General features: G+C 41.7%; 2 protein-coding genes, 2 long non-coding RNA genes and 2 other non-coding genes across 7 annotated transcripts; 3 read left to right on the forward strand and 3 right to left on the reverse strand.

Moving 5' to 3' along the window:
• The first annotated feature begins 12,203 nt into the window (after positions 1-12,203).
• Positions 12,204-43,166, forward strand: actr5 (actin related protein 5). Of its 2 annotated transcripts, none has more exons than XM_034171730.1 (9): positions 12,204-12,648; positions 17,666-17,904; positions 18,008-18,177; positions 35,543-35,760; positions 36,258-36,422; positions 37,688-37,792; positions 37,961-38,100; positions 38,207-38,339; positions 42,746-43,166. In XM_034171730.1, the coding sequence occupies exons 1-9, from the start codon at positions 12,268-12,270 to the stop codon at positions 43,043-43,045; spliced, it is 1,851 nt and encodes a 616-aa protein (XP_034027621.1). In that variant the 5' UTR covers positions 12,204-12,267; the 3' UTR covers positions 43,046-43,166. The 2 variants fall into 2 exon arrangements, with proteins under 2 accessions (XP_034027621.1, XP_034027622.1); XM_034171731.1 differs by having other exon boundaries at positions 36,258-36,406; positions 37,687-37,792; positions 42,746-43,164.
• Positions 43,167-48,035: 4,869 nt separating this feature from the next.
• LOC117511820 lies at positions 48,036-48,523 on the forward strand. The gene is made up of 2 exons (XR_004561090.1): positions 48,036-48,081; positions 48,433-48,523. It is a non-coding gene; the product is annotated as an uncharacterized LOC117511820 (long non-coding RNA).
• An 8,913-nt stretch (positions 48,524-57,436) lies between these two features.
• ndufa4l2a (NDUFA4 mitochondrial complex associated like 2a) lies at positions 57,437-107,459 on the forward strand. Its single transcript, XM_034171732.1, has 4 exons — positions 57,437-57,760; positions 91,851-91,936; positions 103,202-103,262; positions 106,663-107,459. Exons 1-4 carry the CDS (start codon positions 57,716-57,718, stop codon positions 106,717-106,719), a joined length of 249 nt encoding a protein of 82 aa, XP_034027623.1. The 5' UTR covers positions 57,437-57,715; the 3' UTR covers positions 106,720-107,459.
• LOC117511822 lies at positions 60,331-80,100 on the reverse strand. Its single transcript, XR_004561091.1, has 3 exons — positions 80,090-80,100; positions 78,444-78,447; positions 60,331-60,406 (listed from the first exon to the last, which is right to left on the reverse strand). It is a non-coding gene; the product is annotated as an uncharacterized LOC117511822 (long non-coding RNA).
• On the reverse strand, positions 61,448-61,562 carry LOC117513150. The gene has a single exon (XR_004561469.1). It is a non-coding gene; the product is annotated as a U5 spliceosomal RNA (small nuclear RNA).
• LOC117513151 lies at positions 65,876-65,989 on the reverse strand. The gene has a single exon (XR_004561470.1). It is a non-coding gene; the product is annotated as a U5 spliceosomal RNA (small nuclear RNA).
• Positions 107,460-126,641: the final 19,182 nt, after the last annotated feature.

Below are 126,641 nucleotides of genomic sequence, written 5' to 3' on the forward strand. Positions count from 1 at the left end.
TTTCCTCTCCAACTTACGGGTTATCTGCTTTAAGCTACGAGTTTGTGAGTTATACCACGGAGTCAGGCACTTCTGATTTAAAGCTCTCTTTTTTAGAGGAGCTACAGCATCCAAAGTTGTCTTCAATGAGGATGTAAAACTATTGACGAGATACTCTATCTCACTTACAGAGTTTAGGTAGCTACTCTGCACTGTGTTGTATATGGCATTAGAGAACATAAAGAAGGAATCATATCCTTAAACCTAGTTACAGCGCTTTCTGAAAGACTTCTAGTGTAATGAAACTTATTCCCCACTGCTGGGTAGTCCATCAGAGTAAATGTAAATGTTATTAAGAAATGATCAGACAGAAGGGAGTTTTCAGGGAATACTGTTAAGTCTTCTATTTCCATACCATAAGTCAGAACAAGATCTAAGATATGATTAAAGTGATGGGTGGACTCATTTACTTTTTGAGCAAAGCCAATAGAGTCTAATAATAGATTAAATGCAGTGTTGAGGCTGTCATTCTCAGCATCTGTGTGGATGTTAAAATCGCCCACTATAATTATCTTATCTGAGCTAAGCACTAAGTCAGACAAAAGGTCTGAAAATTCACAGAGAAACTCACAGTAACGACCAGGTGGACGATAGATAATAACAAATAAAACTGGTTTTTGGGACTTCCAATTTGGATGGACAAGACTAAGAGTCAAGCTTTCAAATGAATTAAAGCTCTGTCTGGGTTTTTGATTAATTAATAAGCTGGAATGGAAGATTGCTGCTAATCCTCCGCCCCGGCCCGTGCTACGAGCATTCTGACAGTTAGTGTGACTCGGGGGTGTTGACTCATTTAAACTAACATATTCATCCTGCTGTAACCAGGTTTCTGTAAGGCAGAATAAATCAATATGTTGATCAATTATTATATCATTTACCAACAGGGACTTAGAAGAGAGAGACCTAATGTTTAATAGACCACATTTAACTGTTTTAGTCTGTGGTGCAGTTGAAGGTGCTATATTATTTTTTCTTTTTGAATTTTTATGCTTAAATAGATTTTTGCTGGTTATTGGTAGTCTGGGAGCAGGCACCGTCTCTACGGGGATGGGGTAATGAGGGGATGGCAGGGGGAGAGAAGCTGCAGAGAGGTGTGTAAGACTACAACTCTGCTTCCTGTTCCCAACCCTGGATAGTCACGGTTTGGAGGATTTAAGAAAATTGGCCAGATTTCTAGAAATGAGAGCTGCTCCATCCAAAGTGGGATGGATGCCGTCTCTCCTAACAAGACCAGGTTTTCCCCAGAAGCTTTGCCAATTATCTATGAAGCCCACCTCATTTTTTGGACACCACTCAGACAGCCAGCAATTCAAGGAGAACATGCGGCTAAACATGTCACTCCCGGTCTGATTGGGGAGGGGCCCAGAGAAAACTACAGAGTCTGACATTGTTTTTGCAAAGTTACACACCGATTTAATGTTAATTTTAGTGACCTCCGATTGGCGTAACCGGGTGTCATTACTGCCGACGTGAATTACAATCTTACCAAATTTACGCTTAGCCTTAGCCAGCAGTTTCAAATTTCCTTCAATGTCGCCTGCTCTGGCCCCCGGAAGACAATTGACTATGGTTGCTGGTGTCGCTAACTTCACATTTCGCAAAACAGTCGCGCCAATAACCAGAGTTTGATCCTCGGCGGGTGTGTCGTCGAGTGGGGAAAAACGGTTAGAGATGTGAACGGGTTGGCGGTGTACACGGGGCTTCTGTTTAGGGCTACGCTTCCTCCTCACAGTCACCCAGTCAGCCTGCTTTCCCGGCTGCTCGGGATCTGCCAGGGGGTAACTAACGGCGGGTCTCCAATTCGCCGAGTCTCCAATTCGCCCAGCCTGGCCTCCAAAGCTACGAATAAGCTACACTTATTACAAGTACCGTTACTGCTAAAGGAGGCCGAGGAATAACTAAACATTTCACACCCAGAGCAGAAAAGTGCGGAAGAGACAGGAGAAGCCGCCATGCTAAATCGGCTAAGAGCTAGTAGCTACGCTAAGCTAGCAGATTCCTAAAAACACGCAAAGTGAATAATGTGTAAATAATTTAGAGGTGATTCAGCAGAAGGAGTGCTTTAGTTAAGGCACGTAAAGATTACACTGGGAAACAAATCGTAATCTAGATAACTGGATCAATCTAACTGCGCAGATTAAACAGCTAACAGATACAGAAAAACACCGCTGTGCTCCGGAACAGGAAGTGATACAATACCGCAGTGAGAGCCAACCACCAGTAGAGGCAAGCAAGATGCAATAATGTATGACAGCAATCCCAAGTTATGAACTTTGAACCTGCTTTTTTAAACTTAAGGCATTTAGTGTTGTGAAAGTGACGTGACACGGACCCACAACAGGGGGCGGTAATGAACGGACAATGGATAAGCCAAAAGTAACAATTTAATGTTGTGAATCGCACAACGACGTACAGACAATAACAATATGGTGGACTGTCAATCATACACCAGGTGACGTGTGGGCAGGCTCGACGATAGAAGACGCCTGGCGAGAGAAGAGCTGGATCCCCACACAGCTTCCACCACCAACGGAGCTGAAGAACACCGGAGCCGCCAAGCCCTGCGCCCCAGGTGGCCGCTGTCTTCAGCAGTCAGACCCGGTACTGCTGGCAGAAAACAGAGACAGTCCTGATGAGTGTGAGTTCGCACACTCAGTAATCCCACAGTCAGTGTTCAGTAAAGGAGGGAGAACCTCCACCTCCAATCACACACTCGTGCAGCTCCTGTTTAAACCACTTATCTGGTTTGGGGTGTGAGGCGAAACCGTCGCTGTCACACCAAACGCCAATCCCACAGATAAGGACGAACACCACAGGATAACGGCTGCAAAAGAAGTTCAGATTATCACTCAACGGTTTGAGTCAGCAGAGAAATTACCTGAATGGTAGCTGATTTCTCGGCGGCGAGGTGGAGTTGCAGTCCGGCCTTTATGGTGGTGGTGATGAGTAGTGGATGAGTGACAGCTGGTACGGATGATGAGTGACAGCTGTCACTCCTGGTTGCTCCGACGCCCTCTCGTGCTTGAAGCCCGCACTTCAAGCAGGGCGCCATCTTGTGGTGGTGGGCCAGCAGTACCTCCTCTTCAGCGGCCCACACAACAGGACCCCCCCCTCAACGGGCGCCTCCTGGCGCCCGACCAGGCTTGTCCGGGTGCCGCCGGTAGAAGTCGGCCAGGAGGGCCGGGTCCAGGATGAAGCTCCTCTTCACCCAGGAGCGTTCTTCGGGTCCATACCCCTCCCAGTCCACCAAATACTGGAACCCCCGGCCCTTCCGACGGACATCCAGGAGCTGGCGCACGGTCCAAGCCGGCTCCCCGTCGATGATCCAGGCAGGAGGCGGCACCGGTCCGGGGGTACAGAGGGGTGAAACGTGGTGAGGTTTGATGTGTGACACATGGAAAACCGGGTGGATCCGCAGTGAAGCTGGCAGCTTCAGCTTCACTGCGGCTGGACTGAGGACTTTGAGGATGGGGAAAGGTCCAATGTATCTGTCCTTCAACTTTTGGGATTCCACTTGCCGGGGAATGTCTTTTGTGGAAAGCCAAACCTCCTGCCCAGGCTGATACGCAGGGGCCGGGGTACGCCGGTGGTCTGCATGGTTCTTGACCCTCGTCCGGGCTTTGAGCAGGGCAGAGCGGGCGGTACGCCACACCCGACGGCACCTTCTCAGATGGACCTGGACCGAGGGCACCCCGACCTCTCCCTCCACTAGTGGGAACAATGGGGGCTGGTACCCCAAACACACTTCAAATGGGGAGAGGCCGGTGGCAGACGAGACTTGGCTGTTATGAGCGTACTCGATCCAGGCCAGATGGTCACTCCAGGCCGTCGGGTGCGCGGAGGTCACGCAACGGAGGGCCTGCTCCAGTTCCTGGTTAGTCCGCTCTGCCTGCCCGTTCGTCTGGGGGTGGTACCCAGACGAGAGACTGACGGTGGCCCCCAGTTCCCTACAGAAACTCCGCCAGACCTGGGAGGAGAACTGAGGACCATGATCCGAGACAATGTCTAATGGAATCCCATGCAGACGCACGACGTGGTGGACCAGGAGGTCTGCAGTCTCCTGGGCCGTCGGGAGCTTCGGGAGGGCCACGAAGTGGGCCGCCTTGGAGAACCGGTCCACTATTGTTAAGATAGTGGTGTTTCCCTGGGATGGTGGGGGGCCCGTGACAAAGTCCAGGCCGATATGAGACCAGGGGCGACGAGGCACAGGCAGAGGCTGGAGGAGGCCTTGGGCCTTGTGGTGGTCGGCTTTGCCCCTGGCACAGGTGGTGCAGGCCTGGACATACTCCCGGACGTCGGCTTCCATAGACGCCCACCAGAAGCGCTGCCGGACCACTGCCACGGTCCTTCGCACCCCTGGGTGACAGGAGAGCTTGGAACCGTGACAGAAGTCAAGGACCGCAGCCCTGGCCTCTGGTGGGATGTACAGTTTGTTCTTCGGACCGGTCCGCGGGTCCGGGCTCCGTGTCAGGGCCTCCCGGACGGTCTTCTCCATGTCCCAGGTAAGGGCGGCCACGACAGTGGACTCGGGGATGATGGTTTCAGGGGGGTCTGACAGCTCGGTCTTGACCTCCTCTTCGTGCACCTGGGACAGGGCGTCAGATCATTGGTTCTTTGTCCCGGGGCGGTAGGTGATCCGGAAGTCAAAACGCCCGAAGAACAGCGACCAGCAGGCTTGCCTGGGGTTCAGACGCTTCGCGGTCCGGATGTACTCCAGGTTCCGATGGTCCGTGAAAACCGTAAATGGTACCGATGCTCCCTCCAACAGGTGTCTCCACTCCTCAAGAGCCTCCTTCACCACAAGAAGTTCCCGATTGCCGACATCATAGTTCCGTTCAGCTGGGGTCACCCTGCGGGAAAAGTAGGCACATGGATGGAGAACCTTGTCGGACTCCCTGCTCTGGGAGTCAGTACCACAGTACCTCCTCTTCAGCAGCCCACACAACATTTAGCTTAAAATAAAACTTGTATTATTAGTAAGTATTTAGTGCTCCTCCTATAGTAGAGTAACAAAGGCTAACTTTCAGTTCGATATACAGTCACGCAGGGAGAACCTGAACTCCAGTGATGTAACCGACGTGTCCTCTGTAGTAGCCGTTTTTCCCCTCCGCTCTGGCTTGCTCAAGTTTGGGCCAAACAGTAACTCAGTAACTCTTGCCTCCCTGTCTAGCTTACAGAAATCTTGCTTGAAGTAGATGCCTAGCTGCTTGCACATCTTAGAATCCTTGGTCAGATGCCAGAAGATGCCTCAGTGGTATCTCATTATGACCTGGATTAATATTTGTCAGGGTCTCCCTCCTTCTTTTTTCCCTAGATGATCTATGTTGTCAACTGTGTTGCCCAGCGATGAGGCCCAATGTGGCACAATCTTGACCAGGAGGTCGATAACTTCTTTGTGAGTATTTTTGTCATTTTTACGCCTTGGATTTTCAAATTCCAGCTGCGCTTGTAGCATTCTAGTTCCAACACTCTTTCTTTCAATTCCACATTTTCTTTGGTGAGAGTAGACACATCTTTCTCTAAACCAGACAGTTTAGCTTTACAATCTTTTCATTTCAGCTAACTTGGAAATGTTAGCCACCATTATCATGTTGTCATGTAACTGCACACCAAAGCCGTCAATCTTGTCTGTCAGTTTGTTAATGGCTTCTACAATGATGGAGTTGTTAACTTCTTCATTTTGGGACACAATTACCTTGCTAGGTGGCACTGGTGTTTTAAATCAAATCAAATCAAATCAGTTTTATTTATATAGCGCCAAATCACAACAAACAGTGGCCCCAAGGCGCTTTATATTGTAAGGCAAGGCCATACAATAATTACAGAAAAACCCCAACGGTCAAAACGACAGGAGGACAAAAGGACAGGAGGTTCTCCAGCACAAATAGACGTAGACTGCTGGGGGGTTCCCATGATGCACTGTTTCTTTCTCTTTTTGCTCTGTATGCACCACTCTGCATTTAACCATTAGTGATTGATCTCTGCTCCCCTCCACAGCATGTCTTTTTCCTGGTTCTCTCCCTCTGCCCCAACCAGTCCCAGCAGAAGACTGCCCCTCCCTGAGCCTGGTTCTGCTGGAGGTTTCTTCCTGTTAAAAGGGAGTTTTTCCTTCCCACTGTAGCCAAGTGCTTGTTCACAGGGGGTCGTTTTGACCGTTGGGGTTTTACATATAATTATTGTATGGCCTTGCCTTACAATATAAAGCGCCTTGGGGCAACTGTTTGTTGTAATTTGGCGCTATATAAAAAAAAAAATTGATTGATTGATTGATTGAAATACCACACCCATCTCTGGATGGAGCTGCACCTTAAACAGAGAGGAAATAACAGAATCAAGCATCAGAAAGACAAGAAATACAGTATAATTTGTCAGTATTAAATAACAAGAAAAAACAGGAAATACTAAGGTGATCGCCAGCCACTAGCCCTGAGCTTCACTAAAAGACACAGAATTTAGGTAAAGTTGAGGCCACGGCACACTCTGTTTACTAATAAAAAGAATTAAAAGAGTAAAAAGCGTAAAACTATACTATACCAGTATACTAGCCAAACAAAAGGGAAAATAAGTGCGTCTTAAGCCTGGACTTGAAAATCTCTACAGAATCTGACTGTTTTATTGATGCAGGGAGACCACAGGGGCACGATAAGAGAAAGCTTTGTGACCAATGAGCGATCCAGTAATATATACAGATCAATGGGACCAACAGAGTGGTGCGCCCTCTGGTGGTGAATGTGGATACTGTAAACTATGGGATTTTAAAACAAAAATCACACACGTTTTGTTGCCTCATTTAATAACATTGAAAAGAATGTGTCATTCCAATTAAATGGGAACAAGTAATAGCATTATTGTTTAAACTACTTTTGAGATCATGATGTTTTTGGCAGTTTTGTACATTTGTCAACAAATAAAAAAAAAAAAAAATAATAAATAAGATGGCTTTTAACCACAGACTGTATGCTTTTAACATGCCCTTTATTATTTCCTAGAGTGCAATCCAACATTTTCAAATCGCTTGTTTTGAGTGTTGGTCACAAAGCCGAATACATTTAAAGATCTTTTATGCTCAGGAATGTGTTTTTCTTCCAGTTGGACTTGGAAGGAGACAAGTTCTACTCACTTTTTGTGTATCAGTTTTTCTTTGTTCATGATGGGCCACAGACAACCTGAGTTTTTGAAGCAGGTATTACTGCATGCTCACAGTAATATGTGTGGCACACCCTCTATAAAAACTTCCAGTAAAACTGAATGTTACTTTGCAGGATTTGCTTTGCTAGAGCCTTCTCAGTTAGAGAGAGTGACACAGAAGCACAGGAAAGCAGTACTGCAGCCACTATGGTCTCTGAAATAATAACAACATAAAAACCATATCATGATATACACTCCACTGCAAACAACCAGCCTGTATCAGTTACAGATATATAAACATGTATTAACTGTCCAATGAAGGCATGATTACAAATATTGCAAAGATGGAGCACTGGCACAGATTAGCATCTTAACATCACTCACCTCATGAACACATGTTGTACAGTGAGCAAGCTCAGACCACTAACACTGCAACATGCACAAAGAAGTTCACTTTAAGATTATTAACAACATTTGTGAATGAGAGGGAGCCCAGTGGAATCGTGCAGTTACAAGGAGTAGAAGTGGTGAAAGTAGATGAGTTTAAATATTTAGGATCAACTGTTCAAAGTAATGGAGAGTGTGGTAGAGAGGTGAAGAAGAGAGTGCAGGCAGGGTGGCGTGGGTGGAGAAAGGTGGCAGGAGTGATTTGTGACCGAAGAATATCAGCAAGAGTGAAGGGGAAAGTTTACAAAACAGTAGTGAGACCAGCTATGTTGTACGGCTTAGAGACGGTGGCACTAACAAAAAGACAGGAGGCAGAGCTGAAGATGTTGAGATTCTCTTTGGGAGTAACAAGAATGGACAAGATTAGGAATGAACATATCAGAGGGACAGCTCAGGTGGGACGGTTTGGAGACTTTGAGATTGAGATGGTTTGCACATGTGCAGAGGAGGGACCCAGGGTATATAGGGAGAAGGATCAATCAATCAATCAACTTTTTTCTTGTATAGCGCCAAATCACAACAAACAGTTGCCCCAAGGCGCTCCAAGGATGCTGAGGATGGAGCCACCAGGCAGGAGGAGAAGAGGGAGACCAAAGAGGACGTTCATGGATGTGCTGAGAGAGGACATGCAGGTGGTTGGTGTGACAGAGGAAGATACAGAGGACAGGGTGAGATGGAAATGATTGATCTGCTGTGGCGACCCCTAACGGGAACAGCTGAAAAGACAAAGAAGAACAACATTTAGCACCGTAAAGATTTTTACATTCCAAATTCAATATTGCTGACAATGAATGCATTTTTTGTAACAATAATATAGAAACAGAAGAACATCTCTTTTTTTTAACCTGAATTTTTACAAAAATTTTCTGGGACAGTTTTTGTTCATGGGCTAAACATTATAACTTGGGTATCCTGTCTTTGAATTATACAGATGTAAAATTTGGTATTATATTACAAAACAAGAAAAAAGAGTTTACAATTCCTGCTTACCATGGCAAAATTCTTTTTACATAAATGTAAATTTGGAAATAACAAACCTGCCTTTATTTATTTTATTTTTTTTAAGAAATGTCTTCCCTTAAGGACTCTTTAAAAATCTGTAAAAATAAGAAAGCATTCTGGCTTTATGACAACATGGTAGATTTGTCTTTTACCCCGGTGGCGCCTTAATGTTGTTGGCTGTTTGTTTTTGCATTGTTTCTTTTTGTTTTTACAAATGGCTGCTCAGATTATTGTGAAAGTGTTATAAGGATTTAAGCTTTGTTTGTTGTTATTAATAAAAAAAAAAACATTGCAACATGCAGCAAATGTGATAATATAAACAATAACTGTATAGTACTACAGGTTCAAACAAATAAACCTCGAAATATCATCAAATACACACTTACACTTGCTCATTTACTCATGTTGTCACTCTTCAACAGTCAGAAAAGAATTAAATCTAAAATAGCAGCAGAGTGCAAATAAAGACCTCGAAGAACTTTGGGGTGCCGAAAACAAATCCTGACCAAAACTGATCACAGATCAGTCCTGTCAGCTGGTAAATGGTTCCATCTAGTGGTGAAAGTGGGGAATTCGGAACAGCTGCCATTGTCTCTTTGTGGTGTGTAAAAATTCAGAACTTTCAGAAACAATGTGCAAAAACAAAGCAAGCTGTGGTTAGATTGCTGTAATGTAAAAGGGAAATTAAATAAGTATGTTTGTGTGTGTAAATGCTGAACTGAGCTGCACGCACACAATGAAGTAAAAAGACATTAGACACACAGTAGCTGACAGTGTGTGAGGAATTTCTTTCATCAAAACATCAAATCTAGACTTGCATCTCAGATGTACCTTCTGCCAAATTGTAGCTGAACCTTCAGGTCTTCTTTCTAATGAAACCCTCCTCTGTGCCAACGTCATCATGAAGATGGATATAAAATGCAAAACATGCACTTTGCACAATTTCTCCAATCACAGCCACAGAAGCCTGTAACTTCTTCTGGGTTGTCTGGGTGTCTTGGTGGCTTTCCTCACTCTTCTCCTTCTTGCACAGTCACTCAGTTTTTGAGAACTGTCTACTCCACACAGATTTACCATAGAGTGTCATACTGTTTGTATTTCTTTGTAACTGATGTAAATAAAGTTCAAGACATATTCATTGACTTGGAAATGTTCATGTATCCATCCCCTGACTTGTCTGAAGAAAACTGGCAATAAAATTAATTATTTACAGGTATTATACCAAAGGGGCCGATTACTTATGCAACCCATCATCTTGGCTTTTATATTTTTAATTAATTTATATCAAGTTGTAGATATTTACTTTCAGTTTGAGTATAAGGAAGATAATTTTTGATTTTTTTATATTAAGAAGCCTGATTTAATTTTTGTATTTGAAATACCATAAACAAATTAAAAGGTGTGAAATACCAAGGGGGCTGAATACTTTTGCAAATCACTGTACCTTGGACACATAATCAGTAATGACCTAAGTGATGACCTTCATATAGCCAGACAATGCAGGGAGCTAAGCTCAAGGGAATATGATCCTTCTCAAATTTCATATGTGTAATCTTGATGTTAAATTAACCTTGTTTTATTCATACTACTCTCATATGTACACAGCTCAACTTTGGTGGAACTACAAGAAATCATCTTTAAACAAACTGTATGTGTCCTATTATAACATTTTTAAATTCTTCATTGGATTTTCCAAATACAGTGAGGAAAATAAGTATTTGAACACCCTGCGAATTTGCAGGTTCTCCCACTTAGAAATCATGGAGGGGTCTGAAATTTTCATCTTAGGTGCATGTCCACTGTGAGAGACACAATCTTAACAAAAAAAATAAATAAATCCAGAAATCACAACGTATGATTTTTTTTAAATAATTTATTTCTATGTTACTGCTGCAAATAAGTATTTGAACACCTATGAAAATCAAAGTTAATATTTGGTACAGTAGCCTTTGTTTACAATTACAGAGGTCAAATGTTTCCTGTAGTTTTCACCAGGTTTGCACACACTGCAGCAGGGATTTTGGTCCACTCCTCCATACAGATCTTCTCTAGATCTTTCAGGTTTGGAGTTTCAGCTCCCTCCAAAGATTTTCTATTGAGTTCAGGTCTGGAGACTGGCCAGGCCACTCCAGGACCTTGAAATGCTTCTTACAGAGCCCCTATTTAGTTGCCCTGGCTGTGTGTTTGAGGTCACTGTCATGTTGGAAGACCCAGCCATGACCCATCTTCAATGCTCTTACTGAGGGAAGGAGGTTGTTTGCCAAAATTGCGCAATACATGACTCCATCCATCCTCCCTTCAATACGGTGCAGCCGTCCTGTCCCCTTTGCAGAAGAGCACCCCCAGAGTATGATATTTCCACCCCCATGTTTCACGGTTGGGATGGTTTTCTTGGGGTTGTTCTCATCCTCTAAACATGGTAAGTGGAGTTGATTCCAAAAAGTTCTATTCTGGTCTCATCTGACCACATGACCTTCTCCCATGCCTCCTCTGGATCATCCAGATGGTCACTGGTGAACTTCAAACGGGCCTGGACATGTGCTGGCTTGAGCAGGGGGACCTTGCTGCCCTGCAGGATTTTAAACCATGACAGCATCATGTGTTACTAATGTAATCTTTGTGACTGTGGTTCCAGCTCTCTTCAGGTCATTGACCAGGTCCTCCTGTATAGTTCTGAGCTTTCTCAGAATCATCCTTACCCCACAAAGTGAGATCTTGCATGGAATCCCAGACCGAGGGAGATTGACAATCATCTTGTGTTTCTTCCACTTTCTAATAAATAATCATAACAGTTGTTGTCTTCTACCAAGCTGCTTGCCTGTTGTCTTGTAGTCCATCCCAGCCTTGTACAGGTCTACAGTTTTGTCCCTGGTGTCCTTAGACAGCTCTTTGGTCTTGGCTATGGTGGACAGGTTGGAGTGTCATTGATTGTGTGAACAGGTGTCTTTTATACAGGTAACAAGTTCAAACAGGTGCAATTAATACAGGTAAAGAGTGCAGAACAAGAGGGCTTCTTAAAGAAAAATTAACAGGTCTGTGAGAGACAGAATTCTTGCTGGTTGGTAGGTGTTCAAATACTTATTTGCAGCAGTAACATACAAATAAATTATAAAAAAAATCATACATTGTGATTTCCGGATTTTTTTTTTTTTAGATTATGTCTCTCACAGTGGACATGCACCTAAGATGAACATTTCAGACCCCTCCATGATTTCTAAGTGGGAGAACCTGCAAATTCGCAGGGTGTTCAAATACTTATTTTCCTCACTGTATGTACAAGTACACTCCGCACAGTCTTTGACATACAGTGTTGTCAGGCTGTGATCAGTAATTTTGTATATTGGTTCATGCAGCGTTTAGACAAGTCTCTGAATCCTATCATATGTGCTATTCTTGACAACATCTTAAAATATAGGTCCAGGATTAGGACGGATGTCACATCCATATGGACCTTTGTACATCTCATATATCTATATGTACTCTTGAGTCTGGAATAAATTTATTATTAGTAGTAGTAGTAGTATTAGTATTTATTCCGATACAGGAAGTGGCAGTGTACAGCTATATACGTTGGTTTGCGATCAGTCCGGAAGAAACGGCTCTGATCTTTGGCGTCCACTCGGCGATATTTTGAGGTGACACCATTTCAAAATGGCGTCCAAGGCGCGGGACAAGCCGGTGTGTCAAATATTTTCCTTTCAGGACTTGAAAACCTTTCCAGACCCATTTTTTGACGTCCCATCCGAGTGCCTGAGCTGTGGTCCGGCCCCGGTTCTGATCGATAACGGTTCGTACCAGACGCGGGCCGGCTGGGCGGCGCGCTGCGCGGGTCCGCGGCTGATCTTCCGGTCGGTGGCGGCGCGCAGCAGAGGAGCCGCACGCAGCGACGCGCACATCGGGAACGACATCTCCAACCTGGAGCCGCTCAGATGGCTCCTGAAGAGCCAGTTCGACCGGAACGTGGTGGTCAACTTCGAGATCCAGGAACTGATCTTCGATTACGTGTTCTCACACTTGGGCATCGCCTCAGAGGTCAGGGGTCAAAGGTTATGCAAGTTATTTCATTAGAGGTCACTTCTGAGTCCACTAAAAGCATTGTTATTATTATTTAAATAATGCATTAGTTAAATTATTAAGTTTGTATACAAGTAATGAATGAATGAGTGTGATGGTAAGAATATTGGAAGAAGAGCCTTTATTGTCATTGTACATATATACTAGTTACAGATATTATATATACAATTGTGCTCAAAAGTCACATACCCTGACAGAATTTTTGCTTTTTTTTGGCCATTTTTAAAAGAATATGAATGACAACAGAAAAACTTTTTAGTGGTTGGGTGAAGCCATTTATTAACAACTGCGTTTCCTCTTTTTAAATCATAATGACAACACAAACTACCCAAATTAACCTGATCAAAAGTTTACATACCGCTATTCTTAATACTGTGTATTGCCCCTTTAACATCAACAACAGCTTGGAGTCTTTTGTGGTCGAGGCTCTCTGATGGTAAAGCTGCCACTGAATATGTTTCGGACTTTATTTCCATCAATTACAAAGAAATACAAACAGTATGACACTCTATGGTAAATCTGCATGGAGTAGACAGTTCTCAAAAACTGAGTGACTGTGCAAGAAGAAGAGTGAGGAAAGCCACCAAGACACCCAGACAACCCAGGAGAAGTTATGGGCTTATGTGGCTGTGATTGGAGAAATTGTGCATAGTGCAAATTTTGCATTTTGCATCACTACTCTTAGCTTCATAGTGGAGTAGAGCAGAGAAGGATTTTCTTTCACCAAAACAGATCAAATCCAGGCTTGCATCTCAGATGTACCTTCTGTCAATTTATAGCTAAACTTTCAGGTCTTCTTTTTAAGAAAATCCTCCTCTATACCACTTCATAATGAAGATGGATAACTGGTGATACAAAATGCAAAGCTTGCACTGTGCATAATTTCTCCAATCACAGCCACGTAAGCCTATAACTTCTCCTGGGTTGTCTGGGTGTCTTGGTGGCTTTCCTCACTCTTCTCCTTCTTGCGCAGTCACTCAGTTTTTGAGAACTGTCTACTCCATGCAGATTTACCATAGAGTGCCAAACTGTTTGTATTTCTTTGTAATTGATGTAAATAAAGTCCAAGACATATTCAGTGGCAGTTTTACCATTAGAGAGCCTCGTCCACAATGACCACAAAAGACTCCAAGCTGTCCCTGATGTTAAAGGGGCAACACACAGTATTAAGAACAGGGGTATGTAAACTTTTGATCAGGTTAATTTGGGTAGTTCTCTTGTCATTTTGATTTAAAAGAGGAAACGGTTGTTTGACAATAAATGGCTTCACCCAACCACTAACCATGAGTGTAAAAAAGTTTTTGTGTTGTCATTCATACAAAAATGGCCAAAAAAAAGCAAAAATTCTGCCAGGGTATGTAAACTGTTGAGCACAACTGTATATATCCTAGTTACAGTTAGACACAATCCATTCACTAGGAGTAGTGGGCAGCCACAGTCCTGTGCCTGCGGACCAACTCCATAGACACTGCCTTGGTCAGAGGCAGGGAAAGGAGCAGACCCTAAATAAGCATGTTTTTGATTGTGGGAGGAAACCTGAGTGCCCGGAGGAAACCCACACAGACACGGGGAAAACATGCAAACACCACACAGAAAGGGAGGGAAGCGATCCCACGACCTTCTTGCTGTGAGGCACCAGTGCAAACCACTAAGCCACCTGAGTTGAAAGATAGAACAGGCCATCTTGGAAATCATCCATCATTTGTGTTATATGACACCTAAATAGATCTGTGTCATTTTATGTTCTGCCTAAAAATACACAGGAGTTTCTTCTTGTAACAGAAAGTGGAAAGCAGTGGGGCAGAGACGCCTCTGTGGCCACACAGCAGTTGAACCTGTGTTAACCTAATTGGAGTATGTGCGCGTTCACATAAAAGGGGCGTTTTGCAGCACACGTCACCATTTTTTCAATGATGGCGCGGTCACCTTACTTTACCGGAGAAGAATGCACGATTATTATGCAGAGCTACAAGGAATTTAAATTAACGTTAAGGGGGAAATCGAACACATCGTCTGCCAATAAAGCAAGACACTTGTTGGAAACATATTGCTGATCGGGTAAATGCGTAATTGTTCTCCAAATCCGTTACAGATGATTAACCCGTGGAATGTCTGATATGTGTAGAAAAATGACCCTCTTTCATTAATTACACCCAGATGCAACACGATTCAGAAGTGGCCATAGGCCTCCTAATAAATGTTAGGTTAATTTAATGTTTCCTTAATAGGCTACCTTGACTGTATGATTGCTATTCCTAATCCTGTCAATATTTCAGATGCAATAGCAGTGCCAAACGCACCTGGCAGCAGGTGAAGATGAAATATAAAAACATCCTTCAGAACGGTAGGTTTATATTCATAGCTTGATAAGCCCCACTTCGCCTAATTAATGGACATGCATTAGACCTATTTTGATATTAGTAATTACCCGCGATTGCATAAAACACTTCTTTGATTTGCATTGCGGATAAATGGCCAGGGAAAACGCCAAATGCATCCAACAGTTTAGATAGAGCAAGTACTACCTTGCGAATCATACGACATACAGTATTCTTGCTCAGATGTTCAGCATCACCGATGGAATACATAAATTGTCCACTGGCAGAATATCTAAGCGCAAGGCACATTATCTGCTCGGTCGTCGGGGCATTGCTACACTGTAAAAAATGACTTGTTTGTACAGGAAAACGCTGGCAGCTGTGGTTACCAGAGAATTCCTGTAAAACATACAGCAACACAGTAGATAACATTACAGACATAATATGTATGTGGATTTACAGTGAATGAACCACGGCTGACTCACATTAAAGGAACTGTTGCATCTACAAACAAGAGCTCTTTTTTTTTTGTACATTTAACCGCTGTATTTTTTTACAGTGGTGACCACAGCTGCCAGCGTCTTCCTGTAAAAACAACAGCCTTTTATTACAGTGTACGATGGATGATGTTACAGATGTCTGGCCCGATCAGCTGTCAAAGATAACAAATTCCCTTGGCTGAGGATCTATATCTTTCATAGAGAATATCGTCCGGGTATGTCAGAGGATTCTGGCAGTCTTTAAAAACCCTCGCCCTGCGGAGAGAGCCCCTCACAATTTGTGCCCCAATATCAAATGGATCATCCAGGTAGGCCGGCATTGTCTTCGGAGTGATGCAGGCGGATGGACGGTACTTATAAAAGGAGTGGTTAAGCGGAAACCTCACGCTAATCCTGGAACATAACCTGCTCAGAGCAGGTTTGGCGCAAAGCGTAAGTTGCCGTGGCAGCATGCCTCGATCGAAACGTAGAGAGCACTGTGTAAGCATCTAGGCCATATCTTCTAATTAGCTTATAATGTACTATGGACACATTTTTGCGAAAAACAAAAAATAGTGCAGTTGTTCAGAGGAACAAAATGTGTGGGACAGAACCAAAATGCATGGTACATGATGTGATTCATGTTGTGGCTACTTCACGATACAGACGGACAAAGAATCAATGTCCCAATCCACCAATCAAATATCAAGGATCTGTTGATGTGTTATATAATGTCAAAGGAGAAAACTGAACTAAAAGAAACAGATTTCTCAAGTGAATAAGACTGTAAAGAACAAAGTTTTTCATTCTTAGTGTCTCAGCTGGACGGCTCCTCCCGCGGGGGGTGCTCGCGGGCGGGTGGCGTCGCCGGCGGGCGTGGGGGGGCTCGCGCGTGCGCGCGGGGGTTCGGGCGTGTCTGGCGTGGGGACATGTGGATGGGATCCATGTGGTTTTTGGAAGAAGTGAAGGGGACCTGTACTTTACGGACAGCCCTCGTAATTATTGTATGGCCTTGCCTTACAATATAAAGCGCCTTGGGGCAACTGTTTGTTGTGATTTGGCGCTATATAAAAAAATTGATTGATTGATTGATATTGAAATTTTTTCACAAGTTTTCACTTTCTTGTGTCACACGTGTATTTTTAACCTATTTACAATTATGTACTTAAATTTAACTTAATAGCAGGGGTGGTGGCCAAGTGGTTAATGCGCTTGGTTTCAGTGCAGAAGGTTCCAGGTTCAAATCCCACCCCTGCCACATTTCTCCATGTAATGTGGAGTTGCGTCAGGAAGGGCATCCCGAGTGCAAACAAGGGAGCAGCCGAAGGGACTTACTTACTTACATTTAACTTAATAAAAAAAAAAAAAAATCACACTCGCACACTTTTAATAGATAGATGATTTACTGTCCCCTGCTGGAATGATGTGTTAGCCCAGAATGTAATTAGCAACGTTGGCTACTATCTGTTTTCTCCAAAAATTTTAGTCCTATCAATGATCCATTTTGGCAGCATTCATCTTTGACCCAAAATATACAACCATACAAAACAGCATATGTCAGCTCTCCCCAGTCGCACATATGCAGAGCTTCTTGTTTTTTCTGCATTCTGCTGGTGCTTTTAAGTTTTACATACACACAAACAGAGACAGTGGGGGAAGACATCAAAAGCAATACTCTTCGCTCATAGTAACGACAACATGACACTTAACTAAACTGACTGAACCAATTGAAGTACAAAAAAACCCACACTAAATCAATAACACTAACAACACTGTTTAACATGAACCATATATATTGACTGAACAACATTTAACACCCCAAAACCTTGAATTTGCATGTTGCATTGCAGCACAATGTCCATCGTTTACTGGTTATCTAAAATTGCTCATTTCTCCAAAAATATCAGCCCTATCAACTTTCTGTTTTTGCATTGTTCATACTTGACCCAAAATACATAAGCGTACCAAACTGCAAATGTCAGCTCTCCCTGGTTTGTGATTAGCGTGATCGAAGCCATACACACGCACGCATGCAGAGGCCACTTGGCTATTTTCATATAGATAATAATAATAATAATAATGATAGGTTTAAATGAATTCAGTATATTTCCAATCCAGGTTTGTGACTCCGCCATCAAGTTAATTAACTGTGTCACCTGATGATCCATGTTCTTACAGGGCAGCATGGAACATCCCATCGTGCTGACTGAAGTTCCCTGCAACCCGCTGCACTGTCGGCAGATGATGTCAGAGTTGTTGTTTGAGTGCTATCGTGTCCCATACGTCTCATATGGCGTGGACAGCTTGTACAGTTTCTACCACAATAACAGTCAGAGGAACTTGCAGCCACCATACTCTGGCATCATTCTGTCATCAGGGTACCACTGCTCGCACGTTCTTCCAGTGGTCAACGGCAGGTGAGGACGTCCACGGGCATCTGTTTGTTGTTTCCATCACTTTGTCTCCTTGCACAGTTTGATGTGAAGCTTCAGCCAATGTGTGATGTGGTTGCACCTGAAGGTTGGATGCGGTAAATTGTAAGCGTGTGAACGTTGCTGGAAGCCAGGCTGCGTCTTACCTGCAGCGCCTCCTCCAGCTGAAGTACCCGGGTCACCTCGCTGCCATCACCCTGACTCGTATGGAGGAGCTGCTACATGAGCACAGCTACACTGCTGCAGATTATCATGAAGGTGTGACTGTCAGTGCAAACACACACAGCTTCCTGCTCCTCCTCCACTGTGTTATCAGAAGCAGCTGCTTTGGTTATCACATAATCATTTTAATCCAATTTTTGAATTTGTCCAGCTTTTAAAATGTGAGTATTTAGTTATTTTCAGTCTCATTTTACATAAACTTGTTAAGGCCAACTGTATTTATTAATTTATTAATTTATCAATTTTTAATATTCTGCACTGACAGCAAATTGGTTGAAACCATTTTTATATTTGTTCAACTTAGTGGTGCAACAGAAAAGTGAAACCAGAAATCTTTGACGCTTTCTGCACAGTGGGATGTCCCATTATTAAGAAACAAACAAAACAACAACAAACAATGTCTACAACATGACAGAAATGATATTGTCATGTTTAGATGTTTGTTTTTGATGTGATTGTGTGATATGCAATGTAAAAAGATAAGGCAGATGTTTGAAGAGAGAGTGTGGAGAGAGACGGACATAAAGACGTGTACAGTGCACGTGGGTTTAAGGGTTGGCTGTGGTCTGTTTCTGAGTAAGCCAAAAGTAATGAGTAATGTAACGACTTACTTTCCACAGACAGTAAAGCAATAAATTATGGCATTACTTTTTTTAAAAAGTAGTGAGCAGTGTGTAATAGATTACTTTTTGTGAGTAATGACCACAAAACTGCTGACCGTTACGCTTTGCCAGGGCTGGACTGAGACAAAAATTTGCCCCTGGACATTTTGGTCCAGACTTCCTTTTCTCTCAAAAATTCTTGAAAGGGTAGTTGTAAAACAGCTAACTGATCATCTGCAGAGGAATGGTCTATTTGAAGAGTTTCAGTCAGGTTTTAGGATTCATCATAGTACAGAAACAGCATTAGTGAAGGTTACAAATGATCTTCTTATGGCCTCAGACAGTGGACTCATCTCGTGCTTGTTCTGTTAGACCTCAGTGCTGCTTTTGATACTGTTGACCATAAAATTTTATTACAGAGATTAGAGCATGCCATAGGTATTAAAGGCACTGCGCTGCGGTGGTTTGAATCATATTTATCTAATAGATTACAATTTGTTCATGTAAATGGGGAATCTTCTTCACAGACTAAGGTTAATTATGGTGTTCCACAAGGTTCTGTGCTAGGACCAATTTTATTCACTTTATACATGCTTCCCTTAGGCAGTATTATTAGACGGCATTGCTTAAATTTTCATTGCTATGCAGATGATACCCAGCTTTATCTATCCATGAAGCCAGAGGACACACACCAATTAGCTAAACTGCAGGATTGTCTTACAGACATAAAGACATGGATGACCTCTAATTTCCTGCTTTTAAACTCAGATAAAACTGAAGTTATTGTACTTGGCCCCACAAATCTTAGAAACATGGTGTCTAACCAGATCCTTACTCTGGATGGCATTACCCTGACCTCTAGTAATACTGTGAGAAATCTTGGAGTCATTTTTGATCAGGATATGTCATTCAAAGCGCATATTAAACAAATATGTAGGACTGCTTTTTTGCATTTACGCAATATCTCTAAAATTAGAAAGGTCTTGTCTCAGAGTGATGCTGAAAAACTAATTCATGCATTTATTTCCTCTAGGCTGGACTATTGTAATTCATTATTATCAGGTTGTCCTAAAAGTTCCCTGAAAAGCCTTCAGTTAATTCAAAATGCTGCAGCTAGAGTACTAACGGGAACTAGAAGGAGAGAGCATATCTCACCCATATTGGCCTCTCTTCATTGGCTTCCTGTTAATTCTAGAATAGAATTTAAAATTCTTCTTCTTACTTATAAGGTTTTGAATAATCAGGTCCCATCTTATCTTAGGGACCTCATAGTACCATATCACCCCAATAGAGTGCTTCGCTCTCAGACTGCAGGCTTACTTGTAGTTCCTAGGGTTTGTAAGAGTAGAATGGGAGGCAGAGCCTTCAGCTTTCAGGCTCCTCTCCTGTGGAACCAGCTCCCAATTCAGATCAGGGAGACAGACACCCTCTCTACTTTTAAGATTAGGCTTAAAACTTTCCTTTTTGCTAAAGCTTATAGTTAGGGCTGGATCAGGTGAGCCTGAACCATCCCTTAGTTATGCTGCTATAGACTTAGACTGCTGGGGGGTTCCCATGATGCACTGAGTGTTTCTTTCTCTTTTTGCTCTGTATGCACCACTCTGCATTTAATCATTAGTGATTGATCTCTGCTCCCCTCCACAGCATGTCTTTTTCCTGGTTCTCTCCCTCAGCCCCAACCAGTCCCAGCAGAAGACTGCCCCTCCCTGAGCCTGGTTCTGCTGGAGGTTGCTTCCTGTTAAAAGGGAGTTTTTCCTTCCCACTGTCGCCAAGTGCTTGCTCACAGGGGGTCGTTTTGACCGTTGGGGTTTTTACGTAATTATTGTATGGCCTTGCCTTACAATATAAAGCGCCTTGGGGCAACTGTTTGTTGTGATTTGGTGCTATATAAATAAAAATTATTGATTGATTGATTGATTGAGACTGGCCCACCACTACCATCCGGGTGCAGATACTGTGCCAACTGCCCCCGTTGAAGTCCGTACAAACATACAAGCCCTTAATAATGCTACTATACTGGTGGTTAAGTGGTTATTAATAAAAGCAACTAATCAATTAATCAGGATATGATATGGTATTGTTTACTAATACTTTAGATAACTTGATTTAGTTGTAACACACCACACTATGCAGAGTTTGTTATGAGGTGAGTACATGTTTGGTTTGAACGTTTATGGAGACGTAAATCTCTTAGACCTGTAAGTGCAACTGGAAAGGTTTAGCCTTTCATTTATATGAAAGGCTAAACATTTATATGAATGAGTGTTTTTTCACATCATGCTGACACACACACATCCACCATCATCGCCATAATCTCCAGTTGCTCCTGGCTCTCGCTTTGTTTTAATTAAACAGTCTGATTCTCCTGGTCCGCAAGTCAACTGCTAGGTGCCAGCTGAGGAGATCTCTCTCTCTCCATTCTCCATGGCAGCGGTAGCCTCACTTTCACTCTGACATAGACACCACCTTTTGCTGCTCAGGGACCCACAGGCGCCCCTGCCAGGCCGACCACCACAGCAAACATCTCTGAAATTTTTCTGCTCTTACCACAGTGATGAAAGTTTTCTGGAAATTCATGGAAATCTGGGGTTTACATGGTGAACGTTTCTGAGTTATTTTTGATAGCATACGTCAGATTCCATTAATAATCCATGCCCAAACAGTTGGTGGCTGTAATACACCATATTTGCTTTTAAACTGTCAATAAACTCAAAAGATTTTTGTTTCTGTGGTGCATGTCAGATTTACTGCGGTATCTCATCAGAGATTTGAAACAATTTTACAAATACAGACTGAGTGTCACATTTTCACGTTCTGGTCCGAATCTGCAGGTTAATGTTACACAGCACTGCTTGTCCACACAGCAGTGAATTGGAGACGCTGTTACAGATTTTACCATGAACTCCGCGTTGTGTTGAAATGACAAAGGAAATGGATGAAATGGTATTCTGCTGCGGTAGAATAAAGTTCATCGGATCGTAATTCACATATCGGAAAATACTGATCCAACCCGCAACATTTTCCGATACCAGAGAAAAGCCACTGTGAATCCTCTGAACTGCTGTTGTTTGCTCTCTGCTTTGTTTACTCCCAGGCGTGAGGGGGAGGTTTTTGAAGCCGAGCTATTTGAGACAGCTCTCTTCCGCAGTGTTCGAAGCTGAGGGCAGCTGCAAATTTCTGCCCGGCACTCGGGTTCAAATTGTCTGTTTGTCGAGCATGGATTTTCCAAAAAATGAACTGAATTGTTGCTGAAAATATGTGCTAAAAAGTTAGCCCCTTCACTGTCCCGAGGCTGTAAAACACTAGCTCAGCGTGCCATCGAGGAGAAGCCAGAGATTCTGTCCGCTGAAAGGGAGAAAAATCTCCATTTAAAATCCTGCGTGCGTGCGTGTGTGTGTGTGTGTGTGTGTGTGTGTGTGTGTGTGTGTGTGTGTGTGTGTGTGTGTGTGTGTGTGTGTGTGTGTGTGTGTGTGTGTCGCTGATGATGTACAACCCCTGGCAATAATTATGGAATCACCGGCCTCGGAGGATGTTCATTCAGTTGTTTAATTTTGTAGAAAAAAAGCAGATCACAGACATGACACAAAACTAAAGTCATTTCAAATGGCAACTTTCTGGCTTTAAGAAACACTAAGAAGTCAGGAAAATCTAATCTTGACCCTAGTGTCTTGAAAAATTACAGGCCAATATCAAATCTATCATTTTGTTCCAAAATTTTAGAAAAGGTGGTTTCACGGCAGCTCGTAGACCACTTCACTGAGAATGATCTTTTTTGAGACGCTGCAGTCTGCTTTTAGGAAATATCACTCCACAGAGACAGTGCTCACTAAAGTTGTGAATGATCTTCTGCGAGCAATGGACTCAGACACCACTACAGTTTTGGTGTTGTTAGATCTCAGTGCTGCGTTTGATACCGTGGATCATCATATTTTGCTCGATAGGTTGGAGAATCTTGTTGGGATTACTGTAAGTGCCCTTGTGTGGTTGACGTCATATCTGTCCAGTCGTTCTCAATGTGTCTTGTATAACAGCACTACCTCTGACCTTGTTGATATGAGATTTGGGGTTCCACAGGGATCCATTTTAGGCCCCTTGCTTTTCTCCCTGTATGTGGCACCCCTTGGGCATATACTGCGGAGTTTTGAGATTGCCTTTCATTGTTACACTGATGATACTCAGTTGTACATGCCGGGAACTCTCACTCCCATAAAATCCCTGGAGGACTGTCTTCTATCAGTGAGAAGTTGGATGTCTAGTAACTTCCTACTTTTAAACTTTGATAAGACTGAAATGATGGTTCTTGGTCCAGCGAGACATTGCATCAGTTTGACCAGCTGGTGCTTGGCCTGGGTTCGTGTGTCATACATCATACAAAATGAGGAACCTTGGGGTAATTTTTGATTCCTTGTTGTCTTTTGACCTCCGCATCAGAGATGTTACTCGGACTGCGTTTTTCCAACTACGAAATATAGCGAGGATCTGCCCCATCCTGTCTATGGCTGATGCTGAGACCCTGATTCATGCTTTTGTTTCTTCTAGACTAGATTATTGTAATGTTCTATTTTCAGGGTTACCACAGTCCAGCATCAGGGGTCTTCAGCTGGTTCAGAACGCTGCCACCAGACTTCTGATTAGCAGAAAGTCTGAACATATCACCCCCATTTCGGCATCTTTGCACTGGCTCCCTGTCTCTGTGAGAGCAGATTTTAAGGTTTTGTTATTGACTTATAAGGTTGTTCATGGACTGGCGCCATCTTATCTGGCTGATCTGGTGGAGCTTTACGTGCCAGCCGGGCTTTGCGGTCACAGGATGCAGGACTTCTCTGTGTTCCCAGGGTGAAGAAGTTGTCAGCAGGTCAAAGAGCCTTTTCGCATCGTGCACCCACCCTGTGGAACAGTCTTCCTGCGACGGTGAGGCAGTCGGAGTCTGTGGACATTTTTAAGTCAAGACTGAAAACCTATTTTTATTCTCTTTCTTATGAATAGTTTTTATTTTTTTATGTTTTATTCTTTTATTTCTGTTTTTAATCATGTATTTGATTTTTTTTAATTAATTTTTAACTATTTATTTAAATTTTATGTTGAATTGTTTCATGTAAGGCGCCTTGACACGGCTTTGCTGTGATTTGGCGCATTATAATCAATCAATCAATCAATTTTTTTATATAGCGCCAAATCACAACAAACAGTTGCCCCAGGGCGCTTTATATTGTAAGGCAAGGCCATACAATAATTATGTAAAACCCCAACGGTCAAAACGACCCCCTGTGAGCAAGCACTTGGCTACAGTGGGAAGGAAAAACTCCCTTTTAACAGGAAGAAACCTCCAGCAGAACCAGGCTCAGGGAGGGGCAGTCTTCTGCTGGGACTGGTTGGGGCTGAGGGAGAGAACCAGGAAAAAGACATGCTGTGGAGGGGAGCAGAGATCGATCACTAATGATTAAATGCAGAGTGGTGCATACAGAGCAAAACGAGAAAGAAACAGTGCATCATGGGAACCCCCCCAGCAGTCTACGTCTATAGCAGCATAACTAAGGGATGGTTCAGGGTCACCTGATCCAGCCCTAACTATAAGCTTTAGCAAAAAGGAAAGTTTTAAGCCTAATCTTAAAAGTAGAGAGGGTGTCTGTCTCCCTGATCTGAATTGGGAGCTGGTTCCACAGGAGAGGAGCCTGAAAGCTGAAGGCTCTGCCTCCCATTCTACTCTTACAAACCCTAGGAACTACAAGTAAGCCTGCAGTCTGAGAGCGAAGCGCTCTATTGGGGTGATATGGTACTACGAGGTCCCTAAGATAAGATGGGACCTGATTATTCAAAACCTTATAAGTAAGAAGAAGAATTTTAAATTCTATTCTAGAATTAACAGGAAGCCAATGAAGAGAGGCCAATATGGGTGAGATATGCTCTCTCCTTCTAGTCCCCGTCAGTACTCTAGCTGCAGCATTTTGAATTAACTGAAGGCTTTTTAGGGAACTTTTAGGACAACCTGATAATAATGAATTACAATAGTCCAGCCTAGAGGAAATAAATGCATGAATTAGTTTTTCAGCATCACTCTGAGACAAGACCTTTCTGATTTTAGAGATATTGCGTAAATGCAAAAAAGCAGTCCTACATATTTGTTTAATATGCGCTTTGAATGACATACCCTGATCAAAAATGACTCCAAGATTTCTCACAGTATTACTAGAGGTCAGGGTAATGCCATCCAGAGTAAGGATCTGGTTAGACACCATGTTTCTAAGATTTGTGGGGCCAAGTACAATAACTTCAGTTTTATCTGAGTTTAAAAGCAGGAAATTAGAGGTCATCCATGTCTTTATGTCTGTAAGACAATCCTGCAGTTTAGCTAATTGGTGTCTGTCCTCTGGCTTCATGGATAGATAAAGCTGGGTATCATCTGCGTAACAATGAAAATTTAAGCAATACCGTCTAATAATACTGCCTAAGGGAAGCATGTATAAAGTGAATAAAATTGGTCCTAGCACAGAACCTTGTGGAACTCCATAATTAACTTTAGTCTGTGAAGAAGATTCCCCATTTACATGAACAAATTGTAATCTATTAGACAAATATGATTCAAACCACCGCAGCGCAGTGCCTTTAATACCTATGGCATGCTCTAATCTCTGTAATAAAATTTTATGGTCAACAGTATCAAAAGCAGCACTGAGGTCTAACAGAACAAGCACAGAGATGAGTCCACTGTCCGAGGCCATAAGAAGATCATTTGTAACCTTCACTAATGCTGTTTCTGTACTATGATGAATTCTAAAACCTGACTGAAACTCTTCAAATAGACCAGTCCTCTGCAGATGATCAGTTAGCTGTTTTACAACTACCCTTTCAAGAATTTTTTGAGAGAAAAGGAAGGTTGGAGATTGGCCTATAATTAGCTAAGATAGCTGGGTCAAGTGATGGCTTTTTAAGTAATGGTTTAATTACTGCCACCTTAAAAGCCTGTGGTACATAGCCAACTAACAAAGATAGATTGATCATATTTAATTAATATTAATTAATTAATATTAATCAATGTTAATATTTGGTACAGTAGCCTTTGTTTGCAATTACAGAGGTGAAATGTTTCCTGTAGTTTTCACCAGGTTTTCACACACTGCAGCAGGGATTTTGGTCCACTCCTCCATACAGATCTTCTCTAGATCTTTCAGGTTTGGAGTTTCAGCTCCCTCCAAAGATTTTCTATTGAGTTCAGGTCTGGAGACTGGCCAGGCCACTCCAGGACCTTGAAATGCTTCTTACGGAGCCCCTCCTTAGTTGCCCTGGCTGTGTGTTTGGGGTCATTGTCATGCTGAAGACCCAGCCATGACCCATCTTCAAATCTCTTACTGAGGGAAGGAGATTGTTTGCCAAAATCTCGCAATACATGACTCCATCCATCCTCCCTTCAATACGGTGCAGTCGTCCTGTCCCCTTTGCAGAAGAGCACCCCCAGAGTATGATGTTTCCACCCCCATGTTTCACGGTTGGGATGGTTTTCTTGGGGATGTTCTCATCCTCTAAACATGGTAAGTGGAGTTGATTCCAAAAAGCTCTGTTCTGGTCTCATCTGACCACATGACCTTCTCCCATGCCTCCTCTGGATCATCCAGATGGTCACTGGTGAACTTCAAACGGGCCTGGACATGTGCTGGCTTGAGCAGGGGGACCTTGCTGCCCTGCAGGATTTTAAACCATGACAGCATCATGTGTTACTCATGTAACCTTTGTGACTGTGGTCCCAGCTCTCTTCAGGTCATTGACCAGGTCCTCCTGTGTAGTTCTGAGCTTTCTCAGAATCATCCTTACCCCACAAAGTGAGATCTTGCATGGAATCCCAGACCGAGGGAGATTGATAGTCATCTTGTGTTTCTTCCACTTTCTAATAAATAATCATAACAGTTTTTGTCTTCTACCAAGCTGCTTGTCTGTTGTCCTGTAGTCCATCCCAGCCTTGTGCAGGTCTACAGTTTTGTCCCTGGTGTCCTTAGACAGCTCTTTGGTCTTGGCTATGGTAGACAGGTTGGAGTGTGATTGACTGAGTGTGTGAACAGGTGTCTTTTATACAGGTAACAAGTTCAAACAGGTGCAATTAATACAGGTAAAGAGTGCAGAATCAGAGGGCTTCTTAAAGAAAAATTAATAAGTCTGTGTGAGCCAGAATTCTTGCTGGTTGGTAGGGGGTCAAATACTTATTTGCAGCAGTAACATGCAAATAAATTATTAAAACATACATTGTGATTTCCGGATTTTTTTTTTTAGATTATGTCTCTCACAGTGGACATGCACCTAAGATGAAAATTTCAGACCCCTCGATGATTTCTAAGTGGGAGAACTTGCAGAATCGCAGGGTGTTCAAATACTTATTTTCCTCACTGTATTATATTCCAATTCTAAGGTGGAACTATAACATGTTCATGTGGCACAGGTTTTACACCAAATGTTCTTCCAACCACAACTCCAGTCACACATGGATAATGGGGCACCGATGGCTATGAACCAACAACCTTATGTTTGAGGAGCAAGTGTACCAACCGCTTACATCACTGTATCAAGTCAAAATAGGTTCCTATTAAATATAAAACAGTTTACACCCCATTTTATAAACAGTATGTCATTCAGGATTTGGTGTAGAACAACTTGAAGCTGCTTAAAACTCAGTATTTAATTCACACAAGCTGAATATCTTAAACAATGAAGTAATTTCCAGTTGACTTTAAGATTATTAAAACTGGGCAAACTATAATTAATATATGCAGTAATACTAGTTTAAAACATAATTGAAGTACCTCCCCACCAGGCTTCCTCATACACTTTCTTAAAAAAAAAAGACTTTTGGCTTCCCATTGCAGATATTTGTCAACTGATTTTTACACGATGACCAAAATATGGCCATTGGGTATTGTGAAGACTTTGCGTCCATATGCCTGTCCCCCCATGCTCACCATAAGACCAGTTCTATTAGTGCCAGGGTCTTCAAATTCACAAGGAGCATTCTTGGGACACAGATCTTGGACAAGTTCAAAGATGGCGAACCTTGACCTATTTTAAGAGGTCAAAAGCTCACATTCTTTCTACACATGCTCATACGGCTGAAGGTACATGGCGTCAATCATGGTATCCTATATTCTATGTCTGGGGTGCAAAAACTGCAGCGGGCCTGAAATCGGATGTAATAGGTATTAATAGGTGTTAAAAGAAGCACTGTAGGTCATTTTGACCCACTGAGAAAGCGTGAAACTTGTTCAAACATTTGTGATGTGGGGACACATCGTGATCTGAAAGGTACTGTACACCTGCACACCAATCACATGCTTTTGCACAGTCCCATTCCTTGACATTATATTTATTTAACAGTGAACACAGTTTTGCCTATTTGACTCTTTTTCTTCTTAAAGAAGTATTTTTTCCTTTTCTTTTTTATTGTTGTTTATGCACCTGCAACACCAGATCAAATTCCTTGTGAGAACTTACTTGGCAATAAATTCAATTCTGATTCCGATCCAAAACAGTGAAATATTACTCCATATCTGCACATGTAATTTGTGCAGATATGGAGTAATATTTAGCAAAGGTCAGGGCATTCAATTCAATTTAATTACCTTATAATTGGTGGTATTTTGGTGGTTGGCTCTCACTGCGGTATTGTATCACTTCCTGTTCCGGAGCACAGCGGTGTTTTTCTGTATCTGTTAGCTGTTTAATCTGCGCAGTTAGATTGATCTAGTTATCTAGATTACGATTTGTTTCCCAGTGTAATCTTTACATGCCTTAACTAAAGCACTCCTTCTGCTGAATCACCTCTAAATTATTTACACATTATTCACTTTGCGTGTTTTTAGGAATCCGCTAGCTTAGCATAGCTACTAGCTCTTAGCCGATTTAGCATGGCGGCTTCTCCTGTCTCTCCCGCACTTTTCTGCTCTGGGTGTGAAATGTTTAGTTATTCCTCGGCCTCCTTTAGCAGTAACGGTACTTGTAATAAGTGTAGCTTATTCGTAGCTTTGGAGGCCAGGCTGGGCGAATTGGAGACTCGGCTCCGCACCGTGGAAAATTCTACAGCTAGCCAGGCCCCTGTAGTCGGTGCGGACCAAGGTAGCTTAGCCGCCGTTAGTTTCCCCCTGGCAGATCCCGAGCAGCCGGGAAAGCAGGCCGACTGGGTGACTGTGAGGAGGAAGCGTAGCCCTAAACAGAAGCCCCGTGTACACCGCCAACCCGTTCACATCTCTAACCGTTTTTCCCCACTCAACGACACACCCGCCGAGGATCAAACTCTGGTTATTGGCGACTCTGTTTTGCGAAATGTGAAGTTAGTGACACCAGCAACCATAGTCAATTGTCTTCCGGGGGCCAGAGCAGGCGACATTGAAGGAAATTTGAAACTGCTGGCTAAGGCTAAGCGTAAATTTGGTAAGATTGTAATTCACGCCGGCAGTAATGACACCCGGTTACGCCAATCGGAGGTCACTAAAATTAACATTAAATCGGTGTGTAACTTTGCAAAAACAATGTCGGACTCTGTAGTTTTCTCTGGGCCCCTCCCCAATCAGACCGGGAGTGACATGTTTAGCCGCATGTTCTCCCTGAATTGCTGGCTGTCTGAGTGGTGTCCAAAAAATGAGGTGGGCTTCATAGATAATTGGCAAAGCTTCTGGGGAAAACCTGGTCTTGTTAGGAGAGACGGCATCCATCCCACTTTGGATGGAGCAGCTCTCATTTCTAGAAATCTGGCCAATTTTCTTAAATCCTCCAAACCATGACTATCCAGGGTTGGGACCAGGAAGCAGAGTTGTAGTCTTACACACCTCTCTGCAGCTTCTCTCCCCCTGCCATCCCCTCATTACCCCATCCCCGTAGAGACGGTGCCTGCTCCCAGACTACCAATAACCAGCAAAAATCTATTTAAGCATAAAAATTCAAAAAGAAAAAATAATATAGCACCTTCAACTGCACCACAGACTAAAACAGTTAAATGTGGTCTATTAAACATTAGGTCTCTCTCTTCTAAGTCCCTGTTGGTAAATGATATAATAATTGATCAACATATTGATTTATTCTGCCTTACAGAAACCTGGTTACAGCAGGATGAATATGTTAGTTTAAATGAGTCAACACCCCCGAGTCACACTAACTGTCAGAATGCTCGTAGCACGGGCCGGGGCGGAGGATTAGCAGCAATCTTCCATTCCAGCTTATTAATTAATCAAAAACCCAGACAGAGCTTTAATTCATTTGAAAGCTTGACTCTTAGTCTTGTCCATCCAAATTGGAAGTCCCAAAAACCAGTTTTATTTGTTATTATCTATCGTCCACCTGGTCGTTACTGTGAGTTTCTCTGTGAATTTTCAGACCTTTTGTCTGACTTAGTGCTTAGCTCAGATAAGATAATTATAGTGGGCGATTTTAACATCCACACAGATGCTGAGAATGACAGCCTCAACACTGCATTTAATCTATTATTAGACTCTATTGGCTTTGCTCAAAAAGTAAATGAGTCCACCCACCACTTTAATCATATCTTAGATCTTGTTCTGACTTATGGTATGGAAATAGAAGACTTAACAGTATTCCCTGAAAACTCCCTTCTGTCTGATAATTTCTTAATAACATTTACATTTACTCTGATGGACTACCCAGCAGTGGGGAATAAGTTTCATTACACTAGAAGTCTTTCAGAAAGCGCTGTAACTAGGTTTAAGGATATGATTCCTTCTTTATGTTCTCTAATGTCATATACCAACACAGAGCAGAGTAGCTACCTAAACTCTGTAAGGGAGATAGAGTATCTTGTCAATAGTTTTACATCCTCATTGAAGACAACTTTGGATGCTGTAGCTCCTCTGAAAAAGAGAGCTTTAAATCAGAAGTGTCTGACTCTGTGGTATAACTCACAAACTCGTAGCTTAAAGCAGATAACCCGTAAGTTGGAGAGGAAATGGCGTCTCACTAATTTAGAAGATCTTCACTTAGCCTGGAAAAAGAGTTTGTTGCTCTATAAGAAAGCCCTTCGTGAAGCTAGGACATCTTTCTACTCATCACTAATTGAAGAAAATAAGAACAACCCCAGGTTTCTTTTCAGCACTGTAGCCAGGCTGACAAAGAGTCAGAGCTCTATTGAGCCGAGTATTCCATTAACTTTAACTAGTAATGACTTCATGACTTTCTTTGCTAATAAAATTTTAACTATTAGAGAAAAAATTACTCATAACCATCCCAAAGATGTATCGTTATCTTTGGCTGCTTTCAGTGATGCCGGTATTTGGTTAGACTCTTTCTCTCCGATTGTTCTGTCTGAGTTATTTTCATTAGTTACTTCATCCAAACCATCAACATGCTTATTAGACCCCATTCCTGCCAGGCTGCTCAAGGAAGTCCTACCATTATTTAATGCTTCAATCTTAAATATGATCAATCTATCTTTGTTAGTTGGTTATGTACCACAGGCCTTTAAGGTGGCAGTAATTAAACCATTACTTAAAAAGCCATCACTTGACCCAGCTATCTTAGCTAATTATAGGCCAATCTCCAACCTTCCTTTTCTCTCAAAGATTCTTGAGAGGGTAGTTGTAAAACAGCTAACTGATCACCTGCAGAGGAATGGTCTATTTGAAGAGTTTCAGTCAGGTTTTAGAATTCATCATAGTACAGAAACAGCATTAGTGAAGGTTACAAATGATCTTCTTATGGCTTCGGACAGTGGACTTATCTCTGTGCTTGTTCTGTTGGACCTCAGTGCTGCTTTTGATACTGTTGACCATAAAATTTTATTACAGAGATTAGAGCATGTCATAGGTATTAAAGGCATTGCGCTGCGGTGGTTTGAATCATATTTGTCTAATAGATTACAGTTTGTTCATGTAAATGGGGAATCTTCTTCACAGACTAAAGTTAATTATGGAGTTCCACAAGGTTCTGTGCTAGGACCAATTTTATTCACTTTATACATGCTTCCCTTGGGCAGTATTATTAGACGGTATTGCTTAAATTTTCATTGTTACGCAGATGATACCCAGCTTTATCTATCCATGAAGCCAGAGGATACGCACCAATTAGCTAAACTGCAGGATTGTCTTACAGACATAAAGACATGGATGACCTCTAATTTCCTGCTTTTAAACTCAGATAAAACTGAAGTTATTGTACTTGGCCCCACAAATCTTAGAAGCATGGTGTCTAACCAGATCGTTACTCTGGATGGCATTTCCCTGATCTCTAGTAATACTGTGAGAAATCTTGGAGTTATTTTTGATCAGGATATGTCATTCAAAGCGCATATTAAACAAATATGTAGGACTGCCTTTTTGCATTTACGCAATATCTCTAAAATCAGAAAGGTCTTGTCTCAGAGTGATGCTGAAAAACTAATTCATGCATTTGTTTCCTCTAGGCTGGACTATTGTAATTCATTATTATCAGGTTGTCCTAAAAGTTCCCTAAAAAGCCTTCAGTTGGTTCAGAATGCTGCAGCTAGAGTACTGACGGGGACTAGCAGGAGAGAGCATATCTCACCCGTGTTGGCCTCCCTTCATTGGCTTCCTGTTAATGCTAGAATAGAATTTAAAATTCTTCTTCTTACTTATAAGGTTTTGAATAATCAGGTCCCATCTTATCTTAGGGACCTCATAGTACCATATTACCCCATTAGAGCGCTTCGCTCTCAGACTGCGGGCTTACTTGTAGTTCCTAGGGTTTGTAAGAGTAGAATGGGAGGCAGAGCCTTCAGCTTTCAGGCTCCTCTCCTGTGGAACCAGCTCCCAATTCAGATCAGGGAGACAGATACCCTCTCTACTTTTAAGATTAGGCTTAAAACTTTCCTTTTCGCTAAGGCTTATAGTTAGGGCTGGATCGGGTGACCCTGGACCATCCCTTGGTTATGTTGCTTTAGACGTAGACTGTGTTTCATAATTATTGTATGGCCTTGCCTTGCAATGTGGAGCGCCTTGGGGCAACTGTTTGTTGTGATTTGGCGCTATACAAGAAAAAAGTTGATTGATTGATAATAAGGGGGACCGATTTTTAGGGGGACCATTCGGTCTGCGACACAGATGCTTAGCTCCAGATCAGGGGTGGGCAACTTGTTCCAGAAAGGGCCAAGAGGGTGCAGGTTTTCTTTGCAGCCACTGACTCCACCAGGTGATTTCACTGAGTAACTGATTCCACCTGCTCAAGGTGATATTAATTTCTGGAACAAGTTGCCCACCCCTGCTCCAGATTCTATAGCACGAAGCAGATGAGAGTCTGTGAGTCTTGCCAGTTCGATGCAGAATTCTTCCCCAGGGTAGGCTGGTACCCATTTACAGCTGGGTGGGCCAACAATGCAGATTGTCTTATCCAAGGAGACACACACACACACACACACACACACACACACACACACACACACACACACACACACACACACACACACACACACACACACACACACACATAGCATAAGCAGGTTTGGAACCCAGGTCTACATGCATATTGGCTCCTTATCCAATAAAATACCTGCACTACAACCCCTGGCAAAAATTATGGAATCACCGGCCTCAGAGGATGTTCATTCAGTTGTTTAATTTTGTAGAAAAAAAGCAGATCACAGACATGACACAAAACTAAAGTCATTTCAAATGGCAACTTTCTGGCTTTAAGAAACACTATAAGAAATCAAGAAAAAAAGATTGTGGCAGTCAGTAACGGTTACTTTTTTAGACCAAGCAGAGGAAAAAAATATGGAATCACTCAATTCTGAGGAAAAAATTATGGAATCACCCTGTAAATTTTCATCCCCCAAATTAACACCTGCATCAAATCAGATCTACTCGTTGACACTGACCCTATGCCATGACATTGACCCTATGTGTCTTTTTGCAAGGAATGTTTTTGCAGTTTTTGCTCTATGGCAAGATGCATTATCATCTTGAAAAATGATTTCATCATCCCCAAACATCCTTTCAATTGTCCAAAATATCAACATAAACTTGTGCATTTATTGATGATGTAATGACAGCCTTCTCCCCAGTGCCTTTACATGACATGCAGCCCCATATCATCAATGACTGTGGAAATTTACATGTTCTCTTCAGGCAGTCATCTTTATAAATCTAATTGGAACGGCACCAAACAAAAGTTCCAGCATCATCACCTTGCCCAATGCAGATTCGAGATTCATCACTGAGTATGACTTTCATCCAGTCATCCACAGTCCACAATTGCTTTTCCTTAGCCCATTGTAACCTTGTTTTTTTCTGTTTAGGTGTTAATGATGGCTTTTGTTTAGCTTTTCTGTATGTAAATCCCATTTCCTTTAGGCGGTTTCTTACAGTTCAGTCACAGACGTTGACTCCAGTTTCCTCCCATTCGTTCCTCATTTGTTTTGTTGTACATTTTTCGATTTTTGAGACATATTGCTTTAAGTTTTCTGTCTTGACGCTTTGATGTCTTCTTTGGTCTACCAGTATGTTTGCCTTTAACAACCTTCCCATGTTGTTTGTATTTGGTCCAGAGTTTAGACACAGCTGACTGTGAACAACCAACATCTTTTGCAACATTGCGTGATGATTTACCCTCTTTTAAGAGTTTGATAATCCTCTCCTTTGTTTCAATTGACATCTCTCGTGTTGGAGCCATGATTCATGTCAGTCCACTTGGTGCAACAGCTCTCCAAGGTGTGTTCACTCCTTTTTAGATGCAGACTAACGAGGAGATCTGATATGATGCAGGTGTTAGTTTTGGGGATGAAAATTTACAGGGTGATTCCATAATTTTTTCCTCAGAATTGAGTGATTCCATATTTTTTTCCTCTGCTTGGTCTAAAAAAGTAACCGTTACTGACTGCCACAATCTTTTTTTCTTGATTTCTTATAGTGTTTCTTAAAGCCAGAAAGTTGCCATTTGAAATGACTTTAGTTTTGTGTCATGTCTGTGATCTGCTTTTTTTCTACAAAATTAAACAACTGAATGAACATCCTCCGAGGCCGGTGATTCCATAATTTTTGCCAGGGGTTGTATTTGTTTTACAGTTGAAAGGCTTCGTGTTTCCAAAAAGTTCGACATTTGCGCAGCATGAAAACAGCAAGAGAGAGAGAGCGAACGTTTTTAAAGTAACGGTAAAAAAAGACAGACATATCCTTAATGTCTCTCGCTGTCTATCGTTAAAAACAAACGGATAATAATTCTTGTTTTCTGAGCTTCGCTCTCAGACTGCAGGCTTACTTGTAGTTCCTAGGGTTTGTAAGAGTAGAATGGGAGGCAGAGCCTTCAGCTTTCAGGCTCCTCTCCTGTGGAACCAGCTCCCAATTCAGATCAGGGAGACAGACACCCTCTCTACTTTTAAGATTAGGCTTAAAACTTTCCTTTTTGCTAAAGCTTATAGTTAGGGCTGGATCAGGTGAGCCTGAACCATCCCTTAGTTATGCTGCTATAGACTTAGACTGCTGGGGGGTTCCCATGATGCACTGAGTGTTTCTTTCTCTTTTTGCTCTGTATGCACCACTCTGCATTTAATCATTAGTGATTGATCTCTGCTCCCCTCCACAGCATGTCTTTTTCCTGGTTCTCTCCCTCAGCCCCAACCAGTCCCAGCAGAAGACTGCCCCTCCCTGAGCCTGGTTCTGCTGGAGGTTTCTTCCTGTTAAAAGGGAGTTTTTCCTTCCCACTGTCGCCAAGTGCTTGCTCACAGGGGGTCGTTTTGACCGTTGGGGTTTTTCCGTAATTATTGTATGGCTTTGCCTTACAATATAAAGTGCCTTGGGGCAATTGTTTGTTGTGATTTGGCGCTATATAAATAAAATTGATTTGATTTGATTTGTTTCCTGCAGAGTTGGAAAAATGGCGCAGCCCTGAGTTTTATGAGCGGGAGGTTCATCGGCTGCAGCTTCCTTTTTCGGGAAAAGTGTCTGGTTTTGGTGCAAGTGTGGAGGAGAGGCAGGAGAGACAAGCTCAGCAGCTTCGACGGCTGCAGGAGATCAATGCACGACGCCGGGTGCAGAAACTGCAGCAGGACCAGGAGAGACTCGACAGACTGATGGCAGTGCAGGCAAGGAACCTGCACGTGAAAATTACCAGTTTCATTACCAGTTATTCTATTGATGACTTTTAAAATTAGATTAACTGGTCGCTTTATTTAAATAAGATATTTCTCATCCCAAAGAGAGCCATTGAAATTCCTTGCTTTGATTAAACAGTAAATTATATATTGAAAAAATTTTGAAAATGACCCAAAACTCTTGTACATCAAATTGAGTGATGTTAAGTCAATTTAAACCAGTTTGCTGTTGGTGCACAGCTGTTTATAAACAGTTAAACACACAGGATCTGATTTAAAAGTCCATTTAGACCACGTTAGCTGCATTGGAAAGCAGTTTGTACTCAGCATAGAACAGATTAACCCTTTAATGGTCAAACATAAGTGTTTGGTAGCGCATATTGATATCTACTACATTCTAATGAAAAATGTAAGGATAGTAAAGTGTTGAAACTGGACCAAAGCCTGGCCGTGCACTGCTTCTTGATCGTGGGGTTTGCTGTTTGCAGGAGCTGAGGGAGGACGGCCTGTTGGATCAGTTTCATAAGAGTTTGGTGGAGCTGAACATGGACTCAGCTGAGGAGCTACAGTCATACATCAACAAACTGCAGCTGACTGTGGAGCAGAACCGACACAAGCTACTGCACAGTGATACAGCAGAAGGAAGATCAGAGGTGAGTTATACTGCAAAGAAACCCTCCTGTGTTTGGAGGCTGTTTAACAATTCACCTCTTAAAATGAGCTACATGTGTTGTATCTGTGCACATTTGTGTGGGTCAGAGTTGACAGCTACCCACTAATATCAAAACAGCTCCACTGACCCACAGACCTGAAGGTCACTGCAGAAATGTGCGAGTATCTCTACAAGTTCAGCACTTTCATCACATGCTCTTCTGATGGCAATGTCCAAGAAGTCTTGGAAAGCCTGGACCTTCATCTTGATCCAGGACAGTTGTAAGCCCAGACACTCTGACTCCTCTTTTAGCTTCTCAGGGTATCGGCAGCAAAGTTAAGGTCAGTAATCCTTTCCTCATTGACAAAGGAACCTAAGCTGTTGGGCTCCACAACCCAACCCAACACCCAGTCCATACAAGCGTTAAACGGTGGAATGGAACCAGAATGATGAATGCCAGAATACACTAGTGTTTGTCAGGGAAAAGCTGTGACATTCTCAAAGTGCTCTTACGGTCTGTCCATCTCTCTAAATCACATATTTAATTTACAGTGGTAAAGATGTGAAAGGGAACAAATCATCACACGAGAGAGAGTAGAGCAAGCAGTCTTGAAAAATTATCAAAATCTTTGGTATTTTTGATCATATAAAACTAAATGGTAAATGGACTGCATTTATATAGCGCTTTTCCATCTGCATCAGACGCTCAAAGCGCTTTACAATTATGCCTCACATTCACCCGATGTCAGGGTGCTGCCATACAAGGCGCTCACTACACACCGGGAGCAATAGGGGATTAAAGGCCTTGCCCAAGGGCCCTTAGTGATTTTCCAGACCATCACCTCCCCTAAACATTCTATTACCTGTAAAGGACCCTTAAAAAAGCATTTTTTTTTTCCCAGCTGAGACCTTCCTGATGGGAGCTGCACCCTCTGCCTCTCTCAATTCCTAGTGGTATGAAGTGGTATTACAGCAAAGCATGAGGATCTGTATCTAATGATCTTTCAGGAGAACCAACACAATCAATGACACTCTGAAATTTTCTTGGTCACAATGGTAAGTTATGCACACTATTAAAATAGCCTTTTCCTTTCCTTTCTGGAGTTTGGAGAGGTTGATGACAGTAGCTGATCACCTTACGATGCACAGAACTGCCTTCTGTGGTTAATTAATTATGTGTGCATGTCTTCACTGTGATTCAGCTGCAGGTTGGGCTGGGACGGGACTCTGACATGTAGCCTGAGGCTGTTTTGCTGCTGTGTGCAGGCGTCTGAGCTGGAGCAGCCGATGGATGAGGGTGATGGCATTACACTGATGGATCCTGACTTCCCAATGGATGCCTTGCCGGAAAAACCCGCTAATGTGGCTCAGGTAGTGGCACAACAACTGTTCAAATTTCCGGGCAGTTTACAGCCTCATTAATTATCCACAAGGTTAATATATGATGGAACGTCAGAAAAGTGGCAGTTGGCCTCATGAGGCAAATTATTTGGTGTCAGTATTTTGTCTTGGAGGTGTTCATTTTGATCTTTTCTGCAGCCGGTGTTCAACATGGCGGAGTATCACCAGCTGTTTGTGGGAACAGAGCGTCTGCGATGCCCAGAGATCTTGTTCCAGCCTTCATTGATTGGTGAGGACCAAATGGGACTGATTGAAACACTACAGTATGTTCTGGCCAGGTAATAAGATGACAAATAAATAAATTCTGTCTCTTTGACATTAAAGCACATTTTACACTATTTAAATAAATAAAATAAACAGTATATCTATTTTCCCCACATGCAGATACACTCCCGAGCAGCAGGAGGTGCTGGTGAGCAATGTGTTTCTGACAGGGGGGAACATGCAGTACCCAGGCATGAAGGAGAGAATAGAGAGAGAGCTGCTGGCTATCCGGCCTTTTCAGTCACATTTCAAGGTACACCAGAGTTTAAGTTACTGTATTTTCTGGAGTATGCCTTTTTTTTTTTTGTAATAGTTTGGGACATCCTGCGACTTACATACTGAAAAATCACTATTTATTTAAGCCTTTCCCAGGAGTCAAAACACTAAAAAAGTTCGAATCCCACCCCTACCACATTTCTCCATGTAATGTGGAGTTGCGTCAGGAAGGGCATCCGGTGTAAAATTTGTGCCAATTCAACATGCAGATCCACCTTGAATTTGTTGTGGCGACCCCAAGTACAAAACAAGGGAGCAGCCGAAGGGACTTACTTACTTACTTCATAAAAGAATAAACACCAGTAATAAAAGTACAGTGTAACAATGCGCAAACATCCCACATAGGGCTGCACCATATATCGTTTGAGCATCGCCATTGTGATGTGTACGTCTGCAATTGTTACATCGCAGGACTTGCGATATGGCATAATTAAATTAGCCATGCACATTTACGTTACAAAGTGATTAGGGTAAAAATCCGTTTTTGTTTTTCATGGCTAATCAGAAGATGACGAAGATGTTGAATTTACTCAAATAAAGGATTCTGGTGATGCGAGTGTGTGACATGCACCTTCTCCATCCTTACAATGCATGCATCAATCACGTTCTCAGCTGAAAAAATAAAATATGGCAATGCTAAAATACTGTCTGCCGTATGAGCATCGTCTTCTTTATAATTTGCAGTTGTTTAATTGGTTTCCCACTGTAAGCTACATACAACCCAAATTCCAGTGAAGTTAGAACATTGTGTGAAATGTAAATAAAAACAATACAGTTAATCGCAAATCCTCTCAACCTATATTCAATTGACTACACCACAAAGACAAGATATTTAATGTTCAAACTGATAAACTTTTTTGTTATTGTGCAAATATTTGCTCATTTTGAAATGGATGCCTGCAACACATTTCAAAAAAGCTGGGACGGGGCAACAAAAGACTGGGAAAGTTGATGAATGCTCAAAGAACACCTGTTTGGAACATTTCCCAGGTGAACAGGTTAATTGGAAACAGGTGAGTGTCATGATTGGGTATAAAAGAGCATCCCCAAAAGGTTCAGCCGTTCACAAGCAAAGATGGGGCGAGAATCACCACTTTGTGAACAACTGTGTGAAAGAATAGTCCAACAGTTTAAGAACAATGTTTCACAATGTTCAGTTGCAAGGAATTTAGGAATTCCATCATCTACAGTCCATAATATAATCAGAAGATTCAGAGAATCTGGAGAATTTTCTACACATAAGCAGCAAGGCCGAAAACCAACATTGAATGCCCGTGACCTTCAATCCCTCAGGCGGCACTGCATTAAAAACCGACATCATTGTGTAAAGGATCTTACAGCATGGGCTCAGGAACACTTCAGAAAACCATTGTCAGTTAACACAGTTTGTCACTACATCTACAAGTGCAAGTTAAAACTCTACCATGCAAAGCAAAAGCAATACATCAACAACATCCAGAAACGCCGCCGCCTTCTCTGGGCCCGAGCTCCTTTGAAATGGACAGACGCAAAGTGGAAAAGTGTGCTGTGGTCTAATGAGTCCAAATTTCAAATTGTTTTTGGAAATCGTGGACGTCATGTCCTCCGGACAAAAGAGGGAAAAGACCATCCAGATTGTTACCAGCGCAAAGTTCAAAAGCCAGCATGTGTGATGGTATGGGGGTGTGTTAGTGCCCATGGCATGGACAACTTACACATCTGTGATGACACCATCAATGCTGAAAGGTACATCCAGGTTTTGGAGCAACACATGCTGCCATCCAAGCAATGTCTTTTTCAGGGACGTCCCTTTTTATTTCAGCAAGACAATGCCAAGCCACATTCTGCATGTGTTACAACAGCGTGGCTTCATAGTAAAAGAGTGCGGGTACTAGACTGGCCTGCCTGCAGTCCAGACCTGTCACCGATTGAAAATGTGTGGCACATTATGAAGCGCAAAATACAACGGAGACCCCGGACTGTTGAACAACTGAAGTCGTACATCAAGCAAGAATGGGAAAGAATTCCACCTACAAAGCTTCAACAATTAGTGTCCTCAGTTCCCAAACGCTTATTGAGTGTTTTTAGAAGGAAAGGTGATGTAACACAGTGGTAAACATACCACTGTCTCAGCTTTTTTGAAATGTGTTGCAGCATCCATTTCAAAATGTACAAATATTTGCACAAAAACAATAACGTTTATCAGTTTGAACATTAAATATCTTGTCTTTGTGGTGTATTCAGTTGAATATAGGTTGAAGAGGATTTGCAAATCATTGTATTCTGTTTCTATTTGCATTTTACACAATGTCCCAACTTCACTGGAATAGGGGTTTTGTGTGTGTGTGTGTGTGTAATTATACATTTATTGTTATTTACATTAATTGTTGACATCCTATTGTCTTATTCACAAATTTATATGTTCAATCAAGCCCCTCTATTTTGTCACGTGGTAATATTGCAAGGACTACAGTGGAAATAAGCGTTTAGGCTTTATTGTGTTATCTGTGTATCATTGAGAAATTCACCTCTGTATTTTTATATTGATGTTGGAGAGTAAACTCAATAAATCAATCATAAACAATATTTTATATTACAACCCTAAAGAAAGAGTAGTAGAAGCTAAGCTTAGAAAACTGGTGAAGATCTGTGAGCAGCAATATGGTTTCATGGTGAGAAAGAGTACTACAGATGCAATGTTTGCTCTGAGAGTACTGATGGGGAAGTATAGAGAAAGCCAGAAGGAGTTGCATTGTGTGTTTGTGGATTTAAAGAAAGCTTATGACATGTTGCCAAGAGAAAAGCTGTGGTGTTGCATGAGTAAGTCTGGAGTGGCAGAGAAGTATGTGAGGGTAGTGCAGGACATGTACAAGGATAGTGTGGCAGCGGTGAGATGCGCAGTATTAATGACAGACTCATTCAAGGTGGAGGTGGGATTATACCAAGGATCAAATTTGAGTCCTTTCTTGTTTGCAGTGGTGATGGACATGTTGACGGATGAGATCAGACAGGAGCCTCCATGGACTGTGATGTTTGCAGATGACATTGTGATCTGTAGTCAGAGTTGAGAGCAGGCTGAGTCTAGCCTGAAAAGGTGGAGATATGCTCTGGAGAGAAGGGGAATGAAAGTCAGTAGGAGTAAGACTGAGTACATGTGTGTGAATGGGAGGGAGCCCAGTGGAATACACTGGGCTCCCTCCCATTGCTGGTACAAGGAGAAGAAGTGGTGAAAGTATATGAGTTGAAATATTTGGGGTCAACTGTCTAAAGTAATGGAGAGTGTAGTAGAGAGGTGAAGAATAGAGTGCAGGCAGGGTGGAGTGGGTGGAGAAAGGTGGCAGGAGTGATTTGTGACCAAAGAATATCAGCAAGCGTGAAGGGGAAAGTTTGCAAGACAGTAGGCAGAGCTGGAGGTGACAGAGCTGAAGATGTTGAGATTCTCTTTGGGAGTGACAAGAATGGACAAGATTAGGAATGAACATATCAGAGGGACAGCTCAGGTGGGACAGTTTGGAGACAAAGTCAAATATGCAAGACTGAGATGGTTTGGACATGTGCAAAGGAGGAACCCAGGGTATATAGAGAGAAGGATTCTGAGGATGGAGCCACCAAGCAGGAGGAGAAGAGGGAGGCCAAAGAGGAGGTTGACGGAGGACATGCAGGTGGTTGGTGTGACAGAGGAAGATACAGAGGACATGATGAGATGGAAAAGATTGATCTGCTGTGGTGACCCCTAACGGGAACAGCTGAAAGGACATAGATATTGATTTAGTTTGAGGCTACATGTTCGACTTGTATTCAGGTTTTGGAATGTGTGCTGGTGATGAGCATCGCCTCATCTACCATACTATGGAACCACTCTGACTCTGTGTCCTGGTCGGTAGCCATCCAGGCAAACAACCAGTTCATCCTCACCTCCCAACAGCAGCCATGTGGTCTTGTCCATGGCCTTTTCCAGCTGCTGACATCTGTGTGCTGGATCCTGCCCAAAGAAATGGACAACATGGCCAAAATGTTGTATCTATGAGAGCAGCTGAATCTCCCGAAGTAACTGTCTGTTACAGTTATTCCAGCTGTTCCCCAGGATCCTGCAGAGACCTACTACCAAAGACATAGTTTATCTTTTAGTGAGATAGTCTGCATGAGTGCTGGGAAAATATTTCAAAGAATTTTGAACAGCAACTTGAGTTCCCTGACACGAACAGAGTTACTCAAATTTACATTTTAGAAGGTAAAGTGTCATTTAAAGTACAAGGTCAAGGATCTGTTTTCTGGAAAACAGTAAAAATGCTGGTCATGCAAGTCTCCACTTTAAACACTCATTTACATTTTCATTTTACAGATAATTCAGAGATACCTGCAATTAAAACTACCACCCTGAATTTGTGTCTCCTTCCTTCCCAGGTGTCCCTGGCATCGCGGCCGGCTCTGGATGCCTGGTTTGGTGCAAGAGACTGGGCCCTGGAGCATCCGCCTGGAGACGTGGTGGAGGGATGGATCAGCAGACGCGATTATGAGGAGAAAGGAGGAGAGTACCTGAGTGAGCACGGCGCCTCGAACATCTTCATTCCCATGAAGATTGTCAAACCTACTCCCGTCCGTGCCGTTGATTTGCCCTCCGCCGCGCTGGTATCCACAGCTGTGTCTGCGCCGCCTGTGTCAGACTCTGTTTCTGCTGTCGATATTTCTATGTTTATGTACTGAAAGTTAAAATGCTGATCATCATCTGTTCTGGTTTTTACACCAACATGCAAATGCACATGTCGAGTTTTGTTTTTAGTTCTGTCTGTGTCAATCAATCAATCAATCAATTTTTTTTATATAGCGCCAAATCACAACAAACAGTTGCCCCAAGGCGCTTTATATTGTAAGGCAAGGCCATACAATAATTATGTAAAACCCCAACGGTCAAAACGACCCCCTGTGAGCAAGCACTTGGCTACAGTGGGAAGGAAAAACTCCCTTTTAACAGGAAGAAACCTCCAGCAGAACCAGGCTCAGGGAGGGGCAGTCTTCTGCTGGGACTGGTTGGGGCTGAGGGAGAGAACCGGGAAAAAGACATGCTGTGGAGGGGAGCAGAGATCGATCACTAATGATTAAATGCAGAGTGGTGCATACAGAGCAAAAAGAGAAAGAAACAGTGCATCATGGGAACCCCCCAGCAGTCTACGTCTATAGCAGCATAACTAAGGGATGGTTCAGGGTCACCTGATCCAGCCCTAACTATAAGCTTTAGCAAAAAGGAAAGTTTTAAGCCTAATCTTAAAAGTAGAGAGGGTGTCTGTCTCCCTGATCTGAATTGGGAGCTGGTTCCACAGGAGAGGAGCCTGAAAGCTGAAGGCTCTGCTTCCCATTCTACTCTTACAAACCCTAGGAACTACAAGTAAGCCTGCAGTCTGAGAGCGAAGCGCTCTATTGGGGTGATATGGTACTACGAGGTCCCTAAGATAAGATGGGACCTGATTATTCAAAACCTTATAAGTAAGAAGAAGAATTTTAAATTCTATTCTAGAATTAACAGGAAGCCAATGAAGAGAGGCCAGTATGGGTGAGATATGCTCTCTCCTTCTAGTCCCCGTCAGTACTCTAGCTGCAGCATTTTGAATTAACTGAAGGCTTTTTAGGGAACTTTTAGGACAACCTGATAATAATGAATTACAATAGTCCAGCCTAGAGGAAATAAATGCATGAATTAGTTTTTCAGCATCACTCTGAGACAAGACCTTTCTGATTTTAGAGATATTGCGTAAATGCAAAAAAGCAGTCCTACATATTTGTTTAATATGCGCTTTGAATGACATATCCTGATCAAAAATGACTCCAAGATTTCTCACAGTATTACTAGAGGTCAGGGTAATGCCATCCAGAGTAAGGATCTGGTTAGACACCATGTTTCTAAGATTTGTGGGGCCAAGTACAATAACTTCAGTTTTATCTGAGTTTAAAAGCAGGAAATTAGAGGTCATCCATGTCTTTATGTCTGTAAGACAATCCTGCAGTTTAGCTAATTGGTGTGTGTCCTCTGGCTTCATGGATAGATATAGCTGGGTATCATCTGCGTAACAATGAAAATTTAAGCAATACCGTCTAATAATACTGCCTAAGGGAAGCATGTATAAAGTGAATAAAATTGGTCCTAGCACAGAACCTTGTGGAACTCCATAATTAACTTTAGTCTGTGAAGAAGATTCCCCATTTACATGAACAAACTGTAATCTATTAGATAAATATGATTCAAACCACTGCAGCGCAGTGCCTTTAATACCTATGGCATGCTCTAATCTCTGTAATAAAATTTTATGGTCAACAGTATCAAAAGCAGCACTGAGGTCTAACAGAACAAGCACAGAGATGAGTCCACTGTCTGAGGCCATAAGAAGATCATTTGTAACCTTCACTAATGCTGTTTCTGTACTATGATGAATTCTAAAACCTGACTGAAACTCTTCAAATAGACCATTCCTCTGCAGATGATCAGTTAGCTGTTTTACAACTACCCTTTCAAGAATTTTTGAGAGAAAAGGAAGGTTGGAGATTGGCCTATAATTAGCTAAGATAGCTGGGTCAAGTGATGGCTTTTTAAGTAATGGTTTAATTACTGCCACCTTAAAAGCCTGTGGTACATAGCCAACTAATAAAGATAGATTGATCATATTTAAGATCGAAGCATTAAATAATGGTAGGGCTTCCTTGAGCAGCCTGGTAGGAATGGGGTCTAATAGACATGTTGATGGTTTGGATGAAGTAACTAATGAAAATAACTCAGACAGAACAATCGGAGAGAAAGAGTCTAACCAAATACCGGCATCACTGAAAGCAGCCAAAGATAACGATCCGTCTTTGGGATGGTTATGAGTAATTTTTTCTCTAATAGTTAAAATTTTATTAGCAAAGAAAGTCATGAAGTCATTACTAGTTAAAGTTAAAGGAATACTCGGCTCAATAGAGCCCTGACTCTTTGTCAGCCTGGCTACAGTGCTGAAAAGAAACCTGGGGTTGTTCTTATTTTCTTCAATTAGTGATGAGTAGTAAGATGTCCAAGCTTTACGGAGGGCTTTTTTATAGAGCAACAGACTCTTTTTCCAGGCTAAGTGAAGATCATCTAAATTAGTGAGATGCCATTTCCTCTCCAACTTACGGGTTATCTGCTTTAAGCTGCGAGTTTGTGAGTTATACCACGGAGTCAGGCACTTCTGATTTAAAGCTCTCTTTTTCAGAGGAGCTACAGCATCCAAAGTTGTCTTCAATGAGGATGTAAAACTATTGACGAGATACTCTATCTCACTTACAGAGTTTAGGTAGCTACTCTGCACTGTGTTGGTATATGGCATTAGAGAACATAAAGAAGGAATCATATCCTTAAACCTAGTTACAGCGCTTTCTGAAAGACTTCTAGTGTAATGAAACTTATTCCCCACTGCTGGGTAGTCCATCAGAGTAAATGTAAATGTTATTAAGAAATGATCAGACAGAAGGGAGTTTTCAGGGAATACTGTTAAGTCTTCAATTTCCATACCATAAGTCAGAACAAGATCTAAGATATGATTAAAGTGGTGGGTGGACTCATTTACATTTTGAGCAAAGCCAATTGAGTCTAATAATAGATTAAATGCAGTGCTGAGGCTGTCATTCTCAGTATCTGTGTGGATGTTAAAATCGCCCACTATAATTATCTTATCTGAGCTAAGCACTAAGTCAGACAAAAGGTCTGAAAATTCACAGAGAAACTCACAGTAACGACCAGGAGGACGATAGATAATAACAAATAAAACTGGTTTTTGGGACTTCCAATTTGGATGGACAAGACTAAGAGTCAAGCTTTCAAATGAATTAAAGCTCTGTCTGGGTTTTTGATGAATTAATGAGCTGGAATGGAAGATTGCTGCTAATCCTCCGCCCCGGCCCGTGCTACGAGCATTCTGACAGTTAGTGTGACTCGGGGGTGTTGACTCATTTAAACTAACATATTCATCCTGCTGTAACCAGGTTTCTGTAAGGCAGAATAAATCAATATGTTGATCAATTATTATATCATTTACTAACAGGGACTTAGAAGAGAGAGACCTAATGTTTAATAGACCACATTTAACTGTTTTAGTCTGTGGTGCAATTGAAGGTGCTATATTATTTTTTCCTTTTGAATTTTTATGCTTAAATAGATTTTTTCTGGTTATTGGTGGTCTGGGAGCAGGCACCGTCTCTACGGGGATGGGGTAATGAGGGGATGGCAGGAGAGAGAAGCTGCAGAGAGGTGTGTAAGACTACAACTCTGCTTCCTGGTCCCAACCCTGGATAGTCACGGTTTGGAGGATTTAAGAAAATTGGCCAGATTTCTAGAAATGAGAGCTGCTCCATCCAAAGTGGGATGGATGCCGTCTCTCCTAACAAGACCAGGTTTTCCCCAGAAGCTTTGCCAATTATCTATTAATCTAATCAGCCCCTTTGGTATAATACTTCAGTTTAATTGCCAGTTTTCTTCATACAAGTCAGGGGATGGATACATGAACAATTCCAAGTCACTGAATATGTCTTGAACTTTATTTACATCAGTTATTAAGAAATACAAACACTTTGGCACTCTGGTAAATCTGTTGAATAGACTGTTCTCAAAAACTGAGTGACTGTGCAAGAAGGAGGAGAGTGAGGAAAGCCACCAAGACACCCAGAATAAGTTTTTACTCTTCTGTGGCTGTGACTGGGGAAATTGTGCATAGTGCATGTTTTGCATTTTGTATCCCCAGTTATCCATCTTCATGATGAAGTGGTACAGAGGAGGGTTTTAATTCACCAAAACATTAAATCTAGGTTTGCAACTCAGATGTACCTTTTGCCAAATTGTAGCTGAACTTTCAGATCTTTTTAATAAAATCCTTCTCTGTACCACTTCATCATGAAGCTGTATAACTAGAGGATACTGGGGATACTAAAAAAAACACGCACTGTGCACAATTTCTCCAGTCACAGCCAGAGAAGCCTATAACTTCTGGGTGTCTTGGTGGCTTTCCTCACTCTCCTCCTTCTTGCACAGTCACTCAGTTTTTGAGAACTGTCTACTCCAAACAGATTTACCACAGAGTGCCAAACTGTTTGTATTTCTTCATAACTGATGTAAATAAAGTCCAAAACATAATCAGTGACTTGGAAATATTCATGTATCCATCCACTGACTTGTTTGAAGAAAACTGGTTATTTAAAGGTATACCAAAGGGCTGATTACTTATGCAACCCATCATCTTGGCTTTTATATTTTTAATTAATTTATATCAAGTTGTAGAGATTTACTTTCAGTTTCAGTCTAAGGAAGATAATTTTAGAAATTTGTAAAGTGAGAAGCCTGATTTACTTTTGGTATTTGAAATGTCAAACAAATTAAAATGTGTGAAATACCAAGGGGCTGAATACTTTAGCAAGCCACTGTACATACACACAATAGAAACACATGACCTCCCAGCGAAAGTTACAAAACAGCACAGACTCTCTGCTTAACCTTTGAGACCCAACATGATCAGAGCAGCTATTCCATGGAATTAATTATACAGTGGGGTAAAAAAGTATTTAGTCAGTCATTGTGCATGTTCTCCTACTTAGAAAGATGAGAGAGGTCTGTAATTGTCATCATAGGTACACTTCAACTATGAGAGACAAAATGAGAAAAAAAATCCAGGAAATCACATTGTAGGATTTTTAAAGAATTTATTTGTAAATTATGGTGGAAAATAAGTATTTGGTCAATAACAAAAGTTAATTTCAATACTTTGTAACATAATCTTTGTTGCAATGACAGAGGTCAGATGTTTCCTGTAAGTCTTCACCAGGTTTGCACACACTGTAGCTGGTATTTTGGTCCATTACTCCATGCAGATCTCCTCTAGAGCAGTGATGTTTTGGGGCTGTCACTGGGCAACATGGACTTTCAACTCCCTTAACAAATTTTCTATGGGGTTGAGGTCTGGAGACTGGCTCGGCCACTCCAGGACCTTGAAATGCTTTTTACGGAGCCACTCCTTCATTGCCCGAGCGGTGTGTTTGGGATCATTGTCACGCTGGAAGACCCAGCCATGTTGCATCTTCAATGCTCTCACTGATGGAAGGAGGTTTTGTCTTAAAATTTCACGATACATGGCTCCATTGATTCTTCCCTTAACACAGATCAGTCGTCCTGTCCCCTTTGCAGAAAAACAGCCTCAAAGCATGATGTTTCCACCCCCATGCTTCACAGTAGATATGGTGTTCTTGGAATGCAACTCAGCTTTCTTCTTCCTCCAAACACAACGAGTTGAGTTTTTACCAAAAAGTTCTATTTTGGTTTCATCTGACCACATGATATTCTCCCAATCCTCTTCTGGATCATCCATATGCTCTCTGGCAAACTTCAGACAGGCCTGGACATGTACTGGCTTAAGCAGTGGGACACGTCTGGCACTGCAGGATTTGAGTCCCTCTCTGCGTAGTGTGTAGCCTTTGTTACTTTGGTCCCAGCTTTCTGCAGGTCATTCATCAGGTCCCGCTGTGTAGTTCTGGGATTTTTGTTCACCGTTTTCATGTTCATTTTGACTCCACGGGATGAGATCTTGTGTGGAGCCCCAGATTGAGGGAGATTATCAATGGTCTTGTATGTCATCCATTTTCTTACAATTGCTCCTGCAGTTGATTTATTCACACCAACCTGCTTGACTATTATAGATTCACTCTTCCCAGCCTGGTGCACATCTACAATTTTCTTCCTGGTGTCCTTCGACAGCTCTTTGGTCTTGGCCATGGTTGAGTTTGAAGTCTGACTCTATGAGGTTGTGGACAGGTGTCTTTTATACAGATAACGAGTTCAAACAGATGCCATTAATACAGGTAACAGGTGGAGGACAGAAGAGCTTCTTAAAGAAGTTACAGGTCTGTGAGAGCCAGAAATCTTGCTTGTTTGTGGTTGACCAAATACTTATTTTCCACCATAATTTCCAAATAAATTCTTTAAAAATCCTACAATGTGATTTCCTGGATTTTTTTTTTTTTCTCATTTCGTCTTTCATAATTGAAGTGTCCCTATGATGAAAATTACAGACCTCTCTCATCTTTCTAAGTAGGAGAACGTGCACAATCAGGGACTAACTAAATACTTTTTTACCCCACTGTAGTTACTCCCACAAATTTCCTTTGATCAGCCGACCTTTGACCTGCAAAAGTCAAACTCTATGTGATGGAAGCGTTTTGAGTGGTACTCAAGAATAGTGTTTCAGTTTTAGACAGCATTGATCAAATATCATATCCTGCACATATTCCAAAATCAGTGAATCGCAGAATATATTCAGAAAGTGTTCAGATGTAGAAGGTGTAGATGTCACACGCTTCTGGTGCACTTTCCATTCTGCTGTTGGATTTGTGTGTTCTGTGTTGTTTTATGGTTCGACTGTTCATATTGAATGACCATCATGACCCAAAAAGGTCCTGTGAAATGTATCATGCAATACTGTGTAAATAAGATTTTGTTGCAAGTTAAAAATGTGTCCTTATTGACAGAAGCAGGTGTTTGTTTTTGATTGGACGGCTGACCGATAGACTTCTGTATTTATTTATAATTTTTGGTCATTTTAGGTGAACTGAATGGTTGCAGCACATTGATGCGCCACTTGATGGCGGAAATCGACACAAAATCATTGTACATCCTCTGCTGTTCTTTTCTGTCTCACAGGAGCAGATTTAAAAAAAAAATCATGAGTCTGATGTGTTGAGTTCCACTCTGTCAAAAAAGCACACTTTACACTTTATCAGCATAATGGTTACAACAGTGACTTCACATGAATGGTTGTCAGGATTTAATCCAATCTTAAGCCCCTGAAGAGTCTTTAGATCTGTCCTGGAGGGGATCTGATCCTTGCCAGTCCACACAGTTGTTATCCCAGCAGACCTCTGCAGTCTAACAATGTCATGCACCACAACTTGAGGTTCAAACCCTCAGCCGATTTGTTCTGTTTCTTGTCTGAAACAGAACTCCGGTCTGGTGTCTGCAGCAGATCTAGAGGAGGACCTTGCCTGCAGGATGAGTGCCTGACATTTAAAAACTCAAACCAATTGTTTGATTTCAACAAGGTTGCAAACCATTAAAATTAAATCTGGTGTAAAATCCCACGTTTTTCCACCTTGGTGCAGGTGTAAGAGTGCCCTCGTCTGCTGTCGCCACCCAGATACTCGACATTTCTTGCTAAAGTGCTTGCACTTTTGCAGACTAAGCTGCAGAACGCTGATCACCTATTTGATTCGGCTCACTTTTCAGACTGGTTCTTAAAATTCAACTGGTTGTGGTTGCCCCACTTTAGCCCAATTTACATAACTGCTTTCACCTCATGCTCACCTCTACCCTCCATGGTTTTGTTTTTCTGGTTAGTTGCTTTTCCCCTGTCACTGCCTCGATGCATGTCAGTAACGTACGTGTCACATTTGCTTCTAGGCCCAATAGCCGTCATCATTAAGTGACATTTCCACACAAATGTTCCACCAAACAGCTCTGGGTTACTTGCATCATGTGGTCCTTGTGCATTTGCTACCTTGACCAAGGTAGCTTAGCCGCCGTTAGTTACCCCCTGGCAGATCCCGAGCAGCCGGGAAAGCAGGCTGACTGGGTGACTGTGAGGAGGAAGCGTAGCCCTAAACAGAAGCCCCGTGTACACCGCCAACCCGTTCACATTTCTAACCGTTTTTCCCCACTCGACGACACACCCGCCGAGGATCAAACTCTGGTTATTGGCGACTCTGTTTTGCGAAATGTGAAGTTAGCGACACCAGCAACCATAGTCAATTGTCTTCCGGGGGCCAGAGCAGGCGACATTGAAGGAAATTTGAAACTGCTGGCTAAGGCTAAGCGTAAATTTGGTAAGATTGTAATTCACGTCGGCAGTAATGACACCCGGTTACGCCAATCGGAGGTCACTAAAATTAACATTAAATCGGTGTGTAACTTTGCAAAAACAATGTCGGACTCTGTAGTTTTCTCTGGGCCCCTCCCCAATCAGACCGGGAGTGACATGTTTAGCCGCATGTTCTCCTTGAATTGCTGGCTGTCTGAGTGGTGTCCAAAAAATGAGGTGGGCTTCATAGACAATTGGCAAAGCTTCTGGGGAAAACCTGGTCTTGTTAGGAGAGACGGCATCCATCCCACTTTGGATGGAGCAGCTCTCATTTCTAGAAATCTGGCCAATTTTCTTAAATCCTCCAAACCGTGACTATCCAGGGTTGGGACCAGGAAGCAGAGTTGTAGTCTTACACACCTCTCTGCAGCTTCTCTCCCCCTGCCATCCCCTCATTACCCCATCCCCGTAGAGACGGTGCCTGCTCCCAGACCACCAATAACCAGCAAAAATCTATTTAAGCATAAAAATTCAAAAAGAAAAAATAATATAGCACCTTCAACTGCACCACAGACTAAAACAGTTAAATGTGGTCTATTAAACATTAGGTCTCTCTCTTCTAAGTCCCTGTTGGTAAATGATATAATAATTGATCAACATATTGATTTATTCTGCCTTACAGAAACCTGGTTACAGCAGGATGAATATGTTAGTTTAAATGAGTCAACACCCCCGAGTCACACTAACTGTCAGAATGCTCGTAGCACGGGCCGGGGCGGAGGATTAGCAGCAATCTTCCATTCCAGCTTATTAATTAATCAAAAACCCAGACAGAGCTTTAATTCATTTGAAAGCTTGACTCTTAGTCTTGTCCATCCAAATTGGAAGTCCCAAAAACCAGTTTTATTTGTTATTATCTATCATCCACCTGGTCGTTACTGTGACTTTCTCTGTGAATTTTCAGACCTTTTGTCTGACTTAGTGCTTAGCTCAGATAAGATAATTATAGTGGGCGATTTTAACATCCACACAGATGCTGAGAATGACAGCCTCAACACTGCATTTAATCTATTATTAGACTCTATTGGCTTTGCTCAAAAAGTAAATGAGTCCACCCACCACTTTAATCATATCTTAGATCTTGTTCTGACTTATGGTATGGAAATAGAAGACTTAACAGTATTCCCTGAAAACTCCCTTCTGTCTGATCATTTCTTAATAACATTTACATTTACTCTGATGGACTACCCAGCAGTGGGGAATAAGTTTCATTACACTAGAAGTCTTTCAGAAAGCGCTGTAACTAGGTTTAAGGATATGATTCCTTCTTTATGTTCTCTAATGCCATATACCAACACAGTGCAGAGTAGCTACCTAAACTCTGTAAGTGAGATAGAGTATCTCGTCAATAGTTTTACATCCTCATTGAAGACAACTTTGGATGCTGTAGCTCCTCTAAAAAAGAGCTTTAAATCAGAAGTGCCTGACTCCGTGGTATAACTCACAAACTCGTAGCTTAAAGCAGATAACCCGTAAGTTGGAGAGGAAATGGCGTCTCACTAATTTAGAAGATCTTCACTTAGCCTGGAAAAAGAGTCTGTTGCTCTATAAAAAAGCCCTCCGTAAAGCTAGGACATCTTTCTACTCATCACTAATTGAAGAAAATAAGAACAACCCCAGGTTTCTTTTCAGCACTGTAGCCAGGCTGACAAAGAGTCAGAGCGCTATTGAGCTGAGTATTCCATTAACTTTAACTAGTAATGACTTCATGACTTTCTTTGCTAACAAAATTTTAACTATTAGAGAAAAAATTACTCATAACCATCCCAAAGACGTATCGTTATCTTTGGCTGCTTTCAGTGATGCCGGTATTTGGTTAGACTCTTTCTCTCCAATTGTTCTGTCTGAGTTATTTTCATTAGTTACTTCATCCAAACCATCAACATGTTTATTAGACCCCATTCCTACCAGGCTGCTCAAGGAAGCCCTACCATTATTTAATGCTTCGATCTTAAATATGATCAATCTATCTTTGTTAGTTGGCTATGTACCACAGGCTTTTAAGGTGGCAGTAATTAAACCATTACTTAAAAAGCCATCACTTGACCCAGCTATCTTAGCTAATTATAGGCCAATCTCCAACCTTCCTTTTCTCTCAAAAATTCTTGAAAGGGTAGTTGTAAAACAGCTAACTGATCATCTGCAGAGGAATGGTCTATTTGAAGAGTTTCAGTCAGGTTTTAGAATTCATCATAGTACAGAAACAGCATTAGTGAAGGTTACAAATGATCTTCTTATGGCCTCGGACAGTGGACTCATCTCTGTGCTTGTTCTGTTAGACCTCAGTGTTGCTTTTGATACTGTTGACCATAAAATTTTATTACAGAGATTAGAGCATGCCATAGGTATTAAAGGCACTGCGCTGCGGTGGTTTGAATCATATTTGTCTAATAGATTACAATTTGTTCATGTAAATGGGGAATCTTCTTCACAGACTAAAGTTAATTATGGAGTTCCACAAGGTTCTGTGCTAGGACCAATTTTATTCACTTTATACATGCTTCCCTTAGGCAGTATTATTAGATGGTATTGCTTAAATTTTCATTGTTACGCAGATGATACCCAGCTTTATCTATCCATGAAGCCAGAGGACAGACACCAATTAGCTAAACTGCAGGATTGTCTTACAGACATAAAGACATGGATGACCTCTAATTTCCTGCTTTTAAACTCAGATAAAACTGAAGTTATTGTACTTGGCCCCACAAATCTTAGAAACATGGTGTCTAACCAGATCCTTACTCTGGATGGCATTACCCTGACCTCTAGTAATACTGTGAGAAATCTTGGAGTCATTTTTGATCAGGATATGTCATTCAAAGCGCATATTAAACAAATATGTAGGACTGCTTTTTTGCATTTACGCAATATCTCTAAAATCAGAAAGGTCTTGTCTCAGAGTGATGCTGAAAAACTAATTCATGCATTTATTTCCTCTAGGCTGGACTATTGTAATTCATTATTATCAGGTTGTCCTAAAAGTTCCCTAAAAAGCCTTCAGTTAATTCAAAATGCTGCAGCTAGAGTACTGACGGGGACTAGAAGGAGAGAGCATATCTCACCCATATTGGCCTCTCTTCATTGGCTTCCTGTTAATTCTAGAATAGAATTTAAAATTCTTCTTCTTACTTATAAGGTTTTGAATAATCAGGTCCCATCTTATCTTAGGGACCTCGTAGTACCATATCACCCCAATAGAGCGCTTCGCTCTCAGACTGCAGGCTTACTTGTAGTTCCTAGGGTTTGTAAGAGTAGAATGGGAGGCAGAGCCTTCAGCTTTCAGGCTCCTCTCCTGTGGAACCAGCTCCCAATTCAGATCAGGGAGACAGACACCCTCTCTACTTTTAAGATTAGGCTTAAAACTTTCCTTTTTGCTAAAGCTTATAGTTAGGGCTGGATCAGGTGACCCTGAACCATCCCTTAGTTATGCTGCTATAGACTTAGACTGCTGGGGGGTTCCCATGATGCACTGTTTCTTTCTCTTTTTGCTCTGTATGCACCACTCTGCATTTAATCATTAGTGATCGATCTCTGCTCCCCTCCACAGCATGTCTTTTTCCTGGTTCTCTCCCTCAGCCCCAACCAGTCCCAGCAGAAGACTGCCCCTCCCTGAGCCTGGTTCTGCTGGAGGTTTCTTCCTGTTAAAAGGGAGTTTTTCCTTCCCACTGTAGCCAAGTGCTTGCTCACAGGGGGTCGTTTTGACCGTTGGGGTTTTACATAATTATTGTATGGCCTTGCCTTACAATATAAAGCGCCTTGGGGCAACTGTTTGTTGTGATTTGGCGCTATATAAAAAAATTGATTGATTGATTGATTATAATGCGCCAAATCACAGCAAAGCCGTGTCAAGGCGCCTTACATGAAACAATTCAACATAAAATTTTAATAAATAATTAAAAATTAATTTAAAAAAATCAAATACATGATTAAAAACAGAAATAAAAGAATAAAACATAAAAAAAATAAAAACAGAACCAAACAACACTCCCTCTGTGCTACAGAAGAACACAGAGGGAGTGTTGCTTGGTTGTGTTGCACACTTAGTGCATGACAATTGCACGTGTACACATTTATTGCATGGGAGTCCTGCGGTGTGAGTTGTTGCTCCTCCTCACATTTTACAAAGATCCAGCAGTACTCACTGCTCACCATATAGCTGTTGATTATTTTTCAGCATGGCACCAAAGCAGTGACTTTACATACACACTCACAAATTACGTTTAGAAAACTTTTTTTGATTGTTTTGTTTATTTAGCACAAAATAAAACACATAAAATAATGTATATACATTAAAACAACCAAAGAGAGAGGGAGAGAGAAAAAATAATATAAATAAAATGCAAGGGAGTGGTGGAAGCCAAAAGGCTTGTAAAGAGTCCACTCCGAAACAAAGCAAACAATACAAAGGAATTACACCATTTTTTCCAGCTTAAAAGAAATCATTGTAAATACTCCTGCAGGATCTTCACTTTTAAACTACTTTTATACGTATATAAGGTAATAGATGGATTCACAAGATGTACATTATCATTCCAAGATTTAACACCATGATATCTGATGTGATGCTGATAGCGAGTCGCTCTATGCAAAGGTAAATGCAAATGTGCAGCCTGCCTGGTCAGATAATTATGAATTTAATGGTCATGCACAAAATAATAAGTAAATATGCTTCTGACCAAGAATGCTGTTGGAATACAATTCGTGTTGCTTTTCCCTCATGGAGAAATGTTAGACATGTTAAAAGGCTCAGGCTGGTGTTCCATCTGCTCAGTATAGCAAGATGAGCCTGCTGGCCTGCTGAATGTTTCTTTTTTTTGTTGTTTTTTTATCTTGGCAACAATTAAGTTTTTGCAAGATCTGTTAGTCACTATGTATGTTTGTTTGTTTTTTGTAATCATTGCATTTTTCACCTTTAGCTCACTCCAGAGCACACAGTTTACATTGCAGACTCCTGCATGGTCACATATAGAAGTCCTATGTAGATACCTTTCAGCACACAAAAGCAAAGGATCAAGGTCAGACACTAAAATCACCAAAACGACTTTCCTGGTCGCAATTTTTGCCTCCTCATTTGGCATGAATAAAGTGAACGGCCTTGTCCATAAGCCATTACCTGGGATAACTGATTGACCTTGACCTTTAGGGTTTATCTCAAGGTCAAAAGTAACCTAAAGTAGGTCAAATTTCACATTTGAGTAAAACATTGTATAATACACTAAATTAAAGGGTTTGATGAGTGGATCCACAATACATCAAAAGTTTTAAGTTATAATGTCATTTGGTGGTGGCATCACAAAAACAAAAAAAACCACCCAAAATTTAGATTTTTATTAAGGATGTGAAAAGGCATGCAAATCATTATTGAAGACTTGTAAATTCACATGTCCTATGGAGATACCTTTCAGCACACAAACTGGTCGAGGTAAAACACCAAAATCACCCCCCCAAAAAAAAATAACACCCAAAATTTAGATTTTTATTAAGGATGTGAAAAGGCATGCAAATCATTATTGAAGACTTGTAAGTTCACATGTCCTATGGAGATACCTTTCAGCACACAAACTGGTCGAGGTAAAACACTAAAATCACCCCAAAAAAAAAAAAAACCTTTGCTAGTCACAATTTCTGCTTATTTGCCTCCAAAGGTGGCATGAATCTTACCCATCAGCCCCTCTTCATTCCTTCTGGTAGTCTCTCTCGTTCACTTTTTGCCAAGATACCCGTCATCCTCAGGGTGACAGGTTTGTTTGTTTTTAATACAATGCATCGCTTTAGTGCTTTAAGGCTTTTAGGACACTTTGTGACCAACATAATTATGATCTTGAGATTCTTCGTCTTCTGCACTCTTTCATCGAGGTTGACCCTTAAGAATTTGAAATACGTTTTGTTAATTTGATGTTTTGTAAACTCAAATGGCACAATCTCAGTCAGCACACACTTATTTTCTTCTCTCTCGCACTCTCTGTGTGTTTTTCATGTATTTGTGGAACACACACACTGTAAGTGGTGTTTTTGCAGCGTATGAATACACTGACACAAATATTCCCCAGTGGCTTGAAGAAGGACACAGTGTTTGTATGTTTTTCTGCCTTTTCCATTTCCTTCAGTCAGCTCCCAAATGACATGTAAGTCTCCAAACTCAAAGGAGGAAATCCTCAGATTTTACAAAACTGTGTGCAGACTGAACAAACTGATATGATCCTGAAACATCTTGTGAATACACACATAATTTAAACCTTATTTTGTGAAGATAATCAGTTTCTGTCCAGCACAATATAAACAAAGGATCAGCTGTAATCAGATGAAGATGACCTCCTCCTCTTCCTCCTCTTCCTCCTCCTCCTGCTCCTCCTGCTCCTCCTCCCTCCTCATGCAGACCGTGTAACAGGTTCATGCACAGCTCATCAGTTTGGTGAATGCAGCTCTGAAACAATTATCTGTAAATAAGTTTATTTACTGTACACAAAGTGGAGTCAACATGTTCTTTCGGTCAACAGTCAAATACGCTAAGAAGCATCCAGCAGTAAGTAATCTATTTTTTGTGTTTATTTTTCTGTGATATTTTGTGGTACGATTAACAAAAAGTTTTATACACCTACATCTGAGTATGGAAGAAAGCTGAACTTCTAAAATATATATTTGTAATGACCAGACAGCAGCAGTCGTGTGACAAGTATTAAAGTTTGAAGATGCTGCACCTGTCAAGTTGACTGATGAACATCACTTTGAGTAGATGTGTGAGTTCATCAGTGAAACCACTTGGTTGGTGGTTACAAAGAAAACCTGCAGCCCCTTGGCTCTTTCTGGAAACAACGCAATTGATTGTTTTTTTTGTGGGGTTTTTTTTTTTTCTTTTTTTACCATATAGATGCAGTAAAAAAAAAAAAAATCAAAAGGGGCTTCATTGTTTTGTATTTCTCCATCATTAACATTTAATTAAAATAATTAATACCCTCATTTTTATGAGTGTATTTTTTCATGTAGTCATTCTGTTCTCTTGGATTCCTTAATGAGACATTATCAGACAAAGCTGTTGTTGATGTCTGAATATTGGATAAAAGTGTCTCTTCTATGAGCTCTAAATGGTGACAGAATTTTCTTCATTTGCTTACTTGAAGTTGTGTCTAACCAAAAGAGGCTTAAGGTTTTAAAAACAGCAGCGTGACCTTCAATGACCTCTTAAATCTTAACTGACAAAATATCAGCATGTAGGAGACGAGCGTTTGGAATAAAATATATTTTATAATGTGACACTTCCCCACAGGGGAGTCGAGTGAGTCGAGTGACAGAATTTCTCCTTTCTGTCATCAAATTCCCAGAAAAGAGCGACAGAATGAGAAGTGCAGAAATAAAATTCCCATGAGACCCTACTGTAGGAATATGATTAGATGGCTACAAACTTTAATGTCAGCATTGACCATTTCAGGAGGCAGTTTAATAACACTTTGAAATGAATGCGGGATTTGAACCAAGGATCCTCTGGTCTCAAGCCCAACACTTAACCACTAGACCATCACCTCAACCGACTAATTGCACCTGAGAGTTAAATAAAAGCTATAACTAATTGGGGATCAGTGAAGGATGACACTCACTCATTAATCTTCAACCGCTTACTCCAATTATGGGTCATGGGGTGAGGGTGGGGGGCTGGAGCCTATCCCAGCAATCACAGGGCATGAGGCGGGATCCACCATGGACAGGATGCCAGTCTGATGCAGGGCCACATATAGACAAACATATTCACACCTACTGACAATTTAAAGGTTCTAATCCACCGAGGACTTATCCAATCAATTACAATTCAATCAATATAGCTGTAGTCAACTTTGATTGGTCTACGGAGAATTTAAAGTTTCCAATTCACTTAACCTGCATGTCTTTGGATGTGGGAGGAAGCCGGAGGGAACTCACACAAACATGAAACCACACAGAAAGGTAACATGTGGGAATCGATCCCATGACCTTCTTGCTGTGAGGTAACAGTTCTAACTAATAAGAAACCGTGCTGCCTTAAAGGATGACACCTGGGTCAAAACTTAAAACTGCTCTATTCATATTGAAACATAAATCACATTAATTGTCTGGTCACAGGGGTTACAAAAAGGTAAAGTTTGAACTACGTAGGATCGAAGGTTAAAGGGTTATGAGGTAAACACAGTAAATATTAAACGACTGTTAAACAAGCACGAGGTCTGTACGGGAAAATACCAGACCAAGGTAAAAACACAGAGGTCTGAGATCCCCATATATACCGAGCAAGCGAGATTAATAATGTGTTTATTAAAAAGCTGTTATACACATAACCATGCAAACTTGTACAGTATTGCCCAAACATGAAACCTGCAGATGGTTTTGGGCTCTAACACATGATGCGATCATTAGCTGGTAAACTTTCAATCTCTGCTTTTTTATGATGCTGTTTAAATATTTACGGAGTACGTTCGTGTCCGATTTGTTTTTTTCTAATTGTGTTTTTAGCTTCCTGGTTTGTAATGAAAATACACATTGCGGAATGATTGTCATGGTAACCGGTGCAATATGGGAAAATATCCGACCGGTAGCCAATCAGAGTGCGCGTAGCGTGGCGGCCATATAATAAGGTAAGTTGGTTCCGCTCCTCCAGCCAATGCAAAGGAGTCGGTATCAGGTTATTTGGTCACGTGACTTTTAATCAGGATTGTGACATTTTGCTGATTGGCTGAGACACACCGCTCTCTGATTGGCTGCAGCCTTTGTTTACAACGTTTCAAACCTCCAAATGTTTTCGGTTGCCGCACGAATTCCAGACATACAAAAGAAATACCTGGTTTCCATTTTGGTTTGTCAGGGGTGAGATAAACTCCCACCCCGACATTTGCAACATTTTGCAACTAGTGTGTCTCACTTTTCAAGTCTTTTGGTTTGTTTTTCACATTTTCAGCAGTTACGGCACAGCCAATCACAGAGCGTGGCGTGATAGCCAATAGCAGCCGACGTATCAGATGGACCAATCACATCCATGTTTTCAAAAACACACTACCACAGTCTCTTTGTATAAGAGACACTGGTACCACAGTCACTGGTACCAGTGCTAATAATAAGGTGACTTAATGACACTTTCAGTTTGTACAGGGGTCAAAAATAAAGTTGCTCCAATTTTGGCAAAAGGTGATGCAAATGATTGGTTGAACTAAAATATCTGCTAAATAGAAATAAACTATAGAAATAGAGTTCCCCTTCTGTGTTTTTATTGTTGTTTCCAAAGTAGATAATCAAGTAGATTGTGCAAACAAATCCTTTTTAAAATCTTGTCAACTCAACTAATAATATGCATCATTTCTGACCATAATTGGAGCAACTTTTAACTCCTGTGTAGACTGAAACTGGCCTTTGCTTACTGTTGTTTTTACGCCATACCTCCATAATTTTCAGTCACATACCGTCCAAGATGAGCTACCTTCTGGGAATCTTTATGATTGTGATGATGTACTTTCAACATGAGTGGAGCATTTTCAAATGTTGAGACCAGATAACCTTTGAAATACTTCAATGTGACCGACTCAGTGTGGGTTTTATTAAAACGCACAAACATAATTATTCCTTTCGACTTGTCCTGGTTCACCAGTAAACCGCACTTGGGACAGATGCATTATGGGATTTTGCTAATTAGGAAATTGTTTCTCTAAAATAAAAAGGCGTTTTTCAGCATTTGAACGAGCATTGTAAGTCCCTTCGGCTGCTCCCTTGTTTGCACTCGGGGTCACCACAGCAAATCCCAAGGTGGATCTGCATGTTGAATTGGCACAGGTTTTACGCCGGATGCCCTTCCTGACGCAACTCCACATTACATGGAGAAATGTGGCAGGGGTGGGATTTGAACCCGGAACCTTCTGCACTGAAACCAAGTGCATTAACCACTTGGCCACCACCCCCTTGCATTTGAACGAGCATGATGATTATATAAAAAATACACACCGCTGATCTGTGTTTAGGCGCGATATTTACTGTGCACATGCGCAAGACTTCCAGCTGACGAGGAAAAGTTCAAAAAGAGCGTTTATTACTTTTCTGCCTCAAAAGCTTTGAGCAAGCAAGATTTTTCCTCCATAACGAAAAAAACTTTGTGTATTTAATACGATTTGCTAGACGTACTAAGAACATCGCAGTAATTATAAAAAAGAAAACATCTCAGAACTCATAAATTGTATTTTTTTCTTTAACCAGAAGGAGAAGCCCCGCAATACGCAGGGCATCAAAAAATTAGTTAAAACTCTTATTGTTCCTCTCCACGGAAATCTTTAGTAAAAGGCGAAAGATTTATGCGATCTGAAGAGAAACAAGAGTGTATTGAAGAATGAACCACATCAGTAACCCACTCATTGTTCGATCAAAGCATTCAGACTGATGGTTTTACCAAATTAACGCTGACAAGACTACCAGTTTTTCAGTGACATCTGCACTTATTAAAAACATGTTAAACAACTGAATTTGATTTTTACATAACACACTAAATGTGACAGTTTTTCAGTTAACGGCCGCACACTCTAAATGCATTATGGGAAAATGCTAACCATGACCACGCCTCTCACACAGGAAAGCCCCGCCCCCCGTGTCTGTGTGTCTGTTCGGTTATTTGAAGCTCTTCAGAAGCACAAACAGGAAGCGCTTCAACAAAATGTCACTGGTGTTTAGAAGAGCTGCTAAAATAAGATATTTGGGTTTTTTTTTCATTTGGTGCTTACAAATCCACAGGTAATTTTAAGTCACACCAGCAGATACAACCACTTTGCAACTAATTTACAACAAAATGTCACATTGGAAGATTTTCTGTCTATCAGAAAAAAAGAATTGTGTGCCCACAAATGTCACCAGCTGGAACACAGTTGCAGAGAGGGTTTTGGACATGTAAAAAAACCCTCGGTGGTTTGAAAACTCTGAAACTGGTTTCGCAGAAACGTGACACAACTGTGGAGGCAACATGCATGCATTCCCTGCAAAACTGTTTCAACCCGCCGCCCCAAAAAGTCAGTTTCTTCATGAACTACCAGCATCCAATTAAAGGATCAACACTGGCTGAACTCAACCCATCTCATAGCCTTATTACACAAAGCGGCATTCCTTCCCGTTTCATCCTGAATAACAAACTGATCCATCTTTGTCAATCTTGAACAAACTTGGCTGCATGTTAACTATGTTATATATATAACCCTAGGAACTACAAGTAAGCCTGCAGTCTGAGAGCAAAGCGCTCTATTGGGGTGATATGGTACTACGAGGTCCCTAAGATAAGATGGGACCTGATTATTCAAATCCTTATAAGTAAGAAGAAGAATTTTAAATTCTATTCTAGAATTAACAGGAAGCCAATGAAGAGATGCCAATATGGGTGAGATATGCTCTCTCCTTCTAGTCCCCGTCAGTACTCTAGCTGCAGCATTTTGAATTAACTGAAGGCTTTTCAGGGAACTTTTAGGACAACCTGATATAATGAATTACAATAGTCCAGCCTAGAGGAAATAAATGCATGAATTAGTTTTTCAGCATCACTCTGAGACAAGACCTTTCTAATTTTAGAGATATTGCGTAAATGCAAAAAAGCAGTCCTACATATTTGTTTAATATGCGCATTGAATGACATATCCTGATCAAAAATGACTCCAAGATTTCTCACAGTGTTACTAGAGGTCAGGGTAATGCCATCCAGAGTAAGGATCTGGTTAGACACCATGTTTCTAAGATTTGTGGGGCCAAGTACAATAACTTCAGTTTTATCTGAGTTTAAAAGCAGGAAATTATAGGTAATCCATGTCTTTATGGCTGTAAGACAATCCTGCAGTTTAGCTAATTGGTGTGTGTCCTCTGGCTTCATGGATAGATAAAGCTGGGTATCATCTGCGTAACAATGAAAATTTAAGCAATGCCGTCTAATAATACTGCCTAAGGAAAGCATGTATAAAGTGAATAAAATTGGTCCTAGCACAGAACCTTGTGGAACTCCATAATTAACCTTAGTCTGTGAAGAAGATTCCCCATTTACATGAACAAATTGTAATCTATTAGATAAATATGATTCAAACCACCGCAGCGCAGTGCCTTTAATACCTATGGCATGCTCTAATCTCTGTAATAAAATTTTATGGTCAACAGTATCAAAAGCAGCACTGAGGTCTAACAGAACAAGCACAGAGATGAGTCCACTGTCTGAGGCCATAAGAAGATCATTTGTAACCTTCACTAATGCTGTTTCTGTACTATGATGAATTCTAAAACCTGACTGAAACTCTTCAAATAGACCATTCCTCTGCAGATGATCAGTTAGCTGTTTTACAACTACCCTTTCAAGAATTTTTGAGAGAAAAGGAAGGTTGGAGATTGGCCTATAATTAGCTAAGATAGCTGGGTCAAGTGATGGCTTTTTAAGTAATGGTTTAATTACTGCCACCTTAAAAGCCTGTGGTACATAGCCAACTAATAAAGATAGATTGATCATATTTAAGATCGAAGCATTAAATAATGGTAGGGCTTCCTTGAGCAGCCTGGTAGGAATGGGGTCTAATAAACATGTTGATAGTTTGGATGAAGTAACTAATGAAAATAACTCAGACAGAACAATCGGAGAGAAAGAGTCTAACCAAATACCGGCATCACTGAAAGCAGCCAAAGATAACGATACGTCTTTGTATGAGTTATGAGTCATTTTTTAATTTTTTCTCTAATAGTTAAAATTTTATTAGCAAAGAAAGTCATGAAGTCATTACTAGTTAAAGTTAAAGGAATACTCGGCTCAATAGAGCTCTGACTCTTTGTCAGCCTGGCTACAGTGCTGAAAAGAAACCTGGGGTTGTTCTTATTTGCTTCAATTAGTGATGAGTAGTAAGATGTCCTAGCTTTACGGAGGGCTTTTTTATAGAGCAACAGACTCTTTTTCCAGGCTAAGTGAAGATCTCCTAAATTAGTGAGACGCCATTTCCTCTCCAACTTACGGGTTATCTGCTTTAAGCTGCGAGTTTGTGAGTTATACCACGGAGTCAGACACTTCTGATTTAAAGCTCTCTTTTTCAGAGGAGCTACAGCATCCAAAGTTGTCTTCAATGAGGATGTAAAACTATTGATGAGATACTCTATCTCACTTACAGAGTTTAGGTAGCTACTCTGCACTGTGTTGGTATATGGCATTAGAGAACATAAAGAAGGAATCATATCCTTAAACCTAGTTACAGCGCTTTCTGAAAGACTTCTAGTGTAATGAAACTTATTCCCCACTGCTGGGTAGTCCATCAGAGTAAATGTAAATGTTATTAAGAAATGATCAGACAGAAGGGAGTTTTCAGGGAATACTGTTAAGTCTTCAATTTCCATACCATAAGTCAGAACAAGATCTAAGATATGATTAAAGTGGTGGGTGGACTCATTTACATTTTGAGCAAAGCCAATCGAGTCTAATAATAGATTAAATGCAGTGTTGAGGCTGTCATTCTCAGCATCTGTGTGGATGTTAAAATCGCCCACTATAATTATCTTATCTGAGCTAAGCACTAAGTCAGACAAAAGGTCTGAAAATTCACAGAGAAACTCACAGTAACGACCAGGTGGACGATAGATAATAACAAATAAAACTGGTTTTTGGGACTTCCAATTTGGATGGACAAGACTAAGAGTCAAGCTTTCAAATGAATTAAAGCTCTGTCTGGGTTTTTGATGAATTAATAAGCTGGAATGGAAGATTGCTGCTAATCCTCCGCCTCGGCCCGTGCTACGAGCATTCTGACAGTTAGTGTGACTTGGGGGCGTTGACTCATTTAAACTAACATATTCATCCTGCTGTAACCAGGTTTCTGTTAGGCAGAATAAATCAATATGTTGATCAATTATTATATCATTTACTAACAGGGACTTAGAAGAGAGAGACCTAATGTTTAATAGACCACATTTAACTGTTTTAGTCTGTGGTGCAGTTGAAGGTGCTATATTATTTTTTCTTTTTGAATTTTTATGCTTAAATAGATTTTTACTGGTTATTGGTGGTCTGGGAGCAGGCACCGTCTCTACGGGGATGGGGTAATGAGGGGATGGCAGGGGGAGAGAAGCTGCAGAGAGGTGTGTAAGACTACAACTCTGCTTCCTGGTCCCAACCCTGGATAGTCAAGTATAATTAATTCGAACTGTTAAAAATATTCTTTATTTTTATATTTATTTTGTATATTTTGAAACTCTTTAGCCTTGTATAATTAAGCCTCGAGCCTTGTTGCTGTTATTTTTTGTTTATTTTCAATAAATATTTTCTTATTAAAAAAAACACACATACAGTGTCGCACACATCCGCAATCGATACAGATTAATTGAAAACCCGTTTTCTGATTTTACATTTGAGTCTGAGAGAGATCGGTGGTTCGATTTTTCAAAGGCAGATCAAACGTCCTGGAGTACTTATAAAGAACTGTGTGGCAGTGACGCACACTTTCACACACACACACACAAACAAAAAAAACAACAAAAAAAAACCTTTATTTCCCGTTCGGCAGAATCGCCCAAACCGCCCTTGACAGTGGACCAGAATTCTCAACATAAAACACGAATTTCAGCATCAAACTTAAAAACAAAAAATGATGCACTTAAATAAACTTGAACGCAGTTTATTTTTTCTTTAACCATAAGGAGAAGCCCCGCAATACGCAGGGCATCAAAAAATTAGTTGAAACTCTTATTGTTCCTCTCCACGGAAATCTTTAGTAAAAGGCGAAAGATTTATGCGATCTGAAGAGAAACAAGAGCGTACTGAAGAAAAAATCACATCAGTAACCCACTCATTGTTCGATCAAAGCATTCAGACTGATGGTTTTACCAAATTAATGCTGACAAGACTACCAGTTTTTCAAAGACATCTGCACTTATTAAAAACAGGTTAAATAACTGAATTTGATTTTTACATAACACACTAAATGTGACAGTTTTTAAGTTAACGGCCGCACATGCTAAATGCATTATGGGAAATGTTAACCATGGCCACGCCTCTCACACAGGAAAGCCCCGCCCCCGTGTCTGTGTGTCTGTTCTGTTATTTGAAGCTCTTCAGAAGCACAAACAGGAAGCGCTTCAACAAAATGTCACTGGTGTTTAGAAGAGCTGCTAAAATAAGATATTTGGTTTTTCATTTGGCGCTGAGAAATCCAGGGAATACAACCACTGTGCAACTACACTGAACAAAAAAATATAAACGCAACACTTTTGTTTTTGCGCCCATTTTTCTTGAGCTGAACTCAAAGATCTTTTCTACATACACAAAAGACCTTTGTCTCAAATACTGTTCACAAATCTGTCTAAATCTGTGTTAGTGAGCACTTCCATAATCAAGATACTGATTAAGCAACATCATTAATGCACAGATGTGCCTCACACCCTGTCACGCGTTGACAATTTAGTCAGCGTATGCCAACCATATTAAAAATGCTGGTATACGTCTAATAAGTTATAGGTAAGTTTTTTTATATATAAATTAAGAGCATGTTGAAGCACGCTGCAACACACTGATAGACGTCATAATACGCCAAGTACCTCTAAACATTTTGGGCATGCACAATATTTTCGATGTATGCCAGCATGTGACTCGTACGTCCCGCACACATGGGACATAAGTTGTAGGTAAGTTATCGGATTGTTGACACACGTTTCTTGTAATTTACTCATAAGTCAAAATACGTCCATTAAAGCCGTCTGTTCATTGGTTCAAAGATGCAGTCCTCAAATATTAAAACCAGTCACACACAGAGTAAATATTAAAGGATTATTAACCAACCGCGAGGTCTGACCTCTGTGTTTTTTGGACTGACAACACATTGGTCTGATATCGCCCGTACAGACCGAGCAAGCGAAGTTAACAATGTATTTATCATGTTGCTATTACACTCAACAAAAATATAAACGCAACACTTTTGGTTTTGCTCCCATTTTGTATGAGATGAACTCAAAGATCTAAAACGTTTTCCACATATACAATATCACCATTTCCCTCAAATATTGTTCACAAACCAGTCTAAATCAGTGATAGTGAGCACTTCTCCTTTGCTGAGATAATCCATCCCACCTCACAGGTGTGCCATATCAAGATGCTGATTAGACACCATGATTAGTGCACAGGTGTGCCTTAGACTGCCCACAATAAAAGGCCACTCTGAAAGGTGCAGTTTTATCACACAGCGCAATGCCACAGATGTCGCAAGATTTGAGGGAGCGTGCAATTGACATGCTGACAGTAGGAATGTCAACCAGAACTGTTGCTCGTGTATTGAATGTTTATGTCTCTACCATAAGCCGTCTCCAAAGGCGTTTCAGAGAATTTGGCAGTACATCCAACCAGCCTCACAACCGCAGACCACGTGTAACCACACCAGCCCAGGACCTCCACATCCAGCATGTTCACCTCCAAGATCGTCTGAGACCAGCCACTCGGACAGCTGCTGAAACAATCGGTTTGCATAACCAAAGAATTTCTGCACAAACTGTCAGAAACTGTCTCAGGGAAGCTCATCTGCATGCTCGTCATCCTCATCGGGGTCTCGACCTGACTCCAGTTCGTCGTCGTAACCGATTTGAGTGGGCAAATGCTCACATTCGCTGCTGTTTGGCACTTTGGAGAGGTGTTCTCTTCACGGATGATGCGAAGGAGATGTGTTGCACTGCATGAGGCAAATGGTGGTCACACCAGATACTGACTGGTATCCCCCCCCAATAAAACAAAACTGCACCTTTCAGAGTGGCCTTTTATTGTGGGCAGTCTAAGGCACACCTGTGCACTAATCATGGTGTCTAATCAGCATCTTGATATGGCACACCTGTGAAGTGGGATGGATTATCTCAGCAAAGGAGAAGTGCTCACTATCACAGATTTAGACTGGTTTGTGAACAATATTTGAGGGAAATGGTGATATTGTATATGTGGAAAAAGTTTTAGATCGTTGAGTTCATCTCATACAAAATGGGAGCAAAACCAAAAGTGTTGCGTTTATATTTTTGTTGAGTATACATATAAATATGTAAACTTACAGTATCACCCAAATATGAAAGTAGCTGACGGTTCGTAGTCAAACCTGTTCACTTCATCTCCATGAAGAACTTGCTAACAGACGGTCCGGTCATTAGCTGGTAAGCTTTCAGTCATTTTTTCTAATACTGTTTAGATATTTATGGAGTATGTTTATGTTCGACTTGTTTTTTTTTTTGTTTTTTTTTATCGTGTTTTTTGTTTCCTGGTATGGAATGAAAGTACACGTTGCGGACCGAGGCGAGTTTTATCCCACCTCAGAGGTGGGATAAAAAATGTTTATAACCACATATAACCAGTCTGGATATGGGAAAATATGTAACCAGTAGTCAGCCAATCAGAGCGTATGTAGCGTTGCAGCCATATAATCTTAATCTTACCTGCTTGTTTCAGTCGAATTCATTGTCACAGCCTGACGAAAACCTATCCACATAAAGTGTCCTGATTTTGAAAACAATGTCTGAAAACACTTTAATTTCTTGTCATGGCTGGAAACATAGTGTTTTAAAGCAAGTCCCTCAGTGGTTTCTCTGCTCCAGTGTGTTTCTCAGCCTGAGGATGCCCCACCTCAGACGGGGGGAACAATCAGACTGCGACTGGCGCTTTAATCAATCAATCAACTTTTTTCTTGTATAGCGCCAAATCACAACAAACAGTTGCCCCAAGGCGCTCCACATTGCAAGGCAAGGCCATACAATAATTATGAAACACAGTCTACGTCTAAAGCAACATAACCAAGGGATGGTCCAGGGTCACCCGATCCAGCCCTAACTATAAGCCTTAGCGAAAAGGAAAGTTTTAAGCCTAATCTTAAAAGTAGAGAGGGTATCTGTCTCCCTGATCTGAATTGGGAGCTGGTTCCACAGGAGAGGAGCCTGAAAGCTGAAGGCTCTGCCTCCCATTCTACTCTTACAAACCCTAGGAACTACAAGTAAGCCCGCAGTCTGAGAGCGAAGCGCTCTAATGGGGTAATATGGTACTATGAGGTCCCTAAGATAAGATGGGACCTGATTATTCAAAACCTTATAAGTAAGAAGAAGAATTTTAAATTCTATTCTAGCATTAACAGGAAGCCAATGAAGGGAGGCCAACACGGGTGAGATATGCTCTCTCCTGCTAGTCCCCGTCAGTACTCTAGCTGCAGCATTCTGAACCAACTGAAGGCTTTTTAGGGAACTTTTAGGACAACCTGATAATAATGAATTACAATAGTCCAGCCTAGAGGAAACAAATGCATGAATTAGTTTTTCAGCATCACTCTGAGACAAGACCTTTCTGATTTTAGAGATATTGCGTAAATGCAAAAAGGCAGTCCTACATATTTGTTTAATATGCGCTTTGAATGACATATCCTGATCAAAAATAACTCCAAGATTTCTCACAGTATTACTAGAGATCAGGGAAATGCCATCCAGAGTAACGATCTGGTTAGACACCATGCTTCTAAGATTTGTGGGGCCAAGTACAATAACTTCAGTTTTATCTGAGTTTAAAAGCAGGAAATTAGAGGTCATCCATGTCTTTATGTCTGTAAGACAATCCTGCAGTTTAGCTAATTGGTGCGTATCCTCTGGCTTCATGGATAGATAAAGCTGGGTATCATCTGCGTAACAATGAAAATTTAAGCAATACCGTCTAATAATACTGCCCAAGGGAAGCATGTATAAAGTGAATAAAATTGGTCCTAGCACAGAACCTTGTGGAACTCCATAATTAACTTTAGTCTGTGAAGAAGATTCCCCATTTACATGAACAAACTGTAATCTATTAGACAAATATGATTCAAACCACCGCAGCGCAATGCCTTTAATACCTATGACATGCTCTAATCTCTGTAATAAAATTTTATGGTCAACAGTATCAAAAGCAGCACTGAGGTCCAACAGAACAAGCACAGAGATAAGTCCACTGTCCAAAGCCATAAGAAGATCATTTGTAACCTTCACTAATGCTGTTTCTGTACTATGATGAATTCTAAAACCTGACTGAAACTCTTCAAATAGACCATTCCTCTGCAGGTGATCAGTTAGCTGTTTTACAACTACCCTCTCAAGAATCTTTGAGAGAAAAGGAAGGTTGGAGATTGGCCTATAATTAGCTAAGATAGCTGGGTCAAGTGATGGCTTTTTAAGTAATGGTTTAATTACTGCCACCTTAAAGGCCTGTGGTACATAACCAACTAACAAAGATAGATTGATCATATTTAAGATTGAAGCATTAAATAATGGTAGGACTTCCTTGAGCAGCCTGGCAGGAATGGGGTCTAATAAGCATGTTGATGGTTTGGATGAAGTAACTAATGAAAATAACTCAGACAGAACAATCGGAGAGAAAGAGTCTAACCAAATACCGGCATCACTGAAAGCAGCCAAAGATAACGATACATCTTTGGGATGGTTATGAGTAATTTTTTCTCTAATAGTCAAAATTTTGTTAGCAAAGAAAGTCATGAAGTCATTACTAGTTAAAGTTAATGGAATACTCAGCTCAATAGAGCTCTGACTCTTTGTCAGCCTGGCTACAGTGCTGAAAAGAAACCTGGGGTTGTTCTTATTTTCTTCAATTAGTGATGAGTAGAAAGATGTCCTAGCTTCACGAAGGGCTTTCTTATAGAGCAACAAACTCTTTTTCCAGGCTAAGTGAAGATCTTCTAAATTAGTGAGACGCCATTTCCTCTCCAACTTACGGGTTATCTGCTTTAAGCTACGAGTTTGTGAGTTATACCACGGAGTCAGACACTTCTGATTTAAAGCTCTCTTTTTCAGAGGAGCTACAGCATCCAAAGTTGTCTTCAATGAGGATGTAAAACTATTGACAAGATACTCTAACTCCCTTACAGAGTTTAGGTAGCTACTCTGCTCTGTGTTGGTATATGACATTAGAGAACATAAAGAAGGAAACATATCCTTAAACCTAGTTACAGCGCTTTCTGAAAGACTTCTAGTGTAATGAAACTTATTCCCCACTGCAGGGTAGTCCATCAGGGTAAATGTAAATGTTATTAAAAAATGATCAGACAAAAGGGAGTTTTCAGGGAATACTGTTAAGTCTTCTATTTCCATACCATAAGTCAGAACAAGATCTAAAATATGATTAAAGTGGTGGGTGGACTCATTTACTTTTTGAGCAAAGCCAATAGAGTCTAATAATAGATTAAATGCAGTGTTGAGGCTGTCATTTTCAGCATCTGTGTGGATGTTAAAATCGCCCACTATAATTATCTTATCTGAGCTAAGCACTAAGTCAGACAAAAGGTCTGAAAATTCACAGAGAAACTCACAGTAACGACCAGGTGGACGATAGATAATAACAAATAAAACTGGTTTTTGGGACTTCCAATTTGGATGGACAAGACTAAGAGACAAGCTTTCAAATGAATTAAAGCTCTGTCTAGGTTTTTGATTAATTAATAAGCTGGAATGGAAGATTGCTGCTAATCCTCCGCCCCGGCCCGTGCTACGAGCATTCTGACAGTTAGTGTGACTCGGGGGTGTTGACTCATTTAAACTAACATATTCATCCTGCTGTAACCAAGTTTCTGTTAGGCAGAATAAATCAATACGTTGATCAATTATTATATCATTTACCAACAGGGACTTAGAAGAAAGAGACCTAATGTTTAATAGACCACATTTAACTGTTTTAGTCTGTGGTGCAATTGAAGGTGCTATATTATTTTTTCTTTTTGAATTTTTATGCTTAAATAGATTTTTGCTAGTTATTGGTGGTCTGGGAGCAGGCACCGTCTCTACGGGGATGGGGTAATAGGGGGATGGCAGGGGGAGAGAAGCTGCAGAGAGGTGTATAAGACCACAGCTCTGCCTCCTGGTCCCAACGCTAGACAGTCACAGTTTGGAGGATCCCAAAAAATTGGCCAGATTTCTAGAAATGAGAGCTGCTCCCTCTAAAGTGGGATGGATGCCGTCTCTCCTAACACGTCTTTCCATTGCTTTAACAATGGAAAGAGTCACTGCACTTCATTCTTTCATGGCAGCATTTATTACAACCATCAGTCTACACGCGATGAAAATAAGTCCCATCATTCACCAAGACAAAAATAAAATAATGTTAAATTACTCTGTTTTGCCTCCATGTGGAGCGGAGACACCGCGCGACAGCCTACGCATGCTGGATGACGTGCTCATCAATATTTAAGTGTTACACCTACCAAACAAAAGGGTTCTGCCCATGGTAGAAACGTAAACCAAGCCAGACTAACTGTTCTGACCCACACCACACCATGCAGTATCGACCCGAACCACTTGGTGAAAACGGGACTGTCAGCATGTGCTGACTAAATTGCCAAGGTGTGACAGCTGAGTATGCCGGCATTTATAATGTGGTCGCCTACTCTGGGTACATCGTCAAGATGTGACAGAGTCTTAGGCTGGCCAGTAAAAAGCCTACTCTAAAACGTTTAGTTTTATCACACTGCACAATGCCACAGATGTTGCAAGTTTTGAGGGAATGTGCAATCGGTATGCTGACTGCAGGAATGTCCACCAGAGCTGTTGCTCGTGAACTGAATGTTAATTTCTCTACCATACGCTGTCTCCAAAGTTGTTTCAGAGACCACGTGTAACCACACCAGCTCAGGACCTCCACATCCAGCATGTTCACCTCCAAGATCATCTGAGACCAACCACCCAAACAGCTGCTGCACCAATCAGTTTACAGAATCAAAGAATTTCTGCACAAACTGTCTCAGGGAAACTCATCTGCATGTTTGTTGTCCTCATCGGGGTCTCGACCTGATTGCAGTTTGTCATCATAACCGACTTGAGTGGGCAAATGGTCACATTTGATGGCTTCTGGCTGCTAATCCACTCTATACAAAGGAAATGTATTGTACTGCGTGAGGCAAATGGTGGTTACACCAGATACTGACTGGTTTTCTGGCATCCTTGCCCCAGATCCCCCCCACCTCCCAACAAAAGAAAAACTGCACATTTCAGAGCAGCCTTTTATTGTGGCCAGCCTAAGGCACACCTGTGCAATAATCATACCTACTAATCAGTATCTTGATATACCACACCTCTGAGGTAGGATGGATTATCTCGAGAAAGAAAATGGGAAGTGCTCACTAACACAGATTTAGACAGATTTGTGAATATTTGAGAGAAATAGGTCTTTTGTGTATATAGAAAATGTTTTAGATCTTTGAGTTCAGCTCATAAAAAATGGAAGCAAAAACAAAAGTGTTGTGTTTATATTTTTGTTTAGTGTAGTTTACAGCAAAATGTCACATTTATGCAACTGTTTCAGAAAAAATTGGGTTCCCACGAATGTCATGGGCTGGAACACAGCTGCAGAGAGGGATTTGGACATGTACAAAATCCTCTGTGACTCTAAAAATCGGCTACCAGTTTCATAGTAATGGGCCACAACTGTGGAGGGAACGTATCCAAAAATGCAAAAAAGTTCCAGAAAAAATGTTTCATGCCCCTCCCCCTTTTAATTTCTCATTTCACTGCATAACACTTAATACAGTATGAAATTTTACAATTAAGCACAAGTTTAAACAAATTGCAAGAACAAGTAAATGGCAAATAAAGTTTGTCAGAATGCTGACTTTGGTAAATTTCCTGCCATTGGGTTTAGGCTAATGTTGACTGGCTCTCCGGGAAGGACTCGGAATAGAGCCGCTACTTCTTCACATTGAAAGGAGTCAGTGGAGGTGGTTCAGGCATCTGGAGCATCGTGTACAAAGACTTGTGTGGATTTCCCACTGAAACATGGTGTACTCTAAAACCCAGAAAGAGACGTAAGCACAAAAATATCCACAGGCCTCATGTAGAAAGCATGCGTACGCACAAGAATGTGGCGTTCATCCATCTCCATGCTAACGTTCTGATGTATCAAAAGTGAAATGACCGTGGAAATGTGTGGTGCACCACGCAAAAATCCTGGCTGGCATACGCATGTTTCTACAGGTATTGTTCGACTGCCGACACTTAGAGGTGATGCTGGGAAACTGTTAATTAGGGATGTGAATCTTACAACAACTCACGATTCAATTCGATTTCGATTCTTGGGGTGACAATTCGATTCAGAATCGATTTTTGATTCAAAGAGCTCTGAGAAATAGTTATATTACTTAAAAATGTTTATGTTTAAGAAAATGCAGCTTTACAAGGTTAATCAAGTGATTCTAAAGATGTAAATTTACTTATCTGCTTTGCTCGTTCAGAGTTGGCTGGCAGTTTAGTAGAGCTGGTCAGTAGTCGGCAGAGACCGCTGCTCCGCTTCTTTTAGCTCCGGGTCATAGCATAGCATGTGGACTTGCAGAGTTTAAGTGTTTCTGAAGTACTTGACTTTCATTTTTCAGATTTTGCACACTGCATAAGTCATGTCAAACTCCTTCTTACGCAGCAAATAATAAAATCCAAAATGCACTCAAACATTTGCCTTCAGCAAAGACGGTGCTGGCTGAATTAGCTCTTCGTCCGCCATGCTAAGCTGCAGATCACGAATGTTTGAAGCACGCTGGACCCTCCCCTAGCGGGGTTGCTGCAGTACGGAGGCCGTTGCCTGACAAACAGTACACGCAGCGAGTAAGTAAGAAAATGTTTTAAAAAATGCTTTTTAAAAATCGATTCTTGGATATTTTGGATCGATTCAGAATCGTAATAAATAAGAATCGTGATTCGGACGTGAATCGATTTTTTCCGGCACCCCTACTGTTAATAGTGTGAAAACAAGCGGCATCATGATGTGCACACCAGAAACACACTTATGAACAATTAACACACCCACATTTTTGCAATTATATGGGTGGACATAAACTCATGCACAAAGTGATGCGTAAAATGGCACTAAAAATGGCTGCGTTAGTGTTGAGGACCTTGCAAATCGTGCATCTGATGTGAGTGAGTATTCAGGGAACACAAGGATTTACTTGCAAATGACGATAATGGGCTCATAAACTGATTCAGATTACCAAGGCCACTGTTACTGGAGTTGTGCACAGAACTGCGGCTGGCCCAGAGCGCAATACGCTGAGGAGCCAGGGGTTGTCTGTGCCCACACAGGTGCTAATCACACTGCACGTCCTGGCAACAGAGCATTCCAGCGGGAGCTCGCCAATCAATCAGAAGTGTACCACTCAACTTTGAGCTGAGCCATGCCAGCTGTGTGGAATAGAATCATCTGAATGTCATCCAGGTACATCACATTCCAACATTAAAGTGCAATTTGCAGCAGACATCCCTCTCATGAATGGAGAAAGGTGTGGCGGTGGTGATGGTGGTGGGGGTACCGTGCTTTGAGCAGTTGTATGGGGGAACAGATCCCCCACATAGTTTATTCATGTAACTGTTCCTAATGATAACCACCGCAGTCACATTTGGGCATGTGTGCGTTCAAATACGTTTTTTGTTATTATAATTAATGTGTTTTCTTTTTCTTGATGATGAAACTAGAGAACTTCTTAACAGGCCACCGACTGTGTGCAGTACTTGTCAATAAACACGTGTGTAATATTGTGAATGTCACACCTAATATTTTTTTACTTCAGTGTGTGCGCTGCTCTGCCCTCAGCATTTACACACATGGATTCACTCGTTTCATTTTTGTTTTACATTGCGGCAAGCTGCATGAGAGAATGGTGGCCGAGTCACAACTATCGTTTTTGCATGCTGCTTCTACAAGTGCTTTAATATTTACACATAACACAGAGACAATGGCAGATGTCATGAAACATTCCACACTTACGGTAATGGCAAATAACACAACAACAACAACACTGTTTAAATACATTTGCATATTCAGATGGAGGCGTGGAGAAGTGTTTGGCATGTGCGCTCAATACATTCAAAAACGGGGTGGGCAATTTGTCACAAAACGTTTATAACCACATATAATATCCTGAGAGAAATAATTTTGCCATTCTATTCCCTCATGAGTGAAATGCATTTTGGCAATATAACATTATTTTAGCTCTGAAGAAAGGTACTTTTCTTCTACAGAAACTATATACATTTTCTGATATGATTGATCAAAGTAGATATTTGACTTTTTATTCCACAGTACTCATAGTTGTGCTGTGTTCATTCTGTTTATACGCTTGTACTTAAACACACTCGCAAAAAACACTTCAAGAGAAGGACAAATGTTCAACAAAGGCACTCACCTCTGTGATGCGACACTTTGACAGTGAGAAATCTGTTCACTGATTATTCACTTTTTAAAATTTGTCATCTGATATTATACAAATAATGTTTATGCGTTCAGTGGTACCAATCTTTCACCAAATTAAATATTTGTTCCATTGAAAGAATGTAAAAACATTAATTATTTTGTTATATGTAACAGCTAAAATAGAACCTTGTCATTTGATATTTTATTCATTTATAAACAACAGAAAAGGGACTTACATTTTGGTGTTCATCACTGGTGCTCAACAGTCCAAAACAAACTTTAAATATGATTCCAAAATTGTTCTTAGTCAACTTGGATAAACAGTTAGATCCTTCAGAAATAATTCTGATGATGTAGTCCGTGATGCCGTGCACTGACTTCATGTGTTTCCAAAAAAAAAAAGACTTTGTGTACTTCCTCAGTCTGTGAAAAATCATGTCTCTTCATCCTTACAGCTCTTCATGCCTCCAGACGGCTTACAGCATAGTGGATTTGTTTCTGTGTGTTTTGTGTCTGCTTTTAAACTCAGATAAAACTGAAGTTATTGTACTTGGCCCCACAAATCTTAGAAACATGGTGTCTAACCAGATCCTTACTCTGGATGGCATTACCCTGACCTCTAGTAATACTGTGAGAAATCTTGGAGTCATTTTTGATCAGGATATGTCATTCAATGCGTATATTAAACAAATATGTAAGACTGCTTTTTTGCATTTGCGCAATATCTCTAAAATTAGAAAGGTCTTGTCTCAGAGTGATGCTGAAAAACTAATTCATGCATTTATTTCCTCTAGGCTGGACTATTGTAATTCATTATTATCAGGTTGTCCTAAAAGTTCCCTAAAAAGCCTTCAGTTAATTCAAAATGCTGCAGCTAGAGTACTGACGGGGACTAGAAGGAGAGAGCATATCTCACCCATATTGGCCTCTCTTCATTGGCTCCCTGTTAATTCCAGAATAGAATTTAAAATCCTTCTTCTTACTTATAAGGTTTTGAATAATCAGGTCCCATCTTATCTTAGGGACCTCATAGTACCATATCACCCCAATAGAGTGCTTCGCTCTCAGACTGCAGGCTTACTTGTAGTTCCTAGGGTTTGTAAGAGTAGAATGGGAGGCAGAGCCTTCAGCTTTCAGGCTCCTCTCCTGTGGAACCAGCTCCCAATTCAGATCAGGGAGACAGATACCCTCTCTACTTTTAAGATTAGGCTTAAAACTTTCCTTTTTCCTAAAGCTTATAGTTAGGGCTGGATCAGGTGACCCTGAACCATCCCTTAGTTATGCTGCTATAGACTTAGCCTGCTGGGGGGTTCCCATGATGCACTGAGTGTTTCTTTCTCTTTTTGCTCTGTATGCACCACTCTGCATTTAATTATTAGTGATTGATCTCTGCTCCCCTCCACAGCATGTCTTTTTCCTGGTTCTCTCCCTCAGCCCCAACCAGTCCCAGCAGAAGACTGCCCCTCCCTGAGCCTGGTTCTGCTGGAGGTTTCTTCCTGTTAAAAGGGAGTTTTTCCTTCCCACTGTCGCCAAGTGCTTGCTCATAGGGTGTCGTTTTGACCGTTGGGGTTTTTACGTAATTATTGTATGGCCTTGCCTTACAATATAAAGCGCCTTGGGGCAACTGTTTGTTGTGATTTGGCGCTATATAAATAAAATTGATTTGATTTGATTTGTGTTAGAAGAATTTTGCACCGCCTATTAGCTCCTTCAAATCATCATCAGTCAGCAAAACAAACTCCACTAACTAAACGCTGTGCACCACTAGTGGGCGGTGGTCACAGCGTGCAATGATACAAAAAGTATGGAACCAAATTTACACTGTAAATTGTCATGTTCATGGTGGCTTGACCCTGAAAGTTGTAGGAGGCAAAAGCAGACTCATAGACACAGGTGTTGGAGTAAGAAAAAATAGCTTTATCTGGTAAGCTGGCAATAGGTTCGGTACAGAGGAAGTCAGTCAACGTAGCGGAGGTACAGGCAGGTAGCAAGCTGAGGCGGAGTCCAAAAAAACAAGCACAGTTCCAAATACACAGCGACAGGAGTTCACAGGGCTGAGGCAGAGGCAAAGTAAAAAAGATAAGATAAGATGAGGCGGAAGTTTGTAACACAGGCAAGGTCAGAAATATTACGAGGCAAAACAGGACAAAGGCATGAGGCTGGAAAGTGCAACATGCAACAATCTGGCGAGGGACTGTGAGACTGTGAGGGCTTAAATACTAGTGGAAGAATCAGAGTGTGAAATGAGGAACAGGTGTGCAGAGAGTGCTGGAAGGGGGCGTGACCGGGGAAGACAAAGTTAAGTGCAAGAGAGTGCAGTAAGGCAAAAGCAAAGTGAACTGGGGCAATATAATTAAATGACAGAAAAACCAACGGTGCAAAATGTGACGTGCTTGACTAACCATAATAAACACGAACAAAACAGAGGGGGCGAAACTAAAACTAAGGTGGCGAGTCGAGGAGTGGAAAACCAGTGATAACTAAAAAGAGAGGATGTGACACAGGAAGTGAAATTAATAACATTTCTGATGCATTTTAGGGGTTGATTTTTTTTTTTCATATCCCTCGTCTGTGGTCACAATCTTGAAACATGTATAAAGAGCCAAGTTAAATACAATATGACAATATTTCAATCAAAATGTTTAACATTCATGAAATTTCATATATATGTGCATAACTTACAGAACGCTGTCTATAACCCTCCGTATATAACCATCTGTGACATGCTGAGAGGAAAAACTTTGCCATTTAATTTTCAGATGAGTGAAATGCATTATGGGAATCTTCTTAATCTCAAACGATCATTTTATCGTGCTCCACCTTATTCCTGATGGCGTGGCTGTAGAAGCGATTATGGGCGCGACTTCCGGAAGTAGCAGTGAGCCATTGTTTTCTAACGGTTTTCGTTTCCTGGCTTGGTTTATTGTTTTATTTTCTAAATGTTGACCCGTAGTATTTAAAAAATGTCCTTGCGCAGCTCGGGAACATATTGCGCTGTCCGCGGTTGTACGAACAACCAGACGAAGTTAAATCTGCGGGTAAAACAGCGATATTTTTAAACATACAGCTGGACTGAAAGAGTTTCCACCACTGACCGAGAGATCACGAGGAACCCAGAATAATGTGGATGAAAAAAAAAAAAAAAACTCAACTTGAAAAGACCACCTTAATGTTGGGAAGTTGGGGGCTTGATGAAAGGTTCATCACGTCCTGCATCGCTGCCCTCAGATGAACCAGATGAGATGGATCAGGGTGAGGAGCTTGTTTGCACTAACAGAGTCATCATGTTATGCCCAGCGATGGAGAGTCACGCCTGTTCAAAAGGGTCCACCATCACGTGCCAAATGCATCCACCACCAGGAGTGCCACACCCTGTAGCTGACTGCATCTTAGAGAGTGATGCAGATTCCCGTCTGTATGCAGGGATTCCACTCACAGGATTTCAAACACTTCACCATCAATGCCATTTGTGGCCCAAATTCTTATAACTTTGATGAAACAAAGACAAAACTTTGTTGTGGCTGATTTGGAACACTGATTAAAATATCACAAGGTCAGGTCAGCAGCACAGTGGGACTGTGGGTAGATGGATCTCATTGTGTGGTTGCCTCATGAAACAATTAAAGCAACATTGCCAAAAAGCTTTTATCGAGCATGTTGCTAACACAACCTGTGCAACTGACTGCACAAAGACACTTTTTAAAAGGCAAAAAAACCTGGATTCAAGAAGTGAGTCATACAGACACTATTATGCAATTATGCTCACTCTTGGCATACAGTTTGATGTCCTCCATCTCCAGGAGGTGGCTGATGGTGGCTCCACTGTTGGGAAAGTGTAGTGACACGGACCCACAACAGGGGGCGTAAATGAACGGACAATGGAAGGAGTTAAATTAGAACACTTTACTGTTGTGAATGCCACAACCAAACACAGCAGATTACAGAATGTACACAAGTCAATCAATAAAGGTGTCGTGTGGGCAGGCTCGACGATAGGAGACGCCCGTCTGGAGACGAACCGGAACCACACGATTTCCACCGCCACCGAACCCGAGGGATACTGGAGCCGCCAAGTCCCGAAGTCCCCAGGTGGCCACCGTCTCGGCGTGTCGGATCTGGTACTGCTGGCGGAGAACAAAGACAGTCAAGTGTGGGTGTGTGTACACCCAGTAACAATTATGGTGGGAATTCCACCTCCACCTCTCACTCAATACGTGTTAGCAGCGATCCCTCAGAGGAAAAGAGTGCCGTCCTGCACTCACACAGCCTCCACAAACTAAGGACCGGTACTCCTGCAAACACTCACAATAGATAGATTTAGTAAATTACCACAAAGGCTGAGGATATTACCTCTTGATGAAGATGATATCTCGGCAATGTGGTGGAGGTGTCTTCCTGCTTTTATTCCAGATGTGAAGTAGATGATCAGTGACAGCTTGATGGGTGACAGCTGTCACCTCGGCAGTTCCTGGAGGCGGCAGCGCCCTCTCGTGCCTGAAGCCCGCACTTCAGGCAGGGCGCCCTCTGGTGGTGGGCCAGCAGTACCTCCTCTTCTGGCGGCCCACACAACATCCACACCTGAATCGAAAGTTATGAAGGCTCTGTTTAGCATAGGAGGAAGAGCAATATTTTAAATTATTCTACAAACATCTCCAAGAGTGGTTTTTATAATTTATCTTTATATTTCTTGGAAGACCATGTGGTCCGTCCCCCCCCCCCCCCCCCCCCCCCCCATTTCATGCTGTCAACAGCAAAGACATTTTCTTTGGTAATTTGCAAGTCCAGATTTCCCTTATATTCATTTGATCAATCAATCAATCAATTTTTTATTTATATAGCGCCAAATCACAACAAACAGTTGCCCCAAGGCGCTTTATATTGTAAGGCAAGGCCATACAATAATTATGTAAAACCCCAACGGTCAAAACGACCCCCTGTGAGCAAGCACTTGGCTACAGTGGGAAGGAAAAACTCCCTTTTAACAGGAAGAAACCTCCAGCAGAACCAGGCTCAGGGAGGGGCAGTCTTCTGCTGGGACTGGTTGGGGCTGAGGGAGAGAACCAGGAAAAAGACAAGCTGTGGAGGGGAGCAGAGATCGATCACTAATGATTAAATGCAGAGTGGTGCATACAGAGCAAAAAGAGAAAGAAACAGTGCATCATGGGAACCCCCCAGCAGTCTAAGTCTATAGCAGCATAACTAAGGGATGGTTCAGGGTCACCTGATCCAGCCCTAACTATAAGCTTTAGCAAAAAGGAAAGTTTTAAGCCTAATCTTAAAAGTAGAGAGGGTGTCTGTCTCCCTGATCTGAATTGGGAGCTGGTTCCACAGGAGAGGAGCCTGAAAGCTGAAGGCTCTGCCTCCCATTCTACTCTTACAAACCCTAGGAACTACAAGTAAGCCTGCAGTCTGAGAGCGAAGCGCTCTATTGGGGTGATATGGTACTACGAGGTCCCTAAGATAGGATGGGACCTGATTATTCAAAACCTTATAAGTAAGAAGGAGAATTTTAAATTCTATTCTAGAATTAACAGGAAGCCAATGAAGAGAGGCCAATATGGGTGAGATATGCTCTCTCCTTCTAGTCCCCGTCAGTACTCTAGCTGCAGCATTTTGAATTAACTGAAGGCTTTTTAGGGAACTTTTAGGACAACCTGATAATAATGAATTACAATAGTCCAGCCTAGAGGAAATAAATGCATGAATTAGTTTTTCAGCATCACTCTGAGACAAGACCTTTCTGATTTTAGAGATATTGCGTAAATGCAAAAAAGCAGTCCTACATATTTGTTTAATATGCGCTTTGAATGACATATCCTGATCAAAAATGACTCCAAGATTTCTCACAGTATTACTAGAGGTCAGGGTAATGCCATCCAGAGTAAGGATCTGGTTAGACACCATGTTTCTAAGATTTGTGGGGCCAAGTACAATAACTTCAGTTTTATCTGAGTTTAAAAGCAGGAAATTAGAGGTCATCCATGTCTTTATGTCTGTAAGACAATCCTGCAGTTTAGCTAATTGGTGTGTGTCCTCTGGCTTCATGGATAGATAAAGCTGGGTATCATCTGCGTAACAATGAAAATTTAAGCAATACCGTCTAATAATACTGCCTAAGGGAAGCATGTATAAAGTGAATAAAATTGGTCCTAGCACAGAACCTTGTGGAACTCCATAATTAACTTTAGTCTGTGAAGAAGATTCCCCATTTACATGAACAAATTGTAATCTATTAGACAAATATGATTCAAACCACCGCAGCGCAGTGCCTTTAATACCTATGGCATGCTCTAATCTCTTGATGTCATGGGATATGTAGAAAATCATTTAAAACTCATCATATCATTACCTTTATTTATTTAATTAATTTTTTTAAAGCAAATAACTCTTTGTAATATTCTCTAAAAGCATTATTTATTTCTATCACTGCTTTCCCATTGGCTATAAAAGATGTGACTGAAGATTTAGTTTCCAGTTGTTTAATTCACCACTGTAGTAATTTTCCTGCCTTATCTTCCTGTTTGTAGAATGTCTGCTGCAGTTTTAACAGACTAGAAACAGCTCTGGAAGTTGATAATTTGTCATATTCTGAGTCATTTCACTAAGTACAATCAAGTAATATAAGTCTTCTCTGGATTCCTTACAAATGGTCCAGAATCCAGAAGGCTGCAATGCTTCTTCCAAGGTCTTCTAAGAGGTCTCGTATAACACCAATTCTGTCTTCATTGCATTGGCTTCCTGTACAGTTCAGACTGCAGTTTCAAATCTTGGTGATGACTTTTAGAGCTCTGCACGGCCAAATGCCTCTCTACATCAGTAAACGTCTGCACCCTTATGCAACAAGCAGTTCTCTGACGTCCTCGGACCAGAAGCTGTTAGTGGTCCCTCTGTCATGGCTGAAGACCAAAGAAGACTGTGCATTTGAGGTTGACTGTATGCAGTTCACTTTACAGAGCTGAAGGGGCTGGTCCAGGTTGACCCGGTTTTATGAGGTCCTTCAGGCTGGAAGGTCTTTCCACAGGGCCAAGAGATCCTTGATGGAATCTCAGAGTCTTTCAGTAAAGGAGTCACAGAAGGCTCCAGGCTGTAGAACCAGATTTCATAATCTACAACCCATCCAGAATCCTGACATATGGACAGCTGGTTAGGCATGGCCTCATATGCTGGAAGACCTCCCTGTTAAGGTTGACCCAGGAACTGACAGATAGGGCCCAAAGTGCAGACACAACCTGGAGACAGACAATTATTTATTTATTTTTTATTTTTTTTTTTTTACAGTTTATTTTGGGTGATATGCAGGCAGGCTCCGTTGGAGTGATCTGATAGCTAAAGACAGGAACAGCTGTGCAGGGCAGGAAGAGGAGCTGAATATAGGTGGACCAGGTGTGGTGGATCTGAAGCACAGAGAGAACAGGAGCTTTAGGAAGACAAACACCAAAAATTCAAAACATAAAAAAAATCTTCAGTGATGAGGCCTAGACGTCAGTACCACAATGGAGACTGAAAGATCTGGCAGTGTCTGGACGTCTGAGATGTGGTTAAATCCTGCAGAGGCTTGATTGGAGACTGGTTGCAGGTGAGCAGACAGAGCAGCCGCTGAGGATCAGATGGACAGGACGGAGGAGAGAATACAGAGTCCCCACGCAGCAACGCAGAGACAGACTGATACAAACATCACACTCCAGGGAGGGAAAATGACAAGACACATATGGAAAGGGGAATAAATAAACCCAAGCAGTATCCCCCACTAACAGGAGCCCCTGGTGACCCAGCAGGCGGATGGGGATGGGAACGATGTCCCTCACCAGCCGGGGTCCAGGATCAATCAATCAATCAATCAATCAGTTTTTTATATAGCGCCAAATCACAACAAACAGTTGCCCCAAGGCGCTTGAAGGAACGGGGGACCCAAGATCACTCCTCTGGCCCATAACCCTCCCAGTCAACCAGATATTGGAGCCTCCTGCTACATCAACAAGTGCACTCACCTGCGTTTGTACACTGGGACGCTTTGACAGTACTGGAACTGCACAATGATTCTTCAACTTTCTTTCAAATTAAATTACTGTCACCCAGTTTCAACACAAATTGGAAGGCCTTATAATGTTTCATTACTATTTTGGCGAGTAAAGTAAAAGATATTTAATTTTACCTGTAAATCTTTTTTTTTTTCTTCTGGAAAGCAGCATCTCTTTGTGCAACGTTTCATGGTGCAGTTGAAATCCGCAACCACAAGCTGAATTGTAACAGCCAAATTGTCTGATTGTGTGATGCAGGGAGGATGAAATTTTGTCATTTGTTGTACATTTTGCATTATATTTTAATCAAAAGTGCCACCACCAAATTGGATGGAGGTTCAGTTTTATGCCTGCAGTCTCTCTTCCAGTTATCAGTCAGAAACCAAGTGCCAAAAAGTAATGACAAATTGTACACAGCAAAGATTAGATTACATTAAGCTCGAACTTGATTAAACCCTTGGGAAGACTCCATTTGGGAAATTGAGGTTCCAGCAGCATTGTACAGCAGCACACAGGGTAAGAAGCACACAGAGGATCAAAAGTGAAAGTAAAAAAAGAAAAACTGTTTGCAATTATAAATAAATATAAAATATAAACACCAGACATACTGATCAATACTGGTTTACTAGCTGCTACTGTTCCTCTCATTCCCGTCCTCTGTCTTCCTGTTACTCCTCCTCCCCGAGTGAGGAGTTGTACAGTCTGATGGTCTGAGGGACAAAGATGTTATTGCAGTCTTTTGTTCCTGCACTTGGGAAGCAGCAGTCTGTGGCTGAAGATGCTCCTCCGGTTGCTGATGACAGTGTGCAGAGGGTGACTGGCATCATCCATAATGTCCAGCAGTTTGTCCAGTGTTCTCTTCTTTGCCAACATCACCAGAGTCCAGCTTCGTGCCAACCACAGAGCGAGCCCACCTGACCAGTTTGTCCAGGGTGGATGTGTCCTTCTTGGATGTGCTGCTTGGATGTGCATAACCATTAACCAGTGGATAACCAGTGTACTGTGAAAATTATCTGAAAAAGAATTCAGAAACAAAAAAAGATGAAAAAAATAACACACACACAAAAAAAAAATAATATTCAAGTGCATGAGCTAAATACAACCCCTGGCAAAAATTATGGAATCACTGGCCTCGGAGGATGTTCATTCAGTTGTTTAATTTTGTAGAAAAAAGCAGATCACAGACATGACACAAAACTAAAGTCATTTCAAATGGCAACTTTCTGGCTTTAAGAAACACCTGCATCAAATCAGATCTGCTCATTAGTCTGCATCTAAAAAGGAGTGAACACACCTTGGAGAGCTGTTGCACCAAGTGGACTGACTTGAATTATGGCTCCAACACGAGAGATGTCAATTGAAACAAACGAGAGGATTATCAAACTCTTAAAAGAGAGTAAATCATCACGCAATGTTGCAAAAGATGTTGGTTGTTCACAGTCAGCTGTGTCTAAACTCTGGACCAAATACAAACAACATGGGAAGGTTGTTAAAGGCAAACATACTGGTAGACCAAGGAAGACATCAAAGCGTCAAGACAGCAAACTTAAAGCAATATGTCTCAAAAATCGAAAATGCCCAACAAAACAAATGAGGAACGAATGGGAGGAAACTGGAGTCAACGTCTGTGACCGAACTGTAAGAAACCGCCTAAAGGAAATGGGATTTACATACAGAAAAGCTAAATAAAAGCCATCATTAACACCTAAACAGAAAAAAACAAGGTTACAATGGGCTAAGGAAAAGCAATCGTGGACTGTGGATGACTGGATGAAAGTCATATTCAGTGATGAATCTCGAATCTGCATTGGGCAAGGTGATGATGCTGGAACTTTTGTTTGGTGCCTTTCCAATGAGATTTATAAAGATGACTGCCTGAAGAGAACATGTAAATTTCCACAGTCATTGATGATATGGGGCTGCATGTAAGGTAAAGGCACTGGGGAGATGGCTGTCATTACATCATCAATAAATGCACAAGTTTATGTTGATATTTTGGACAATTGAAAGGATGTTTGGGGATGATGAAATCATTTTTCAAGATGATAATGCATCTTGCCATAGAGCAAAAACTGCAAAAACATTCCTTGCAAAAAGACACATCGTAGGGTCAATGTCATGGCATAGGGTCAATGTCATGGCATAGGGTCAATGTCAATGAGCAGATCTGATTTGATGCAGGTGTCAATTTGGGGGATGAAAATTTACAGGGTGATTCCATAATTTTTTCCTCAGAATTGAGTGATTCCATATTTTTTTCCTCAGCTTGGTCTAAAAAAGTAACCGTTACTGACTGCCACAATCTTTTTTTCTTGATTTCTTATAGTGTTTCTTAAAGCCAGAAAGTTGCCATTTGAAATTACTTTAGTTTTGTGTCATGTCTGTGATCTGCTTTTTTTCTACAAAATTAAACAACTGAATGAACATCTTCTGAGGCCGGTGATTCCATAATTTTTGCCAGGGGTTGTACATACTCCTGACTTTTGATCACATCTAATTTAGCTTATGAAAAGCCACTCCTTCCAAATTTTTCCATGGTAAAATTTTGTGGGATTGTAAACTAATGCTGGAAGAGGTTTGCGCTCTATGCAGTGCTCTCGTTCTTAATTGTAACTGATAAATGTATTTTACAATGCCATTTAAATCATATTTCAGTTTGGTACTACCTACAACAAAATTTAATTTTTGTTTCATAACATTATAATTGCAGAGATTTAACTTTTCCTGTCGAAATTATCATTCGTAAATATACTTTACTACTACACAAAAACAAAACCCTACTAATTAGTAGGGTCCAAAAATTTGGCGGTACCTTTGTCACAGCATACAAAGATACCCAAAGCTCCCGAGATGAGGTGTGGTATTGAAAGCTCCAACTTCCCGTTATGGAATGTCATTCACGAGCCGAGTATTCACACTTATGGCTTTGCCAAAGCAACATTAGTGAAGTTCTCAACCTCTCAGCGGTAATACAGCCATCAAAATGTATCAAACACACCACAAAAGGTGGTGCTGAACAAACGAAGAGAAAAGGTTTGCCACCTAACCTCCAGTAATTTGAAATGCATTATGGGAATATACTAATCACGACCCCGCCCTGCTCAGAGTGCCGCTCTCATTGGACCGACATCTCTGCTATTCTGGCTCGCGCCCACAGACTGAGCTCGCCGGACTACTTTCTCCATCCTGCTCAGTGTGCCGCTCTCGTTGGAGCAACAACACACAGAATGTGTATTTTTGTCCCAAATAGATCTCTTTCAGTGCAGCTTCTTGTTCTGACTTTAACACGAAGTTAACACCCAAGTCTTTCATCGCCAACTGTAAACGGTAATCAAACTATTCCGATCGTATCTTTCTGAACTTTTCCGCATCAAACGCCATCGTGTCAGTGTTTACAATGTGCTTGAGCTCATAAACTTTAAGTTTCTTAAATATTTATTATGGCCACTCTTAAAACCTCAGTTATCTTTATAATTTTATTACTGGTAAATGTTTAGAATTGATTTAGATGAGATATACTCATTTATCTCACAGGAATATATCACAATTATCTGAGAACTACTTTTTGCGCAGGAATTCATCAAGCGCGTCGGCCGCGGCGCGTACTAACACAGAATACCCAGAAACTGGACAGTTGTTCGGTTATAACGAGACCGTCCACTTTTAGTTTGTCATAAGCTAAGATAGTGGCGCACGTGAGAGTGTGTCACGAGCCCTGTCTCTGATATATGGCTGCAGACCTGCAGACTCGCTTCTCATAACATTCGTATCATGACGCTCTTGTGGTGAACGTCAGTCACGCCCCCTGCGCGCTTACATTTTCAAAATAAAAGCTCAGCTCTGGAAAAAGTCGCTTTATCTCCTGCCGAAAGCACATACATTTTATGATACTTTTGATTAACATGAATATTTGACTTTTTATCCCCCAGAACTCAGAACAGTGCTGCTTTCATGTCGTTAAAATGCTCGATCTTTGAACTTGCACGCACGCGAAAGAAAAGAGCAAACTGTTTAAAAGAAGAGCAAATGTTCAACAAGAGCACTCACCTGTGTTGTAGTGCGGGTAGTTTTGGCAGTGAACGAGCCTCCAGTCAACATAAACAGGAAGACAAGTAAAAAACATTTAGTGTCATCTGCCAAACCTGTATAATTTCATTGACAAGGCAGCATTTCTGTCTAATATTTCATGGCACATACCAAATCATTCCACAACCTAAAAGTGAACAAATCTGAAGGAAAAAAGTGCCAAATTGTGACCAAACTCAAGGCTAATGTGCCCAAAAATTATTGTAATTTAAAAAAAAAAAACGTTCTAAACTTTTAGTAAAATTCCACACATATTTGATAAAACTGATTAAAAAAATTATTGTATGGACTTTGAGAACTGTTTTAGGGTAATTTATTAGGGTAATCCAAGTTCAGATTTCCTGTCACATTTTTTTTCAATCTGCACATTCCATATTGATTACACAAAAACTGCTCATTTTCTCCCAAGTTTGGCAGCTTCAAAAGCATAGTTTGTAAACCAGGTTCTTGAAATGTGAACAAAGAGCCGTAATATAATTTGTGGCACTGAAGAGGTGTGCGAGACTGCAGCTTTTGCTTAGATTCTTAATACGAGAAATGTGTTTTCATATCTCAAAAACATGATGTGATTGGCAAAAACTAAGACCAGATTTGGATTCAGTGCCCCCAATGACCCAAAATCTGTTGAAAAACTCCATGCAAGAAAAATCGTGTTGATCAGTGTAATCCGTATGAAGCTATATAAAATATAAAAATGTACCAATGTTGATGAAGTATTTTAATAACTACAGTGGAAGATAAATACTTTTTTATTATCCTTTTATAATGATGTTGCTGTATTTTATGAAGCCATTTAAAATAATACTTCAATCATTCAAATTGTGTGACTTAGTGGTTAGGATTGTTGCCTCACAGCAAGAAGGTCATGGGTTTGCTTCCCACCTGTGGCCTTTTTGTGTGGCGTTTGCGTGTTCTCCCTGTGTTTGCTTACACCCACATCCAAAGACACGCAGGTTAGGTGGATTGGAAAATTTAAGTTGTCCGTGAGTGTGTTTGTCTGTCTATATGTGGCAGTGCGACAGACTGGCTTCCTGTCCAGGGTGAACCCTGCCTCACTCCCTATGACTGCTGGGATAGGCTCCAACCCCCCGTGACCTTTAACTGGAGTAAGCCGGTGAAGATGAGTGATGAGTGAAATTGAATGTGTAGTCCCACTGGATATATTTATTTATTTATTTATTGCATTTAACTCATAAAAAAGATTTTGTTCTGTAAAACTGTAATTTTGTTTCAAATACATTCACACTCTTATGTCAAAAAACTTGGAGTTTTTACTCACCTAGGTTAAAATATAACTAGCGTGCAACATGCTAGTTATATTTAATTTAGTAATATAGGGGATCCATGGGCTCTATATTGGTTAGTGTTTACAAAATAGGTAGCTGACATTTTTCAAGGGTGGTAATAAATTATGCAAAGTTTCTATAATGAGTTGTAATGCCGCATGAACCTAGAATGTAATTATCAACATCCATTGTTCACTATTGTTATGTAATACATTAGTCCTATAAATGGTAAATGGACTGCATTTATATAGCACTTTTCCATCTGTATCAGACGCTCAAAGTGCTTTACAATTATGCCTCACATTCACCCCAATGTCAGGGTGCTGCCATACAAGGCACTCACTACACACCGGGAGCAATATGGGATTAAAGACCTTGCCCAAGGGCCCTTAGTGATTTTCCAGTCAGGCGGGGATTTGAACCCATGATCTTCTGGACTCAAGGCCAACACCTTAACCACCAGACCATCACCTCCCCTCCCCTCCTATCAATGTTCCGTTTTGGTGGCGTTTATCCTTGACCCAAAATACATAAGTATACCAATCGACAAATGTCAGCTGTCCCCTGTGATTGAAGCCGTACACACGCAGTTGGTTTTTAATATATAGATTACTCAACACAGTGACGCACTTTGTGTAGTGTAGTCAGGGAGTGTGCCGCGGTCCTGTATGAGACATACGGCAGCTTTGAGGTGGTGCCAGTGGTTGTTTCAGATTTCGTAACGTGACCCATTATTACACACCAGTGTTTCAGGGGGCTCGTGATGCGTGCACTCCAGTCACTAACTGATTGTTCTGGTTCCTGGTGAGCAGCACCAAAGCTCTAACATCTTTAATGAAAATACATTCATCTGGAATAAATACATTTTAAAAATCTTTAACACTAGCGTTGCTCATAAAATAAAACTATGAACATGGGTCAAAAAGTTAGGGTTGATATAAAAGTTAAAGTTTCAGCTTCTCTTCCATTTTGTGGTCTGTACTGGGTTGGATGGCTTGTTTCTACTGGCTGTAGAGTAAATACTTGCCAAAGTGCACTGTGGCGCAGCATGCACACCGGTGTTCGGTGCCACCTTTTCAAAGTCTTTGAAATAAATGGGATTCAGAGTGAAGTGTGAACTGAATCCTCTGTGATGGTTTTCTTCCCTCCATTATCACACAGCAGCTGAAAACAATGAGGCGGATAACAATTAGAAATCTTTATGTTGCCTCATTATACAGACCTGATGGATAATAATTACAGACTATGTGTACGGTAAATTTATGATTTGTCAGTGTGTTTTTGAACAATGTGCCGTTGGCAGATTATTCAGTGTGTCAGAGTTGAGAGTTTGGCTGAATGTGTTTTTTTCCTGAGTTAAAAAAAAAATGCTGATTCTGGACTTTTATATTTAAAAAATGTCAGGAACACATCTCCAAAGTGTCAGGAGCAACAGCCAAAGATGAAAATAACTGAGAATGATGCAATGTAAAATAGTTTTCTCCGTCAGAATAACTACTCAAAGTCTTATTCCAAGGAACTCAGAATAAGTGCCGAAGGTTCATATATACATATAGATATATATTTATATATCTGCTCAGTTTCCCGTTTTGAAATAATGTCACTTTCCCTCAATTAGTGGACCTAAAAGGTATTAGTGTGCGTCACCTTCACATTCTTTCATCACTTCACTGACTGTGTCCTTGAGCAAGACATTGAACCCTGAGTGACTTCTGGAGGTGGTCAACAGGTTATTATGAGGTGAATCAGAAATCACTTTGATTGAACCTATGAATGGAAATGTGAGCAGTTGTGTGCTCTCTCTCTGTCTTTCTGTCTCTCTGTCTCTCTCACACACACACACACACACACACACACACACACACACACACACACACACACACACACACACACACACACACACACACACACACACACACACACACACACACACACACACACACAGCTTCAGAGCAAACATATTAAAGGTTCAATTTATTATCATGAAACAAATATACAACTAACCAGTCAACAAACATGAAATAAAATTACAGAAGGTCTTGATTCTCTGTTTCTTTGTGTTTTCAGCTCTTCTCTCAGTTCTTCTTCATCTGTTTGGGAATGGGAGGAGGAGTTGTGTACCTAATCCGCATGGCCAGTGGACCACATGTTATGTAAGGACCCGCCAGTCTTTTCTTTTTGAATATGTTTCTGTGTAGGCTGTCAGTTGTGCAGGTGGTTTCCATAGTAGAGAAGCTTGAATCTTCGACTGGACTGGGTTGCTTGACACGAGGATGTTTCGCTTCAAATCGCAGAAGCTTCCTCCGCTAAAATTCTTGCTCTGGTAGTCTGACTTCTGTCTTGACTCTTGTAGAGAAGAATAAGCAGAAGCCACAAAAGCTGGAGTTTTAAACCTAACCAGACCCCTCCTACCGAGAGGCCGACTGCTATAGGCTAGTGACTAAACAATAGCTCTAATTAGCACCTGTTGTGCTCTAGTTAGCACCCTCCTAATGACAGGGCAGCTGTCCCTCCTAATGATGGGACAGACGCCTCTCCTGCCGGCTCCCTTGACGACTCTCCTGATGACGTGAATGACTCATTACAATGAACAAAAGACTGAAACTGCTTTGACCTGAGTACCCCATTGTAAACAGGGGACAAAGCATGTCTCAGACCCCCTGTTCTGTGGGCCGCCAGAAGAGGAGGTACTGCTGGCCCACAACCAGAGGGCGCCCTGCCTGAAGTGCGGGCTTCAGGCACGAGAGGGCACTGCCGCCACGGACACAGCCGGGGGCGACAGCTGTCACTCATTATCTCATGACAGCTGTCACCCATCTACACTTCATCATACCACTCCATAAAAACCGGACATCATCTCCACCTCGTTGCCGAGATATCATCGACCTGTGAAGGTAATATTCTCAGCCTTAAAACTAACTGTGTCTTAGTCTGAACTCATTTTACAGCTGTTTTCCTGTGGAGTGTCTTATCTGGGAGATTGGCGTAACCAGCGACGGCTTCGCTTCACACCCCAGCCAGATAAGTGTTTGAGACAGGAGCTGCACGAGTGTGTGTGAGAGGTGGAGGTGGAATCTCCACCATTGTTGTTACTGGGTGTGCGCACACCCACATCTTATTGTTTCTGCTCCTCGCCAGCAGTACCAGATCCGACATTCGGAGACGGTGGCCACCTGGGGACTCGGGACCTGGCGGCTCCAGTATTCTCCGGGTTCGGTGGCGGAGGAAATCGTGTAGTTCCGGTTCTTCTCAGGACAGACGTCTTCTATCCTCGAGCCTGCTCACACGTCACCTTTGTGGATTGACTGTTTGCAAAATTCTGTATTCCTCTGTATTGTGGTTGTGCTCATTCACAACAGTAAAGTGTTCATATTCGACTCTTTCATTGTCCGTTCATTTACGCCCCCTGTTGTGGGTCCGTGTCACTACACTTTCCCAACACCCCTCCCCGGTTAAGGCTGGGTTTCAACTGTTTCACATAGAATGCCTCCTTTTTGCATATGCATGATCATATATTGCCATAAATAAGACTGGGTGTTGTAGAATCTGGTTTTAAAATCTATGTTAAATATACCGGCACCATCAAATCAGAACAGAGGAGGGAAAAGAACCGAAAGAACAAATCTCACCTTATGTTTAATTTTTGGGGGAAACATACTGACATAAATTATAGGGCAGCACAGTCTCCTTTGAACCCTTGTGTGATATCGCAGGATTTGACCACTTCCATGGACAGCCTGCCGCTGCGCAACACAAACACAGCATCACTTCACACACAAAAATGGTGTACTGTTTTGTTTTGAGCTACAGTCAGTGAAGCAGTCACGAAAAGTGCAGGGTTTTTTTTTTCAGTTCCCAGTGGAGAAGGAAAGATGAGGCAAATGGAAGAGGTCGTGTCGGTAACTTTTAGCCTGAACATTTTGACAGAGCAGCTGCGGTCTCTCACCTGCACAACCACCTCGACATGTTTGAGCTCCGGTGTCGCAGATATAAATAAAAATTTGTCCGCCCTGCCTTCACTGCAGATGCAGTATTTGGTAACCACAGCAGCTCGTCTGAGAAGGACTCTCTACACCCAAAGCAATCAAATGGATTAATGGGATTATTAACCATCAGATGACAAAGTAAAACCTCTTAAATCATTCTAAAGTTGCTACTGACACTTTGAAATGATGGAGGTGCAGTGAACGCAGCACCAGCAGCTTGTCTGGCTGTGGCGCTCTGATCACTTCCCCTGTCTTTTATTATGAAATAATGCTGAATTTATGTGGAAATGATTGTTGTACAAAAGCTTCAGATATCTGTCGCTGAGATAGATGATCACCTCATTTCTTTAAGCAGAAATGAGGTGATGATCTGTGAACCATGGCTGACACACAGAAATGACGCATGCGCATGAGGGCAGGGCGAAGTGATTTTTAGGGGGGGCGTTTGGTCGGTGACACGGGTCATAAACAAACCACAAGATATGTCCACTTTCCACCGCATCATCACTTTTTCTTTACATTTTCACTCACTTTGCCGTGTAATTTTCCCAAAATCTCAGAGAAAGTGCCATGTTTCTGATGGGGACAGACAAGGGCGGTCCCCGGATGTAGGATTATTGTGTCATATGTGTCATATTTTAACCCTTTAGTGCCCACCCTCAAATGAGACTGTGCTGCCCACTTATATTGGCAAATAGCACATTTCTTATCTCTTGCAGCACAGGAGTTGTAGCGATGGGTTGTTTGTGCTTCAGATTATTAGCACTCAATACCACATCATTGTTGTGAAAGTGTCGTGACACGGACCCACAACAGGGGGCGTTAATGAACGGACAATGGATAAGTCAAAAAGTAACAATTTAATGTTGTGAATCGCACAACGGTGTACAGACAATAACAATATAGTGACTGTCAATCATACACCAGGTGACGTGTGGGCAGGCTCGACGATAGAAGACGCCTGGCAAGAGAGAAGCCGGATCCACACAACTTCCACCGCCAACGGAGCTGAAGAACACCGGAGCCGCCAAGCCCTGCGCCCCAGGTGGCCGCTGTCTTCAGCAGTCAGACCCGGTACTGCTGGCAGAGAACAGAGACAGTCCAGATGAGTGTGAGGTCGCACACTCAGTAATCCCACAGTCAGTGTTCAGTAAAGGAGGGAGAACCTCCACCTCCAATCACACACTCGTGCAGCTCCTGTCTAACCACTTATCTGATTGGAGTGTGAAGCGAAGCCGTCGCTGATCACACCAAATGCCAATCCCACAGATAAGGCAAGAACCACAGGAAAACGGCTGCAAAAGAAGTTCAGATTATTACTCAACGTTTTGAGTCAGCAGAGACAATTACCTGATTGGTAGTTGATTTCTCGGCGGGGAGGTGGAGTTGCAGTCCGGCCTTTATGGTGGTGGTGATGAGTAGTGGATGAGTGACAGCTGGTACGGATGATGAGTGACAGCTGTCACTCCTGGTCGCTCCGACACCCTCTCGTGCTTGAAGCCCGCACTTCAAGCAGGGCGCCATCTTGTGGTGGTGGGCCAGCAGTACCTCCTCTTCAGCGGCCCACACAACAATCATCGCAGATCCAAGGTATTTAGGATACAGGTTCATTTCAAAGCCCTGCTGTCAGAAGGCACAAACCTCGGCTCCTCTGAGGATCTAAATGTCAGTGTCACTGTTTGAACATTGATGGAATGAAAATGTTTCCTATTAACAAAAACAAATTCATCATCTAATGGCGCCTTTATAGCAACATGTGTGCTTGTCAGCTCCGAGTACTTTAGGGAAACTGGCTCTTGCTGCAAATTGCACTTTAATGTTGGACTGTGATGCACCTGGATGAAATTTGGATGGTTGCGTTCCACAACCATGACTCAGTTCAAGGTTGACAGGTACACTCCTGACTGATCCATCAGCTCCTCCTGGGATGTCCCTGTTGCCAGGAAGCGCAACGTGGTCAGCACCTGTGTGGGCACAGACAACAACCCCTTGCCCCGTGCCGTATTGTGCTCTGGGCAGACAGCAGTTCTGCATGCAACTCCAGTAACAGTGGCCTTGGTAATCAAAATTGGTTTATGAGCCAATTATCTTCATGGTTGGCGGTTACTGGTGGTTGGCTCTCACTGCGGTATTGTATCACTTCCTGTTAAGGAGCACAGCAGTGTTTTTCTGTATCTGTTAGCTGTTTAATCTGCGCAGTTAGATTGATCTAGTTATCTAGATTACGATTTGTTTCCCAGTGTAATCTTTACGTGCCTTAACTAAAGCACTCGTTCTGCTGAATCACCTCTAAATTATTTACACATTATTCACTTTGCGTGTTTTTAGGAATCCGCTAGCTTAGCGTAGCTACTAGCTCTTAGCCGATTTAGCATGGCGGCTTCTCCTGTCTCTCCCGCACTTTTCTGCTCTGGGTGTGAAATGTTTAGTTATTCCTCGGCCTCCTTTAGCAGTAACGGTACTTGTAATAAGTGTAGCTTATTCGTAGCTTTGGAGGCCAGGCTGGGCGAATTGGAGACTTGGCTCCGCACCGTGGAAAATTCTACAGCTAGCCAGGCCCCTGTAGTCGGTGCGGACCAAGGTAGTTTAGCCGCCGTTAGTTACCCTCTGGCAGATCCCGAGCAGCCGGGAAAGCAGGCCGACTGGGTGACTGTGAGGAGGAAGCGTAGTTCTAAACAGAAGCCCCGTGTACACCGCCAACCTGTTCACATTTCTAACCGTTTTTCCCCACTCGACGACACACCCGCCGAGGATCAAACTCTGGTTATTGGCGACTGTTTTGAGAAATGTGAAGTTAGCGACACCAGCAACCATAGTCAATTGTCTTCCGGGGGCCAGAGCAGGCGACATTGAAGGAAATTTGAAACTGCTGGCTAAGGCTAAGCGTAAATTTGGTAAGATTGTAATTCACGTCGGCAGTAATGACACCCGGTTACGCCAATCGGAGGTCACTAAAATTAACATTAAATCGGTGTGTAACTTTGCAAAAACAATGTCGGACTCTGTAGTTTTCTCTGGGCCCCTCCCCAATCGGACCGGGAGTGACATGTTTAGCCGCATGTTCTCCTTGAATTGCTGGCTGTCTGAGTGGTGTCCAAAAAATGAGGTGGGCTTCATAGATAATTGGCAAAGCTTCTGGGGAAAACCTGGTCTTGTTAGGAGAGACGGCATCCATCCCACTTTGGATGGAGCAGCTCTCATTTCTAGAAATCTGGCCAATTTTCTTAAATCCTCCAAACCGTGACTATCCAGGGTTGGGACCAGGAAGCAGAGTTGTAGTCTTACACACCTCTCTGCAGCTTCTCTCCCCCTGCCATCCCCTCATTACCCCATCCCCGTAGAGACGGTGCCTGCTCCCAGACTACCAATAACCAGCAAAAATCTATTTAAGCATAAAAATTCAAAAAGAAAAAATAATATAGCACCTTCAACTGCACCACAGACTAAAACAGTTAAATGTGGTCTATTAAACATTAGGTCTCTCTCTTCTAAGTCCCTGTTGGTAAATGATATAATAATTGATCAACATATTGATTTATTCTGCCTTACAGAAACCTGGTTACAGCAGGATGAATATGTTGGAGTTTTTCCTTCCCACTGTTTCCCACTGTAGCCAAGTGCTTGCTCACAGGGGGTCGTTTTGACCGTTGGGGTTTTACATAATTATTGTATGGCCTTGCCTTACAATATAAAGCGCCTTGGGGCAACTGTTTGTTGTGATTTGGCGCTATATAAAAAAATTGATTGATTGATTGATTGATGTTAGTTTAAATGAGTCAACACCCCCGAGTCACACTAACTGTCAGAATGCTCGTAGCACGGGCCGGGGCGGAGGATTAGCAGCAATCTTCCATTCCAGCTTATTAATTAATCAAAAACCCAGACAGAGCTTTAATTCATTTGAAAGCTTGACTCTTAGTCTTGTCCATCCAAATTGGAAGTCCCAAAAACCAGTTTTATTTGTTATTATCTATCGTCCACCTGGTCGTTACTGTGAGTTTCTCTGTGAATTTTCAGACCTTTTGTCTGACTTAGTGCTTAGCTCAGATAAGATAATTATAGTGGGTGATTTTAACATCCACACAGATGCTGAGAATGACAGCCTCAACACTGCATTTAATCTATTATTAGACTCTATTGGCTTTGCTCAAAAAGTAAATGAGTCCACCCACCACTTTAATCATATCTTAGATCTTGTTCTGACTTATGGTATGGAAATAGAAGACTTAACAGTATTCCCTGAAAACTCCCTTCTGTCTGATCATTTCTTAATAACATTTACATTTACTCTGATGGACTACCCAGCAGTGGGGAATAAGTTTCATTACACTAGAAGTCTTTCAGAAAGCACTGTAACTAGGTTTAAGGATATGATTCCTTCTTTATGTTCTCTAATGCCATATACCAACACAGTGCAGAGTAGCTACCTAAACTCTGTAAGTGAGATAGAGTATCTCGTCAATAGTTTTACATCCTCATTGAAGACAACTTTGGATGCTGTAGCTCCTCTGAAAAAGAGAGCTTTAAATCAGAAGTGCCTGACTCCGTGGTATAACTCACAAACTCATAGCTTAAAGCAGATAACCCATAAGTTGGAGAGGAAATGGCGTCTCACTAATTTAGAAGATCTTCACTTAGCCTGGAAAAAGAGTCTGTTGCTCTATAAAAAAAGCCCTCCGTAAAGCTAGGACATCTTTCTACTCATCACTAATTGAAGAAAATAAGAACAACCCCAGGTTTCTTTTCAGCACTGTAGCCAGGCTGACAAAGAGTCAGAGCTCTATTGAGCTGAGTATTCCATTAACTTTAACTAGTAATGACTTCATGACTTTCTTTGCTAACAAAATTTTAACTATTAGAGAAAAAATTACTCATAACCATCCCAAAGACGTATCGTTATCTTTGGCTGCTTTCAGTTGGTTAGACTCTTTCTCTCCGATTGTTCTGTCTGAGTTATTTTCATTAGTTACTTCATCCAAACCATCAACATGTTTATTAGACCCCATTCCTACCAGGCTGCTCAAGGAAGCCCTACCATTATTTAATGCTTCGATCTTAAATATGATCAATCTATCTTTGTTAGTTGGCTATGTACCACAGGCTTTTAAGGTGGCAGTAATTAAACCATTACTTAAAAAGCCATCACTTGACCCAGCTATCTTAGCTAATTATAGGCCAATCTCCAACCTTCCTTTTCTCTCAAAAATTCTTGAAAGGGTAGTTGTAAAACAGCTAACTGATCATCTGCAGAGGAATGGTCTATTTGAAGAGACCTCAGTGCTGCTTTTGATACTGTTGACCATAAAATTTTATTACAGAGATTAGAGCATGCCATAGGTATTAAAGGCACTGTGCTGCGGTGGTTTGAATCATATTTGTCTAATAGATTACAATTTGTTCATGTAAATGGGGAATCTTCTTCACAGACTAAAGTTAATTATGGAGTTCCACAAGGTTCTGTGCTAGGACCAATTTTATTCACTTTATACATGCTTCCCTTACGCAGTATTATTAGACGGTATTGCTTAAATTTTCATTGTTACGCAGATGATACCCAGCTTTATCTATCCATGAAGCCAGAGGACACACACCAATTAGCTAAACTGCAGGATTGTCTTACAGACATAAAGACATGGATGACCTCTAATTTCCTGCTTCTAATTTATGCATTTATTTCCTCTAGGCTGGACTATTGTAATTCATTATTATCAGGTTGTCCTAAAAGTTCCCTAAAAAGCCTTCAGTTAATTCAAAATGCTGCAGCTAAAGTACTGACGGGGACTAGAAGGAGAGAGCATATCTCACCCATATTGGCCTCTCTTCATTGGCTTCCTGTTAATTCTAGAATAGAATTTAAAATTCTTCTTCTTACTTATAAGGTTTTGAATAATCAGGTCCCATCTTATCTTAGGGACCTCGTAGTACCATATCACCCCAATAGAGCGCTTCGCTCTCAGACTGCAGGCTTACTTGTAGTTCCTAGGGTTTGTAAGAGTAGAATGGGAGGCAGAGCCTTCAGCTTTCAGGCTCCTCTCCTGTGGAACCAGCTCCCAATTCAGATCAGGGAGACAGACATCCTCTCTACTTTTAAGATTAGGCTTAAAACTTTCCTTTTTGCTAAAGCTTATAGTTAGGGCTGGATCAGGTGACCCTGAACCATCCTTTAGTTATGCTGCTATAGACGTAGACTGCTGGGGGGTTCCCATGATGCACTGTTTCTTTCTCTTTTTGCTCTGTATGCACCACTCTGCATTTAATCATTAGTGATCGATCTCTGCTCCCCTCCACAGCATGTCTTTTTCCTGGTTCTCTCCCTCAGCCCCAACCAGTCCCAGCAGAAGACTGCCCCTCCCTGAGCCTGGTTCTGCTGGAGGTTTCTTCCTGTTAAAAAGGAGTTTTTCCTTCCCACTGTAGCCAAGTGCTTGCTCACAGGGGGTCGTTTTGACCGTTGGGGTTTTACATAATTATTGTATGGCCTTGCCTTACAATATAAAGCGCCTTGGGGCAACTGTTTGTTGTGATTTGGCGCTATATAAAAAATTGATTGATTGATTGATTTGCAAGTAAATCCTCGTGTTCCCTGATAACACGCTCACCTTGGACTGCACCATTTGCAAGGTCCTTGCAGATGTTATTGTTATAGTTAATGCCATTTTATGCATCACTTTGCGCGTGCTTTTATATCCACCCATATAATTGCAAACATGTAGGTGTGTTAATTGCTCATCGGTGTGTCTCTGACACTATTGACCATTCCCTGTGTCACCTGTAGTGTTGGTAGTAGCACAATAGATGTGGAAACGTGCGTATGCCAGCCCGGATTTCTGTGTGATGCACTGCACATTTCCACTGTCATTTCACTTTTGATACATCTGAACGCGGGCGTGGAAACGGACAAAACGTTACGTTTTTGTGCATACGCACACTTTATACATGAAGCCCCTGGACATTGTTTGGCGCGTTACTTTAAAAAGTAATTAATTATAGTTAGTAGTTACTCTTCCACAAAGCAACTGAGTTACATTATGAAAGTAATTAGTTACTAAGGGCCCTGTTCCACTGGCGTTTAGGAGGATTTGCGTATGGATTACGCACAAAATTGGCTCATATTCACTTAACATCCGCAATATCCGTGAAACATGCTTGTATGAGTCGGCCGACACCCACACATGTCCGCAATTATCCGCAGAGGTACGTTTTTCCATTGCCACGATTTTTGAGCTGCACAAAATTTTGGCTGCGGATGACATCCGCCTTACATACTCCATACATACTCAATACATACACAATACATACTCAATCTGTGCGCCGTATATTCACCGTCATCTGCTGATATCCGCAACTGACAGGGATTTGCGGCTTGGCAGCAGACTGGGACAGTGTGTAAAATGGATATTTTGTGTGCCCATCATGTCCACATCACGAAGTAAAATAAGTTGTAGCGACTGCATACAGATTGGCCACGAATAAAGCATTTTTATTACGTCTGCTTTGCATCTGATTTGCGGCGGATGCAAATCAGATGTGCTGTGTTCACAGCTGGACGCCGTTCTTAGTTCTACTGGCTGCCACGCGCTCTGTGCTGGATGCTGTGTATATAAAATAATTATTTTGTGGCAGATTAATCATTTTATTCTGCTGTTGAAAACAGCTCTTATCACCTTCTGAATCACAGAGGAAGGTGCAGCTGGGCCGTTCGCGTGCGCGCGCACGGCTAACAAGCTGCAGAAAGCATTTTGAGCCATGTAAAAAAGGTAATTATTTGACTTGTTTACATTGTCAAGGCTTGATAAAACGTGTTTTTTCCTTCTTGTCTGCAGCTGTTACAGTATTTATTTCTATGTTTATAACAGATTTAACTTCTTGTTATAATCGTTCAGATGAGCTGCGCTCTGATGTGATCTGCTGACGTCACCACTCGCCCTGTTCACTGCTTATTTACTCCAATCAACTTGTCCAAATCCAGCAAATGCTCCAGAGGCTGTATTGTTGGTGTGAATAGTGATGCAGACGGCCCGAGTGCGCTTCTTTTATGACCACAATGCAGATGCCGTGCACGCGCAACACGTGCGCGATGCATCATAATACAACCGTAATGATAATCGCAATGCGTTGGATCCATTTCCTCACTACATGCGTTATACAACTGTGATTGTTCATCATATATTCACTATATATTATTCATATATCTGTAATTCCTCCAGCAGCCTGGTTCTGCTGGAGGTTTCTTCCTGTTAAAAGGGAGTTTTTCCTTCCCACTGTCGCCAAGTGCTTGCTCACAGGGGGTCGTTTTGACTGTTGGGGTTTTTCCTGTAATTATTGTATGGCCTTGCCTTACAATATAAAGCGCCTTGGGGCAACTGTTTGTTGTGATTTGGCGCTATATAAATAAAATTGATTTGATTTGATTTGATAATTCATACTGGGACATCTGTCATTTTTGGCCATTTTTGTTGCAGACGACATGAACGCCTGTAATTTGTGCACTCAATTCATGCACAATTAATCCTCTCCCCAGTGGGACCGGGCCCTAAGGAACTGTTGCATTACTTTTTAAAAAATGTTCAAATATGTCAGTGAATTTGGATCTCCCTCTCCCCCTTTAATGTTCAAATTCAACTGTATGTTAGGTTATTTATAATAAAACTGAATATTAAATATGTTTAATGAATGAAATGAAAAGAATAAGGCCTCTAGTGTTCATTTGGCCTCTAGAGTGAAGGACCCTTAACAAATGCCTGTTTACACACACACACACACACACACACACACACACACACACACACACACACACACACACACACACACACACACACACACACACACACACACACACACACACACACACACACAGGATAAAGTACACAACCAGTTATTTCATCATTAATCTTTGAATTATAAAATCGTCTTTGTCAGGAAGCAAATGATTTCAGAGTAATTAAAGTCAGACTTGTGACATGCAGATTTTAATGAGGCATGTGGAGATGCAGATGAACCTGAATTAACCAGAGGAATTTGTTTCATATAGTTTCCTGCCTTTGCTTTGGTCTCTCGCTCTGGTGTGAATTTCCGCTGCTCCTGCTGTTCCCCAAACTGTTGATTTACACTTAATGAAACTCTAATAACAGCAGTCACAACTTAGTGCTTTTAAGCACAGCTCACAGGACGGAGTGCTCTTGTTTTCTCCTTCTTCTTTCATCACTGCTGTTTTCTGAAAACAGCATCCTGGTGGCAAACCAGCGGGTGGAAAACAAACAGCAGAATTTCAAGCTGACCCAAAACTTTTTGCCCCCGTCCCTGTGTATTATTTAACAGCACAGAAATAAAGCAGCTCACAGGGGTATCAGATCTGTGAGTAAACGTGTTTTTTGTGTGTTTTTACCAGAACCCAGAGCCCATTAATCCAATTTCTGTGTTTGTTTGTGTTTTTAGCTGGAACAAGACCAACAACCCCGAACCTTGGAATAAATTGGAGCCCACATACCAGCACAAGGTAACAGAACACTGACGTCCTCTACATTTTACATGCAGGTTTCCCACTTTGGAAGCCATTATTAATGCATATTTGCATGTTTCTCTCTTTATTTCAAATTTATTAAAATTCTTTCTGTTCTTTTGAAAAATACATTTGAATTCTCTGTGGAATATGGAGTTGTGTTTGGAAATGCAGCTGGTGTAAAACTTGTGCCAGATCCATCTTGAATCTGCTGGACAAAAGGGACAAGCTGAAGGGATTAAAACAACCAGAAATGTGAAAGTTTTTATTACAGTAGAAAACCAAGAATCTGGAGCTGAGTGTTATTTGGATGTGAGATGTCGACACACATCCAAATTTGAATCTTGACCTTTAACCTTGAAGAGACTGGATCACAATAAAAAGTAAAAAAAAAATGTCATTGGACCTTTTTGGGGGGTGGGTGAACTGTATTTCAATAAAAGTCAGAGAATTAAAAAAAAACTAGATTTGATGTCTTCAAGGTCTTTAAAGGGCAAAACTCAATTTCTCAATTTTAAGTCACATTTGCAAACTCGATGAGAGACCTCACCGTTGTCTCGGCCTACGGGCCGAGCAGCAGTGAGTACCCGACCTTCTTGGAGTCCCTGGGAGGGGTACTAGATAGCGCTCCGACTGGGGACTCCATTGTTCTCCTGGGGGATTTCAACGCCCACGTGGGCGGCGACAGTGAGACCTAGAGGGGGGTGATCGGGAAGCACGGCCTCCCCGATCTGAACCCGAGTGGTGTTCAGTTGTTGGACTTCTGTGCTAGTCACAGTTTGTCCATCACGAACACCATGTTCGAGCACAAGGGTGTCCATAAGTGCACGTGGCACCAGAACACCCTGAGCTGGAGGTCGATGATCGACTTTGTAGTCGTATCATCTGACCTTCGGCCAAGTGTCTCAGACACTCGAGTGAAGAGAGGGGCAGAGCTGTCGACCGATCACCACCTGGTGGTGAGTTGGATCCGCTGGGAGGGGAGGAAGCCGGTCAGACCTGGCAGGCCCAAACGTATCATGTGGGTCTGCTGGGAACGACTGGCGGAACCCTCTGTCGGCGAGGTCTTCAACTCCCACCTCCGGGAGAGCTTCTCCCAGATCCCGGGGGAGGTTGGAGACATGGAGTCTGAGTGGACCATGTTCTCCACCTCCATTGTTGATGCAGCCGCTCGTAGATGTGGTCGCAAGGTCTCTGGTGCCTGTCGCGGCAGCAATCCCCGAACCCGGTGGTGGACACCGGAAGTAAGGGATGCCGTCAAGCTGAAGAAGGAGTCCTACTTATCTTTGTTGGTAGGTGGGACCCCAGAGGCAGCTGACAGGTACCAGCAGGCCAAGCGTGCCGCAGCCCGTGCAGTCGCAGAGGCAAAAACCCGGGTCTGGGAGGAGTTCGGGGAGGCTATGGAGGAGGACTATCGGTCGGCCTCGAAGAGATTCTGGCAAACCGTCCGACGCCCCAGGAGGCGGAAGCAGCTCTACACCAGCACTGTTTACGGTGCGGGTGGGGAGCTGTTGACCCTGACTGGGGATGTTGTCGGGCGGTGGAAGGAGTACTTCGAGGATCTCCTCAATCCCATCGTCACGTCTTCTGAAGAGGAAGCAGAGACTGGGGACTCAGAGGCGGACTCATCCATTACCCAGGCCGAAGTCACCGAGGTGGTTAGAAAGCTTCTCGGTGGCAAGGCTCCTGGAGTGGATGAAATCTGTCCTGAGTACCTTAAGTCTCTGGATGTTGTGGGACTGTCTTGGCTGACACGCCTCTGGAACATCGCGTGGCGATCGGGGACAGTGCCTCTGGATTGGCAGACCGGGGTGGTGGTCCCTCTGTTTAAGAAGGGGGACCGGAGGGTGTGTTCCAAATATAGGGGGATCACACTCATCAGCTTCCCCGGTAAGGTCTATTCCAGAGTACTGGAGAGGAGAATTCGACCGATGTTCAAACCTCGGATTCAGGAGGAGCAGTGTGGTTTTTGTCCTGGTCGCGGCACACTTGACCAGCTCTACACACTCCATTGGGTGCTCGAGGGTTCATGGGAGTTTGCCCAACCAGTCCACATGTGTTTTGTGGATCTGGAGAAGGCGTTCGACTGTGTCCCTCGGGGCACCCTGTGGGGAGTGCTCCGGGAGTACGGGGTACGGGGTCCTTTGCTAAGGGCTATCCAGTCCCTGTGCGACCGCAGCAGGAGCTTGGTTCGCATTGCCGGTAGTAAGTCAAACCTGTTTCCAGTGCACATTGGCCTCCGCCAGGGCTGCCCTTTGTCACCGGTTCTGTTCATTATTTTTATGGACAGAATTTTTAGGTGCAGCCAGGGTGTAGAGGGGGTCTGGTTTGGGAACCACAGAATCTCGTCTCTGCTGTTTGCGGACAATGTGGTTCTGTTGGCTTCATCAAATCAGGACCTTCAGCGAGCACTGGGGCGGTTTGCAGCCGAGTGTGAAGCATCCGGGATGAAAATCAGCACCTCCAAATCCGAGGCCATGGTTCTCGACCGGAAAAAGGTGCTTTGCCCTCTTCAGGTCGGTGGAGTGTCCTTGCCTCAAGTGGAGGTGTTTAAGTATCTCGGGGTCTTGTTCACGAATGAGGGATGGACGGAGCGTGAGATCGATAGACGGATCGGTGCAGCATCTGCAGTGATGCGGTCGCTGTATCGGACCGTCGTGGTGAAGAGAGAGCTGAGTAGGGGGGCAAAGCTCTTACCGATTTACCGATTGAGCTACGTTCTGATCCTCACCTATGGTCATGAGATTTGGCTCATGACCGAAAGAACGAGATTGCGAGTACAAGCGGCCGAGATGAGTTTCCTCCGCAGGATGGCTGGGTGCTCCCTTAGAGATAGGGTGAGGAGCTCGGTCACTCGGGAGGAGCTCGGAGTCGAGCCGATGCTCCTTCACATCGAAAGATGTCAGTTGAGGTGGCTTGGGCATCTTTTCCGGATGCTCCCTGGACGCCTCGCTGGAGAGGTGTTCCAGGCACGTCCCATTGGGAGGAGGTCCCGGGGAAGACCCAGGACACGCTGGAGAGACTACATCTCTCGGCTGGCTTGGGAACGCCTTGGGGTTCCCCCGGAGGAGCTGGGGGAGGTGTACGTGGATCGGGAGGTCTGGGCGGCTTTGCTTGAGCTGCTGCCCCCACGACCCGACTCCGGATAAAGAAAATGGATGGATGGACTTGCACACTCCTGTAGGCTTTTGTTTGTGTGTCAAACATCATCATTTTTGAGAGATTTTAATGAATTGAGAAAAAATTAAGATAATGGGGGGGGGGCATCCATTCCAACAGGAGCAACAAGAAATGTTGCTTCAAACTGAATGTTTGTTATCAGGATAATCTAATAGTCACCACTTTTGAATGTTATATCAATTCTTCCATTTTAACCCTTTTTTTTTTCTACTCCCAGCTCGTGGCCATCACCACGGACTACAAAACCCTGAAGAAGGAGGGGCCTGAGTTTTAAAAAAATAAATAAAATAAGTCATGATCAGATTTACTCTGACATTCTGATTTTTAATGGATTCTACATCACAATGCTTCAGTAGTCTGTGTGTCTAATGTTTGCAAATCACCTCTGATGTTGCTGGAATTGTTACTGAATGGATCATGAATGCATGTGTGTACTTGGAAAATGCTAAAAATATAGAAAGTTTGCATACTTGTAAATATTTGTAGAACACAGAAATACACCGTTGGGTCCATAAGCATTTAGAGACTGATACAGTTCGTACACCAACACAATGGAGCTGAAATTAATTCAGTTAATTTTATTCATATGAAACAATTGAAATGTGCCTGTAGTGCAGAGTTTCAGCCTTAATTCAAGGTGTTTTATGAAAATCATATTAACTATTAGTTAATTACAGCCAATTTGATACACATTCCCTTTAAGTGTTGTACAAATACTTATGGACCTAACTTTAGTGAGCACAATAAATCATATAGTTTGAGGAGTATGATTATAATTTACTTACTTACTTACTTAATTTAGTCACTATTGTTTATTTTTAAAAGCCTGAAACAGAAATGATCTAGATTTTAAAACTATATATATATAAAATCGACATGTGCCTGCAGTTTTACACTATGTTTTCCATCACTGGAGTTAATTGTCATATTTCTTTTAACACAACTGTGTGAGTTTTAACAACAAACCATACATGCACAAAGCTGAAATCTTTCAAAATAAACTCGCTTCATGACTGGCTGCCTTAATGTGTCAGTGTTCCCACAATAACCATCACAACACCAAAGTTAATGCAAACTTGATTTGAACCTTAACCCTAAAACTTAACTCTCAGACAGCGATTCCACTGATTTCTGACAAATATATCCCATAAATATGTTTTAAGAGTTTGCCACACTAAAGTCACTGTTTAGATAAATCATGGTTTAGATCAACCTTTCTGTGAATCTATTGGCAAAACATCACACTTTAATTTCATTTTGTATTTTTACTTAAAAAATGTCTATCAAGCTGTTTAAAAGTTTGTTCCAAGTTTGATAGATTGTACTATACTGTTGCAATATACCACTGGAGTGGCAAGCAGACCTATTGTTTTTGGAAATTTAGGGAGTTAGGTGGTTCGTGATTTTTTTTTAGGGTCCTTGGTCTGAAACAGATTGGGAGAAGTTTTACCAGGAGAAGTTGGCCCAGGAGTGAAGTCAGCCCCCGGAGGACTGGGTCTTTAATCCTCACATTACACTTATTGTAGCCTGTATTTCTGTATTTCACTCGAGGAGGCAGAACATTAATTTCAGTAATCTGTAAAGATATTTCACATTATGTTCAGTGTTACTGAAATCTGAAGAAATGACAAACAAAAAATTAGGTCAACTAAGTCCACCAATAGATTTTCCAAATATATGTTAACGTCTTCATAATCATATTAACTATCTTAGCCTGCAAATTAATGTTCTTTTATCATCACATGACACCTATTGCATCTGATGAAAAATCTATAAATGACACAGCAAAGGGGCCAAGTTCTCCTCAGGACCGACTCCGCCGAGCCACGTTCACACCAGACTGAGTTCTGTTGTTTCCATCACGTCACAATGTTTCACTTCTCAAAAGACTGTTCGACATAATCTTCTCTTCTGACGAGTCAGCACTAAATATCTGGATTAGATGCTTGAAAATTATTGGTCTTGAAGTGACACAGAGCAGTGTTTGCAGTGCATTCTGGGACATCAGACTAGCAGGTGCAGTAGATGTTAGCATGTACAACTGTGTTCAAAATAGCAGTGTGTTTAAACTCCAAAATCATTAAATTGCTTTTATTTCCATACAAACGAGTGCACTGGGAACACTGCACATTCTATTCCAAATCAAAACACGAAGAAAAATGATATCAAATCTGTTATTACTTTACAGAAATTCATTGACTATTAGCCTGTTCAAAAAATAGCAGTGTTTGAATTTTTCTTTACAAACTCAAACATTTACTGTACAAACTGAAAAATGCTTGAAGATTTATCTTTCCTGTGAATCACTGAACTAATAATTAGTGTTATAATATCTGTTTCGGAGACCTGCTTCACATCTGTGTTGCATGGAGTTGACCAACTTCTGGAACCTGTGAACAGGTCCTCCAGCCCAGGACCTTTGGACTATATTCCACAGTTCCTCTGCATTTATTCGTTTTGCCTCAGAAACAGCCGTTTTGATTGAGGGGTGTTGTCTTGTTGAAATACCCATTTCAAGGGCATTTTCTCTTGAGCATAAGGCACCTTGACCTCCTCCAGTATTTTGATGAACTCAAACTGATCCCTGGTATGTGATAAATCAGCCCGACACCAGCGCTTGCTCCAACATGCTTCACTGTGTTGTGTGACTTAAATTCAGCATTTGGAGGTTGTCTGATAAACTGTCTGCAGTTCCTAGACCCAAAAATCTTGCTTTCATTAGTCCACAAAATGTTAGACACAAAATGTCTCTTTTGTCCAGTCAGTGTGTTCTTTTGCAAACTGTAACCTCTTCAGCACACGTAGTTTTTTCAGTGAGACTTTGTGGGGGCTTCCTGCACATAGTTTGGCTTCACATAGGCACCTTAATCGTTAAAGTATTCCAAGGTAACTTTATGTGGTCTGTCCAAAAAGTAACGTACCTTTTTATTTTTTTCAAAAACTATATGGATTTGAATCATGTGCGCTTGCATCACACAAGCTTGAACCTTCGTGCGCATGCGTGAGTTTTTTCACGCCTGTCGGTTGCGTCATTCGCCTGTGGGCAGGCTTTGAGTGAGCACTGGTCCACCCCCCTCGTCTGATTTTTATTGTCAGTGAAATGGCTGAGAGACTGCCGCTTTGCTCCATGAATGTTTTTTCAGAAACTGTTAGAGACAGGGAGTTGGAAACCATTTGAAAGATTCAGATGGATTTCGGTGAAGATTCTGTCGGCGTCACGCGGATTAAGGACTGTTAAAACCTTTTTAAAGACAGCCCACAGCGGCGGAGGGCACGCAGCGCACCGAGCGGCCATCGACAGGCTGGAACAACCAGATCATTTCTAAACTGAACGCTGTGTTGATCCGGGACATCGTGTGACTACCACAGAAATGGCAAGAGAGCTGGACATAGCACTTTTGTGGCACATTCCACTGTTACAGGAGATTTTGTAATGAAAGACGTGCGGAGGATTTCACGCGTCGGCACGGAGCTGCTCATGGCGCGCAACAAAGAAAACACCTCCGTGTTGGAAGTTTCACAGGACATGTTGTGGCATGTCCAGCTGTTACACAATTTCTCGGATACTCACTCGACTGAAAAGCCATCGAAAGCCGTCTGAATCTTCTGAATGGTTTCCAGGTTCTGTGCTAGGACCAATTTTATTCACTTTATACATGCTTCCCTTAGGCAGTATTATTAGACAGCATTGCTTAAATTTTCATTGTTACGCAGATGATACCCAGCTTTATCTATCCATGAAGCCAGAGGACACACACTATTAGTTAAACTGCAGGATTGTCTTACAGACATAAAGACATGGATGACCTCTAATTTCCTGCTTTTAAACTCAGATAAAACTGAAGTTATTGTACTTGGCCCCACAAATCTTAGAAACATGGTGTCTAACCAGATCCTTACTCTGGATGGCATTACCCTGACCTCTAGTAATACTGTGAGAAATCTTGGAGTCATTTTTGATCAGGATATGTCATTCAATGCACATATTAAACAAATATGTAGGACTGCTTTTTTGCATTTGCGCAATATCTCTAAAATTAGAAAGGTCTTGTCTCAGATTGATGCTGAAAAACTAATTCATGCATTTATTTCCTCTAGGCTGGACTATTGTAATTCATTATTATCAGGTTGTCCTAAAAGTTCCCTGAAAAGCCTTCAGTTAATTCAAAATGCTGCAGCTAGAGTACTGACAGGGACTAGAAGGAGAGAGCATATCTCACCCATATTGGCCTCTCTTCATTGGCTTCCTGTTAATTCTAGAATAGAATTTAAAATTCTTCTTACTTATAAGGTTTTGAATAATCAGGTCCCATCTTATCTTAGGGACCTCATAGTACCATATCACCCCAATAGAGCGCTTCGCTCTCAGACTGCAGGCTTACTTGTAGTTCCTAGGGTTTGTAAGAGTAGAATGGGAGGCAGAGCTTCAGCTTTCAGGCTCCTCTCCTGTGGAACCAGCTCCCAATTCAGATCAGGGAGACAGACACCCTCTCTACTTTTAAGATTAGGCTTAAAACTTTCCTTTTTGCTAAAGCTTATAGTTAGGGCTGGATCAGGTGACCCTGAACCATCCCTTAGTTATGCTGCTATAGACTTAGACTGCTGGGGGGTTCCCATGATGCACTGAGTGTTTCTTTCTCTTTTTGCTCTGTATACACCACTCTGCATTTAATCATTAGTGATTGATCTCTGCTCTCTTCCACAGCATGTCTTTTTCCTGGTTCTCTCCCTCAGCCCCAACCAGTCTGCCCCTCCCTGAGCCTGGTTCTGCTGGAGGTTTCTTCCTGTTAAAAGGGAGTTTTTCCTTCCCACTGTCGCCAAGTGCTTGCTCACAGGGGGGCGTTTTGACCGTTGGGGTTTTTCTGTAATTATTGCATGGCCTTGCCTTACAATATAAAGCGCCTTGGGGCAACTGTTTGTTGTAATTTGGCGCTATATAAATAAAATTGATTTGATTTGATTTTGCCATTTCTGTGGTAGTCACACCATGTCCCGGGTCAACACAGCGTTCAGTTTAGAAATGATCTGGTTGTTCCAGCCTGTCGATGGCCGCTCGGTGCTCCGCGCGCTGTCCGCCGCTGTGGGCCGTCTTTAAAAAGGTTTTAACACTCCTTAATCCGCGTGACGCCGACAGAATCTTCACCGAAAGCCATCTGAATCTTTCGAATGGTTTCTAACTGGCTGTCTCTAACAGTTTCTGAAAAAAAATTTCATGGAGCAAAGTGGCAGTCTCTCAGCCATTTCACTTAAAATAAAAATCCGACGGGGGGTGGACCAGTGCTCACTCAAAGCCTGTCCACAGGCGAATGACGCAACCGACAGGCGTGAAAAAAACTCACACATGCGCACGAAGGTTCAAGCTTGGCTGATGCAATCACATGTGATTCAAATCCATATAGTTTTTGAAAAAAATAAAAAGGTACGATACTTTTTGGACAGACCATGTAGACCTTCTTTGATCACCCTGGAGCTGATCATTGGCCGAGTCTTTGCCATTCTGGCTATTTTTTGATCCAACTGAATGGTGTTTTCTGTTTCCTTTCACGTCTTTCTGGTTTTGGTTGTCATTTTAAAGCATTTGAGATAATTTGCTGAGCAGCCTATCATTTTCTACACTTCTTTATATGCTTTCCCATCTACAATTGACTGTTTAATGAACTGTGCTTCTGAACAATGTCTGGAACAACCCATTTTACTCAGATTGTCAGAGAGAAATGCACAACAACCAGCATGTACAACATTTGGTGCCTTCATCCTTAAATAAGAGCAAACTGAGTTGTATTTAATCATTTCAAACATGCACACACTCCACCTTTGATCAAGTTGATTTAACAGGATTTGGAGTATAATCAATAGTAAGTCCCTTCAGCTGCTCTCTTGTTTGCACTTGGGGTCGCCACAGCAAATCCAAGGTGGATCTGCATGTTGAAGGAGTATAATCAATGCAAAATCAATTTTACTCTGCAAAATTTTCTGTGAACTTTAGGCTGCCCATACTTACATATTTCACTATTCTAGCTTTGGTTTTTATTTCATTTATATCATGTTACAGAGATACATTTTTTATGTGAATTTTACAATAAATGCACCATTTTAGAAATTGTATTATAATTTGATTTAGTGCTAATAATGATTTTTTTTTTATTCTTGTCATTAAAAATAAATAAAGTGTAAGGATGCTGTGACTTTCTCATACCAATAAAGTCAGCCTCCTATTAGTCATAATGCATATATTAGATTTTGGCAAGTCTACATAAATATCTGGCACTTACATGTCCTGTCCACTGAATAAATGTCACAGCTGGTTGCCACATACTGTTCGTGCATTAGTCGAACATCATGTCTAAAAAGACGCTTCAAGTTCACAGATGGATTATTAATCTCACAGAAGCAGCTGATCAAACACAGTACGGCGGCAGATACAGATCTGCTTCCACACGGCCAGTTAAAAATACACAGTAATCAGATGGAACACATCCATCTGCTCGTGACACAGCTGTCACTTTGCGTGCTGGCTGCTGTTTTCACGACCACGCTGCGTTTGTCTGCGTGCAGCAGCGCGTCAAACTGCAGCGCTGCGCCTTTGATCAGGATCCTGAACAGACCAGCAGGAGCGCACACATGCACGCGTACACGTACACATAACATGTGACAAAAACAGTCCACATCCTGAAACACTTCAGTCCGCATCAGGTTTAAGCCTAAAGACTGTAATCAATGAATAATTCTGATTTTAATTTGAAGGTGACACGTGGCTGCGCTGCGTGATGACGGTCACATGTTCCATTAAAGATCACAGCTGCTTAGTGCACATGAATCTAAATCCTGTGAACAGAAACTTTTTTTATATATAAATACAATCAAGGTGTGGAAAGTAGGACCACACTTACAGTTAAGAAGCAGAATGTCTCACAAATCCTTTACGTATTCTTCGTTTTATGTGACATTCTTTTTTTGTTTGTTTGTTTTTGCCTTATAGTGCAGCAGATAACCGAAACAATCCTTCACTTGGTGATACAAGCATCAAATTTGGCGTGAATGTTCTTCATAAATTAGTGTTTGAGAAGCCACTTGAAAATCCAATATGACACCCAGGTAGGGGTCAATGAAGAATTACACAGGGGTCAAGATTTAAAAAATGGTCCGATCATATTGAAAAGTATAACACATTATGTGTCTGATCACAAAGATTCCAAAAAGGAATGGACTATCTATGACTGAATGTTATGGAGTTATGGGATAAAAACAAAAAGAATGGTGACAAAGGTCAATTTCAGTTTGTACAGGGGTCAAAAGTTAAACTTGCGCCAATTTTGGTAAAACGTGGTGCAAATTATTGGTTGAACTAATAGGATTAATACATGGAATAGTTTTGACTGTGTTTAATGTTTGGTTTGCAAAGTACATGTCAAACAATGTCGATGTCCACTGGATTCTATGACGTGACATATGTTACCCTGTAATGTGACAACTGAGCATGACACATGGTGCAAACTATTCCTTTTTACAACCCTATTAACTCAACCAATAATTTGCATCACATTTTACAAAGATTGGAGCAACTTTAACTTTTGACCCCTGTAGAAACTGAAATTGACCTTTGTCACCATTCTTGCTGTTTTTAAATCAAATCAAATCAATTTTATTTATATAGCGCCAAATCACAACCCCATAACTCCAGAACATTCAGTCATAGATTGTCCAAACTATAGCTTTTTGGAATCTTCATGATCAGACAATTAATGTCTTATACTTTTCAATATGATTGGAGCATTTTTAAATTTTGACCCCTGTGTAATTCTTCTTTGACCCCTACCTGGCTGCCATATTGAATTTTCAAGTGGCCCACACTTTTTTCTCAAACACTGATTTATGAAGAACATTCATGCACCAATGTGGTACTTGTATCACCAACTGAACAGTTCTGGCCAAAAATCAAACTTATCTGCTCCACTATTATTTTAAACCACTGAGGAAGTGGTGACCCGAAGGTTACAGAAGCGGCCTGTTATTATAATCAGAAGGTGAGAGGTACAACTTCCCGATGAGGTGAGAAAAACAGCACGTTCCTTACGTTGCTGCTGATGTGCAGTAGTGCCGTGCGTGCGTGTGTGTGTGTGTGTGTGAGAGAGATCATTGTTAATTCCTTTGAATAATATATGCTTGTTGTTGTCCATTTAACATTTAATATTTGCTTGTAATAGGTGTAATTATAGTAATTAGTCGTGATGCTTAAGATGGTTACTGTGTCATTCATCCTCCAGTGGTCTCTCTCAGTTGGGCCGAACCACTAAAATTTTTAATATTCTGTGTGCATCCGCGGTCTGGTCTCATCACCAAGAGGCTATCACTACACCTAAAGTAGTCCCACAACAAAAACTGTTTTTCGACTTAAAAATACATAAAATATAGTTAAGAACAACTCCAGAAAATATTTTCTGTGGCATAAAATGAATAATTTCAGCACTCATGAAGAAGTGAAATTACATTTCACTTCATTCATGTTTATATTCCATTATCACTCATCCTACACATGAAAACAAAATGTCGTAAACCCAATTCCATATTCTTCCATCACCTATATCTGCAAATTACACCAATCTAGGCAACTAGAAATGGATGCTACATTCAAAGAGGCTCTTGCTAGAAACAAGTAACAGCACTAAAACAACGCATGACTTGCCAATGTATTAATTTGACAATGTTTTAAGTCACATTCTTGTTTACATCCCGGGAAAACCTCAAAAATAGTCTGGCAGCCTTCCCACAAGTCCATATTGCAGTGATGACCTGGCACAGTCAGAGCGGTGCGCAGTGTGCCGTGTCCTTATCTGGTTAACTACATTTCCCAGAATGCTCAGGGGGGTTGTTGGTGGTTGAACATGGTGACAGTAAATGTCTCCACTCTGACCATTTCCAAGCCTTTATTTAATAAGGCATCCCACAGTTTCGACTGCGCATGCCTAGGAGAGCCTAAAGCACTTCTGGTGTTGCAGACCGAATGGTCCCCCCCTAAAAATTGGTCCACCCTGCCTTCATTGCACATCTGTCATTTGGGACCACAGCAGCTTGTCTGAGATGGACTGTCTACACCCAAAGCAATCAAAGGGAATAATGTGCCATCAGATGACAAAGCAAAACCTTTTAAATCATCCTAAAGTGAAATGATCATGTGCTGTGAAGGCAGGGGGGACTGATTTTAAGGGGGGGAGCATTCGGTCTGCGACACCGAGTCATTGGTCCTGCAGGCTTAAACAATACAGCTGGAGTTTGCATGTCTGCTTTCTTCTTCACGACTGTCACAATTTCCCATGGTTTTGCTCAATCTCGTGTGGCTGAACACCACTTGTCCCTCTAAGAAGTTGAAGCAGACCACACGGGGCCGTGTAACTAGTTAGCATGCCGGAGTCTCGTTCGTTATCGGAATTATCCAGACAAATTGCTCTACCAACAAAGAACGGTGAGAATAAACATCGACAGGAGCCAGTGGAAAGAGCGATCAGTCTGTTCATCTTTTCTGTGTCTGAGGTGGTGTGGTTTCCCGTGTTGAGTCAAATTTACCCACAGGCTCCTGGTAGTGCCCGTCTCCACCTGGCTTCCCAGTACACCTAACGCTGGCTGGCGGGTCCTGGGAATAACAATGCCGGTTCGCTAGTTGGCATCGCTGATGGTCGAACTACTACGGTATCTGATCATCTTTGAACCTCTGATTTTCGTTCTTGATTAATGAAAACATTCCTGGTCCAATAATTTCACCTCCAGCCCCCGGCCGTCCCTCTTAATCACGGCCCCAGTTAAGAAAAGAAAAGCCACAAAATAGAACTGCAGTCCTATTCCGTTATTCCTAGTTGGGGTATCCAGGCGACCCGGCCCGCTTTATTTTCAAAGTAAACGCATCAGACGGCATTTAATGGATACAATCCACCGACTCAGTCAGGACCTGATGTAATGCAGATTGTATTTTCTTTGGAGGTGAGTTTATCCTCAGTTTGTGGTTACATCTGATTCTTTGTTATAGACACAGAGTTGTCGCTGCTTTCTCTGTGGTGCTGAAGATTTTCAATTGTACATAAATAAACATAAACACATAAATAAATACATAAATAAAAACTACAGAAATACTATCTGTAAATTCAGCTGAAGTAGATGCTTAACTGAACTTTACTACTCTTACACTCAACAAAAATATAAACGCAACACTTTTGGTTTTGCTCCCATTTTGTATGAGATGAACTCAAAGATCTAAAACTTTTTCCACATACACAATATCACCATTTCCCTCAAATATTGTTCACAAACCAGTCTAAATCTGTGATAGTGAGCACTTCTCCTTTGCTGAGATAATCCATCCCACCTCACAGGTGTGCCATATCAAGATGCTGATTAGACACCATGATTAGTGCACAGGTGTGCCTTAGACTGCCCACAATAAAAGGCCACTCTGAAAGGTGCAGTTTTGTTTTATTGGGGGGGGGATACCAGTCAGTATCTGGTGTGACCACCATTTGCCTCATGCAGTGCAACACATCTCCTTCACATAGAGTTGATCAGGTTGTCAATTGTGGCCTGTGGAATGTTGGTCCACTCCTCTTCAATGGCTGTGCGAAGTTGCTGGATATTGGCAGGAACTGGCACACGCTGTCGTATACGCCGGTCCAGAGCATCCCAAACATGCTCAATGGGTGACATGTCCGGTGAGTATGCCGGCCATGCAAGAACTGGGACATTTTCAGCTTCCAAGAATTGTGTACAGATCCTTGCAACATGGGGCCGTGCATTATGCTGCTGCAACATGAGGTGATGTTCTTGGATGTATGGCACAACAATGGGCCTCAGGATCTCGTCACGGTATCTCTGTGCATTCAAAATGTCATCAATAAAATGCACCTGTGTTCTTCGTCCATAACAGACGCCTGCCCATACCATAACCCCACCGCCACCATGGGCCACTCGATCCACAACATTGACATCAGAAAACCGCTCACCCACACGACGCCACACACGCTGTCTGCCATCTGCCTTGAACAGTGTGAACCGGGATTCATCCGTGAAGAGAACACCTCTCCAACGTGCCAAACGCCAGCGAATGTGAGCATTTGCCCACTCAAGTTGGTTACGACGACGAACTGGAGTCAGGTCGAGACCCCGATGAGGACGACGAGCATGCAGATGAGCTTCCCTGAGACGGTTTCTGACAGTTTGTGCAGAAATTCTTTGGTTATGCAAACCGATTGTTCCAGCAGCTGTCCGAGTGGCTGGTCTCAGACGATCTTGGAGGTGAACATGCTGGATGTGGAGGTCCTGGACTGGTGTGGTTACACGTGGTCTGCGGTTGTGAGGCTGGTTGGATGTACTGCCAAATTCTCTGAAACGTCTTTGGAGACGGCTTATGGTAGAGACATGAACATTCAATACACGAGCAACAGCTCTGGTTGACATTCCTGCTGTCAGCATGCCAATTGCACACTCCCTCAAATCTTGCAACATCTGTGGCATTGTGCTGTGTGATAAAACTGCACCTTTCAGAGTGGCCTTTTATTGTGGGCAGTCTAAGGCACACCTGTGCACTAATCATGGTGTCTAATCAGCATCTTGATATGGCACACCTGTGAGGTGGGATGGATTATCTCAGCAAAGCAGAAGTGCTCACTATCACAGATTTAGACTGGTTTGTGAACAATATTTGAGGGAAATGGTGATATTGTGTATGTGGAAAAAGTTTTAGATCTTTGAGTTCATTTTATACAAAATGGGAGCAAAACCAAAAGTGTTGCGTTTATATTTTTGTTGAGTGGTACAATTGACGTTTACTTGAATGTATACATTTCTAAACTAAAAATTGGGCCAATTTAGTCCCAGCAAGTAGTGAAATAATACACTTACAGTGTCCAGTGAAGTGTACTTAGGAAGTACATTTGATGTTTACTTAAGTTTATTTAATCTTTAGGTATACTCTTTTGGTAAGTGCCAAGGGCACCATTTAGAACTAGAAATTGGGGGGGGACAAAGTGTGAGGCCCGCAGGGCCGAAGCCCATAGGCCGGGGGTCTGGGGGCTGCTTTAGGCCCCCAGAAGCCAACGGTTTCTAGATAAGCTCAGATGCATTCTGAGCATCCAGAACAGTAATTTTAATGTTTCGAGAAGACCATAAAGTGGACATCAATCAATCAATTTCAATCAATCAATTTTTTTATATAGCGCCAAATCACAACAAACAGTTGCCCCAAGGTGCTTTATATTGTAAGGCAAGGCCATACAATAATTATGTAAAACCCCAACGGTCAAAACGACCCCCTGTGAACAAGCACTTGGCTACAGTGGGAAGGAAAAACTCCCTTTTAACAGGAAGAAACCTCCAGCAGAACCAGGCTCAGGGAGGGGCAGTCTTCTGCTGGGACTGGTTGGGGCTGAGGGAGAGAATCAGGAAAAAGACATGCTGTGGAGGGGAGCAGAGATCGATCACTAATGATTAAATGCAGAGTGGTGCATACAGAGCAAAAAGAGAAAGAAACAGTGCATCATGGGAACCCCCCAGCAGTCTACGTCTATAGCAGCATAACTAAGGGATGGTTCAGGGTCACCTGATCCAGCCCTAACTATAAGCTTTAGCAAAAAGGAAAGTTTTAAGCCTAATCTTAAAAGTAGAGAGGGTGTCTGTCTCCCTGATCTGAATTGGGAGCTGGTTCCAGAGGAGAGGAGCCTGAAAGCTGAAGGCTCTGCCTCCCATTCTACTCTTACAAACCCTAGGAACTACAAGTAAGCCTGCAGTCTGAGAGCGAAGTGCTCTATTGGGGTGATATGGTACTACGAGGTCCGTAAGATAAGATGGGACCTGATTATTCAAAACCTTATAAGTAAGAAGAAGAATTTTAAATTCTATTCTAGAATTAACAGGAAGCCAATGGAAGAGAGGCCAATATGGACATCATTTGACTTATCAATCAATCAATCAACTTTTTTCTTATATAGCGCCAAATCACAACAAACAGTTGCCCCAAGGCGCTCTATATTGTAAGGCAAGGCCATACAATAATTATGAAAAACCCCAACGGTCAAAACGACCCCCTATGAGCAAGCACTTGGCTACAGTGGGAAGGAAAAACTCCCTTTTAACAGGAAGAAACCTCCAGCAGAACCAGGCTCAGGGAGGGGCAGTCTTCTGCTGAGACTGGTTGGGGCTGAGGGAAAGAACCAGGAAAAAGACATGCTGTGAAGGGGGGCAGAGATCGATCACTAATGATTAAATGCAGAGTGATGCATACAGAGCAAAAAGAGAAAGAAACAGTGCATCATGGGAACCCCCCCACAGTCTACGTCTAAAGCAGCATAACCAAGGGATGGTCCAGGGTCACCTGATCCAGCCCTAAATATAAGCCTTAGCGAAAAGGAAAGTTTTAAGCCTAATCTTAAAAGTAGAGAGGGTATCTGTCTCCCTGATCTGAATTGGGAGCTGGTTCCACAGGAGAGGAGCCTGAAAGCTGAAGGCTCTGCCTCCCATTCTACTCTTACAAACCCTAGGAACTACAAGTAAGCCTGCAGTCTGAGAGCGAAGCGCTCTAATGGGGTAATATGGTACTACGAGGTCCCTAAGATAAGATGGGACCTGATTATTCAAAACCTTATAAGTAAGAAGAAGAATTTTAAATTCTATTCTAGAATTAACAGGAAGCCAATGAAGAGAGGCCAACACGGGTGAGATATGCTCTCTCCTGCTAGTCCCCGTCAGTACTCTAGCTGCAGCATTCTGAACCAACTGAAGGCTTTTTAGGGAACTTTTAGGACAACCTGATAATAATGAATTACAATAGTCCAGCCTAGAGGAAATAAATGCATGAATTAATTTTTCAGCATCACTCTGAGACAAGACCTTTCTGATTTTAGAGATATTGCGTAAATGCAAAAAGGCAGTCCTACATATTTGTTTAATATGCGCTTTGAATGACATATCCTGATCAAAAATGACTCCAAGATTTCTCACAGTATTACTAGAGATCAGGGAAATGCCATCCAGAGTAACGATCTGGTTAGACACCATGCTTCTAAGATTTGTGGGGCCAAGTACAATAACTTCAGTTTTATCTGAGTTTAAAAGCAGGAAATTAGAGGTCATCCATGTCTTTATGTCTGTAAGACAATCCTGCAGTTTAGCTAATTGGTGTGTATCCTCTGGCTTCATGGATAGATAAAGCTGGGTATCATCTGCGTAACAATGAAAATTTAAGCAATACCGTCTAATAATACTGCCTAAGGGAAGCATGTATAAAGTGAATAAAATTGGTCCTAGCACAGAACCTTGTGGAACTCCATAATTAACTTTAGTCTGTGAAGAAGATTCCCCATTTACATGAACAAACTGTAATCTATTAGACAAATATGATTCAAACCACCGCAGCGCAGTGCCTTTAATACCTATGACATGCTCTAATCTCTGTAATAAAATTTTATGGTCAACAGTATCAAAAGCAGCACTGAGGTCCAACAAAACAAGCACAGAGATAAGTCCACTGTCCGAAGCCATAAGAAGATCATTTGTAACCTTCACTAATGCTGTTTCTGTACTATGATGAATTCTAAAACCTGACTGAAACTCTTCAAATAGACCATTCCTCTGCAGGTGATCAGTTAGCTGTTTTACAACTACCCTCTCAAGAATCTTTGAGAGAAAAGGAAGGTTGGAGATTGGCCTATAATTAGCTAAGATAGCTGGGTCAAGTGATGGCTTTTTAAGTAATGGTTTAATTACTGCCACCTTAAAGGCCTGTGGTACATAACCAACTAACAAAGATAGATTGATCATATTTAAGATTGAAGCATTGAATAATGGTAGGACTTCCTTGAGCAGCCTGGTAGGAATGGGGTCTAATAAACATGTTGATGGTTTGGATGAAGTAACTAATGAAAATAACTCAGACAGAACAATCGGAGAGAAAGAGTCTAACCAAATACCGGCATCACTGAAAGCAGCCAAAGATAACGATACATCTTTGGGATGGTTATGAGTAATTTTTTCTCTAATAGTCAAAATTTTGTTAGCAAAGAAAGTCATGAAGTCATTACTAGTTAAAGTTAATGGAATACTCAGCTCAATAGAGCTCTGACTGTTTGTCAGCCTGGCTACAGTGCTGAAAAGAAACCTGGGGTTGTTCTTATTTTCTTCAATTAGTGATGAGTAGAAAGATGTCCTAGCTTTACGGAGGGCTTTTTTTATAGAGCAACAAACTCTTTTTCCAGGCTAAGTGAAGATCTTCTAAATTAGTGAGACGCCATTTCCTCTCCAACTTACGGGTTATCTGCTTTAAGATACGAGTTTGTGAGTTATACCACGGAGTCAGACACTTCTGATTTAAAGCTCTCTTTTTCAGAGGAGCTACAGCATCCAAGGTTGTCTTCAATGAGGATGTAAAACTATTGACGAGATACTCTAACTCCCTTACAGAGTTTAGGTAGCTACTCTGCTCTGTGTTGGTATATGACATTAGAGAACATAAAGAAGGAATCATATCCTTAAACCTAGTTACAGCGCTTTCTGAAAGACTTCTAGTGTAATGAAACTTATTCCCCACTGCAGGGTAGTCCATCAGGGTAAATGTAAATGTTATTAAAAAATGATCAGACAGAAGGGAGTTTTCAGGGAATACTGTTAAGTCTTCTATTTCCATACCATAAGTCAGAACAAGATCTAAGATATGATTAAAGTGGTGGGTGGACTCATTTACTTTTTGAGCAAAGCCAATAGAGTCTAATAATAGATTAAATGCAGTGTTGAGGCTGTCATTCTCAGCATCTGTGTGGATGTTAAAATCGCCCACTATAATTATCTTATCTGAGCTAAGCACTAAGTCAGACAAAAGGTCTGAAAATTCACAGAGAAACTCACAGTAACGACCAGGTGGACGATAGATAATAACAAATAAAACTGGTTTTTGGGACTTCCAATTTGGATGGACAAGACTAAGAGACAAGCTTTCAAATGAATTAAAGCTCTGTCTAGGTTTTTGATTAATTAATAAGCTGGAATGGAAGATTGCTGCTAATCCTCCGCCCCGGCCCGTGCTACGAGCATTCTGACAGTGTGACTCGGGGGTGTTGACTCATTTAAACTAACATATTCATCCTGCTGTAACCAGGTTTCTGTTAGGCAGAATAAATCAATACGTTGATCAATTATTATATCATTTACCAACAGGGACTTAGAAGAGAGAGACCTAATGTTTAATAGACCACATTTAACTGTTTTAGTCTGTGGTGCAATTGAAGGTGCTATATTATTTTTTCTTTTTGAATTTTTATGCTTAAATAGATTTTTGCTGATTATTGGTGGCCTGGGAGCAGGCACCGTCTCTACGGGGATGGGGCAACGAGGGGACGGCAGGGGGAGAGAAGCTGCAGAGAGGTGTGTAAGACCACAGCTCTGCCTCCTGGTCCCAACGCTGGACAGTCACAGTTTGGAGGATCCAAGAAAATTGGCCAGATTTCTAGAAATGAGAGCTGCTCCATCCAAAGTGGGATGGATGCCGTCTCTCCTAACAAGACCAGGTTTTCCCCAGAAGCTTTGCCAATTATCAATGAAGCCCACCTCATTATTTGGACACCACTCAGACAGCCAGCAATTCAAGGAGAACATGCGGCTAAACATGTCACTCCCGGTCTGATTGGGGAGGGGCCCAGAGAAAACAACAGAGTCCGACATTGTTTTTGCAAAGTTACACACCGATTTAATGTTAATTTTAGTGACCTCCGATTGGCGTAACCGAGTGTCATTACTGCCGACGTGAATTACAATCTTACCAAATTTACGCTTAGCGTTAGCCAGCAATTTCAAATGTCCTTCGATGTCGCCTGCTCTGGCCCCCGGAAGACAATTGACAATGGTTGCTGGTGTCGCTAACTTCACATTTCTCAAAACAGAGTCGCCAATAACCAGAGTTTGATCCTCGGCGAGTGTATCGTCGAGTGGGGAAAAACGGTTAGAGATGTGAACGGGTTGACGGTGTACACGGGGCTTCTGTTTAGGGCTACGCTTCCTCCTCACAGTCACCCAGTCAGCCTGCTTTCCCGACTGCCCGGGATCTGCCAGGGGGGAACTAACGGCGGCTAAGCTACCTTGGTCCGCACCGACTACAGGGGCCTGGCTAGCTGTAGAATTTTCCACGGTGCGGAGCCGAGCCTCCAATTCGCCCAGCCTGGCCTCCAAAGCTACGAATAAGCTGCACTTATTACAAGTACCGTTATTGCTAAAGGAGGCCGAGGAATAACTAAACATTTCACACCCAGAGCAGAAAAGTACGGGAGAGACAGGAGAAGCCGCCATGCTAAATCGGCTAAGAGCTAGTAGCTACGCAACCTAGCGGATTCCTAAAAACACACAAAGTGAATAATGTGTAAATAATTTAGAGGTGATTCAGCAGAAGGAGTGCCCCAATCAAGGCACCAAACAGGCCATGAAGCAGCACAGGTAACGCACAACAACAGCGAACGCACGACAACGGTGCTAAAATAAAATAAAAATCGACTAAACACGCTGTGGAGCAGCACAGGTAACGCACGACAACAGTGCTAAAAAAAAAATAAAAAAAAATAAAAACGAAAGCGTTAGCAAGCTAGTTAGCTTGCCAACGCTGATGAAAGTTAGCTGATAAAAGTGCTCCGTCGCGATGTTTCGACCGTTAGAGGTCTTCCTTAGGCGTTGGAGCACAGTAAAAAAGTAAAAAAAGTAAAAAGGTAAAAAAGTAAAAAACTTATGCAATTTGAAACTGTGGATATAAGTACTTTATTCTGAGAATAGCCAGCATTGATTTTATTAACATCCTGGTGTAAATAAGGTATCACCACATGTGTAGAACTCAAAAAGAATGATAGGTTGAGTTTTCATTCAAAAAAACAAAACAAAAACAAATGCAATGTGGTAAAATGTTTTCAGAAATATGAAAGAACAGGCTCTTAATAATTATTAACTATCACATACTGTATTTTTTTTTCTCAAGATTTGTTTTTGCATAAGTTTGAAAAACAACAGATCATAAGTTTAGGATAAATTACTTATGAATTTAATTTTCGAAGTGGCACTAATGACAACACTCATACTGAACATAATTTCACTTGCATAGACTGATTTTGGAGATCAAGCAATAATTGCAGATGGGCTTTCTGAGGTCCCAGATAGCTTTTCTGATTTCCTTTTCTAACTTTCTGAATTTAGTAAATTAGCATATGGTCCATTGATACTTATGTGTAGACACTAGTCCCTAGAGGCAACTATTTTTGGTTTCAAATCTGGGCAAATGCAGTCCCAGAAAATTCCGAATGTGACAAACAAGAAACAAGTGTTGTAAACAAGTCAATGCTGCTAAAAATACAAACTTGCAGAAACAAAGATACTATTCTGACATGGTTTTGCACATAAGACTGACATGGTTTGCACATGTCATGTTAAAAGTGTTTTTCACTGCTCATCTACAACACTGCAGGCTCATCTAGCCTCAAGGACAAATTGCCCACTGTTTACTTCCAGAGGAATTTATTCAGGCCTTGGTGACATTATTCGACTCCATTCTTATCTCAACCCACAAAGACAATAAAATGACAGACTTACACATGGACTGAAGCATGCTCCAGCTTTTCCCTTTCACCTCCCTTCCTGCCCCCCCTGCGGCAGGCCCCCGTTCTTCCCAAGCTGGCAGGCGGCGCGACTCCAGTTGCAGCGGCTACCACACACTCACATTGCCTCAATTTGGAAAACGGACTGTTTCAAGTTTAGTGGACATATACAATGTCAAATGTATCGGTGTTGTCTTAATTCTGATGTGTGCCATTATTACGGTAAACAAGTAATAACTGTGAATTAATTGCTGTTTGTCTGTGGAATGTGAGTGTGGGAATCCCGTTGTCGTAATGACAATGATTATAAAGCTATCCATCCATAAGACTGGCATAGCATGTTTCAAGTACACACATATATGTCAGAAGGTGGTGGGCATACCATATTCTGTCCCCCCTGGTTAAAAAGGTGTGTGTGTGTGGGGGGGGGGACCCTATCCCCCACCAAATTGCGCCCATGGTAAGTGCCATTACATAACCAACAACCAATTGCCATACTTTTCTGTTTTACCTTCTGCATGAGGAATGAACCACAAAAAGATATGTCCCCATACAGCAACAATGATTTTATACTCCAGAAGCATATTTTTTTATGCTGGATTATCATAGTGTGACTTTTCTATTTATTTATTTATTTTTGTGGATCACTTCTTCAGTGCACAGGTGAATTTTAGGGATGTTCAGTAAATGTGTGAAAGATATAATAAAGCAAATGTTTTTTTCCTACAGGACCTAGACTTTAATATTTATTTATTTTTTTAATGTATTTATTTTCATCCTCTTAAATCTCAGACCTCACTTCTGGCTCACAATGCTTCAAACTCACCTTCAAAAGAGAGAGGAAAGAAAAAACAAAATCAAAAACAGACTCTGCATCTGAACTCCACAGGGATCAGCAGTAGAGAGACGGTTATTGATGCAGAACGATGATGGACATGGGATCACATTATTTCCCTGAAGGAGTTTAAAGCACATAAACATGCTGTTTTGAAACACTCATCAGGTCATGAGAAACAGTCTAAAGGAGCGAGCACTTATTTGTTTTGTGACACTGTGTCTGCGTGCACATGTGCAAAGTGTTTTCTGGAGACAGAGCTTCCCTGACCTTTGACCTCTGATTCAGCTGGCCTGTCTCTATGGAGACAACCACATTCTTCTGGCAGAGCCTGAAGCAAAAACCTTCTGCCAAAATTAGAAGACAAACTGAAGCAGGACAATGAGATTTCTGCAGAAAACAAAGGACCTTTTAGTGGTTTGGCTAAATCAGTATTTGGCGCTCCATTAAGCAGCAGCAGCAGCAGCGTCTGCGTTTCTCTGTGAGAACTTCGACTGCAAAAACATTTGTGCCTCACTGGAGCGTCCCTTTATCAGTATGTCTACTTTTTTCCCCTTTTAATTTATTTCCAGGCCCTTTTCTTTCTGAACTCTCATGATGTCAAAGGGCCTGATGTCAAATTTCTTTTTTCTTTTTGGACGCTTGCTGACACTGACAGGAAATGACAGGAAATTCATGTTTATAAACACTGAAGACATGCCTCCTTGTTACAACTGGACACATAAATCATCAACCAGCAACAGTCACATGTCAGAATATAGTTTG

This window comes from Thalassophryne amazonica, chromosome 6 (genome assembly GCF_902500255.1).
Source record: "Thalassophryne amazonica chromosome 6, fThaAma1.1, whole genome shotgun sequence".
NCBI classification, from domain to species: domain Eukaryota; kingdom Metazoa; phylum Chordata; class Actinopteri; order Batrachoidiformes; family Batrachoididae; genus Thalassophryne; species Thalassophryne amazonica.

What these genes read in the sequence shown, in the direction of transcription:
- actr5 (XM_034171730.1), top strand. Translation starts at nt 12,268, where the DNA reads ATGGCGTCCAAGGCGCGGGACAAGCCGGTGTGTCAAATATTTTCCTTT. An exon ending in CAGCAGAAGGAAGATCAGAG is followed by an intron (nt 36,423 to 37,687) that starts GTGAGTTATACT and finishes TGCTGTGTGCAG; the next exon opens with GCGTCTGAGCTGGAGCAGCC. An exon ending in CTTTTCAGTCACATTTCAAG is followed by an intron (nt 38,340 to 42,745) that starts GTACACCAGAGT and finishes CTTCCTTCCCAG; the next exon opens with GTGTCCCTGGCATCGCGGCC.
- ndufa4l2a (XM_034171732.1), top strand. Translation starts at nt 57,716, where the DNA reads ATGTTCTTTCGGTCAACAGTCAAATACGCTAAGAAGCATCCAGCA. An exon ending in ACGCTAAGAAGCATCCAGCA is followed by an intron (nt 57,761 to 91,850) that starts GTAAGTAATCTA and finishes TTGTGTTTTCAG; the next exon opens with CTCTTCTCTCAGTTCTTCTT. An exon ending in AGCCCACATACCAGCACAAG is followed by an intron (nt 103,263 to 106,662) that starts GTAACAGAACAC and finishes TTCTACTCCCAG; the next exon opens with CTCGTGGCCATCACCACGGA.